Source organism: Phyllobates terribilis, unplaced genomic scaffold (assembly GCF_046119375.1).
Source record: "Phyllobates terribilis strain yellow unplaced genomic scaffold, ASM4611937v1 Scaffold_4__5_contigs__length_816908805, whole genome shotgun sequence".
Lineage (NCBI taxonomy): Eukaryota > Metazoa > Chordata > Amphibia > Anura > Dendrobatidae > Phyllobates > Phyllobates terribilis.
The window spans coordinates 7,486,114-7,630,292 of NW_027362764.1; the positions used below are offsets into that span (position 1 = coordinate 7,486,114).

A 144,179-nucleotide genomic window follows, 5' to 3' on the forward strand; every position below is an offset into this window, starting at 1 on the left:
CCTTCTATATAACTGTGTATATCACCACAGACGGCAGACAATGTATAGGACAGATGACAGGACAGGCCCCTTCTATATAACTGTGTATATCACCACAGACGGCAGACATTGTATAGGACAGATGACAGGACTAGCCCCTTCTATATAACTGTGTATATCACCATAGACGGCAGACATTGTATAGGACAGATAAAAGGACAGGACTAGCCTTTTCTATATAACTGTGTATATCACCATAGACGGCAGACATTGTATAGGAGAGATGACAGGACTAGCCCCTACTATATAACTGTGTATATCACCACAGACATTGTATAGGACAGATAACAGGACAGGCCCCTTCTATATAACTGTGTATATCACCACAGACGGCAGACACTGTATAGGACTGATGACAGTACTAGCCCCTGCTATATAACAGTGTATATCACCACAGACGGCAGACACTGTATAGGACAGATGAGAGGACTAGCCCCTTCTATATAACTGTGTATATCACCTCAGACGGCAGACATTGTATAGGACAGATGACAGGACAGGCCCCTTCTATATAACTGTGTATATCACCATAGACGGCAGACATTGTATAGGACAGATGACAGGACAGGCACCTTCTATATAACAGTGTATATCACCACAGACGGCAGACACTGTATAGGACAGATGACAGGACTAGCCCCTTCTATATAACAGTGTATATGATCACAGAAGGCAGACATTGTATAGGACAGATAACAGGACTAGCCCCTTCTATATAACTGAGTATATCACCACAGACAGCAGACATTGTATAGGACAGATGACAGGACAGGCCCCTTCTATATAACAGTGTATATCACCATAGACGGCAGACATTGTATAGGACAAATAACAGGACTAGCCCCTTCTATATAACTGAGTATATCACCATAGACGGCAGACATTGTATAGGACAGATGACAGGACAGGCCCCTTCTATATAACTGTGTATATCACCATAGACGGCAGACATTGTATAGGACAGATGACAGGACAGGCCCCTTCTATATAACAGTGTATATGATCACAGAAGGCAGACATTGTATAGGACAGATAACAGGACTAGCCCCTTCTATATAACTGTGTATATCACCACAGACGGCAGACATTGTATAGGACAGATGACAGGACAGGTCCCTTCTATATAACTGTGTATATCACCACAGACGGCAGACATTGTATAGGACAGATAACAGGACTAGCCCCTTCTATATAACAGTGTATATCACCACAGACGGCAGACATTGTATAGGACAGATAACAGGACTAGCCCCTTCTATATAACAGTGTATATCATCACAGACATTGTATAGGACAGATGACAGGACAGGACCCTTCTATATAACTGTGTATATCACCACAGACGGCAGACATTGTATAGGACAGATGAGAGGACTAGCCCCTTCTATATAACAGTGTATATCATCACAGACATTGTATAGGACAGATGACAGGACAGGCCCCTTCTATATAACAGTGTATATCACCATAGACGGCAGACATTGTATAGGACAGATGACAGGACAGGCCCCTTCTATATAACTGAGTATATCACCACAGACGGCAGACATTGTATAGGACAGATAACAGAACAGGCTTCTTTCAGCTGCGTAAGTCGCCACCTCACTTTCAGAGGTTATAGACTAATGCTGTTCAGTTTCTGACCACTAGGTGGCGCCACTGTCTGGTGGCTGCCAGCCGCTCTTCCCCCATCAGCTCGGACCGAGTCTCTGTGAGGAACGGAAGCTAGTCACAACTCTTATACTAGCCCAGAAACCCCGCCCATTACAAGACTTTGTCCAATCATCTCGCAGATGTCATCACAGGAAGCTGGCGGCTGCCGCCTCACTCTTCTGTGACGTGGGATCAGGGTGGCGAATGACACGGAGACTCCGCCTCTCTATGACGTCAGTTTTAGCGCCCACCCCTATTGGTATTCTACGTGCAGCACTTAAGATGGCGGTTGCTCGCAGCGCAGAGATATAGCCGCGGCCTCGTGTACGCAGGGGCTTCCCTCAGCCTCCGGGATCCGATCTGCCAGAAACAAATATGGCGGGGCTGTGCGCGTCACGTGATTTAGGCGGCAAGTTTGAACGTAGCGAAGTAACGGAAGTGAAGGCAGAAAATCCGCTGCTCCTAGGACTGGTGAGGACTGACAGGGCCGAGCGGTGGGGGATGGGGGAGTCTGCAGTGTGCGCCTCCTGTTTATGCTGTATACACCTGTACAGTGTGTGTGCACTGCCTGTGTATACTGTATACCCCTGTACAGTGTGTATACTGCCTGTTTATACTGTATACCCCTGTACAGTGTGTGTATACTGCCTTTGTATACTGTATACCCCTGTACAGTGTGTATACTGCCTGTATATACTGTATACCCCTGTAGAGTGTGTGTACTGCCTGTGTATACTGTATACCCCTGTACAGTGTGTATACTGCCTGTATATACTGTATACCCTTGTAGAGTGTGTATACTGCCTGTATATACTGTATACCCCTGTACAGTGTGTGTGCACTGCCTGTGTATACTGTATATCCCTGTACAGTGTGTATACTGCCTGTGTATACTGTATACTGCCTTTATATACTGTATACCCCTGTACAGTGTGTATACTGCCTGTATATACTGTATACCCCTGTACAGTGTGTATACTGCCTGTATATACTGTATACCCCTGTACAGTGTGTATACTGCCTGTATATACTGTATACCCCTGTAGAGTGTGTGTGTACTGCCTGTGTATACTGTATACCCCTGTACAGTGTGTGTGTATACTGTATACCCCTTTACAGTGTGTGTATATTGCCTGTGTATACTGTATACTGCCTGTATATACTGTATACCCCTTTACAGTGTGTATACTGTATACCTCTGTACAGTGTGTGTATACTGCCTGTATATACTGTATACCCCTTTACAGTGTGTATACTGTATACCTCTGTACAGTGTGTGTATACTGCCTGTATATACTGTATACCCCTTTACAGTGTGTATACTGTATACCTCTGTACAGTGTGTGTATACCCCTGTACAGTGTGTGTGCACTGCCTGTGTATACTGTATACCCCTGTACAGTGTGTATACTGCCTGTGTATACTGTATACCGCCTTTATATACTGTATACCCCTGTAGAGTGTGTACTGCCTGTGTATACTGTATACCCCTGTACAGTGTGTGTGTGTGTACTGCCTGTGTATACTGTATACCCCTGTACAGTGTGTGTGTATACTGCCTGTGTATACTGTATACCCCTTTACAGTGTGTGTATACTGCCTGTGTATACTGTATACCTCTGTACAGTGTGTGTATACTGCCTGTGTATACTGTATACCTCTGTGCAGTGTGTGTATACTGCCTGTATATACTGTATACCCCTTTACAGTGTGTATACTACCTGTGTATACTGTATACCTCTGTACAGTGTGTATACTGTATACCCCTGTACAGTGTGTGTACAGTGTGTATACTGTATACCCCTGTACAGTGTGTGCACAGTGTGTGTATACTGTATACCCCTGTACAGTGTGTGCACCGCCTGTGTATACTGTATACCCCTGTACAGTGTGTGTGTATACTGCCTGTGTATACTGTATACCCCTGTACAGTGTGTGTGTGTGTATACTGCCTGTGTATACTGTATACCCCTGTACAGTGTGTGTATACTGTATACCCCTGTACAGTGTGTGTGTGTGTGTGTGTGTGTATACTGCCTGTGTATACTGTATACCCCTGTACAGTGTGTGTGTGTGTGTACTGCCTGTGTATACTGTATACCCCTGTACAGTGTGTATACTGCCTGTATATACTGTATACCCCTGTAGAGTGTGTGTACTGCCTGTGTATACTGTATACCCCTGTACAGTGTGTGTATACTGCCTGTGTATACTGTATACCCCTGTACAGTGTGTGTGTATACTGCCTGTGTATACTGTATACCCCTGTACAGTGTGTGTGTGTACTGCCTGTGTATACTGTATACCCCTGTACAGTGTGTGTATACTGTATACCCCTGTACAGTGTGTGTGTGTATACTGTATACCCCTGTACAGTGTGTGTGTACTGCCTGTGTATACTGTATACCCCTGTACAGTGTGTGTGTATACTGTATACCCCTGTACAGTGTGTGTGTGTGTATACTGCCTGTGTATACTGTATACCCCTGTACAGTGTGTGTATACTGCCTGTGTATACTGTATACCCCTGTACAGTGTGTGTATACTGCCTGTGTATACTGTATACCCCTGTACAGTGTGTGTGTACTGCCTGTGTATACTGTATACCCCTGTACAGTGTGTGTGCACTGCCTGTGTATACTGTATACCCCTGTACAGTGTGTATACCGCCTTTATATACTGTATACCCCTGTACAGTGTGTGTATACTGCCTGTATATACTGTATAGCCCTGTACAGTGTGTGTATACCGCCTTTATATACTGTATACCCCTGTACAGTGTGTATACTGCCTGTATATACTGTATACCCCTGTACAGTGTGTGTATACTGCCTGTATATATTGTATACCCCTGTACAGTGTGTGTATACAGCCTGTGTATACTGTATACCCCTGTACAGTGTGTGTATACTACCTGTGTACACTGTATACCCCTGTACAGTGTGTGCACCGCCTGTGTATACTGCCTGTATATACTGTATACCCCTGTACAGTGTGTATACTGCCTGTATACCCCTGTACAGTGTGTGTATACTGTATACCCCTGTACAGTTTGTGCACCGCCTGTATATACTGTAATACTGCCTGTGTATACTGTATACCCCTGTACAGTGTGTATACTGCCTGTGTATACTGTATACCCCTGTACAGTGTGTATACTGCCTGTGTATACTGTATACCCCTGTACAGTGTGTATACTGCCTGTGTATACTGTATACCCCTGTACAGTGTGTGTGTATACTGTATACCCCTGTACAGTGTGTATACTGTATACCCCTGTACAGTGTGTGTGTGTATACTGTATACCCCTGTACAGTGTGTGTGTGTATACTGTATACCCCTGTACAGTGTGTGTGTGTGTATACTGTATACCCCTGTACAGTGTGTGTGTGTATACTGTATACCCCTGTACAATGTGTGTGTGTGTGTATACTGTATACCCCTGTACAGTGTGTGTGTGTATACTGCCTGTGTATACTGTATACCCCTGTACAGTGTGTGTATACTGCCTGTGTATACTGTATACCCCTGTACAGTGTGTGTGTATACTGTATACCCCTGTACAGTGTGTGTGTATACTGTATACCCCTGTACAGTGTGTGTATACTGCCTGTGTATACTGTATACCCCTGTACAGTGTGTGTATACTGCCTGTGTATACTGTATACCCCTGTACAGTGTGTGTGTGTATACTGCCTGTGTATACTGTATACCCCTGTACAGTGTGTGTGTGTGTATACTGCCTGTGTATACTGTATACCCCTGTACAGTGTGTGTGTGTGTATACTGCCTGTGTATACTGTATACCCCTGTACAGTGTGTGTGTATACTGCCTGTGTATACTGTAGACCCCTGTACAGTGTGTGTGTATACTGCCTGTGTATACTGTAGACCCCTGTACAGTGTGTGTGTGTATACTGCCTGTGTATACTGTAGACCCCTGTACAGTGTGTGTGTGTATACTGCCTGTGTATACTGTAGACCCCTGTACAGTGTGTGTGTGTATACTGCCTGTGTATACTGTAGACCCCTGTACAGTGTGTGTGTATACTGCCTGTGTATACTGTAGACCCCTGTACAGTGTGTGTGTGTATACTGCCTGTGTATACTGTAGACCCCTGTACAGTGTGTGTGTGTATACTGCCTGTGTATACTGTAGACGCCTGTACAGTGTGTGTGTGTATACTGCCTGTGTATACTGTAGACCCCTGTACAGTGTGTGTGTGTGTATACTGCCTGTGTATACTGTAGACCCCTGTACAGTGTGTGTGTGTGTATACTGCCTCTGTATACTGTATACCCCTGTACAGTGTGTGTGTATACTGCCTGTGTATACTGTAGACCCCTGTACAGTGTGTGTGTATACTGCCTGTGTATACTGTAGACCCCTGTACAGTGTGTGTGTGTATACTGCCTGTGTATACTGTATACCCCTGTACAGTGTGTGTGTATACTGCCTGTGTATACTGTATACCCCTGTACAGTGTGTGTGTGTGTACTGCCTGTGTATACTGTATACCCCTGTACAGTGTGTGTGTACTGCCTGTGTATACTGTATGCCCCTGTACAGTGTGTGTACTGCCTGTGTATACTGTATACCCCTGTACAGTGTGTGTGTGTATACTGTATACCCCTGTACAATGTGTGTGTGTGTGTATACTGTATACCCCTGTACAGTGTGTGTGTGTATACTGCCTGTGTATACTGTATACCCCTGTACAGTGTGTGTATACTGCCTGTGTATACTGTATACCCCTGTACAGTGTGTGTGTGTATACTGCCTGTGTATACTGTATGCCCCTGTACAGTGTGTGTGTATACTGTGTGTGTATACTGTATGCCCCTGGACAGTGTGTGTGTATACTGCCTGTGTATACTGTATGCCCCTGGACAGTGTGTGTGTATACTGCCTGTGTATACTGTATGCCCCTGGACAGTGTGTGTGTGTATACTGTATGCCCCTGGACAGTGTGTGTGTGTATACTGTATGCCCCTGGACAGTGTGTGTGTGTATACTGTATGCCCCTGGACAGTGTGTGTGTGTATACTGTATGCCCCTGGACAGTGTGTGTGTGTATACTGTATGCCCCTGGACAGTGTGTGTGTGTATACTGTATGCCCCTGGACAGTGTGTGTGTGTATACTGTATGCCCCTGGACAGTGTGTGTGTGTATACTGTATGCCCCTGGACAGTGTGTGTGTATACTGCCTGTGTATACTGTATGCCCCTGGACAGTGTGTGTGTGTGTATACTGCCTGTGTATACTGTATGCCCCTGGACAGTGTGTGTGTGTGTATACTGCCTGTGTATACTGTATGCCCCTGGACAGTGTGTGTGTGTGTGTATACTGCCTGTGCATACTGTATGCCCCTGGACAGTGTGTGTGTATACTGCCTGTGTATACTGTATGCCCCTGGACAGTGTGTGTGTATACTGTATGCCCCTGGACAGTGTGTGTGTGTGTATACTGCCTGTGTATACTGTATGCCCCTGGACAGTGTGTGTGTGTATACTGCCTGTGTATACTGTATGCCCCTGGACAGTGTGTGTGTGTATACTGCCTGTGTATACTGTATGCCCCTGGACAGTGTGTGTGTGTATACTGCCTGTGTATACTGTATGCCCCTGGACAGTGTGTGTGTGTATACTGTATGCCCCTGGACAGTGTGTGTGTATACTGCCTGTGTATACTGTATGCCCCTGGACAGTGTGTGTGTATACTGCCTGTGTATACTGTATGCCCCTGGACAGTGTGTGTGTATACTGTATGCCCCTGGACAGTGTGTGTGTATACTGCCTGTGTATACTGTATGCCCCTGGACAGTGTGTGTGTATACTGCCTGTGTATACTGTATGCCCCTGGACAGTGTGTGTGTATACTGTATGCCCCTGGACAGTGTGTGTGTGTATACTGCCTGTGTATACTGTATGCCCCTGGACAGGGTGTGTGTATACTGCCTGTGTATACTGTATGCCCCTGGACAGTGTGTGTGTGTGTATACTGCCTGTGTATACTGTATGCCCCTGGACAGTGTGTGTGTGTATACTGCCTGTGTATACTGTATGCCCCTGGACAGTGTGTGTGTGTGTGTGTATACTGCCTGTGTATACTGTATGCCCCTGGACAGTGTGTGTGTGTGTGTGTATACTGCCTGTGTATACTGTATGCCCCTGGACAGTGTGTGTGTGTATACTGCCTGTGTATACTGTATGCCCCTGGACAGTGTGTGTGTGTATACTGTATGCCCCTGGACAGTGTGTGTGTATACTGCCTGTGTATACTGTATGCCCTGGACAGTGTGTGTGTATACTGCCTGTGTATACTGTATGCCCCTGGACAGTGTGTGTGTATACTGCCTGTGTATACTGTATGCCCCTGGACAGTGTGTGTATACTGCCTGTTTATACTGTATGCCCCTGGACAGTGTGTGTGTATACTGTATGACCCTGGACAGTGTGTGTGTGTATACTGCCTGTGTATACTGTATGCCCCTGGACAGTGTGTGTGTATACTGCCTGTGTATACTGTATGCCCCTGGACAGTGTGTGTGTGTATACTGTATGCCCCTGGACAGTGTGTGTGTGTGTATACTGCCTGTGTATACTGTATGCCCCTGGACAGTGTGTGTGTGTATACTGCCTGTGTATACTGTATGCCCCTGGACAGTGTGTGTGTGTGTGTATACTGCCTGTGTATACTGTATGCCCCTGGACAGTGTGTGTGTGTATACTGCCTGTGTATACTGTATGCCCCTGGACAGTGTGTGTGTGTGTATACTGCCTGTGTATACTGTATGCCCCTGGACAGTGTGTGTGTATACTGCCTGTGTATACTGTATGCCCCTGGACAGTGTGTGTGTGTATACTGCCTGTGTATACTGTATGCCCCTGGACAGTGTGTGTGTGTGTATACTGCCTGTGTATACTGTATGCCCCTGGACAGTGTGTGTGTGTGTATACTGCCTGTGTATACTGTATGCCCCTGGACAGTGTGTGTGTATACTGCCTGTGTATACTGTATGCCCCTGGACAGTGTGTGTGTGTATACTGCCTGTGTATACTGTATGCCCCTGGACAGTGTGTGTGTGTGTATACTGCCTGTGTATACTGTATGCCCCTGGACAGTGTGTGTGTGTGTATACTGTATGCCCCTGGACAGTGTGTGTGTGTGTGTGTGTGTATACTGCCTGTGTATACTGTATGCCCCTGGACAGTGTGTGTGTGTGTGTATACTGCCTGTGTATACTGTATGCCCCTGGACAGTGTGTGTGTGTGTGTATACTGCCTGTGTATACTGTATGCCCCTGGACAGTGTGTGTGTGTATACTGCCTGTGTATACTGTATGCCCCTGGACAGTGTGTGTGTGTGTGTATACTGCCTGTGTATACTGTATGCCCCTGGACAGTGTGTGTGTATACTGCCTGTGTATACTGTATGCCCCTGGACAGTGTGTGTGTATACTGCCTGTGTATACTGTATGCCCCTGGACAGTGTGTGTGTGTGTATACTGCCTGTGTATACTGTATGCCCCTGGACAGTGTGTGTGTATACTGCCTGTGTATACTGTATGCCCCTGGACAGTGTGTGTGTGTGTGTGTATACTGCCTGTGTATACTGTATGCCCCTGGACAGTGTGTGTGTGTATACTGCCTGTGTATACTGTATGCCCCTGGACAGTGTGTGTGTGTGTATACTGCCTGTGTATACTGTATGCCCCTGGACAGTGTGTGTGTGTATACTGTATACCCCTGTACAGTGTGTGTGTGTGTATACTGCCTGTGTATACTGTATACCCCTGTACAGTGTGTGTGTGTGTGTACTGCCTGTGTATACTGTATACCCCTGTACAGTGTGTATACTGCCTGTGTATACTGTATGCCCCTGGACAGTGTGTGTGTATACTGTATGCCCCTGGACAGTGTGTGTGTGTATACTGCCTGTGTATACTGTATGCCCCTGGACAGTGTGTGTGTGTGTATACTGCCTGTGTATACTGTATGCCCCTGGACAGTGTGTGTGTGTGTATACTGCCTGTGTATACTGTATGCCCCTGGACAGTGTGTGTGTGTGTATACTGCCTGTGTATACTGTATGCCCCTGGACAGTGTGTGTGTGTGTATACTGCCTGTGTATACTGTATGCCCCTGGACAGTGTGTGTGTGTGTATACTGTATGCCCCTGGACAGTGTGTGTGTGTGTGTGTGTGTATACTGCCTGTGTATACTGTATGCCCCTGGACAGTGTGTGTGTGTGTGTATACTGCCTGTGTATACTGTATGCCCCTGGACAGTGTGTGTGTGTGTGTATACTGCCTGTGTATACTGTATGCCCCTGGACAGTGTGTGTGTGTAACTGCCTGTGTATACTGTATGCCCCTGGACAGTGTGTGTGTGTGTATACTGCCCGTGTATACTGTATGCCCCTGGACAGTGTGTGTGTATACTGTATGCCCCTGGACAGTGTGTGTGTATACTGTATGCCCCTGGACAGTGTGTGTGTGTATACTGCCCGTGTATACTGTATGCCCCTGGACAGTGTGTGTGTATACTGCCCGTGTATACTGTATGCCCCTGGACAGTGTGTGTGTGTATAATACCTGTGTATACTGTATGCCCCTGGACAGTGTGTGTGTGTGTGTATACTGCCTGTGTATACTGTATGCCCCTGGACAGTGTGTGTATACTGCCTGTGTATACTGTATGCCCCTGGACAGTGTGTGTGTATACTGCCCGTGTATACTGTATGCCCCTGGACAGTGTGTGTGTGTGTATACTGCCTGTGTATACTGTATGCCCCTGGACAGTGTGTGTGTATACTGCCCGTGTATACTGTATGCCCCTGGACAGTGTGTGTGTATACTGCCCGTGTATACTGTATGCCCCTGGACAGTGTGTGTGTGTGTGTGTGTGTATACTGCCCGTGTATACTGTATGCCCCTGGACAGTGTGTGTGTGTGTATACTGCCTGTGTATACTGTATGCCCCTGGACAGTGTGTGTGTGTGTATACTGCCTGTGTATACTGTATGCCCCTGGACAGTGTGTGTGTGTATACTGCCTGTGTATACTGTATGCCCCTGGACAGTGTGTGTGTATACTGTATGCCCCTGGACAGTGTGTGTGTGTATACTGCCTGTGTATACTGTATGCCCCTGGACAGTGTGTGTGTGTATACTGTATGCCCCTGGACAGTGTGTGTGTGTATACTGTATGCCCCTGGACAGTGTGTGTGTGTATACTGTATGCCCCTGGACAGTGTGTGTGTGTATACTGCCTGTGTATACTGTATGCCCCTGGACAGTGTGTGTGTGTGTATACTGCCTGTGTATACTGTATGCCCCTGGACAGTGTGTGTGTGTATACTGCCTGTGTATACTGTATGCCCCTGGACAGTGTGTGTGTGTGTGTGTGTGTGTGTGTGTGTGTGTGTGTATACTGCCTGTGTATACTGTATGCCCCTGGACAGTGTGTGTGTGTATACTGCCTGTGTATACTGTATGCCCCTGGACAGTGTGTGTGTATATACTGCCTGTGTATACTGTATGCCCCTGGACAGTGTGTGTGTGTATACTGTATGCCCCTGGACAGTGTGTGTGTGTGTATACTGCCTGTGTATACTGTATGCCCCTGGACAGTGTGTGTGTGTATACTGCCTGTGTATACTGTATGCCCCTGGACAGTGTGTGTGTGTATACTGCCTGTGTATACTGTATGCCCCTGGACAGTGTGTGTGTGTGTATACTGCCTGTGTATACTGTATGCCCCTGGACAGTGTGTGTGTATACTGCCTGTGTATACTGTATGCCCCTGGACAGTGTGTGTGTGTATACTGCCTGTGTATACTGTATGCCCCTGGACAGTGTGTGTGTGTATACTGCCTGTGTATACTGTATGCCCCTGGACAGTGTGTGTGTGTGTGTATTCTGCCTGTTTATACTGTATGCCCCTGGACAGTGTGTGTGTATACTGTATGCCCCTGGACAGTGTGTGTGTATACTGCCTGTATATACTGTATGCCCCTGGACAGTGTGTGTGTGTGTATACTGCCTGTGTATACTGTATGCCCCTGGACAGTGTGTGTGTGTATACTGCCTGTGTATACTGTATGCCCATGGACAGTGTGTGTGTGTATACTGCCTGTGTATACTGTATGCCCCTGGACAGTGTGTGTGTGTGTGTGTGTGTGTGTATACTGCCTGTGTATACTGTATGCCCCTGGACAGTGTGTGTGTGTGTATACTGTATGCCCCTGGACAGTGTGTGTGTGTGTATACTGCCTGTGTATACTGTATGCCCCTGGACAGTGTGTGTGTGTGTATACTGCCTGTGTATACTGTATGCCCCTGGACAGTGTGTGTGTGTATATACTGCCTGTGTATACTGTATGCCCCTGGACAGTGTGTGTGTGTGTGTATACTGCCTGTGTATACTGTATGCCCCTGGACAGTGTGTGTGTGTGTGTGTATACTGCCTGTGTATACTGTATGCCCCTGGACAGTGTGTGTGTGTGTATACTGCCTGTGTATACTGTATGCCCCTGGACAGTGTGTGTGTGTGTGTGTGGGTATACTGCCTGTGTATACTGTATGCCCCTGGACAGTGTGTGTGTGTGTGTGTATACTGCCTGTGTATACTGTATGCCCCTGGACAGTGTGTGTGTGTGTGTGTGTGTGTGTGTGTGTGTGTGTGTGTATACTGCCTGTGTATACTGTATGCCCCTGGACAGTGTGTGTGTGTATACTGCCTGTGTATACTGTATGCCCCTGGACAGTGTGTGTGTATACTGTATACCCCTGTACAGTGTGTGTGTGTGTACTGCCTGTGTATACTGTATACCCCTGGACAGTGTGTATACTGCCTGTGTATACTGTATGCCCCTGGACAGTGTGTGTGTATACTGTATGCCCCTGGACAGTGTGTGTGTGTATACTGCCTGTGTATACTGTATGCCCCTGTACAGTGTGTGTGTGTGTGTACTGCCTGTGTATACTGTATACCCCTGTACAGTGTGTATACTGCCTGTGTATACTGTATGCCCCTGGACAGTGTGTGTGTGTATACTGCCTGTGTATACTGTATGCCCCTGGACAGTGTGTGTGTGTGTAACTGCCTGTGTATACTGTATGCCCCTGGACAGTGTGTGTGTGTATACTGCCTGTGTATACTGTATGCCCCTGGACAGGGTGTGTGTATACTGCCTGTGTATACTGTATGCCCCTGGACAGTGTGTGTGTGTGTATACTGCCTGTGTATACTGTATGCCCCTGGACAGTGTGTGTGTGTGTATACTGCCTGTGTATACTGTATGCCCCTGGACAGTGTGTGTGTGTGTATACTGCCTGTGTATACTGTATGCCCCTGGACAGTGTGTGTGTGTGTGTATACTGCCTGTGTATACTGTATGCCCCTGGACAGTGTGTGTGTGTGTGTGTGTGTATACTGCCTGTGTATACTGTATGCCCCTGGACAGTGTGTGTGTGTATACTGCCTGTGTATACTGTATGCCCCTGGACAGTGTGTGTGTGTATACTGTATGCCCCTGGACAGTGTGTGTGTATACTGCCTGTGTATACTGTATGCCCTGGACAGTGTGTGTGTATACTGCCTGTGTATACTGTATGCCCCTGGACAGTGTGTGTGTATACTGCCTGTGTATACTGTATGCCCCTGGACAGTGTGTGTATACTGCCTGTTTATACTGTATGCCCCTGGACAGTGTGTGTGTATACTGTATGACCCTGGACAGTGTGTGTGTGTATACTGCCTGTGTATACTGTATGCCCCTGGACAGTGTGTGTGTATACTGCCTGTGTATACTGTATGCCCCTGGACAGTGTGTGTGTGTATACTGCCTGTGTATACTGTATGCCCCTGGACAGTGTGTGTGTGTGTATACTGCCTGTGTATACTGTATGCCCCTGGACAGTGTGTGTGTGTATACTGCCTGTGTATACTGTATGCCCCTGGACAGTGTGTGTGTGTGTGTGTGTATACTGCCTGTGTATACTGTATGCCCCTGGACAGTGTGTGTGTATACTGCCCGTGTATACTGTATGCCCCTGGACAGTGTGTGTGTGTGTATACTGCCCGTGTATACTGTATGCCCCTGGACAGTGTGTGTGTGTGTGTATACTGCCCGTGTATACTGTATGCCCCTGGACAGTGTGTGTGTGTGTGTATACTGCCTGTGTATACTGTATGCCCCTGGACAGTGTGTGTGTGTATACTGCCTGTGTATACTGTATGCCCCTGGACAGTGTGTGTGTGTATACTGCCTGTGTATACTGTATGCCCCTGGACAGTGTGTGTGTATACTGTATGCCCCTGGACAGTGTGTGTGTGTATACTGCCTGTGTATACTGTATGCCCCTGGACAGTGTGTGTGTGTATACTGTATGCCCCTGGACAGTGTGTGTGTGTATACTGTATGCCCCTGGACAGTGTGTGTGTGTATACTGCCTGTGTATACTGTATGCCCCTGGACAGTGTGTGTGTGTGTGTGTGTGTATACTGCCTGTGTATACTGTATGCCCCTGGACAGTGTGTGTGTGTGTGTGTGTATACTGCCTGTGTATACTGTATGCCCCTGGACAGTGTGTGTGTGTGTGTGTGTATACTGCCTGTGTATACTGTATGCCCCTGGACAGTGTGTGTGTGTGTGTGTGTACTGCCTGTGTATACTGTATGCCCCTGGACAGTGTGTGTGTGTATACTGCCTGTGTATACTGTATGCCCCTGGACAGTGTGTGTGTGTATACTGCCCGTGTATACTGTATGCCCCTGTACAGTGTGTGTGTGTGTATACTGCCTGTGTATACTGTATGCCCCTGGACAGTGTGTGTGTGTATACTGCCTGTGTATACTGTATGCCCCTGGACAGTGTGTGTGTATACTGCCTGTGTATACTGTATGCCCCTGGACAGTGTGTGTGTGTGTATACTGCCTGTGTATACTGTATGCCCCTGGACAGTGTGTGTGTGTATACTGCCTGTGTATACTGTATGCCCCTGGACAGTGTGTGTGTATATACTGCCTGTGTATACTGTATGCCCCTGGACAGTGTGTGTGTGTATACTGTATGCCCCTGGACAGTGTGTGTGTGTGTATACTGCCTGTGTATACTGTATGCCCCTGGACAGTGTGTGTGTGTATACTGCCTGTGTATACTGTATGCCCCTGGACAGTGTGTGTGTGTATACTGCCTGTGTATACTGTATGCCCCTGGACAGTGTGTGTGTGTGTATACTGCCTGTGTATACTGTATGCCCCTGGACAGTGTGTGTGTATACTGCCTGTGTATACTGTATGCCCCTGGACAGTGTGTGTGTGTATACTGCCTGTGTATACTGTATGCCCCTGGACAGTGTGTGTGTGTATACTGCCTGTGTATACTGTATGCCCCTGGACAGTGTGTGTGTGTGTGTATTCTGCCTGTTTATACTGTATGCCCCTGGACAGTGTGTGTGTATACTGTATGCCCCTGGACAGTGTGTGTGTATACTGCCTGTATATACTGTATGCCCCTGGACAGTGTGTGTGTGTGTATACTGCCTGTGTATACTGTATGCCCCTGGACAGTGTGTGTGTGTATACTGCCTGTGTATACTGTATGCCCATGGACAGTGTGTGTGTGTATACTGCCTGTGTATACTGTATGCCCCTGGACAGTGTGTGTGTGTGTGTGTGTGTGTATACTGCCTGTGTATACTGTATGCCCCTGGACAGTGTGTGTGTGTGTATACTGTATGCCCCTGGACAGTGTGTGTGTGTGTATACTGCCTGTGTATACTGTATGCCCCTGGACAGTGTGTGTGTGTGTATACTGCCTGTGTATACTGTATGCCCCTGGACAGTGTGTGTGTGTATATACTGCCTGTGTATACTGTATGCCCCTGGACAGTGTGTGTGTGTGTGTATACTGCCTGTGTATACTGTATGCCCCTGGACAGTGTGTGTGTGTGTGTGTATACTGCCTGTGTATACTGTATGCCCCTGGACAGTGTGTGTGTGTGTATACTGCCTGTGTATACTGTATGCCCCTGGACAGTGTGTGTGTGTGTGTGTGGGTATACTGCCTGTGTATACTGTATGCCCCTGGACAGTGTGTGTGTGTGTGTGTATACTGCCTGTGTATACTGTATGCCCCTGGACAGTGTGTGTGTGTGTGTGTGTGTGTGTGTGTGTGTGTGTGTGTGTATACTGCCTGTGTATACTGTATGCCCCTGGACAGTGTGTGTGTGTATACTGCCTGTGTATACTGTATGCCCCTGGACAGTGTGTGTGTATACTGTATACCCCTGTACAGTGTGTGTGTGTGTACTGCCTGTGTATACTGTATACCCCTGGACAGTGTGTATACTGCCTGTGTATACTGTATGCCCCTGGACAGTGTGTGTGTATACTGTATGCCCCTGGACAGTGTGTGTGTGTATACTGCCTGTGTATACTGTATGCCCCTGTACAGTGTGTGTGTGTGTGTACTGCCTGTGTATACTGTATACCCCTGTACAGTGTGTATACTGCCTGTGTATACTGTATGCCCCTGGACAGTGTGTGTGTGTATACTGCCTGTGTATACTGTATGCCCCTGGACAGTGTGTGTGTGTGTAACTGCCTGTGTATACTGTATGCCCCTGGACAGTGTGTGTGTGTATACTGCCTGTGTATACTGTATGCCCCTGGACAGGGTGTGTGTATACTGCCTGTGTATACTGTATGCCCCTGGACAGTGTGTGTGTGTGTATACTGCCTGTGTATACTGTATGCCCCTGGACAGTGTGTGTGTGTGTATACTGCCTGTGTATACTGTATGCCCCTGGACAGTGTGTGTGTGTGTATACTGCCTGTGTATACTGTATGCCCCTGGACAGTGTGTGTGTGTGTGTATACTGCCTGTGTATACTGTATGCCCCTGGACAGTGTGTGTGTGTGTGTGTGTGTATACTGCCTGTGTATACTGTATGCCCCTGGACAGTGTGTGTGTGTATACTGCCTGTGTATACTGTATGCCCCTGGACAGTGTGTGTGTGTATACTGTATGCCCCTGGACAGTGTGTGTGTATACTGCCTGTGTATACTGTATGCCCTGGACAGTGTGTGTGTATACTGCCTGTGTATACTGTATGCCCCTGGACAGTGTGTGTGTATACTGCCTGTGTATACTGTATGCCCCTGGACAGTGTGTGTATACTGCCTGTTTATACTGTATGCCCCTGGACAGTGTGTGTGTATACTGTATGACCCTGGACAGTGTGTGTGTGTATACTGCCTGTGTATACTGTATGCCCCTGGACAGTGTGTGTGTATACTGCCTGTGTATACTGTATGCCCCTGGACAGTGTGTGTGTGTATACTGCCTGTGTATACTGTATGCCCCTGGACAGTGTGTGTGTGTGTATACTGCCTGTGTATACTGTATGCCCCTGGACAGTGTGTGTGTGTATACTGCCTGTGTATACTGTATGCCCCTGGACAGTGTGTGTGTGTGTGTGTGTATACTGCCTGTGTATACTGTATGCCCCTGGACAGTGTGTGTGTATACTGCCCGTGTATACTGTATGCCCCTGGACAGTGTGTGTGTGTGTATACTGCCCGTGTATACTGTATGCCCCTGGACAGTGTGTGTGTGTGTGTATACTGCCCGTGTATACTGTATGCCCCTGGACAGTGTGTGTGTGTGTGTATACTGCCTGTGTATACTGTATGCCCCTGGACAGTGTGTGTGTGTATACTGCCTGTGTATACTGTATGCCCCTGGACAGTGTGTGTGTGTATACTGCCTGTGTATACTGTATGCCCCTGGACAGTGTGTGTGTATACTGTATGCCCCTGGACAGTGTGTGTGTGTATACTGCCTGTGTATACTGTATGCCCCTGGACAGTGTGTGTGTGTATACTGTATGCCCCTGGACAGTGTGTGTGTGTATACTGTATGCCCCTGGACAGTGTGTGTGTGTATACTGCCTGTGTATACTGTATGCCCCTGGACAGTGTGTGTGTGTGTGTGTGTGTGTGTATACTGCCTGTGTATACTGTATGCCCCTGGACAGTGTGTGTGTGTGTGTGTATACTGCCTGTGTATACTGTATGCCCCTGGACAGTGTGTGTGTGTGTGTGTGTATACTGCCTGTGTATACTGTATGCCCCTGGACAGTGTGTGTGTGTGTGTGTGTACTGCCTGTGTATACTGTATGCCCCTGGACAGTGTGTGTGTGTATACTGCCTGTGTATACTGTATGCCCCTGGACAGTGTGTGTGTGTATACTGCCCGTGTATACTGTATGCCCCTGTACAGTGTGTGTGTGTGTATACTGCCTGTGTATACTGTATGCCCCTGGACAGTGTGTGTGTGTATACTGCCTGTGTATACTGTATGCCCCTGGACAGTGTGTGTGTATACTGCCTGTGTATACTGTATGCCCCTGGACAGTGTGTGTGTGTGTATACTGCCTGTGTATACTGTATGCCCCTGGACAGTGTGTGTGTGTGTATACTGCCTGTGTATACTGTATGCCCCTGGACAGTGTGTGTGTGTGTATACTGCCTGTGTATACTGTATGCCCCTGGACAGTGTGTGTGTGTGTATACTGCCTGTGTATACTGTATGCCCCTGGACAGTGTGTGTGTGTGTATACTGCCTGTGTATACTGTATGCCCCTGGACAGTGTGTGTGTGTATACTGCCTGTGTATACTGTATGCCCCTGGACAGTGTGTGTGTGTGTATTCTGCCTGTTTATACTGTATGCCCCTGGACAGTGTGTGTGTATACTGTATGCCCCTGGACAGTGTGTGTGTATACTGCCTGTATATACTGTATGCCCCTGGACAGTGTGTGTGTGTATACTGCCTGTGTATACTGTATGCCCCTGGACAGTGTGTGTGTGTATACTGCCTGTGTATACTGTATGCCCCTGGACAGTGTGTGTGTGTATACTGCCTGTGTATACTGTATGCCCCTGGACAGTGTGTGTGTGTGTGTATACTGCCTGTGTATACTGTATGCCCCTGGACAGTGTGTGTGTGTGTATACTGTATGCCCCTGGACAGTGTGTGTGTGTGTATACTGCCTGTGTATACTGTATGCCCCTGGACAGTGTGTGTGTGTGTATACTGCCTGTGTATACTGTATGCCCCTGGACAGTGTGTGTGTGTATACTGCCTGTGTATACTGTATGCCCCTGGACAGTGTGTGTGTGTATACTGCCCGTGTATACTGTATGCCCCTGTACAGTGTGTGTGTGTGTATACTGCCTGTGTATACTGTATGCCCCTGGACAGTGTGTGTGTGTATACTGCCTGTGTATACTGTATGCCCCTGGACAGTGTGTGTGTATACTGCCTGTGTATACTGTATGCCCCTGGACAGTGTGTGTGTGTGTATACTGCCTGTGTATACTGTATGCCCCTGGACAGTGTGTGTGTATATACTGCCTGTGTATACTGTATGCCCCTGGACAGTGTGTGTGTGTGTGTATACTGCCTGTGTATACTGTATGCCCCTGGACAGTGTGTGTGTGTGTATACTGCCTGTGTATACTGTATGCCCCTGGACAGTGTGTGTGTGTGTGTGTGTGTGTGTATACTGCCTGTGTATACTGTATGCCCCTGGACAGTGTGTGTGTGTGTGTATACTGCCTGTGTATACTGTATGCCCCTGGACAGTGTGTGTGTGTGTATACTGCCTGTGTATACTGTATGCCCCTGGACAGTGTGTGTGTGTGTGTGTGTACTGCCTGTGTATACTGTATGCCCCTGGACAGTGTGTGTGTGTATACTGCCTGTGTATACTGTATGCCCCTGGACAGTGTGTGTGTATACTGTATACCCCTGTACAGTGTGTGTGTGTGTGTACTGCCTGTGTATACTGTATACCCCTGGACAGTGTGTATACTGCCTGTGTATACTGTATGCCCCTGGACAGTGTGTGTGTATACTGTATGCCCCTGGACAGTGTGTGTGTGTATACTGCCTGTGTATACTGTATGCCCCTGTACAGTGTGTGTGTGTGTGTACTGCCTGTGTATACTGTATACCCCTGTACAGTGTGTATACTGCCTGTGTATACTGTATGCCCCTGGACAGTGTGTGTGTGTATACTGCCTGTGTATACTGTATGCCCCTGGACAGTGTGTGTGTGTGTAACTGCCTGTGTATACTGTATGCCCCTGGACAGTGTGTGTGTGTATACTGTATGCCCCTGGACAGTGTGTGTGTGTATACTGCCCGTGTATACTGTATGCCCCTGGACAGTGTGTGTGTGTATACTGCCCGTGTATACTGTATGCCCCTGGACAGTGTGTGTGTGTATACTGTATGCCCCTGGACAGTGTGTGTGTGTATACTGCCTGTGTATACTGTATGCCCCTGGACAGTGTGTGTGTATACTGTATGCCCCTGGACAGTGTGTGTGTATACTGCCCGTGTATACTGTATGCCCCTGGACAGTGTGTGTGTATACTGCCCGTGTATACTGTATGCCCCTGGACAGTGTGTGTGTGTATACTGCCTGTGTATACTGTATGCCCCTGGACAGTGTGTGTGTGTATACTGCCTGTGTATACTGTATGCCCCTGGACAGTGTGTGTGTGTATACTGCCTGTGTATACTGTATGCCCCTGGACAGTGTGTGTGTGTATACTGCCTGTGTATACTGTATGCCCCTGGACAGTGTGTGTGTGTGTATACTGCCTGTGTATACTGTATGCCCCTGGACAGTGTGTGTGTGTATACTGCCCGTGTATACTGTATGCCCCTGGACAGTGTGTGTGTGTGTGTATACTGCCTGTGTATACTGTATGCCCCTGGACAGTGTGTGTGTGTGTATACTGCCTGTGTATACTGTATGCCCCTGGACAGTGTGTGTGTGTGTATACTGCCTGTGTATACTGTATGCCCCTGGACAGTGTGTGTGTGTGTGTATACTGCCTGTGTATACTGTATGCCCCTGGACAGTGTGTGTGTGTGTATACTGCCTGTGTATACTGTATGCCCCTGGACAGTGTGTGTGTGTGTATACTGCCTGTGTATACTGTATGCCCCTGGACAGTGTGTGTGTGTATACTGCCTGTGTATACTGCATGCCCCTGGACAGTGTGTGTGTGTATACTGCCTGTGTATACTGTATGCCCCTGGACAGTGTGTGTGTGTGTGTGTGTGTATACTGCCTGTGTATACTGTATGCCCCTGGACAGTGTGTGTGTGTGTATACTGCCTGTGTATACTGTATGCCCCTGGACAGTGTGTGTGTGTATACTGTATGCCCCTGGACAGTGTGTGTGTGTGTATACTGTATGCCCCTGGACAGTGTGTGTGTGTGTATACTGCCTGTGTATACTGTATGCCCCTGGACAGTGTGTGTGTATACTGCCTGTGTATACTGTATGCCCCTGGACAGTGTGTGTGTGTATACTGCCTGTGTATACTGCATGCCCCTGGACAGTGTGTGTGTGTGTATACTGCCTGTGTATACTGTATGCCCCTGGACAGTGTGTGTGTGTATACTGCCCGTGTATACTGTATGCCCCTGGACAGTGTGTGTGTGTGTGTGTGTGTGTGTGTGTGTGTGTATACTGCCTGTGTATACTGTATGCCCCTGGACAGTGTGTGTGTATACTGTATGCCCCTGGACAGTGTGTGTGTGTATACTGTATGCCCCTGGACAGTGTGTGTGTGTATACTGTATGCCCCTGGACAGTGTGTGTGTGTATACTGTATGCCCCTGGACAGTGTGTGTGTGTATACTGTATGCCCCTGGACAGTGTGTGTGTGTATACTGTATGCCCCTGGACAGTGTGTGTGTGTATACTGCCTGTGTATACTGTATGCCCCTGGACAGTATGTGTGTGTGTATACTGCCTGTGTATACTGTATGCCCCTGGACAGTGTGTGTGTGTGTATACTGCCTGTGTATACTGTATGCCCCTGGACAGTGTGTGTGTGTGTGTATACTGCCTGTGTATACTGTATGCCCCTGGACAGTGTGTGTGTATACTGCCTGTGTATACTGTATGCCCCTGGACAGTGTGTGTGTATACTGCCCGTGTATACTGTATGCCCCTGGACAGTGTGTGTGTGTGTATACTGCCCGTGTATACTGTATGCCCCTGGACAGTGTGTGTGTGTATACTGCCCGTGTATACTGTATGCCCCTGGACAGTGTGTGTCTGTGTATACTGCCCGTGTATACTGTATGCCCCTGGACAGTGTGTGTGTGTGTGTATACTGCCCGTGTATACTGTATGCCCCTGGACAGTGTGTGTGTGTGTGTATACTGCCCGTGTATACTGTATGCCCCTGGACAGTGTGTGTGTGTGTGTGTGTGTGTATACTGCCCGTGTATACTGTATGCCCCTGGACAGTGTGTGTGTATACTGCCCGTGTATACTGTATGCCCCTGGACAGTGTGTGTGTATACTGCCCGTGTATACTGTATGCCCCTGGACAGTGTGTGTGTATACTGCCCGTGTATACTGTATGCCCCTGGACAGTGTGTGTGTGTGTGTGTATACTGCCCGTGTATACTGTATGCCCCTGGACAGTGTGTGTGTGTGTGTGTGTGTATACTGCCCGTGTATACTGTATGCCCCTGGACAGTGTGTGTGTGTGTATACTGCCCGTGTATACTGTATGCCCCTGGACAGTGTGTGTGTGTGTGTGTGTGTATATACTGCCCGTGTATACTGTATGCCCCTGGACAGTGTGTGTGTATACTGCCCGTGTATACTGTATGCCCCTGGACAGTGTGTGTGTGTGTATACTGCCCGTGTATACTGTATGCCCCTGGACAGTGTGTGTGTGTGTATACTGCCCGTGTATACTGTATGCCCCTGGACAGTGTGTGTGTGTGTATACTGCCCGTGTATACTGTATGCCCCTGGACAGTGTGTGTGTGTGTGTATACTGCCTGTGTATACTGTATGCCCCTGGACAGTGTGTGTGTATACTGCCTGTGTATACTGTATGCCCCTGGACAGTGTGTGTGTATACTGCCCGTGTATACTGTATGCCCCTGGACAGTGTGTGTGTGTGTGTGTATACTGCCCGTGTATACTGTATGCCCCTGGACAGTGTGTGTGTATACTGCCCGTGTATACTGTATGCCCCTGGACAGTGTGTGTGTATACTGTATGCCCCTGGACAGTGTGTGTGTGTATACTGCCCGTGTATACTGTATGCCCCTGGACAGTGTGTGTGTGTATACTGCCCGTGTATACTGTATGCCCCTGGACAGTGTGTGTGTGTGTGTATACTGCCCGTGTATACTGTATGCCCCTGGACAGTGTGTGTGTATACTGCCCGTGTATACTGTATGCCCCTGGACAGTGTGTGTGTGTGTATACTGTATGCCCCTGGACAGTGTGTGTGTGTGTATACTGCCCGTGTATACTGTATGCCCCTGGACAGTGTGTGTGTGTATACTGCCCGTGTATACTGTATGCCCCTGGACAGTGTGTGTGTGTGTGTGTGTGTGTGTGTGTGTGTATACTGCCCGTGTATACTGTATGCCCCTGGACAGTGTGTGTGTATACTGCCCGTGTATACTGTATGCCCCTGGACAGTGTGTGTGTGTGTATACTGTATGCCCCTGGACAGTGTGTGTGTGTGTATACTGCCCGTGTATACTGTATGCCCCTGGACAGTGTGTGTGTGTGTATACTGCCCGTGTATACTGTATGCCCCTGGACAGTGTGTGTGTATACTGCCCGTGTATACTGTATGCCCCTGGACAGTGTGTGTGTGTATACTGCCCGTGTATACTGTATGCCCCTGGACAGTGTGTGTGTATACTGCCCGTGTATACTGTATGCCCCTGGACAGTGTGTGTGTGTATACTGCCCGTGTATACTGTATGCCCCTGGACAGTGTGTGTGTGTATACTGCCCGTGTATACTGTATGCCCCTGGACAGTGTGTGTGTGTATACTGCCCGTGTATACTGTATGCCCCTGGACAGTGTGTGTGTTTACACTGCCCGTGTATACTGTATGCCCCTGGACAGTGTGTGTGTTTACACTGCCCGTGTATACTGTATGCCCCTGGACAGTGTGTGTGTTTACACTGCCCGTGTATACTGTATGCCCCTGGACAGTGTGTGTGTACACTGCCCGTGTATACTGTATGCCCCTGGACAGTGTGTGTGTACACTGCCCGTGTATACTGTATGCCCCTGGACAGTGTGTACACTGCCCGTGTATACTGTATGCCCCTGGACAGTGTGTGTGTACACTGCCCGTGTATACTGTATGCCCCTGGAAATTGTGTGTACACTGCCCGTGTATACTGTATGCCCCTGGACAGTGTGTGTGTGCACTGCCCGTGTACACTGTATGCCCCTGGACAGTGTGTGTGTGCACTGCCCGTGTACACTGTATGCCCCTGGACAGTGTGTGTGTGCACTGCCCGTGTACACTGTATGCCCCTGGACAGTGTGTGTGTGCACTGCCCGTGTACACTGTATGCCCCTGGACAGTGTGTGTACTGTGTACCCCTGGACAGTGTGTGTACTGTGTACCCCTGGACAGTGTGTGTGTGTGTACTGCCTGTGCGTACTGCCTGTGTATACTGTGTACCCCTGGACAGTGTGTGTGTGTGTACTGCCTGTGTATACTGTGTACCCCTGGACAGTGTGTGTGTGTACTGCCTGTGTATACTGTGTACCCCTGGACAGTGTGTGTGTGTACTGCCTGTGCGTACTGCCTGTGTATACTGTGTACCCCTGGACAGTGTGTGTGTGTACTGCCTGTGCGTACTGCCTGTGTATACTGTGTACCCCTGGACAGTGTGTGTGTGTGTACTGCCTGTGCGTACTGCCTGTGTATACTGTGTACCCCTGGACAGTGTGTGTGTGTGTGTGTACTGCCTGTGCGTACTGCCTGTGTATACTGTGTACCCCTGGACAGTGTGTGTGTGTGTGTGTGCGTACTGCCTGTGTATACTGTGTACCCCTGGACAGTGTGTGTGTGTGCGTACTGCCTGTGTATACTGTGTACCCCTGGACAGTGTGTGTGTGTGTGTGTGTGTGCGTGCTGCCTGTGTATACTGTGTACCCCTGGACAGTGTGTGTGTGTGTACTGCCTGTGTATACGGTGTACCCCTGAACAGTGTGTGTGTGCGTACTGCCTGTGTATACTGTGTACCCCTGGACAGTGTGTGTGTGTGTGCGTACTGCCTGTGTATACGGTTTACCCATGGACAGTGTGTGTGTGCGTACTGCCTGTGTATACTGTGTACCCCTGGACAGTGTGTGTGTGTGCGTACTGCCTGTGTATACTGTGTACCCCTGGACAGTGTGTGTGTGTGCGTACTGCCTGTGTATACTGTGTACCCCTGGACAGTGTGTGTGTGTGTGCGTACTGCCTGTGTATACTGTGTACCCCTGGACAGTGTGTGTGTTTGCGTACTGCCTGTGTATACTGTGTACCCCTGGACAGTGTGTGTGTGTGTGCGTACTGCCTGTGTATACTGTGTACCCCTGGACAGTGTGTGTGTGTGTGCGTACTGCGTGTGTATACTGTGTACCCCTGGACAGTGTGTGTGTGTGCGTACTGCCTGTGTATACTGTGTACCCCTGGACAGTGTGTGTGTGTGTGTGTGTGCGTACTGCCTGTGTATACTGTGTACCCCTGGACAGTGTGTGTGTGTGCGTACTGCCTGTGTATACTGTGTACCCCTGGACAGTGTGTGTGTGTGCGCGTACTGCCTGTGTATACTGTGTACCCCTGGACAGTTTGTGTGTGTGTGTGTGTGTGTGTACTGCCTGTGCGTACTGCCTATGTATACTGTGTACCCCTGGACAGTGTGTGTGTGTGTGTACTGCCTGTGCGTACTGCCTGTGTATACTGTGTACCCATGGACAGTGTGTGTGTGTGTGTGTGCGTACTGCCTGTGTATACTGTGTACCCCTGGACAGTGTGTGTGTGTGTGCGTACTGCCTGTGTATACTGTGTACCCCTGGACAGTGTGTGTGCGTACTGCCTGTGTATACTGTGTACCCCTGGACAGTGTGTGTGTGTGCGTACTGCCTGTGTATACTGTGTACCCCTGGACAGTGTGTGTGTGTGTGCGTACTGCCTGTGTATACTGTTTACCCATGGACAGTGTGTGTGTGTGCGTACTGCCTGTGTATACTGTGTACCCCTGGACAGTGTGTGTGTGTGCGTACTGCCTGTGTATACTGTGTACCCCTGGACAGTGTGTGTGTGCGTACTGCCTGTGTATACTGTGTACCCCTGGACAGTGTGTGTGTGTGCGTACTGCCTGTGTATACTGTGTACCCCTGGACAGTGTGTGTACTGCCTGTGTATACTGTGTACCCCTGGACAGTGTGTGTGTGTGCGCGTACTGCCTGTGTATACTGTGTACCCCTGGACAGTGTGTGTGTGTGCGCGTACTGCCTGTGTATACTGTGTACCCCTGGACAGTGTGTGTGTGTGTGCGTACTGCCTGTGTATACTGTGTACCCCTGGACAGTGTGTGTGTGCGTACTGCCTGTGTATACTGTGTACCCCTGGACAGTGTGTGTGTGTGCGTACTGCCTGTGTATACTGTGTACCCCTGGACAGTGTGTGTGTGTGTGCGTACTGCCTGTGGGTACTGCACATACCCTTGGCCCAGTGTTTGTGTATGTATGTATGCTGCTGGCTGTATTTGCTCTTTATACCCCTGTCAGGAAACGACAGCGACGACACCGGGGAGATCATACAATATCCCACCGCTGCCATCACTCCCAGGATTGAGCAGGGATTCGCGCACACACGATCCCGATTGCTCACTATGTAGCCATCGGCAAGCGAGCAGAGATCGTATGGAGTCTCGCCTCCAGATTCCAACGCATGGAATATGTGTATACGCCCCCAGTACGGTCACTGCCAGCTTCACGATAGCCCAATTATTATTAATCGCTACCACCACCGACCCAATTTGAAATGTACTACAGGCCGGGTCGGACGCCTGCGTTCTGGTAGCGTATATGGCTTTAGGGTAGGGGATGGTTACAGAACAAAAGAAACAGGACTATTACATTTTATATTTAATCCAAAAGGGAGGCAGTGTTAGGAAAAATATACAAAAGGTTTTACAAATGGACATTTATAGTACAGAATATACAGTTACACAAATTAAACAGGATTAAAGAAGAAACTTACTATAAAGATCGCAGAGACGACTCGGTACAGTTGCAGGGGAGCTCTCCTATGATCGTTCAGCGAACGTGACCCTTTGCTTATGAAACATATACTCCCAGCAATGAGCACTGACCCCCTTCCTTCGGCTGTGTCTTTTATGCTGAAGGGAGAGACCTGCCCACATTCCCCCTGTGATGATCTCACGTGGGCTGGGATCCAGCCTTCATATTTTTATTAGCATATCTGGTTTCTGTGATAATTTTTCGCTGGTTGATCGCAGAAGCCCCAAAGTGATACTATATTTTTCATTATGAATTTACCTTTCTCCAGAGACCACACATGATACAGCTGCGGTCTGTCATTCTGTACTTTTGCGTTATCGCTCCCCGGAGGAGCGTACAGCTATGGAAAATTATCCGTATTGTTCCTTGGCAGACCCTGCCACTAATAATATGGGTCCCATTATTATCGGAAGCATAGAACTCCAGATATTCCATACTTCGTGTCGGTGCCGGCCCAAATGCAGAACTCTGTTGAATTCTTTTGAAGCCAGAAACTAAATCTTCCTCAGCTACGTGTAAATTTATCTCACGCCTATGTCACTGGAAAACACAATCACATGCTAAATGGGTTTTGTAGCACCCTTTGTGCTAGCATTTGTCCAGAAGCTGTTTCTCCTGTGTGTGTTAATTTGCATAGACTCCACTGGTCAAAGTGTCAGCTCTTCTCTCTTGACAATTACTGTAGGGGAGGGGGGGATGAAGAGGGGCCTGGAAGGGAGAAATTCTTTAATATTTTTTACCGATCGCCCCTTGAGCCTACCTCGCGGCCCACCTTTCCTACTGATCCGACAAGCCGTGGACCTATATCGCCCACCACTCTGACCTACTGGGGATCCAGCTTTCCGATCACCCTGACCGGTTCGGGATACATTTTCCCCACACCTCTGACAGGCTATGGGTACCTTCCTCCCATACTCTTGACAGACAGGGGGACACACCTTTATTTTACCTTGCTTAGTTGAGGGGCTTACCCTTCCATCCCTCACGGCTACCTGGGAAGCCGTGCTAGCTATGGGGCAGTTACGACCGGCCATGTCTCAGTCCGCCGTGACACTGATCGGCTGCACGGGACCACCTTCTTTATGATCCATATTCTTCTCCCCCATCATTTCCCATTACCTCTGGAGCTGTGCTAGTCATGGGGCAGCTACCACCAACCATGCCACCATCTGGCATGACCCTGATCACCTGCACTGGACGACCTGCTTCCTGGTGTCCGTGCCTGCCCCCATTGCCCATAGCACTTATGCTGGCTCGCTTTAGGGGATCCTCAGCAGCATCACCCCGCGGGGTGAGGTGGCTGAGTTCCCCTTTACCACAACACACCTTTTCTCCTTCCCCCATGACTGCACCACGGAGAGTGGGGATTCACCCTTCAAGGACAGACAACCTACAGATAAAAGGGCGGTGCCTCTCTCCCGCATCAGTTGGTTTCCTGTCCTTGACCCGATCCTACAGTTCCAGAGGAGGCATACCTGCGGGGTGCCTGAAGATGGACGTCGTGGGATGCCAGGTCCGGCCAGTCCGATCCAGGCAGCTTGGGCCCCCCTGCCTCGGCTGGTGCGGTGTCCTGATGCTCCACCGCTGGTGTCAGTGGGCCTTTAGGGTGTGCGGAGGGGGGTCCAGAAGAAGAGGACAGGGCCTGTCGAGGCCCGCCGAGGTGCTGTGCTGCACCCCCCTGGTTGCGGCAGGTGGGAGCGCGGCGCGGCCCGGCGGCGTTCTTTTCAACTTCCGGGTCTCATGCGCGAGCGCGCCCCCAGATGACGCGGCGCCGCAAGGCATCACTGGGTAACCGGTCTGCGCAAGAAGAGCCCTCTCAAATTCCAGGATGTCAAGTGTAAGCTTGAAGCCCGAGGATGGAGAACCGGACCCTGAGAAAGAAGGTCCGGAAGAACCCATGGATTGGAGATTGATAACCTCCTCAGCCATGAAAACCATGCCCTTTTTTGCCAAAAGGAGGCTATGAAAATTACCCTCGCTTTCTCTTCCCTGATTTTCCTCAAACAACTGGAATCGGAGCAGTCGGAGGAAAAGCGTAAGCTAGAGGGTAACTCCACGGGATCGTGAAGGCATCCACGGCTACCGGGTTCCCTTTGGGATCTAGGGAGCAAAAAGTGTGTTTTCTTGTTCCGACTGTTGGCGAACAGATCTATGGAGGGATGACCTCACATTCGTACAATCTCCCGAAAGACTGACTGACTTAACTCCCATTCGCCATGCTTTAGTTGTGTCCGACTCAGAAAGTCTGCGGTGCGATTTTCTATCCCTTTTATGTGTAGGGCTGATGGGGATTGTAAGTTTCTCTCGGCTAAGCGAAATATGACCTCTGCCACCTGCATTAGAGAATGGGACCGTGTAGCCCCCTGGTGGTTTAGGTATGCCACTACTACTCGGTTGTCTGAAAAGACCCTCACGTTGTGTCCTTGTAGTTTGTGCATGAACTCCTGGAGTGCCTGCTCTACTGCTAGGAGCTCCTTCATGTTTGATGAATCTAGCTTAAGGCGTTCTGTCCAGACCCCCTGAGCTACCAGGTTGTTGAGCCCCCCCCCCCGCCAGCCCCCGGGATTTGCATCTGTGGTCAGGATCTGTGGTTTCCGGATTGTCCAAGGAATCCCCCGGGCTAGATTGTTTGTCCCCCCACCACTCTAGGGAAAGTGTGGTTACTGCAGATAGCGTTAACAGCCCTTCTAAATGCCCTTTTAGAGATTTTTATGCCTCTAGGATTTCCCACTGCTGGGTCCTGGTATGTATTTGAGCCCATTGGACGGCCGGAAAACATGCTGTCAGGGAGCCTAGAAGGGACATACATGGGTGGGACTTTGCCCGTGATATCTGGCCTATGATTTTGTGGATTTTCTCTGAGGGGAGACGACACTCCTGTCTTTTTTAATCCAGCACGATGCCTAGATATTCCTGTATTTGGCATGGTTCTGTTTTGGACTTTTCCAGATTCAAAAGCCATCCTAAGCGAGTCAAGGAATCCATTACTTTTTTCAGATGAGATTTGCAGTCTAGGAAGGAGCTGCCTATTATCAGGAAGTCGTCTAGGTATGGGACTACCAGAGTGTTCTGTTCCCTTAGATGAGCCATCACCTCTGCAACAACTTTGGTGGAAAACCCTTGGGGCTATGGCGATGCTGAATGGGAGGGCCGTATATTGATAGTGTTTGACCACTCCACCCATAGGAACTGCTACCCTGAGGAACTTCCGGTAGTCTTTGTGTATCGGGACGTGATAATAAGCGTCTTTTAAGTCCAGGACGGCCATGAAACAATCGGGGAAACAACATTTTTACTGACAATTTTATGGTTTCCATCTTGAAGGCTTCCACCTTCAAAAGTTTGTTCAGCTTTTTTAGATTCACAGTCATCCTGTACGTCCCATCTGCTTTTTTCCTCAGGAATAATGGAGAATAGAAGCCCACTTCTCCCCCCGGGACCTCACCTCCTGAAGGACTGCCTTCCCTACCAGTCCCTGAATTTCCTGCTCCAAGGCCAGTTGCTCCTCGTTTGAGGACCTTTCGGGGGTTATGACAAAGTTTTGCTGAGGGAATTTGAGGAACTGGAGTTTCAGGCCCGATTGTATTAGGCTCAGAATCCATGAGCTGTTGGATATTGGCTCCCAGGCTGGGAGAAAGCCTGATAGCCTCCCCCCCCACCCGGGGCAAAACTTCATTGGGGGGGGAGGGCTTTCTGCTATCATTGGAGGGTTTATTAAATAGGAACCCTTTAGTCTTCCTTCTCCTGTCTTCCCACCTATCCTGCTCTTTAGGGGGTTTTCTATGGCTAAACCTTTTACTCCGAAAAGGTTTCCTGTAAGCAGTGTTAGACAGGATAGGGAACCGCATCTTATTGTCCCCTGCTTTATCCAAGATGTCATCAAGGGCGGGCCCAAATAGGAACTCTCCTTCACAGGGGATGGAGCACAACCTAGATTTAGTCTGTAGGTCCCCCGGCCAAGATTTGAGCCAGAGGGCTCGTCTAGCCGCGTTAGCGAGCCCTGCCGCTCTAGCACCTAATCTGACGGAGTCCACCGAGGCGTCGGCTAGGAAGGCCGCTGCCCCTTTCATCACCAGGATAGATTCAAGGATTGTGTCTCTAGATGTTTTCTGCCTCAGTTGTGTTTCAAGCTGATCCAACCAGACAATTAATAATCTGGCTGAACACGTGGCAGCTAGCGCAGGTTTTAACCTCCCTCAGCGGCTTCCCAGGAACCCTTTAGGAAGGTGTCTGCCTTTTTATCCATGGCTTCTTTTAAGACGCCCATGTCCTCAAATGGGAGGGAGAATTTCTTTGAGGCCTTGGCTATGGCGACATCCAGTTTTGGTGCCTTCTCCCAAAAGGAACATGTAGGATCCTCAAACGGTATTTTCGTTTAGGGGAAAGGAAGCCCTTCCTCTCCGGTCCTCTCCTTGGCTGGCCGCCCCATCATCAGGGCTTTGCTGTAGGAGTGACTCTGCGGCACCTTGCAACAGTTCAGCAGTCATTTGGGCATTGTTTTTGCCCATGGGGTCAATCTGTCCCAGCTCACAGAGGGCAGTGAGAATGGCCTTCGTCTGCTGGTGATACCAGGGCTCTCTATGCGTAGCCATCATTGCCAAATCAAAGATAGGACAGAAAAACAAGAGAAAGGAGGGGATGCAACTGCTACATGTACAGTAACGTCCCAGATAAAAAAAAAAATATTAAAACACGGAGTCTGATTTCTTAAAGCTTTTCACCAAATTCTCACAAGAACCGTGCAAGTTTTCAGTGACCGGAATGATTACTCAATCCAGCCACTGATGTTCTGTAATATCCCACCGCTTGCCACCAATTTGTCAGGGAACATCAGCGACAACACCGGGAAGATCACACAATATCCCACCGCTGCCATCACTCTGTCAGGATTGAGCAGGGATTCGCGCACACGCGATCCCAGTTACTCACTACGTAGCTTTCGGCAAGCGAACAGAAAGCGTATAGCGTATACACCTCTGGATTCCAACACATGGAATATGTGTATACTCCCCCGTACGGTCAATGCCAGCCAGCTTCACGATAGCCCAATTATTAGTCGCTGCCACCACTGACCAAATTTGATATTTAATACAGGCCTGGCCGGACGCCTGCGTTCTGGTAGCGTATATGGCTTCGGGGGTCGGAATGATTACAGAGCAAAAGAAACAGAACTATTACATTTTATATTTAATCCTAAAGGGAGGCAGTGTTTATGAAAAATATACATAGCTATTCAGTTACACAAAATAAACAGGGTTAAAGAAGACTTGCGTACTAGATAGCAGAGATGATTCAGTATAGCTTGATTTGACCGTTATTGAACGTGATCCTTTGGTTATAGAATCTATACCTCCCGGCAACGAGCCCTGACTCTCCCCCCTTCCGCTGTCTTTTATGCCGAAGGGAGAGGCCTACCCCCACCCCCTGTAATGATCTCTTGTGGGTTGGGCTCCAGCCTTCATATTTTTATTAGAATCTCTAACTTCTGGGATAACTTATTGCTGGTTGATCGCAGAAGCCCAAAAGTGATACCATAATTTCTGTTATGAATTTACTTTTCTCCAGAGACCACACATGACTTGGATGCGGTCCGTTATTCTGGTACTTTTGCGCCTCAGCTCACCGGAGGGGCTTACCGTTACGGAAAAATTAGCGTATTGTTCCTTAGCTGGCCCTGCCACTGAAAATAAGGTCCCCATTATTATCGGAAGTATAGAACTCCAGATATTCCATATTTCATCTGGGCGCCGGCCTAGCTGCCGATCTCTGTTGATTTCTTTTGAAACCAGGAACTAAATCTTCCTTGACTAGATGCAAATTTATCACAAGCCTGTGTCACTGTAAAACACACTCACATGTTTGGTAGCACCCTTTGTGCTAGCATTTGTGTACAAGCTATTTCTCCTGTGTGTTAAATTGCATACATGCCTCAGTGTCGGCTCTTCTCTTTTGACAAATACTATAAGGGAGGTGGTGTGAAGAGGGGCCTGAGAGGGAGAAATTAAGATTTTTATGACAGCCCCTGTCCAGTGTGTATGTGTATATGCATGCTGGCTGCATATACTCGTGTGTATGTGTGTATGCATGCTGTCGGCTGCATATACTCTGTATACCCCTGTCCAGTGTGTGTGTATTGCCACGCTGTTTTACCCCCCCCCCTCCCCCCCCCCGTGTTGTCTGAGTAGTATTCTGCCCACGGGAGACCCCGTGTCTCCACACCAGCACTTCTGCATGACAATGATACAAGACTCCTCTGCATTTCTGAAGGAGGAATGACCGTGACGTGACTCGGTGGCCAAGTGTCTCCTAACAACCACACACCTATGCTGAGTTCTGGAGACAAGTTGTCGCCACTCTCCCTCCGGCATCCAGGCTGTCAGTGAGATATTGATTAAAATCTGACTCTTCACAGGGGGTGTACTCTTTTTTTTTTTTTTTTTTTTTATTTTTTTTATTCTGAGCATTGTATATTTAGTATGTAAGGGAGAGGGGCACACGTCACGTTGGGAGGCGGGAAGACTGTGCATTCTCTTGCCGGTTTGTGCTGAATCTGTTTTCTCCTCTGATCTAATGTATTAGATATGGCTGGAAGATGTGGGGGTGCTCGTGGCGGTGTTATCCGGACGTACGCCCGCCTGCAGCCTGTGAGGAGGGTTGAGCCTCAGAAGTGGTTTTCTCCTGCAGATCAGAATCATATCTTCTCCAGCTCCTCCTCTCACCTTGAGTCTTCACAGGAGGCCTCCTCTTCTGACGATCCCGACTTTATGCCTAAAAGGTGAGCAACGAGCAAAACTAGCGAACAGGCCAGGCGCTCATATTACGCACGTCACCATCCGGGGGCCACACGTCTGCACTCGTATTACCCACGTCACCATCCGGGGGCCACACGTCTGCACTCATATTACGCACGTCACCATCCGGGGGCCGCATGTCTGCACTCATATTACGCACGTCACCATCCGGGGGCCACACGTCTGCACTCATATTACGCACGTCACCATCCGGGGGCCGCTTGTCTGCACTCATATTACGCACGTCACCATCCGGGGGCCGCACTCGTATGCCGCACGTCTGCACTCGTATTACGCACGTCACTATCCGGGGGCCGCATGTCTGCACTCGTATTACGCACGTCACCATCCGGGGGCCGCACGTCTGCACTCGTATTACGCACGTCACCATCCGGGGGCCGCACGTCTGCACTCGTATTACGCACGTCACCATCCGGGGGCCACACGTCTGCACTCGTATTACGCACGTCACTATCCGGGGGCCGCACGTCTGCACTCATATTACGCACGTCACTATCCGGGGGCCGCACGTCTGCACTCGTATTACCCACGTCACCATCCGGGGGCCGCACGTCTGCACTCGTATTACCCACGTCACCATCCGGGGGCCGCACGTCTGCACTCCTATTACGCACGTCACCATCCGGGGGCCACACGTCTGCACTCCTATTACGCACGTCACCATCCGGGGGCGGCACGTCTGCACTCCTATTACGCACGTCACCATCCGGGGGCCACACGTCTGCACTCGTATTACCCACGTCACCATCCGGGGGCCGCACGTCTGCACTCGTATTACCCACGTCACCATCCGGGGGCCGCACGTCTGCACTCCTATTACGCACGTCACCATCCGGGGGCCACACGTCTGCACTCCTATTACGCACGTCACCATCCGGGGGCGGCACGTCTGCACTCCTATTACGCACGTCACCATCCGGGGGCCACACGTCTGCACTCGTATTACGCACGTCACCATCCGGGGGCCACACGTCTGCACTCGTATTACGTACGTCACCATCTGGGTGGTGCGCACACCTTCGAGGGTTAGGGGGGGGGGGCACGCACATACTTGGAGGGCAGCGCACACTATCTCTTGAAATGCACTTCCCTTCAGAGGGTAGTATCTCGTGGGTAATGCTCGGTCTTCTGTGTTGTAGGAAATCTCGTGCCCCTAGTGTTAGAGTAAATGTGAAGCCGCAGAGACGGACCTGCAAAAAGACATCGAGCTCCAGCTCCCGGTCTAACGTTAAGGAGAATGATGACAGGTGAGGACTTGCACCGAAAAGGGGCAGCCAGTGGCCTCTAAGCGGTCATCAGAGACCTCCGTGTTTGGACAATCACCACTGCATCTGCTGCTGGTTCTGGCAGACCTGTTGTATCGCCCACTGCACCACAAATGACGGTACTCGGCACATATCCAATCACAGTTACTGTACCACCCAAGCATCGGAGATGGCGGGATGCTGCAGTGATTACAGTGAATTTTCTGGCGTCAACATTAACTACATGAGGAAGTCTCTGATGACCGGTTCGTTGAGGGCGCGGCTGTATGTGCTCACTGTATATAGGTGCACGGGGTCTTCCGTGGGCATAATGCTACTCAAACAACACAGGGTGCGGGTAAAACAGTGTGACAACACTTTATTGAACCACAAAGCGGACAATAAACATATAGAACAGTCCCAGCAAATACCTCAACCATTGGCCCACCTCTTTTGGCGGGCTCCCACAGAGAGGAGGTAGCGGCAAGCTTAGGAAGCTGTCAGTCCATCGAGGTACAAGGCCAGGAGACCCGAGCGTCTCATAATAGTGTATTTCTCCTGGCCTAAAGTCTGGCTAATTGAGATAAGCTGTATCCCTATGCCTATCTTAATTAGCCAGACATGATAGGATCCCATTCATCCTCCTCCACTTATCGGGGGCAGTCCATCATCATGTCTTTAAGCACAGACACCAATGTAACAGGTTTCACCTTCATAAGAACAACATTTTGCATCATCCAGTTTCCTCAGAGCATATTCCATGTCTTCCTTGCGAATAAACTCCACACGTAATAGACGACAAATGACTCTTATCCATAGTGTCCACACATGCCGTCCTCTGCATCCTGTGGTTCCTGAAATAAATCCGATGAGTGTCGGTGGCCCGGTATTCCATTGAAGCTGGCACAGCTCCTGTAGTTGCCATTTCTTGTTGCTGCTGTATTTCCTGTGATAGTCACTGTTATGATATACGAGGGGAGGTATGTGTCACTCAGGTTGCTAGCCTGTGTGAACTGAAACCTACAAAATTTCTGCCAGCATGTTATATACTGAGGGTTAACTCTCTTAAAGGGGGTGTGTTTTTTTTGTGAATGGCAAAGAGGGTGTAAAGCCATTCACACTACCTCCCCTCAGGGTGTGGCTGAGCAAGGTTTAAATGCTCAGTCACTATTTTTCCAGTCTGGAGAGTGAAGTCTCCAGGCTGTGTTGGGCTGAAGCCAGAGAGCAACACCGGAGGACTGGTGTTGCTGAGACTTCACTGTGCTACCTGAAGCGGACAAAGACTCGCTGGCTAAAGGACTCTGTTATACTTTATCTTTTGTTTTCCTGTTAACCCCGAGAGGGAATGTTTATTTTTATGAGATGCTGCTGGAGTTTATGCCACACAATAAACCCGCAGGAAGTTAACCCAAACCGTGTGTCCTGTTTCTGCCTCTGGAGAGCCGAGCAAGTCGCTTTACCACAAACCTCTCCGGTCTTCCTCCCAAGGCCGGGCAGGTGGGGTTGGACATGGTAGCATCCGAAACCCACTGTGTATGCCTCACCTATGGTCTGCTGGGTGTGTCTGTATGCCTCCCTGGTTGTGGAGCATTTTTATTTTGTGAGCGAACACAGTCCCTTTGCAGCTCCCCAGATCCGCTGGGTTGAGTAGTATCCCACCACTGCCCCCAAAATGTGAAGAACTGGGGTCTTTCCTGGGCATAATACTACTCAGACAACACAGGGTGAGGGTAAAACAGCGTGGCAATATTTTATTAAAGCATCAAACAGACAATAAACACATAAAACAGTCCTAGCAAATACCCAAGATGGTGCAAAATTACATTGTCTCACCCTTCCTCCTCCTCCGCCTGCCTGGGATAGAACAGCTGCGACTTTGGAACTTCCAGGGCTGACTACCTCAACCATTGGCCTCCCGCTTTTGGTGGGCACCCACAGAGAGGAGGTAGCGGCAAGCTTAGTAAGCTGACAATGCATTGAGGTACAAGGCCATGATACCAGAGAGTCTGACCCTGGACTCTCCGAACAACTCCATGAGTTCCAGGTAACCTCATTGTCCCAACCTGGCTTTCTCCATGGGTTCCAGGAGACCAGACGGTCCCAACCTGGCAACCCCAAACATAATCTTGTGGCCAGGTGACCTCATTGTCCCAACCTGGCTTTCTCCAAATGTGTTCATGGGCTCTCTGATGGCCAATGGAGTCCTCATAGACTGTAAGCTTGCGAGCAGGGCCCTCATTCCTTTCGATATGAGATATGCTTATTCTGTATTGTCTGTATAAATCCCCCTTAAAATTTGTAAAGTGCTGCGAAATATGTTGGCGCTATAAAAATAAAAAAAATTATTATCATATCCTTCCAATCAGGGTCGTGTACCCTTAGCCTGGAATCCTGTAGAATCCAAATCTGCCTCTCTCTGGATAGAACCACCCCAAACTATTGTCCTCAAGAGTCTCTCTTATCCTCTTAGCAGCACTATAGAAATCTTTTTTTTTTTTTTTTTTTTTTTTATAATATATATCTATCTGTGGCTCAGGTCATCATTCACATGTCAGTGGGGGAGGTGCAGGGCTCATGTCTCATTGTTTGAGCATTTAATCAATTTGCATAATTTATACTCCTCTGTGAGTCCCCCAAGCTACAGGGTCCACACAATGTTTAATCGAGATTTAGCAAACATTCATTGTTCAGAGTCGCTGTGTTGCAAAACTGGCAGATGATACGTTGCAGGAGCTGATATAAGATGTAGATCTTAGCCATTCATCATTTACCAAATATCAACTCAAGTGATCAACGTTCAGGTTTATACGAACGATAGTCTGTGTTGTGCAACCAAAGAAGAACCCAATTTCAAAAGTCAACATACACTATTATTTTTATTTATCCTGGCCTAAGGTCTAGCTAATTAAGATTAGAAGCCGTGTCCTCACAGTGCACAATACTTATAGACGGCGCCCGATGTGGGCCCACCTGATATGGGCCCACCTCCTGTGGGTCAGGTGACTGCTGGGTTATGCTCCACTGTGGTCAGCTCTCGACTGTCTACTTTCAATTGTGTTTTCGTATTAAATGTTTTAGGCTGCACCCGTCCTCCCCTGGCGCCTTGGCAACTCCTTTGAGGAAGTGGGTAACCTTTCGCCGTAAACCTCCTGGACCTGTGGTGGTCATGAAGCCGTGGAGCTGTAAAACCAGAAGGAGAACGGTAGGACGTGACTGTGTGTCCATGTACTAGGAAGTGTATGGCTGAGGAGGATGAATCCGGGGCACATGGGAAGCGTATGGCTGAGGAGGATGGTGGACTGTGGGTCACAGGGCTAGCGCATAGCTGAGGAGGGTGATGGACCAGGAGGCACATGGCTGAGGGTGATGGACCGCGGGGCACAGGGTTGACGCATGGCTGCGGAGGGTGATGGACCGTGGGTCACAGGGCTAGCGCATAGCTGAGGAGGGTGATGGACCAGGAGTCACATGGCTGAGGGTGATTGACCGTGGGGCACAGGGTTGACGCATGGCTGAGGGTGATTGACCGTGGGGCACAGGGTTGACGCATGGCTGAGGGTGATTGACCGTGGGGCACAGAGTAAATGCATGGCTGAGAAGAGTGATAGACCAGTGGGCATGGCTGAGGAACGTGGTGGACCGGGGGGTACGGGTTGTGTTTCACCCTGAGGGACAATGTGGAGGCTTGTTGATCACAAGTTGGTGGCTCCTTTCTGTTTCTGCAGCATTCCTTCCAGTCTCCTGACTCGATAGAAGACTTTACAGCTGCTAGTCTGAGGAGAAAGAAGCCGAGGATGTGCTCAGACGTGACCAATCTCCTGAACTCCTCGCCTGAGACGCTGCACAGTCCTCTCCAGAAGCCTCCGCTCCTCTCCAGCACGCCGTCCATGATGCTGACCGCTGTGCCCCGGAAGAGAAATGCCTTTGTTCGGCAACTGGCCTTATGTGAGGCGCTGGAGGACAGTGTTGTCATTTGCGGGGTGGACTCTGACTCCTCTTCTGGTGGACTGCACCCATCACCATGTGGTGTCCCTCTGGGCAAGGTGACGCTCCCACAGAGAGAGGCCATACTTTCACATGGAGTGAGAAGCCACACTGCTCTAACATCTAGTGAAGGATGTGGGACGAGCGCAGGAGCACCTAAAGTGGCCAGAACCAAGTCAGTCGATAAAAGGTGCAATGATGGACCCGGGTCTGGTGTGAAACGTCTGATTGTTAAAACGAGTAATGACAGGAAGCCTTTGTCTGTCTGTCTCTTGTCCCCGATTGTGGTCTCCTCTCCGGAGTCGCCATCAGACGTCTTCATCTGTGAGGAGAAGTCTGCGCCCCAGGAATATGTTGATGTGTTTAACCTCAGTGCCGAACTGTTCTCAGGTGACTTCTCAATAGGTAAGGAGACTACTCGGACCCTCCAGGGCGATCGGGAGATACCACCGCAGCAGGCGCACCGCAGCAGAAACGCATCGGTCTGTGTTCAGATGCTGGGGAGCAGCCGATCTGACGGACACTTAGGAGAAAATCCCTGCAAATCTGAAGATTTCTGTAGAAAAAGATTTCAGCCATTCGTCAGATTAAATTCCCAGTTTGTGGCAGAATATTTCTGTCAGAAAAGAGGAGACCCTCTGAATCCGAGCAGTGACCGTGGTGACCTTCATGTCGTAGCTGACAAGAGCAGTGTTCCTGTCCTGGGGACGGAGCGGGGCCAGGATCCAATGCAGCCTGTGGTGATTCTTGATTCTCTTGCCGTCTCCAAGTATAAAGTGAAGGACAAGGCATTCAGAGATGTCCACAGCCCCAGTTCTCGTACTAGGAGCGAGAAGTCTGCGGTGCTGTCCCGCCGCTCGCCCACCATTCAGACTGTAGCAAACACTCCTCAGATCACTGCCTCTGTGCTGAAGAGCAAGGGGCCGAATGCGCTGCTGCCGCAGACTGTGGGCACGGGCAGGAAGGTCTGCATCAGTGGATTCAGCGCCAAGAGATGGGGCACGCGCAAGAAAAAAACCAAACAGCAGCTCTCCTTTCAGGACCGATCTAGAGAGGTGGGTCATGGATGTGCCTTCAACAGGTAATGTTGGAGTCTTGTGGGTCCACTGTCCTCACCATTGTCTGTTGTTTTGTGTTATTCAGGATCTCGGTTTTGGGGACACGCACTCCTCTTCTCTTCTGCTCTCCACCACATTGTTGACCTCATCATTCTTGAACTCTACGGCTGTTGTGAACCTCAATTTATCTACAGACTCTCTGACTGCTCGAGACCCTCAGAAGGACCTTCAGCGGTGGGCACGACTACGGGCTGCTCTGTCCCTCCATAGAAGGAAGAAAGGTCAGGAACTCGCGTAATGTAACTCAGAGAGGTGGGATGTCTCAGATGTCCCGAAGGGTCAGTGGGATCAGAGCAGAGCTGCTCCCCACTCGCCACCCCCCCCCCCCCCCCGAGCACCGCTGACTCACAAAACCACAGGTCAAGCTCCTTCAGGCTGCAAACTTCAGTCATTCTCAGACCCCAAATCTGCAGTTTCCAGCTGACAAGTTTAACTAAAGTTTGGTGCCTTGCTCTAATGTACAAGCACAAATTCATCAGTGTACAGACTGCACTACTCCCCTCTCCATACACATACATGGGCTGTGTGATCCCCCTGTACAGGCTGCACTACTCCCCTCTCCATACACATACATGGGCTGTGTGATCCCCCTGTACAGGCTGCACTACTCCCCTCTCCATACACATACATGGGCTGTGTGATCCCCCTGTACAGACTGCACTACTCCCCTCTCCATACACATACATGGGCTGTGTGCCTCTGCCTCCTCGTCTGCCGCCGCCTCGTCTGCCGCCGCCTCGTCTGCCTCCGCCTCGTCTGCCTCCGCCTCGTCTGCCTCCGCCTCGTCTGCCTCCGCCTCGTCTGCCTCCGCCTCGTCTGCCTCCGCCTCGTCTGCCTCCGCCTCGTCTGCCTCCGCCTCGTCTGCCTCCGCCTCGTCTGCCTCCGCCTCGTCTGCCGCCGCCTCGTCTGCCGCCGCCTCCTCACTTTTCTTATGTCTCTCCTCAGTTGAAGCAGAATCACCTTCCAGTTACCCAGTGAGGAGAAGAAATGGAGGAAATATGTCGCTGTGCTCCCAGAACTCCTCTCTGGTAATGCTGATCTGGTAATGTAGATGTGCCATTGTCAGGTCCATGTGTCGTTTACAGAGCCTGTTTGAGACGGGGGTGGGTGGTGTGTGTATACTGTCCTCATACACTTGAGCACGCAGTGTAGTGAGACATGGAGCTAAGCCCCCTATCTTCTTAAGAAAAGAGGCTGAAGTTGTGACCTTCTTTTAGTGATGGTGTCCCCTTTCCTGTCACAATCTACTATAGTAATGTAATAGCAGCAGTATTCAGAATATCTGAACATGTAACACTACAGTACATAAGATACAGATAGTCCCACCAAGGACAACATCTACAAGGAGTCTGTATGTTCTCCCCGTGTTTCCGTGGGTTTCCTCCCTCACTCCAAAGACATAATCCGTTCAGGGTGAGAGAAGTACTACTGGCACCACACCGTTCATCACTCTCAGCAGACTCCTGTGTTAGTCTCTGCTCATGTGCTCAGAGGTTCGTCTGGTGGTGCAGATAGCTAAAGGACCCGTAGAAGCACCGGAAGGTTGCGAAACGGCCGTATTCCTCTGCTCCCCTCTCCCCCGCTCCTCTCTCCGGGGATTTTGCCACATGCCGACCCCCACTATGTTTTGAGTTTGAAAATAAAGGATTTTTTCATGAAGATTCGGTGAGTGCTGCCTTTACCTTTTTTTCTCTACTACTCCAAAGACCTACTGATAGGGAATGTAGATTGTGAGCCCCGATGGGGACAGTGATTATAATGTCTGTAAAGCGCTGTGGAATTAATGGCGCCATATAAGTGAGTAAAATAAATATAATCTGCAATTCACAATATAATATTATAGCACCATTTACTCCATGGCTCTTTACATGTGAAAAGGGTATACATAAAACAATTACAATAATCTTAGACATTAGAAGTCACCGACTGGTACAGGGGGAGAGAGGACCCTGCCTGCGAGGGCTCACAATCTGCAAGGGATGGGCGAGGATACAGTAGGTGAGGGTAGAGCTGGTCTTACAGCGGTATGGTGGAGAGAGGACCCTGCCCGTGAGGGCTCACAATCTACAAGGGATGGGTGAGGATACAGTAGGTGAGGGTAGAGCTGGTCGTGCAGTGGTATGGTGGAGCGAGGACCCTGCCTGCGAGGGCTCACAGTCTACAAGGGATGGGTGAGGATACAGTAGGTGAGGGTAGAGCTGGTCGTGGAGCGGTATGGTGGAGCAAGGACCCTGCCCGCGAGGGCTCACAGTCTACAAGGGATGGGTGAGGATACAGTAGGTGAGGGTAGAGCTGGTCGTGCAGCGGTATGGTGGAGCGAGGGCCCTGCCCGCGAGGGCTCACAATCTGCAAGGGATGGGTGAGGATACAGTAGGTGAGGGTAGAGCTGGTCGTGCAGCGGTATGGTGGAGCGAGGACCCTGCCCGCGAGGGCTCACAGTCTACAAGGGATGGGTGAGGATACAGTAGGTGAGGGTAGAGCTGGTCGTGCAGCGGTATGGTGGAGCAAGGACCCTGCCCGTGAGGGCTCACAGTCTACAAGGGATGGGTGAGGATACAGTAGGTGAGGGTAGAGCTGGTCGTGCAGCGGTATGGTGGAGCAAGGACCCTGCCCGTGAGGGCTCACAGTCTACAAGGGATGGGTGAGGATACAGTAGGTGAGGGTAGAGCTGGTCGTGCAGCGGTATGGTGGAGCAAGGACCCTGCCTGCGAGGGCTCACAGTCTACAGGGGATGGGTGAGGATACAGTAGGTGAGGGGAGAGCTGGTCGTGCAGCGGTATGGAGGAGCGAGGACCCTGCCCGCGAGGGCTCACAGTTTACAGGGGATGGGTGAGGATACAGTAGGTGAGGGGAGAGCTGGTCGTGCAGCGGTATGGAGGAGCGAGGACCCTGCCCGTGAGGGCTCACAGTCTACAAGGGATGGGTGAGGATACAGTAGGTGGGGGTAGAGCTGGTCGTACAGCGGTATGGTGGAGCGAGGACCCTGCCCGTGAGGGCTCACAGTCTACAAGGGATGGGTGAGGATACAGTAGGTGAGGGTAGAGCTGGTCGTGCAGCGGTATGGTGGAGCAAGGACCCTGCCTGCGAGGGCTCACAGTCTACAGGGGATGGGTGAGGATACAGTAGGTGAGGGGAGAGCTGGTCGTGCAGCGGTATGGAGGAGCGAGGACCCTGCCCGCGAGGGCTCACAGTTTACAGGGGATGGGTGAGGATACAGTAGGTGAGGGTAGAGCTGGTCGTGCAGCGGTATGGTGGGGCAAGGACCCTGCCTGAGAGGGCTCAGTCTACAGGGGATGGGTGAGGATACAGTAGATGAGGGGAGAGCTGGTCGTGCAGCGGTATGGTGGAGCGAGGACCCTGCCCGCGAGGGCTCACAGTCTACAGGGGATGGGTGAGGATACAGTAGGTGAGGGTAGAGCTGGTCGTGGAGCGGTATGGTGGGGCGAGGACCCTGCCCGTGAGGGCTCACAGTCTACAAGGGATGGGTGAGGATACAGTAGGTGAGGGTAGAGCTGGTCGTGCAGCGATATGGTGGAGCGAGGACCCTGCCCGCGAGGGCTCACAGTCTACAAGGGATGGGTGAGGATACAGTAGGTGAGGGTAGAGCTGGTCGTGCAGCTGTATGGTGGAGCAAGGACCCTGCCTGCGAGGGCTCACAGTCTACAGGGGATGGGTGAGGATACAGTAGGTGAGGGTAGAGCTGGTCGTGGAGCGGTATGGTGGAGCGAGGACCCTGCCCGGGAGGGCTCACAGTCTACAAGGGATGGGTGAGGATACAGTAGGTGAGGGTAGAGCTGGTCGTGCAGCGGTATGGTGGAGCGAGGACCCTGCCCGCGAGGGCTCACAGTCTACAAGGGATGGGTGAGGATACAGTAGGTGAGGGTAGAGCTGGTCGTGCAGCGGTATGGTGGAGCGAGGACCCTGCCTGCGAGGGCTCACAGTCTACAAGGGATGGGTGATGATGCAGTAGGTGAGGGGAGAGCTGGTCGTGCAGCGGTATGGTGGAGTGAGGGTTACTTCAGGCTGTAGGCTTGTCGGAAGAGGTGGGTCTTCAGGTTTCTTTTGAAGGTTTCCATGGTAGGCGAGAGTCTGATATGTTGGGGTACAGAGTTCCAGAGTAGGGGGGATTTCGGGAGAAATCTTGTATGCGACTGTGTGAGGAGGAGATAAGAGGGGAGTAGAGCAGGAGATCTTGTGAGGATCGGAGGTTGCGTGCAGGTAAGTATCGGGAGACTAGGTCACAGATGTATGGAGGAGACAGGTTGTGGATGGCTTTGTATGCAATGGTTAGGGTTTTGAACTGGAGTCTCTGAGCAATGGGGAGCCAGTGAAGGGATTGACAGAGAGGAGAGGCCGGGGAATAGCGGGGGGACAGGTGGATTAGTCGGGCAGCAGGGTTTAGGATATTTTGCACGTGTGCGAGAGTGATAGAAGGAAGGCCACAGAGCAGGAGGTTGCAGTAGTCGAGGCGGGAGATGATGAGGGCATGCACTAGGGTTTTGCAGATTCGTGGTTGAGGAATGTGCGCATCCTGGAGATGTTTTTGAGTTGGAGTCGGCAGGAAGTGGAAAGGGCTTGGATATGTGGTTTGAAGGAGAGATCAGAGTCGAGGGTTACCCCAAGGCAGCGAGCTTGTGGGACTGGGGAAAGTGGACAGCCATTGATTTTGTTGGATAGGTCAGTTGAGGGGATTGAGTGAGATGAGAGAAAGATGATGAATTCAGTTTTGTCCATGTTAGGCTTTGGAAATCTTGCAGAGAAGAAGAATGAGATAGCGGACAGACATTGTGGGATTTTGGTTAGTAGGGAGGAGATATCAGGTCCAGAGAGGTAGATCTGTGTGTCATCAGCATAGAGGTGATACTGAAAGCCATGAGACTATGAGCTGTCCCAGGCCGAAGGTGTAGATGGAGAAGAGCAGGGGTCCTAGAACTGAACCTTGGGGGACACTGACAGGGGACAAGATGGGGGGGAGGTGGTGTGTGAATGGGAGACCATGACTGTCCGGTCTGTTAGGTATGAAGAGACCCAAGATGGGACAAACTCTGTGATGCCGAGAGATGAGAGAATCTCATAGAATCATAGAATGGTAGAGTTGGAGGGGACCTCTGGGGTCCTTGTGTCCAACCCCCTGCTCAAAGCAGGATTCACTGAACCATCTCAGACAGATGTCTGTCCAGCCTCTGTTTGAAGACGTCCATTGAAGGAGAACTCGCCACCTCTCGTGGCAGCCTGTTCCACTCATTGATCTCCTCACTGTCATAGTGTCTTCTAATATCTAATCTGTCTCCTCCCATTTAGTTTCATCCCATTGCTTCTAGTCTTTCCTTGTGCAAATGAGAATAAAGATGATCCTTCTACAATGTGACAGCCCTTGACATATTTGTAGACAGCTATTAAGTCTCCTCTCAGTCTTCTTTTTTGCAAGCTAAACATTCCCAAATCCTGCAACCGTTCCTCATAGGACATAGTTTGCAGACCAGTCACCATTCTGGTCGCTCTTCTCTGAACTTGCTCCAATTTGTCGATGTCTTTTTTAAAATGTGGTGCCCAAAACTGGACGCAGTATCCAGATGAGGTCTGACCAAAGAGGAGTAAAGACCGATAATGACTTCACGTGATCTAGACTGTATGCTTCTGTTAATACATCCCAGAATTGTATTTGCCTTTTTTGCTGCTGCATCACACTGTTGACTCATGTTCAGTCTATGATCTATTAGTATACCTAAGTCTTTTTCACATGTACTGTTGCTTAGCTCTATTCCTCCCATTCTGTATATGCTTTTTTCATTTTTATTGCCCAGATGCAGTACTTTGCATTTTTCCCTGTTATAAACCATTCTGTTGGTTGCTGCCCACTGCTCCAGTTTATTTAGGTCTTTTTGAATCCTCTCTCTTACTATGAATATATTCAGTTTTAGGAATAACTTATCTGCCGGCAGTTTTCCTCCATTGCTGTCAGTGCTGCTTCCAGCATACTGGGGCCCCCGATAAGTTTCGGTTACTCATCGGGGGAGTTTCAGCGTTTTGCCTTCCACTCGGGGGGCTGCGTCTGAACTCCAGCACTGGCACCAATGAAGGAAACGGCCAGTCCCTAAAACTGAATATATTACTGGTTGAGTTCCAATGAATATGCCATCAGAATCAATGCACACAAACTTAATGACGCGGTCTAAAAGAAAGTGATGAGACGCCGGAGCCCCCTCAGGGTGTATGTATAAGTGATTCTGCACTTACTAGAAGCCGATGCTGCACTTGTAGTGCGATGGATAGACTGTGCATCACAAGGAAATATTGATGTCAAGTTCATATTATTATTATTATTATTATTATTACTTTTGAGAGACCTTCTACTTGACTAGATAAACTTGGCACATGGGTGATATTGTTGGTGGATCTAGGTGATGACTCTAGTCCTGTGAAGCGACTGTCTCCCCTCGGCTGATTGTATGTGGTCCTGGCTTTTATGTAGGGCTCCCTCACACCCCTGAATATAAGCTCTAACATGGCTCGTAATCGAGATTGTGACCACTGCTATTAGTTACTACGATACTCTAAAAACCTATTTATTTGTTATACTGGTTAGACGGAGGCACTATATATAATATATATGGATTTGAGGTGCTTTTTTTTTTCCCCCCTTCTCTCTTGGTATGGGTTCAGTTGCAGAGTGGCTGCGCAGTCTGTCTCTGGAGGTGACTGACCTCCGGTGTGCGGTTCAATGGCAGCATCGGCAGCTACAGGTCACCAATGTGGGGGTCTCTGCAGGTAGGCCTGTCCAGCCTGTACCCAAGGTTGCCCTCCCCGGACAGGTTTTCAGGAAGTAGGGACAAGTTTTTTGTATTAAAGAAGGCCTGCAAACTGTACTTTAAACTTCATCCTTACTCCTCCGGAAGTGAGGAGCAACGAGTGGGAATTGTGATCTCTCTACTGCAGGGAGATCCTCAGTCGTGGGCGTTTTCTTTACCGCAGGACTCGGTTCATCTCCAGTCTGTGGAGGTTTTTTCGGAGCTCTGGCCCTCATCTATGATGACCCTGACCGAGTCGCCTTGGCTGAGTCTAGGCTACGTCGCCTTCAGCCGGCCCTTAGAAGTCAATGTTGTGAGGGGCTTACTGATAGGTTGAAAGATGCTTTGGCAGTTTGAAACCCCTCAGTCCTTGGAGGCTGCCATGTCATTGGCTATACGTCTTGATAGACGGTTGAGACCACCTTCACCGGGGCCTTCTTGTCGGGGTCGTGTACCTCTGCCTGGGGAGCAGTCTTGGGGTGAACCAAAGGTGTTTCGTCTCCAAAGATCAGGAGGATTGGACATTCTACTTACCGCTGGCAGAATTTGCTATTAATAATTGGGAATCTGCCCCCTTACTAAAGACTGATACTTTTCCAGCAACAGACCATCATTTTTGTCAATATTATTAGTGTTTTATTAGTGATTTACTTGTTATTTTTTATATAGTTCTGCTAACTTGTCAGTATGTAAGATTCACTTGTAAAATGTCCAGCATTCCCCTTATCTGTATCTCAGGAGTATCCAACCATTGTTCCAACAGCCAATAATCTCATTGTGTGTAGATTGTATACACAGTGGAGCCGTCACCACAAGGGGTCTTACATGCAGTCTCAGATGAAGGCTTCTAGAATATTCTTCATTGTTTTAGCGAACAGTGAATATTTAAGGGGGAGGGTGATCACTTCTGACCTGGGAGGGGACTGAGCCCAGTGGAAGAAAGGAGAGGCATGTTTTAGAAAGAGTTGGGTGGAAGGATTGAAGGAAGAGGCTGGAGACCGTGGACTTGGAAGGATGGGTGGATAAACATATTACCATTATTGATTATGTCGGTTGGATTTAAAGTTTCTTAAAAGAACTGTTGCTACTGGATAGAGGATCATGGACTGTGGCTACAGACTATACTGGCTGGAGATACTCACTGTCTCCCAACTTTTGGTTGGCCCACAGATTTTGTATGGCCTTATACAAAGCCAGTGGAACTTCTGAACCCAGATTGGGAACTTGAGGACTGAGAACTGTATTTTGGCCATTTACCTGGAATTGCTTTATTACCATGGCTGTGATCAATAAAATATTGTTGCATCGTTAACCTGCCTAGGTGATTAGTTACAGCCCACAACCTCAGATCTTTACAATAATAATCGTCAAGAATCCACTGGCAGGTCACCGTTCTTTGGTGCATATGGTTACCATACACAGTTTGGTACCTTTAGTGGGGGAGGGGCTTCGGGATCTCCTGAGGAGGATCGTTTTGCTTCGTCCCTCTCCTCGGTGTGGCGGGGGTTCTGAGTAATTTTAAAGATCATGGGAGACAGTTATAAACGTATGGCTGACAGAAAACGCTTGCCAGGTCCGGACCTGAATGTGAATAACTTTGTGTGGTTGTCTACCAGGAATATTAAGTTGAAAGTTCCTTCCTGGAAGTTGGGACCTAGGTTTATTGGTCCCTATAAAATAACCGCCGTCATTAACCCAGCAGCTTTTCGTCTTGAGCTTCCTCAGACCCTTAAGGTCCACAGTGTTTTCCACAGGTCCTTACTCAAGAAATATGTGGAACCTCTTGAGCCCTCACCTCTATGGAGGATTGTAGAATCTCGTCTCCAACGTTGTTCTCTACAATACTTGGTGCACTGGAAGGGTTATGGTCCAGAGGAGAGGAGGTGGATGTCAGTATCAGAGGTGAATGCTCCCAGGTTGGTTCGCTCATTCCACACCTCTTATCCTTGGAAATCTGGTCCTGAGTGTCCGGAGGCCAATCGTAGAGGGGCGGGGGGTGATACACTCACGGGTGTGTCAGATGTGACAGTCACCCTACAGTTGGTTGCAGAAGATCTCTTCGTTTGCCATTCCAGACACCTTCTTAGCTGTTTCACGCTAGGACCCAGCAGCTACCTCCCTCCCTGCTCTAATTGAAACCCTTTCCTGGGTGTTTAAATAGTTTCACTTTGCTGCAGTGTGGTGTTGGTGATATTCACATGTTTCCTTGTGAATGCTTGGAGCGAGTACAGTCTGGTTACATCCTCTCTGGTGCTAAGAGGACGTGTGTGTTATCTCTCTGAAGTCGGCTCAAGCGAAGTTATCTTTCCCCCATGTCTGTCTACCTTGTTGTCTTTTTTTTTTTTTAAATCAGATATTTTTTATTAAAAGACTTTTTATAACATTATACATAAACAGTGAAGCATCACTAAACTAGCAGTGCCTCTCAAGACCCACCCGTTCCCCTTCCCCCCCCACCCATAACAGCCCCAAGAACCATATGGCAAAAAACAAATTTTGTTACAAACCGTATACCATCATAAAGCTTATCCGACTGTTAAAGCATTACTAGTTTGATCCATGGGTACAGAGCTTAGTATCTGATAATCAGTAATTAGTTATACAGAACATGAGAGACCACAACATTTTAAATTCAAGTGATATTTAAAATAGACATAATATGATAACCATGAAACATATTCCATTTACCCCAGATTTTATCGAATTTACGTATAGCCTTCCGCTTTTTGTACACTCCCTCTTCTAATCTCAATAAAAGACGCATTCTATCCAAAAATTCCTGGAGCCTGAGAGGGGAGGGATCCAGCCAATGTGCAGCTATAAGCTTTCTGACCTGGGATCCAACCAATGTGCAGCTATAAGCTTTCTGACCTGGGATCCAACCAATGTGCAGCTATAAGCTTTCTGACCTGGGATCCAACCAATGTGCAGCTATAAGCTTTCTGACCTGGGATCCAACCAATGTGCAGCTATAAGCTTTCTGACCTGGGATCCAACCAATGTGCAGCTATAAGCTTTCTGACCTGGGATCCAACCAATGTACAGCTATAAGCTTTCTGACCTGGGATCCAACCAATGTGCGGCTATAAGGTTTCTGACCTGGTATAGAGTCCTCTTAACAGCTATTATTTCATCCTCTTCACATCCTATTATTTCTACAAGGCCTAATACACACACTTTAGGATATAGGGGTAAATTACACTCAAACACATCATTAATGTACTGCACACACTCATTCCAGAATACAGCGACCTTTCTACACGTCCACATCATATGCATAAGATCTGCTCCTTCCTCTCCACATTTTGGACACATACTGTCATTCCTTACCCCAATGCGCTGTAGAAATTTGGGGGTTCTATATACCCTATGTAATAAATACAACTGTGAAAGTCTATGTGCCTCACATGTAGATAATGTCGGGACACTCTCCACCACATCTTCCCACTCCTCTGAGGATATAGTACCGATGTCGCGTTCCCACCTCTCCTTAACATTTAAGGGTCTGTCCCACTGAAATTGCTGCATAAGTATCCCGTAAATTCTGGAAATCAATCCCTTCCCACCTCTATGGCATAGTAGCGTATTAAACAGTAGATGATGTTGGATTTTACTCTGCATATGTCGTGGCTGTACAAACCATTCATGCCTCAATTGGAGATAAAAATAAAAACTAGTTTGTGGGACACAATATTCTTCTTTTATCTGTTGGAACGATTTAAGTATTTCCCCCTCTAATATTTGCGCCACATTAGTTATTCCCAATTTTTCCCATATTCCGAATCCTTTCAGTTTATGGATCTCTGGAAGGCCCGCATTATGCCACAGCGGAGTAAACGGGGTAAAGCCTTTTATTCCCAACAACAATTTGATTTTCTGCCACGTTTTCCCCATAAGTGTTAGGGTCGGGAGGTGTCGCCTAGCATCCCACCCCGAGATTCCTGTTTCTAGAAAGGAGGTAATTGGCAGATTGTGTGAGAGTAGACGTATCAGTTTATCTAGGTTCCCCTGGATTAACCAGAGCTGTTGCATTTGAGAAGCTAGAAAATATATCTATGGATTAGGTGCGGCTAGTCCCCTCTGATCTTTGGGCCTTTGAAGTGTATCCAAGCTGATTCTGGCCATCCCTTTTTTCCAGATCAATTCCCGAAACAGTGCCTGAAATTTATAAAATATTCTCATGGGGATCCAGACAGGTGAATTATGAAGGATATATAATAATTGGGGCATTAACACCATTTTAATTAAGTTAGTTCGACCTACCATTGATGGGGGAAGTTTGCTCCAAGTATTGGCCTTTTGTTGAAATTTAGTAAGCAGCTCAAGTAAATTTAAAGGAATATAATCTCCGATAGATGCGGTCACTCTAACTCCGAGATATTTAAATTCTCGCACCACCTTCAAGCAAGTACTCCCTACCCTAGTATTCTGAGACAAACCATGAACCGGCATAAGAACTGATTTGTCCCAATTAATCCGTAAGCCAGAATGATCTCCAAACTCCCTTATTAAATTCATAGCTGTCGTCAGAGATTGCTCCTTGTCACCCAGAAACAACAGAAGGTCGTCAGCATATAGGGCCACCCGCTCCTCCAGTGTTTTGTAGCGGAAACCCTGAATTTCACTGCTGGAACGAAGCTTAACAGCCAATGGCTCCATAGCCAGGGCGAATAATAGGGGGGACAACGGGCAGCCCTGACGCGTGCCTCTGCCCATTTCGATGCTACCAGAAAGACTACCATTAATTCTAATCCGAGCTAGCGGATTGTTATATAGAAGCTGTACCCAGGCCCGAAATCCAGTACCGAACCCCATTTTTCGCAAAACAGCCCATAAATACTCACATTCGACACTATCAAAAGCCTTAGCGGCATCAAGCGATAGCACTGCCCTACTACCCGCATTTTGTGACTGCATTTGTAGATTAATAAAAAGCCGACACAAGTTAATTGCCGTTGACTTGGCCGGTATAAAACCAGTCTGGTCTTCTGCAACCAGATGTGTAATAACCGCCACCAATCTGGTAGCCAAGACCTTGGCTAAAATTTTAACATCTACCGAGAGTAAGGATATTGGCCTATATGATTCGGGGTTTAGTGCATCCTTTCCAGGTTTTGGCAGAAGAACTATGTTAGCCTCCCTCATTGAAGTCGGCAAGGCCCCCCCCTCCCTCGCTTCCTTAAAGACTTCCAGTAACCTGGGAAGTAAAACCCCCCCAGCCGCCTTATAAATTTCCGCGGGGATCCCGTCAGCACCAGGGGCTTTGTTATTCTGAAAATCTTTTAAAGCTTCCTGCATCTCCTCCAGGGTGATTGGTGCATCTAGTTGCTCTCTCTGGCTATCTGTTAGACATGGCATTTGCATATCATGAAGGTATAGATCTATGTCCCTTTGCTCTTTAGTTTGTTTGGCGGCATATAATTGTCTATAGAACTGAAAAAATTCTTCCATTATATCCTTTGAGTCAGTAATTACCGCACCCCTAGTATCCCTGATAGGTGCAATCATAGGAGCCCCAGTCTGGGCCTTGGCTATGGTGGCCAGCACGTGCCCTGCACTCTCTCCCTCCACATAAAACTGCTGTTTAAGAAAGAATCGTTTATGTTCTGCTTGTTTCAATGTATGGTCATTTAGTGTATCCTGTGCCCGTATGCAGTGTTCCCTGTTCTCTATGATTGGAGACTCAACATACCTCTGTTCTAGTATGTCTACTTCCCTCCGCAGCTCCTGAGTACGAGCCCTGTTTTTGGATTTAACCACGGAAATCTCCTTAATCAGGATCCCCCTTAAGAACGCCTTCATGGCTTCCCATACCGTATCTAAAGGAGCAGAGCCTTTATTGTCTTTAAAGAAATGATCTAATTTACCTGCTAAATCCACCTGTTCCCCAAACACGTCCAGCCAGTAGGGGTTAAACCTCCACAGTGCCCTTCTGTTTATGGTGCCAGGATCGACCCCCAGAACAACCAATAATGGAGAATGATCAGATAACAATCTCGTGCAGTATTCTACTTTAGTAACTAGAGGAACCAGATGACTATTTCCCAGAGCCAGGTCCATTCTGGACAGAGAGGAATAGGATGCTGAATAACACGAATACTGCTTAACATTAGGGAATCGAGCCCGCCACACATCCACCAGATTGATTTCCTGCAGGACCCTTGCCAACGATGTCTCTTGAGCAGCCCCTCCCCCCACATTACCCCTATACTTATCAAGCTCAGCGTGTAGATGCATATTAAAATCACCGATAACTAACAGGGGTATGGTAGAAAATTCCGTTATCCACGGGAATAGTTGGCGCAAAGTCTGTATAGAGAAAGGTGGAGGAACATATAGAGCGATTAGGCAAACTCTAAGCCCAGCCACTCTGCACACTAGACACACATACCTACCCTCTGTCACATTCTAAGCCCAGCCACTCTGCACACTAGACACACATACCTACCCTCTGTCACATTCTAAGCCCAGCCACTCTGCACACTAGACACACATACCTACCCTCTGTCACATTCTAAGCCTAGCCACTCTGCACACTAGACACTCATACCTACCCTCTGTCACATTCTAAGCCCAGCCACTCTGCACACTAGACACACATACCTACCCTCTGTCACATTCTAAGCCCAGCCACTCTACACACTAGACATACATACCTACCCTCTGTCACATTCTAAGCCCAGCCACTCTGCACACTAGACACACATACCTACCCTCTGTCACATTCTAAGCCCAGCCACTCTGCACACTAGACACACATACCTACCCTCTGTCACATTCTAAGCCCAGCCACTCTGCACACTAGACATACATACCTACCCTCTGTCACATTCTAAGCCCAGCCACTCTGCACACTAGACACACATACCTACCCTCTGTCACAGATACTTCTCTCACATTCAAAGGGTAAATTCAGATGAATCAATATACTAACCCCCGTACAGTAAGTACTATGTGTAGAATGATAGGCCGGACCCTCCAAAGCTTGCTCAGTGCCGCAGCGGCCCCCGTATTGCAATGCGTTTCTTGCAGACAGATTATCGACTCCCGATATTCCTTAAGATATTTAAGTGCCGCAAATCTTTTGTTGTGATCTCCCATACCCCTGACATTCCAGGATACTACATTAATCTGCTTGACCATGTTTTAACGATTGAAGATGAACTGTCACATGCCCCCCTCCGCACCCACTCGTGTGTCTGACCATCAGGATTATAGTATTGTATTAATACACAGTCTGCACCAATCAAAGTAAGTTCTGTTCTTTTACCCCCCCCCCCCCCGCTACCTCATTTAAAATCCCCCCCCCCCTTAATCAAATGAATACCAGCAGCCGTACTATGTAGAGTCTGGTGTATAGCCTCATGCAGCCTAGTAGGCCTTAAGCACACGAGGCGCCGCAGCATGAGATGCATCAGAGACCCCCTCACTCCCCCCATACAACGCTCCCAGAACATTCAAACAGCAGAATGTCTTATCCCTGCCTATACATTGTAGGTGAAACCAGCACCTCAACAACCATATAAGTATATTGGCCTGCCCGAGGTATATATGAGAGCCAGGTTATAAGCAGTATACAAAAACTGTAAAATAATAATCATAAATTCAGTAGGCAACAGAGGAGTATTATCCACTAGAATTCAAAATCCCTGGATTATTATATTATATTCTGTCAAGAATCTTCTCAAAATTGACGTCAGCCCGCCTGGATCTGTCTCTCTTTTAAGTCCAGCCACTTTACAGCCTCCTTTGGTGAATCAAAGAAATGAGTTTCACCCAGTGCTGTGACCCGCAGCCGTGCAGGATATAGCATTGCATAGGGTACTTGAAGTGCTCTCAATCTGCGCTTGATATCTTGGAATTGGGCGCGTCTCCTTTGAACCTCCACAGAGAAGTCAGGATAGAAGGACACTCTCGCCCCCTCTATACATAAGTCATTAGCCGACCGCGCCAACTGTAGGATTTTATCTGTCACGAAAATGCAGCATTTTAATTAAGACTGTACGCGGCAGTGCCCCAGGCGGCGGAGGTCTGGTGGGGACCCTGTGTGCCCTCTCAATAGCAAACATTCTAGAGAATTTATCTTTTCCAAAGGATTGCAGCAGCCATGTCTCAAAAAAGTCCACCACCTCCCTGCCCTCCGCCTTCTCAGGCACCCCCACAATACGCACGTTATTTCTTCTCAGACGATTTTCAAGATCATCCGCTTTATTGAGTAAATAGTTAATAGAGTCAGTAGCTGTTTTAAGCGTTTTAGTCATAGGAGACACAGTATCCTCCAAATCCCCCACTCTGCCTTCTGTTGCAGTGAGGCGCTCCCTCATTTTCTGCATGTCATGGCGTATATGAGATATGTCCACTTTCACAGACCCTATGTGTTCAGTAAGATCTGCCTTACTATGTGAGATGGCCAGCAGCACGTCTTTTAAAGTAGGCTCATCATCCTCTGCCAGTGAGTCAGCACCACTGGTAACCTGAGCCTCTCTGCTGGGGGGAGTTGTTGTTTTAGCAGCCTGCACATTCCTCTCATGTGTCTCCCCCGCTGCCCTCTCCACATCCCCTTCAGTTACCGTGCTCTTCAATGTCTGCACATTCCGGTCGGGTGTAAGCTCCTCAGCTCCTCCGCCATGCGCATATTTGGAGAGCCTGTTCACCACCTCCATGCGCTTCTCCCGCTGTCTTGGAGTTTCAGCTCCCGCCTCAGAGGCCACGGCTCCATTTTGGCCCTCGTGCTGTGATGAGCCAGCCGCCTGCCTCTGCTTGCTATCTCGCCAGGTCATCTCGTTCTGCACCACCGACTGCTCCCCCGCACTCCTGAGACCCCAAGCCACCTGCTGAGATCTTTTAGAAGCAATGATTCCCTCGGGCAGGAAGGATTATAGGACAGGGTTATAGGAGCTCTTCTGCCTCACGTCTTCTCACATGCCCAGCCAGGCCACGCCGCCTACCTTGTTGTCTTTAGTTGTTAGTGGGGATCGACTAGTGCTCATCCCCCCCTTCCTTATCTAGGGTCATGCGCTAGGGAAATACAGGGATAGGTTCCTGAGTGGCGATTGGTGAAGAACCAATATAAGGACGGTAGGGGAGACAGGGTGATATCAGATCAGCCTAGGAGGTCTCCACTCTCCCCTTTCCCTAGAGTCTGGGTTCCCTTCCCCTTTTCCCTTTGTGTTGCACTTAGTCTTTGTCAAATCTTGCATGACAGATAAAGACTGTGGTGATGTTTAAGATGAGTTGGGACTGGATTGGGTCGAGTGCACAGGTGGTGACGTGATCTTGAAAGCAAGGAAAGTTGACCTTCTGTAGTGGCGGAGAAGCTGGTTTTGGAGGAGGAGGGCTGAGTGTGAGGAGGTGATGTGGAAGCTGTAGGCCAAAGCTTTCTTTATCGATCTTCTGCTTGAAGAATGAGGCAAAGTCATCAGCTGAGAGGAGAGGGAGGAAATGTATTGGGGACAGAGGAGAGAATTGCTGTTTAGGGTTGTGTGACAGGGAGGATATGAGAGGTGAGCAGTATGTTTGTTTTTGCTGCAATGAGTGCGGACTAGAAAGTGGCAAGGGACTGTTTAAATGTCATGAAGTGCTCAGTGGAGTGGTATTTTTTCCACCTCCACTCAGCAACTCTTTAAGCCCACCTCAGTTCTTTAATCAGGCCAGGGTTGCCTGTTGATTGTGGTAGCTTTGGTGTGTGTGTGAGGGGGGCGACCGAATTGAGAGCTGCAGCTGTTGTGGGGTTAAATAAATCGGCAGCAGCATCTGCATCGTGTAAGGAACTTATTTCTGGAAAAGGGAGGAGGGATTCAGAAAGTGTAAGTCAATGTGTTTGAGATTTCTGCGAGGGTGTGCTAGTTTGTGGACTGTGCAACTGCAGAGGAGAGGGAAGAGAATGTAAGTAGGTTGTGGTGAGACAGGGGGAGAAGTGAGTTAGAATGGTTAGATGCGGAACAGAGTGGGGAGAAGATAAGGTCTAGAGTGTGGCCATCTTTGTAAGTGGCTGCAGAAGACCATTGAGCAAAGCCGATGGAGGAAGTGAGGAATAGAAGCTTAGAGACAGATGAGTGGAAAGTGTTAATGGGGATGTTGAAATCGCCCATGATGATAGTTGGGGATGTCAGCGAAAAGGAAATGAAGCAGCCAGGTGGTGAAATGGTCGAAGAAGGTGGTGGCTTGCTCTGGGGGGGTGGTAAAGGACGGGCAGTTGGAGAGGTAGTAGTTGCGCACACAGTGCACCTCCAAAAGAAGGGAGAGTAGCTAACTGAGAGTAGCTGTAGAATTTGGGGGAAGTAGCAGTTATCTGACAGGAGAAAACCAACTCCTCCATGCTTATTGCTGGGGTGGGAGAGGTCGAATCCACCATAAGAATGACACAGCTTCCCCAGCTGCACTGAGGGGGTGAGCCAGGTTTTGGTGATGGCGAGGAAGGAAAGTTTGTTAGTAATGAAAAGATCATGGATGTAGGAAAGCTTGTTGCAGACAGAGTGAGCGTTCCATAGAGCTCCTGTTAGAGGGACTGGGGAAGCTGGGGCTGGGTGAATGGGTTCAAGGGTAGAAAGGTTGTGGTAGATCGTGGATAGGAGGTAGAAGTGACTGTAGGGATGTGGTGAGGAGGACCACGATTTGGGGAGCTATCGCTAGCGATGAGGAGGAGCAGAGAAAGTGTTAGTAGGTGGGAGCAGAAGAGAGCTTGAGGTGGCTGTCTGTGCTTGGATACGCAGGAATGTATGTTTAGGAACAGTTCTGAGGAGGAGGTGAGATGGGTGAGGAGGATGAACTGAGAGATGAAGAGTTCCTTACTAGGTGTTAGGATTAGTGGAGTTAATAGGAAGTGAAGGACTATACTGCATAGGTGAGAGTGAAAACGAACAGAAGCATTGTTTTACGGTGACTGTAACTTATGTTCCAACTCTGGTCTAATTCATTGCAATACACTTATATGATGCACTGAGCAGACTAAAGTCTTTGCAGACAACTAACTCGCAATATATTTGCAAACTTGCATTCAGGTGTGAAATATGGAGAGGAGGCTGGTATTCCTCTTAATCAGTTAATCAATTTAGGCAGATGTAGAATTGCAGTCAGAGTAAACAAACGAGTCATAAAGAAAAATGGGAAGAGGGTAGCCACATACCAGGGGTGAGTAGTGAAAATACAATAATGTCAGGGAATGAGGGAATAATGCAAGTGGACGATTATCTAATACAGCAAACATACTATAAAACACAGCAGTGTAAGTGTTCTTACCAACTATGCTTTGAGTAGGCTGTTTGCATGGAGCACAAGGTACAAACCGAGTGGTAAAGGGGCTTCTCCATCAGAAGTGAAGAGGAAAAGAAGACTACTGTCACTGTAATCCTAAGGCACCAATAACCAAACATCATGAAGACCAAGATCTCCAAACAAGTCAAGGAAAAAGTTGTTGAGAAGTACAAGTCAGGGTTGGGTTATTAAAAAAAAAAAAAAAAAAAAAAAATCCTCCCAATCTCTGATGATCCCCCGGAGCACCATCAAATCCATTATTATTAAATGGAAATAACATGTCACCACAACAGACCTGCCAAGAGAGGGGGCCCACCAAAACTCTCAGCCCGGGCAAGGAGTGCATTAATCAGAGAGGCAGCACAGAGACCAAAGGTAACCCTGAAGCAGCTGCAAAGTTCCCAAGCAGAGACTGAAATATCTGTCCATATGACCACAATAAGCAGTACACTTCATAGAGATGGCCTTTATGGAGGAGTGGGCAGAAAAAAAACTTTACTTACACACACAAATTGTAAGGCTTGTTTTGAGTTTGCCAAAAGACATGTGGGAGACTCCCCAAATGCATGGAGGAAGGTGCTGTGGTCAGATCAGACCAAAATTTAACTTTTTGGCCACCAAGGTAAACGCTATGTCTGATGACAAATTAACACAGCTCATCACTCCAAGAACACCATCCCCACAGTGAAACATGGTGGTGGCAGCATAATGCTGTGGGGATTTTTTTTCAGCGACAGGAAAAATGGTCCGAGTGAAGGGGAAGATGGATGGTGCAAAATTCGGGGAGATTCTTCAGCAAAACCTGTTTGTCATTGATTTGAGACTTGGATGAAGGTTCACCTTCCAGCAAGACAATGACCCAAAGTATACTGCTAAAGCAACACTCGAGTGGTGTAAGGGGAAACGTGTAAATGTTTTGGAGTGGTCGAGTCACAGCCCAGACCTTAATCCAATGGAGAATCTGTGGTCAGACTTGAAGATTGCTGTTCACCAGAGGAAACCATCTATTTTGGAGGAGCAAGAGCAGCTTTGCCTTGCGGATTGGGCAAAAATCCCAGAGGCCAGATGTAGAAAGCTCATAGAGACTTATTCAAAGCGACTGCAGCTGTAACTGCCGCAAAAGGAGGCGCTATAAAGTACCGACTTTAGGGGAATGAACGGTTGTGCACACTGATATTCAGTTATTTTGTCCTATTTGTTGCTTACTTCACAATAAAAAGAGCTAAATGTTAAGTTGTTGGCAGGTTCTTTACATGAACTAAAGCAAACCCTAAAAAAAACTGAAATTCCAGGATGTGAGGTAGCAATACAGTAGTGTTCAAAATAATACTAGTGTGTTCAAAAACATGGGTTAAGCACAAAATCTGTCTCCTAGTTGTTATTTCCAGCATTGGGAACATTGCACACTGTTTTCTAATTCAAAACATGAAGAGAAATGTAGACAATTTCGAACTACTTTACAGAAAATAACAAAAAATTAACATTGGACTGTTTAAAAAACAGCAGTGTCTGCATTTGTTTTTACAAACTCACAATATGTCTTTTATTTGAGGATTTAGAATTCCTGTGAATCACTACCCTAATATTTAGTTGTTACCTACAGTTATTTTAGAACTGCTTCACATCTATGTTGCATAGAGTCAACCAACTTCTGGCCCCTGTCACTGTTATTCCAGCCCAGGAGGCTTTCACTACATCCCACAATTCTTTGGCATTTGCTGGCTTTGCCTCAGAAACTGCATTTTTGATGTCACCCCGCAAGTTTTCTATCTGATTAAGGTCGGGGGATTGTTATGGCCACTCCAGAACCTCAATTTTGTTTGACTGGAACCAAGATTTTGCTTGTTTACTGGTGTGTTTAGGGTCATTGTCTTGGTGAAACACCCATTTCAAGGGCATATACTCTTCAGCGTAAGGTGACCTCTTCAAGTATTTTATAATCTATGCAAACTGGTCCATGATCCCTGGTATGCGGTTAATAGGTCCGGCACTATAGTAAGAGAAACATGCTCATATGATGATGCTTCACCACCATGCTTCACTGTCTTCAGAGTGTACTGTGACTGAATGGAGAGTTTAGGGGTTCGTCTGACGAACTATCTGCGGCCCTTGGACCCGAAAAGAACTTTCATCAGTCCACAATATGTTTCTCCATTTCTCTTTAGGCCAGTTGATGTGTTCTATGGCAAATTGTATCCACTTCAGTACATGTTTTTTTTTAACAATGGGCCTTTGCGGGGACTTCTTGCTAAGAGATTAGTGTCACACAGGCGTCTTCTAACTGTCACCGTCCTCACAGGTAACTGGAGACTGTCTGTGATCCTCCTGGAGCTGATCATTGGCTGAGCCTTTGCCATTCTGGCTAGTCTTCCATCCATTCGAATTGTAGTCTTCAGCTTTTTCTTCCACGTCTTTCTGGTTTTTCTTTCCATTTTAAACCATTGGAGATCATTTTATCTGAACAGCCGATCATTGTCTGCACTTCTTTATAAGTTTTACCCTCTACAATCATCTATTTAATCAAAGCACACTGTTCTTATGAACAATGTCTCGAACGCCCCATATTTCTCAGGCTTTCAAGGAGAAATGCATGTACAACATGTGCTGGCTTCACCCTTAAATAAGGGCCCCCTGATTCACACCTGTTTCTTCACAGAATGATTGACCTCCACACTGCTATTATATTGAACACATTCCCGTACAATTAATTATTCAGATACACAGAGTCAGAAACCTGCAGATGATGAATGCGGAGTCTGGTGGTTTTCTTACAATCTACTGCACCAAGTGGTAAATTGTTTGACGTGTGATGATAGAATTTATACCAAAAACACTGAATAATCTGGTCCGTCATATTGGACGGCTAGTATTTTGAATACTACTGTACATGAAAAATGCCATGGGGGTGAATACTTTCGCAATCCACTGTGTGTGTGTACGCACAGCACTGTGCAAATGTCTTAGGCAGTTGTGGGAAAACCTACTGTAAAGTAAGGAGCTTCATTCATGGTTAATTTTATCAATTAACACAATGAAATTAAGTGAATAAACAAGAGAAACCGCAATCCCATCACCACTTGCTATGACCATCCTTCCTAATCTGTGTACAAGTGGCAAGAAGAAAGGATGAAGGTGCTCGGCAGGAGGTTGTGTCAAGCATCTTGGAGAACTGACTGGAGCTCGTGTGTAGGACTCTTGTCTGGATCCTTCTGTCTCTTCATGTGATCCCAGACAGACTGGATGATGTGAGGTCAGGGCTGCGGGGTCAGATCATCACTCCCAGGACTCCTTGCTTTTACTGACATTGGCTGGATTTTGGGGGGTCAATGTCTGATCAGATACCATCCATGATGCAACACCATAAGGAGGCATCTGCCTCCACTGTACTTCACTATTGCCAGCAGACACGCATTATACCTCTGGAATAAAACATACTCATTTCTGTTGCAAATTAAGTAGGGTTGGTTTTGGCCACAGTTTTTAAATGAAGACCACAAGTGGCCTTGTCACTTTTCGTGTTTTGCTACCTCCGGAACTTTTTTTTTTTTTTTTTTTGAGGGTTTGCATCGGTTCATGTAAAGAACATGCCTACAACTGTGAACATTTTTGGTTTTCTTTTTTCGTGAAGCAAGCAACAAATAAGACAAAATAACTAGAGACTTAAGTGTGCATATTTATTCACCCCCCTAAAGTCCGTACTTTTGTAGATCCTCCGTTTGCAGCAATTACAGCTGCAGTCGCTTTGGATATGTCCCCATGAGCTTTCCACATCTTCCCACTCGGCTCCTTTTTAAGTTAGATGGTTTCCTCTGATGAACAGCAGTCTTCAACTCTGACCACAGATTCTCAATTGGATGAAGGTCTGGGCTGTGACTCGGCTACTCCAAAACATTTACACGTTTCCTCTTAAACCACTTGAGTGTTGCTTTAGCAGTATACTTTGGGTCATTGTCTTGTTGGAAGGTGAACCTTCATCCCAGTCTCAAATCACTGACAGACTGAAAAAGTTTTGCTAAAGAATATCTCTGTATTTCGCACCATCCATCTTCCCCTTCACTCTGACCATTTTCCCTGTCCCTGATGTTGAAAACCATTCCCACAGCATGATGCTGCCGCCACCATCTTTCACTGTGGGGATGGTGTTCTTGGGGTGGTGATAAGCTGTGCTGGTTAGCCCAAACAAGTCTCTTCTGCTTGTTGCCTGTCCTTAGCAGTGGTTTCCTAGCAGCTATTTTACCATGAAGGCCTGCTGCACAAAGTCTCCTCTTAACAGTTGTTGTAGAGATGTGTCTGCTGCTAGAACTCTGTGTGGCATTGACCTGGTCTCTAATCTGAGCTGCTGTTAACCTGCGATTTCTGAGGCTGGTGACTCGGATAAACTTATCCTCAGAAGCTGAGGTGACTCTTGGTCTTCCATTCCTGGGGCGGTCCTCATGTGAGCCAGTTTCTTTGTAGTGCTTGATGGTTTTTGCAGCTGCACTTGGGGACAGATTCAAAGTTTGCCCAATTTTTAGCACTGACTGACCTTCATTTCTTAAAGTAATGATGGCCACTCGTTTTTCTTTACTTAGCTGCTTTTTTCTTGCCATAATACAAATTCTAACAGTCTATTCAGTAGGACTATCAGCTGTGTATCTACCAGACTTCTGCACAACACAACTGATGGTCCCAACCCCATTTATAAGGCAAGAAATCCCACTTGCGCGCGCGCACACACACACACACACACACACACACACACACACACACACACACACACACACACACACACACACACACACATACACATACACATACACATACACATACACATACACATATACACACACACACACACACACACACACACACACACACACACACACACACACACACACACACACACATACACATACACACACCCCACACACACACACACCCCACACACACACACACCCCACACACACACATACATACACACACACACACACACACACCCCCCACACACACATACACACACCCCACACACACACACACCCCACACACACACATACACACACCCCACACACACATACACACACACACATACACACACACACATATATATAGTTTGTGTGAGATATATATATATATATAGATATATATATCACAAACAATATATGTGTGATAGACAGATATATATATACATATATGTGTTTATGTGTGTGTGTATATATAGATGTGTGTATATGTATGTGTATATATATATATAATTTCTACTATCAGTGCTGATGATGAAGCCTCATTAGTGGAGGATTCTAGTATCGGTGCTATGGTCTCCTCTCAGTCTTCTTTTTTGCAAGCTAATTATTCCCAGATAGTTTAACCGTTCCCCGTAGGGCATAGTTTACAGTCTGCTCACCATCCTGGCAGCTCTTCTCTGAACTGGCTCCAGTTTTTCAATGTCTATTTTTTAAAATGCGGTGCCCAAAACTGGACACAGTATCCAGATGAGGTCTGACCAAAGAGGAGTAAAGTGCGATAATGACTTCCCGTGATCTAGACTGTATGCTTCTGTTAATACATCCCAGAACTGTGCTTTGCCTTTTTTGCTGCTGCATCACACTGTTAACTCATGTGCAGTCTGTGATCTATTAGTATACCTAAGTCTTTTTCTCACGTGCTGTTGATTGGTTCTTTTCTTCCCATTCTGTAGATGTAATTTTCGTTTTTCTTGCCCAAATGTAGAATCTTGTATTTCTCCCTGTCTAATATCATTCTATTAGTTGCTGCCCATTGTTGAAGCTCATCTAGATCCTTCTGAATCCTTTCTCTGTCTTTAGTGTTTGCTATCCCTCCTAGCTTTACATCGTCTGCACATTTGATTAGTTTACCTTCAGTTCCCTTATCTAGATCATTTATAAAAATGTTGCACAACCCTGGGGTCAGGACAGAGCCTTGTGGTACTCCAACGGAAACACTCTTCCAGTTGGATGTGCAACCATATATTACCACTCTTTTTAGTACAATTACTGAGCCAGTTATGAATCTGCCTAACCGTAGCCTTGTCAGTCTCATACTTTTGTTATTTTTTCAATGAGCATAGTATGAAATACTTTATCAAATGCTTTGCTTGCTGAAGTCGAGATATACTATATCTACAGCATTTCCCTGATCCACTCAGTCAGTAATTCCATCATAGAAAGAAATTAGATTAGTCTGGCATGACTTTTTTGCTACAAACCCATGATGAATCTGGTTAATTACTTTATTCTTATCCAAGTAGTTACATACATTCTGCTTAATAACTTGTTCAAAGATCTTTCCTGGTATAGAAGTAAGGCTCACTGGCCTTAATTTCCTGGCTCCATATTCTTTCCTTCAGATGGCCCCAGTCTGTGCCCACCTCCCACTCCCAGGATGGCTCTGTCATCGGATGGCCCTTGGCTCTGCCCATCTCCCACTCCCTGGATGGCTTTGTCATCAGATGGCCATAGTCTGTGCCCACTCCCAGGATGGCTAGATCTTCGGATGGCCCCAGAATAGTGCTGTCTTCTGATAGACCCAGGCTGTGCCCACCCCTCACTACCAGGATGGTTCTGTCCATCGGATGGCCCTAGACTGTACCCACCCTCCACTACCAGGATGGTTCTGTCCATCGGATGGCCCCAGGCTGTGTGGCCAACCCCCACTCCCAGGATGGTCGTCATCAGATGGCCCCTGGCTGTGCCCGCTCCCTGGATGGCTTTGTCATCAGATGGCCCCAAGCTGTGCCCGCTCCCAGGATGGCTTTATCATCAGATGGCCCAAGGCTGTGCCCACCACCCCACTCCAAGGATGGCTCTGTCATTGGATGCCCCCCCCCCCTCACCAGTGGTCTGTCGTCAGTGCGATTAATTGGTCCTGGATGTTGCATGTGAGATGTGACACTGGAGAGATGGTCCTGAACCCGCACCCAAACACTCCTGGGAAGTGGAATCTCTGTAGTGGCAGGGTAGTCTTAATTGATGTGCTTCTTCTTTCTGTTATCAGCTCTTGCTGTCGCCCTTCCAGTCGCCTCTGTGCGCAAACGAGTTGACTGATGCGGAGAAGGTGTATGCTGAATGTCAGCAGGAGGAGCCTGTCTCCTTCTTTGACTGTCTTACCCCGGAGCAGCTCAGCCGCTGTCAGAAAGTGGGCGAAGGGGTGTACGGAGAAGTATTCCGGACCCTGAGAGGGGCTCATCATGTGGCATTGAAGGTGAGTTTAGAATGGGGATATGCTGACCCTATGAGTGGAGGATGGTACTGTGGACGGGGGGAGTATGCTGACCCTAGAGAGAGGATAGAATGGGGGAAGGGTGTGCTGACTTGAGGAGGGAGAATGGTATGGTGGAGGGGTGTGCTGACCCTACGAGGGAGGATGGTATGGAGGGACGGGTGCGCTGACCCTACGAGGGAGGACGGTATTGGGAACGGGGGAGAAGTGCACTAAGCCTCTGAGGGAGGATGGTATTGAGATGGGCAGAAGGGGTGTGTTGACCCTATGAGGGGAGGATGGTATTGAGGTTGAGGGGAATGTGCGCTGATCCTACAAGGGAGAATGGCATTGGGGATGGGGGGTACATTTATCCTAGGAGAGGGAGAATGATATTGCGGATGGGCAGGAGGGCTGCGTTGACCCTACGAGGGAGGATGGTATTGGGGATGGGCAGAAGGGTTGCGATGACCCTACGAGGGAGGATATTATTGGAGGGGTGGGGGTAGTTCCCTGACCCTATGAGAGGAGGATGGTATTGGGTTGGGGGAAGGGGCGTGTGCTGATCCTACAAGGGGAGGATGGTATTGGGGATGGGGGGAGGGTAGTGCTGACCCGACGAGGGAGCATGTTACTGGGGATGGTGAGGAGGAGGTGTAGGTTAGACCCTGCTAGGGAGAATAGTATTTGGGATGGGAGGAGGATTGAGTTTGCCATACGAGGGAGGATGGTATGTGGGGGGGTGGGAGTGCATTGATCCTATGAGGGAGGATGGTATTGGAGATGTACGCTGAGTGGAAGATTCGATTTGTGGGTACAAAGTGCGGAATCTGCCCTGGAGGCTCAATATAGAGGGTCTTATACACAATCCATGATCTCGCTGTACCACTGCTGAGACCCCCAGAAAACAGCTGTTAACTGGGATAATCTATCAATGAGTGTTCATTTCTCCTGAGGGGGCACTTCAGAGAGGTCAATGGGTGGCCTCTGTATTCCTGAACGAATTCACGCGAGTTAGAAGTGATCTGGTTATCGCCCTGCACTGAGATGAGGACCCTCAATCTACTCTCAGAATACTGTCCCAGGGCTGATGAATGAGGGTGTCCTCTTATAGAGCTCATCAATTATCAGGAGGGCGAACGTCCAATGTCTCAGCATGCATAGTGGCATCCCACAGTGTTGTATAGTATAGAGCGCTTTACTCACCAGCTCCACACTTCATCTGCCCCCCGTAGTGTGCCCATGTAAGAATGCCAAGCCACCGGGCTCACCATCCAGGAGGTGACTATGGCAGTCTGTGGGCGGCAGTTAGTTGTCCAGGAGGTGACTATGGCGATCGGAGAGCGGCGATTAGCCGTCCGAGAGATGATTATGGCGGTCTGTGGGCAACAGTTATCCATCTGAGAGACGATGGCGGTATGTGGGCTGCAGTTATCCATCTGAGAGACGATGGCGGTATGTGGGCTGCAGTTATCCATCTGAGAGACGATGGCGGTATGTGGGCTGCAGTTATCCATCTGAGAGACGATGGCGGTATGTGGGCAACAGTTATCCATCTGAGAGACGATGGCGGTATGTGGGCTGCAGTTATCCATCTGAGAGACGATGGCGGTATGTGGGCAACAGTTATCCATCTGAGAGACGATGGCGGTATGTGGGCCGCAGTTATCCATCTGAGAGACGATGGCGGTATGTGGGCTGCAGTTATCCATCTGAGAGACGATGGCGGTATGTGGGCTGCAGTTATCCATCTGAGAGACGATGGCGGTATGTGGGCTGCAGTTATCCATCTGAGAGACGATGGCGGTATGTGGGCTGCAGTTATCCATCTGAGAGACGATGGCGGTATGTGGGCAACAGTTATCCATCTGAGAGACGATGGCGGTATGTGGGCCGCAGTTATCCATCTGAGAGACGATGGCGGTATGTGGGCCGCAGTTATCCATCTGAGAGACGATGGCGGTATGTGGGCTGCAGTTATCCATCTGAGAGACGATGGCGGTATGTGGGCTGCAGTTATCCATCTGAGAGACGATGGCGGTATGTGGGCAACAGTTATCCATCTGAGAGACGATGGCGGTATGTGGGCTGCAGTTATCCATCTGAGAGACGATGGCGGTATGTGGGCAACAGTTATCCATCTGAGAGACGATGGCGGTATGTGGGCTGCAGTTATCCATCTGAGAGACGATGGCGGTATGTGGGCTGCAGTTATCCATCTGAGAGACGATGGCGGTATGTGGGCTGCAGTTATCCATCTGAGAGACGATGGCGGTATGTGGGCTGCAGTTATCCATCTGAGAGACGATGGCGGTATGTGGGCTGCAGTTATCCATCTGAGAGACGATGGCGGTATGTGGGCTGCAGTTATCCATCTGAGAGACGATGGCGGTATGTGGGCAACAGTTATCCATCTGAGAGACGATGGCGGTATGTGGGCAACAGTTATCCATCTGAGAGACGATGGCGGTATGTGGGCAACAGTTATCCATCTGAGAGACGATGGCGGTATGTGGGCTGCAGTTATCCATCTGAGAGACGATGGCGGTATGTGGGCTGCAGTTATCCATCTGAGAGACGATGGCGGTATGGGGGCAACAGTTATTCGTCCGAGAGATGATGGTGGTCCGTGGGCAACAGTTCTCCGTCTGGGAGGGGACAGTGGCGGTCTGTGGGTGACTGTTTGCCGTCCAGGCGGTGACAGTGGATGGGTTCATTGTGAGTTGTATTTAGTGATAACTGCAGCAGAATAATTCTACGTCCAGTTTTTTGCTTAGGGCACAGAAGGTGTGGGTCATCTCTCCACTCCCCACGATTGTCACCTCCTCCATTGTTTTCCTCACAGGTCATCCCCATAGAAGGGTCCCAGAAAGTTAATGGTGAACATCAGAAAAGGTTTGCAGAAATTCTCCCAGAAATCATCATCTCCAAGTGAGTATATGCTCAGCTGGTGTCTTCACTTCCGGTATTCGGTCATTCCACTGCTGTGCACAACGCTCCGGGAGCTGAGTGGCGGTATTTTCTATCGGTGGTGATTAGAGCGCTTCTGTGCCGCGGGAACTTAGCGAGTCCTGATCTGCAGACCTCAATATACATTTGTCACCATCATTTACATGCAGTACACCCTTTTCACTCACTAGATGGGGCTTTTAGGTTTCCGTGTGGGTGTTATTACACGATCGCTGATATTTATGCCATGTGCAGTCCTCACACTTAATACCCTCCATACACTTACATGAGTGGGCGAGTAACCACCCCAGGCACAACATTATTGTCAAGAAGAACACCAGAGGAGATCACACAGATCCCACCAGTGCCAGCAATGTGTCTAGGACGCCACTCCGCTGCCTCCAATCGTCAGAGCAATTGACTGACGGGTGATGGACGAGGCTGCGGCTGCTTCCACTAATAGGCCAGTTATTGGGAGTCTCACAGCGAGCGTATGGTATATACCCCTCCAATTCCAACGCATGGAATATACATACCTCGGTACGGTCACTGCCATCTCTACTGCAACAAGGAACCAGCTGCCATCACCAATCGTTTTCAAGCCGATTGGATGCCCATTACTGATAGCTTATGGCTTCTCGGGTTTACAGAGCAGAAGGGAAGGAGCTATTAAATAGAATCTGTCAGCAGTATTTTACTAAGTTAAGTACAGACAGGGCCAAAATGACACCTCAGGTGAAGAAATCCATTTTGTAGCTTTTCTTTAATCACTGAAGTTTCCTTGTATTCATATCTTCGTACATTAGATCAATCTGCGCAAGTGTAGCCTGCTGCAGGGCTAATGTTGGTCTTCAGTAAAATGGCGCCAGTTACACTGAGCAATCTACACATGTGCAGCTGCCTTTGCCATTTTCTTGAAGATTTCTTAGAGCTCAATTTGAGTAAGTACCGCCTGTCACTTGGATGGTGCCGGTGGAAAATTTTAAATAAAGAAATCATGACACCCAGACACAGCTGAGGGGACTGAACAAAGCTGAAGGTTCCGCCCACAGTTCCGCCCACAGTTCCGCCCACAGTTCCGCCCACAGTTCCGCCCACAGTTCCGCCCACAGTTCCGCCCACAGTTCCGCCCACAGTTCCGCCCACAGTTCCGCCCACAGTTCCGCCCACAGTTCCGCCCTATATGACTATAAGGAAACTTCAAACAAGGATCAAAGAAAATCTACAAAACGCATTTCTCCACCTAAGGTATCATTTTAATCAGTACGACAGCGCCAATATGGTCTGTCTGTGCCTTGCTCCATAAAATGCTGCTAACAGTTATTCTTTAAATGTTCTATATTTCAATCCAAAAATAGGCAGTGTTTTATAAAAATATGTGTGTGTGTGTGTGTGTGTGTGTGTGTATATATATATATATATATATATATATATATATATATATATATATATATATATATATATATATATATATATATATATATATATATATATATATATATATATATATATATATATATGAGAAACAGAAGAAATGTACTAATCCTGATGCTGCAGGGTTGGCTCTGGCTTTTATGAAGAGGAGCTCTTCTTTTTGTTGAGAGCTGTGTACAGAACTACAGTAAATTGCATCTCCCAGGACTGACCAAGATCATAATTCAGCATTTACTTTTGTTAACATATCTCTTCTCTGGTGACTTATAAAAGGGCTAGTCTTCAGAAAACATAGGATGTGGCCCAGTCTCAGAAAAGTACAATATCTTTGCCCCTGGAGGTCCCAGGCAGAAGATATTACTGTCAATTTTCCTACCATGATTGTATCTTTATGTAGATGGGAAACATGACATGGATACTGTGACGATCTGAGGTTGTGGGTTGTAATAATCACCTAGGCAGGTTTACAATGTAACAATATTTTATTGTTTACATCCAAGGTTTTTCAACAATTCCATGAAATGGGCAAAATACATTGCCTCTAGTCCACAAGATCCCCTCTTAAGGGTGGTAGTTCCACTGCCTTTGTACCAGGCGATACTCTCTCAAATTTTGGTTGACCCATGCTTCTCCAGACAACAGATGAAATGATAGAAGCACAAGTATCCAGTAGCAGTAGTCCTTAAGAAAGTTAATGACAGATCCTACAACTGTAACACATTTATCCAGCCCAGTCTGCAACCAAACTCCAGAAGCCATCCATCCATGGGCTCCGTGACCTCAGCCTAAATCCTATCCCTTCAACGTTATTTCACCAACTCTGACTAACATATGTGACTTCTCTTTCTCCCTCTCTGGGATCAGCCCCCTGAATGGTCAGAATGTCCACACCCTCCCCTGGATCAGCCCCCTGAATGGTCAGAATGTCCACACCCTCCCCTGGATCAGCCCCCTGAATGGTCAGAATGTCCACACCCTCCCCTGGATCAGCCCCCTGAATGGTCAGAATGTCCACATCCTCCCCCTTAACCTCTACCTGACATCTTCCGTACATGTACTGCTCTGCGGGAGTTGGGTTCCCGCAAAGAGCAGTACATGTGCGTTGCGGTGATCGGGCGGGCTCACGCTGATCACATGCGGGTGCCAGCTCTGTGTGAGAGCTGACACCCCCGCAGCACCGCCCACGATCGATGCTAGCTCCAATCGTGGGCGTTTAACCCCTCTGATGCCGCTGTCAGTAGTGCAGGAGCAGGAGCTGAGACTCCTCCTTCCAGCCTGTCAGATGCTGATCTGATGCTCTGCACATGATCTCCCTTCCTGGGACAAGGTGAAAAAGTAAAAAAACATTTAAAGGGGTTGTACACTACTTTATATCCCCCCCCCCCCCCAATGTATCCCCCCGGGGCCCCTAAGACTTTTTGTAATTACCTACTGTTGCAGATACTGCCTGTGGGTGGCGCTATCACTGGCCGATCACAGGCATCACATGACCCCCGGCTGCAGCCGGCTCTGACATCCGCTGATCTTGTGACAAGAGCTGGCAGCAGCCGGGGGTCTCTGTCTTCTACGCGCGCTCTCCCTGTCCCCATTCATTGGGAAAGCGTGCGGTGGATGCTGGGTGTGACGAGGGGGGTAACCCCACCCACAACCCAGCAGCCACTGCGGGGACCCCAGCGCTGACTCCTCACTTGTCGTGACGTCAGCGCGTGGTCACGTGATGCATGTGAGCGGCCACCGATAGCGCCACTCACAGGCATTATCTGCAACATAAGGTATTTACAGAAAGTCTTAGGGGCCCCAAGGGGATACATTGGGGGGGGTAATCTAATGTACTGGACAACTTAAAAATATTTTTTTAAAAAATCACAAAATTAAGGGAAAAAAAATGCTAAATATATTCAATAAATATATTTGTGTAAAAAAAATAAACAATAAAAGTACACACATTTTTTTATTGCCGCGTCTGTAACGGCCTGACCTTTAAAACTGTCCCACTAGTTAACCCCTTCAGTGAGCACCGTAAAAAAAAAGGCAAAAAGCGTGTGTTTGAATTCTGTGCTCCCAAAGCCAAATGCCCCCCTCCCTTCTGATCTCCAGTGTGTCTAAACCGCAGTTAGCGTCCGCATGTTTGGCATTTCTGTAGCGATGAGAGCCTGCCTAATTTATGGGTGCATGTCTCCAGAAGCACAAGCTGGGCACAATGTATTGGTCCCTGCAATGTATTGGTCCCTGCAATGTATTGGTCCCTGCAATGTATTGGTCACTACAATGTATTGGTCACTACAGCGTCTGCATCCCTTAGAGCTGTGGACTCCGCTCTGCATCCAGTAATCTAAGGACAAAGCCAGCTCTTCACAGATAGTATCATCCATCTGTTGTTTCATTGGAAGCTGTTATGGTCATTGTCCAGAGACGCAGGACGGTGTGTTACGTTCTTCACTTTGTCATGAAAATGACTTTTCATATCGATCATATTTATGCGGTTCATAACATCAATATTCATAATAATGTGAATGGCACGAAGAAGCTCACATCAGTCTGCTTGCAGTTCTGATAGACATGCAGGCAAGCGCCATAAATCTGGCACCCTCACATTGCTGGGGATGGGGTTCACATCTGCTATCCATTAGCTAATCTTCTTTAATTACCTGTTTGCAGAGGAGGGGGCTAGGGGGTCCCAGCCACAGCTGATTCATGTAAAGTTTAATAGTAAATACTGGAGCAAGATTAGAAATCTATGAGATCTATGAAATGGCTTTTAGATTTATAACCATTATAATCGGGCGTGCAGAGAGTGGCCGGGTCCATGGCCTGTGGGGAATTGGTCTTCTGTAAAATATCACACCGTATCCGGAAGGATGGGCCCCTAAATCACACTTGCAGCACACCTGTATCCAAACCTCCATCCACACTGCACCTGTCTGCATCTATCCTGTACCAGACAGGTTACAGTGTGGATACAGGCTGGCGCAGTATGGCTGCCGGGGTGCCGGCGGGTGCACTATGCCTGCCGAGGTGCTGGGGGGGGGGGGGGCAGTATGAGTATAGGTGCCGACGGGCACACTATGCCTGACGAGGTGCCGGGGGGGGGGCAGTATGAGTATAGGTGCCGGCGGGTGCACTATGCCTGCTGAGGTGCCGGGGGGGGGCAGTATAAGTATAGGTGCTGACGGGCACACTATGCCTGCCGAGGTGCCGGGGGGGGGCAGTATGAGTATAGGTGCCGACGGGCACACTATGCCTGACGAGGTGCCGGGGGGGGGGCAGTATGAGTATAGGTGCCGGCGGGTGCACTATGCCTGCTGAGGTGCCGGGGGGGGGGGCAGTATGAGTATAGGTGCTGACGGGCACACTATGCCTGCCGAGGTGCCGGGGGGGGGCAGTATGAGTATAGGTGCTGACGGGCACACTATGCCTGCCGAGGTGCCGGGGGGGGCAGTATGAGTATAGGTGCTGACGGGCACACTATGCCTGCCGAGGTGCCGGGGGGGGCAGTATGAGTATAGGTGCTGACGGGCACACTATGCCTGCCGAGGTGCCGGGGGGGGGGGGGGCAGTATGAGTATAGGTGCTGACGGGCACACTATGCCTGCCGAGGTGCCGGGGGGGGGGGCAGTATGAGTATAGGTGCTGACGGGCACACTATGCCTGCCGAGGTGCCGGGGGGGGGGGGGGCAGTATGAGTATAGGTGCTGACGGGCACACTATGCCTGCCGAGGTGCCGGGGGGGGCAGTATGAGTATAGGTGCTGACGGGCACACTATGCCTGCCAAGGTGCCGGGGGGGGGGGCAGTATGAGTATAGGTGCCGACGGGCACACTATGCCTGCCGGGGGGGGGGGGGGGGGCAGTATGAGTATAGGTGCCGACGGGCACACTATGCCTGCCGAGGTGCCGGGGGGGGGGGGGGGGCAGTATGAGTATAGGTGCTGACGGGCACACTATGCCTGCCGAGGTGCCCGGGGGGGGGCAGTATGAGTATAGGTGCTGACGGGCACACTATGCCTGCCGAGGTGCCGGGGGGGGGGGGGGGGGCAGTATGAGTATAGGTGCTGACGGGCACAGTGTGCCTGCCGAGGTGCCGGGGGGGGGCAGTATGAGTATAGGTGCTGACGGGCACACTATGCCTGCCGAGGTGCCGGGGGGGGGCAGTATGAGTATAGGTGCCGACGGGCACACTATGCCTGCCGAGGTGCCGGGGGGGGCAGTATGAGTATAGGTGCCGACGGGCACACTATGCCTGCCGAGGTGCCGGGGGGGGGCAGTATGAGTATAGGTGCCGACGGGCACACTATGCCTGCCGGGGGGGGGGGGGGGGGGGGGGGCAGTATGAGTATAGGTGCCGACGGGCACACTATGCCTGCCGAGGTGCCGGGGGGGGGGGCAGTATGAGTATAGGTGCTGACGGGCACACTATGCCTGCCGAGGTGCCCGGGGGGGGGGGGGGGCAGTATGAGTATAGGTGCTGACGGGCACACTATGCCTGCCGAGGTGCCGGGGGGGGGGGGGGGGGCAGTATGAGTATAGGTGCTGACGGGCACAGTGTGCCTGCCGAGGTGCCGGGGGGGGGCAGTATGAGTATAGGTGCCGACGGGCACACTATGCCTGACGAGGTGCCGGGGGGGGGGCAGTATGAGTATAGGTGCCGGCGGGTGCACTATGCCTGCTGAGGTGCCGGGGGGGGGGGCAGTATGAGTATAGGTGCTGACGGGCACACTATGCCTGCCGAGGTGCCGGGGGGGGGCAGTATGAGTATAGGTGCTGACGGGCACACTATGCCTGCCGAGGTGCCGGGGGGGGCAGTATGAGTATAGGTGCTGACGGGCACACTATGCCTGCCGAGGTGCCGGGGGGGGGGGGCAGTATGAGTATAGGTGCTGACGGGCACACTATGCCTGCCGAGGTGCCGGGGGGGGGGGCAGTATGAGTATAGGTGCTGACGGGCACACTATGCCTGCCGAGGTGCCGGGGGGGGGGGGGGCAGTATGAGTATAGGTGCTGACGGGCACACTATGCCTGCCGAGGTGCCGGGGGGGGCAGTATGAGTATAGGTGCTGACGGGCACACTATGCCTGCCAAGGTGCCGGGGGGGGGGGCAGTATGAGTATAGGTGCCGACGGGCACACTATGCCTGCCGGGGGGGGGGGGGGCAGTATGAGTATAGGTGCCGACGGGCACACTATGCCTGCCGAGGTGCCGGGGGGGGGGGGGGGCAGTATGAGTATAGGTGCTGACGGGCACACTATGCCTGCCGAGGTGCCCGGGGGGGGGCAGTATGAGTATAGGTGCTGACGGGCACACTATGCCTGCCGAGGTGCCGGGGGGGGGGGGGGGGGGGGCAGTATGAGTATAGGTGCTGACGGGCACAGTGTGCCTGCCGAGGTGCCGGGGGGGGGCAGTATGAGTATAGGTGCTGACGGGCACACTATGCCTGCCGAGGTGCCGGGGGGGGGCAGTATGAGTATAGGTGCCGACGGGCACACTATGCCTGCCGAGGTGCCGGGGGGGGCAGTATGAGTATAGGTGCCGACGGGCACACTATGCCTGCCGAGGTGCCGGGGGGGGGCAGTATGAGTATAGGTGCCGACGGGCACACTATGCCTGCCGGGGGGGCAGTATGAGTATAGGTGCCGACGGGCACACTATGCCTGCCGAGGTGCCGGGGGGGGGGGCAGTATGAGTATAGGTGCTGACGGGCACACTATGCCTGCCGAGGTGCCCGGGGGGGGGGGGGCAGTATGAGTATAGGTGCTGACGGGCACACTATGCCTGCCGAGGTGCCGGGGGGGGGGGGGGGGCAGTATGAGTATAGGTGCTGACGGGCACAGTGTGCCTGCCGAGGTGCCGGGGGGGGGCAGTATGAGTATAGGTGCTGACGGGCACACTATGCCTGCCGAGGTGCCGGGGGGGGGCAGTATGAGTATAGGTGCCGACGGGCACACTATGCCTGCCGAGGTGCCGGGGGGGGGCAGTATGAGTATAGGTGCCGACGGGCACACTATGCCTGCCGAGGTGCCGGGGGGGGGCAGTATGAGTATAGGTGCCGACGGGCACACTATGCCTGCCGGGGGGGGGGCAGTATGAGTATAGGTGCCGACGGGCACACTATGCCTGCCGAGGTGCCGGGGGGGGGGGGGGGCAGTATGAGTATAGGTGCTGACGGGCACACTATGCCTGCCGAGGTGCCCGGGGGGGGGACAGTATGAGTATAGGTGCTGACGGGCACACTATGCCTGCCGAGGTGCCGGGGGGGGGAAGTATGAGTATAGATGCCGACGGGCACACTATGCCTGCCGGGGGGGGGGGCAGTATGAGTATAGGTGTCGACGGGCACACTATGCCTGCCGAGGTGCCGGGGGGGGGGCAGTATGAGTATAGGTGCTGACGGGCACACTATGCCTGCCGAGGTGCCGGGGGGGGGGGGGCAGTATGAGTATAGGTGCTGACGGGCACACTATGCCTGCCGGGGGGGTGGGGGGCAGTATGAGTATAGGTGTCGACGGGCACACTATGCCTGCCGAGGTGCCGGGGGGGGGGGGGCAGTATGAGTATAGGTGCTGACGGGCACACTATGCCTGACGAGGTGCCGGGGGGGGGGGCAGTATGAGTATAGGTGCTGACGGGCACACTATGCCTGCCGAGGTGCCGGGGGGGGGGGGGGGGCAGTATGAGTATAGGTGCTGACGGGCACACTATGCCTGCCGAGGTGCCGGGGGGGGGGGCAGTATGAGTATAGGTGCTGACGGGCACACTATGCCTGCCGAGGTGCCGGGGGGGGGCAGTATGAGTATAGGTGCTGACGGGCACACTATGCCTGACGAGGTGCCGGGGGGGGGGGGGCAGTATGAGTATAGGCGCCGGTGGGCGCACTATGCCTGCCGAGGTGCCGGGGGGGTGGGGGGGGGCAGTATGAGTATAGGTGCTGACGGGCACACTATGCCTGCCGAGGTGCCGGGGGGGGGGCAGTATGAGTATAGGTGCTGACGGGCACACTATGCCTGCCGAGGTGCCGGGGGGGGGGCAGTATGAGTATAGGTGCTGACGGGCACACTATGCCTGCCGAGGTGCCGGGGGGGGGGCAGTATGAGTATAGGTGCTGACGGGCACACTATGCCTGCCGAGGTGCCGGGGGGGGGCAGTATGAGTATAGGTGCTGACGGGCACACTATGCCTGCCGAGGTGCCGGGGGGGGGGCAGTATGAGTATAGGTGCTGACGGGCACACTATGCCTGCCGAGGTGCCGGGGGGGGGGCAGTATGAGTATAGGTGCTGACGGGCACACTATGCCTGCCGAGGTGCCGGACACAGGCATATTAGATGCAGGTTTTTTTATGAAATGAGTATATTTTTTAATAAGTAATCCAAGAAGAAAAAAAAATATACAAATGTTTCAGTCTGTTAGACCTTCATCAGTGTGCATAAGATCCAAAAGAATGACAAACCGTCGGATTGTGAGTGTCTTTCAGAGACGGGAGGTTTGCAGAGAGAAATGTACATTTTTTCTTCTTGGATTGCTTATTAAATAATCAGCTCATTTCCTGAGTGCCCAGTTTTCTGCTACTTATCACATACAGTGTGGTTTGCAGAGTGTTGAGGCCATTCATCTGTTCTGGAATCTCGGGAACCGCTGTGAGTCCAGTCAGCAGTGAGCGACCCTCACCGGAGAGGTGATGGCAGAACCAAGTCCAAGAAGAGACCTGCAGCCTCCCCAGCCTAAACCGAGGCCCGGCCTCCACAAGAAGGTGCAGGACAAGAGATGGGTTTCTAGGAGGAACATGGGAAGATCTGTGATACACTGGGGCCCTGCATGGAATCGGACGCTGGTCACACATCAGGGCAGCGGCTTTCTCACCATCTGGATAATTCTGGACAGTGTCTGAGGAGACCCAACATGGAGGTTCTGGAGTCCTGACCGGAACCCAATAGTCAAACTGCAGCAAAACCCAAACTGCTCATCTCACACAGGAAAACCTCATCACGTGTCCGAATTACCGAGGAGTGGAGATCCCAAGACAAATCCTCAACACAGGCTGGGAAGTCTGAGATCTGGTCCCAGCCGACCATGTTTGCAGTGGCTTCCTATGTTGGAGCAGCTGGTTCTTAGATGTGAGGGAAACTTGGGTTAAGTGCACACGTAGCGTTTTTGATGCAATTTTGTGGCGTTTTTTTCCGTGTGAAAATGCATCAAAAACGCTTGGTAATCGGTCTGCAGCTAATGCAATGTGAGTCCTGATGTGCCGCGCACATGATGAGGGATGTTCCGCTCAGGATTGTCATTGTGTTTAAAAACGCAGCGTGTCCATTGTATGCAGCGTGTCCATTGTATGCAGCGTTTCTGCAGCGTGTCCATTGTATGCAGCGTTTCCCGCCCATTGACTTTAATTGAACCGCAGCAAACACGCAGCTATAAATATACCTGCGGATTTCCTGCATTTCATTTAAAGTCAATGGGCGGGAAACACTGCAAAAACGCACATAGAAGTGATACCCGGGTCGACAGAGGAGGACCGACCGCTGCTCCCACTGATAACAGCAAGAGCAGCATGGCTGAGGGGAGTAGTAGTGTCCTCCAGCTGAGCCGTGGCTGCGCGCTGTATAAAATAAATAAATGAAATGGAAAAAAATAAAAACCCTACACTCGCCTGTCCGGTGTCCTCACGATGTCCCAGCGATGTGATCCAGCCGGCGGTACACTGACGGGAGTGCGCTCGCTCCCGGCTGTGTACATCGCTGCGCTGCCCGGACCTGAGGTCACATGAGCTCTCAGCTGAAGATCAGCTGAGAACTCGCGTGTCCTCACTTTATGGCATTGGTGCTGCGTGGGAACATTTTCAAGAATATTCCCACATACTACTGATGCTGAGGTCACTGGGGCTGAGCAGCTGATCTTCAGCTGATGAACCCAAGTGACCTCACTCCTGTAGCGGAGCCATGTACACTGACAGGAGTGATTACACCCCTGTCAGTGTACATTGCTGTCTTCTACAGCAGTGACATCAGTGATTGCTGATGTCACTGCTGTACAAGTGACCCGGATCGCCGAGGGACAATCTAAACTATGTCGTGACGGCGGACATGTGAGGGATATAGTTTATAATTTTTTTACAGAAGATCGAGGGCTTCGGGGACTGAGCTTGCAATAAAAAACAATTATTAAAACCGTGTATATTTTTATTTCATTAAAATACTTTATTCTGGGGGTGTCTTTTATTGAAAAAGCGGCGAAAACTTTACTACACGGTTAGTAATGGGGACATCTTATAGACACCCTCCATTACTGACCTGCGCTTCACGTCAGCCACCAATACAAGGCTGACATGAACCCTATTACCCACTCACCACTGCTATAGGGCAGTGGGAAGAGCGGAGGCTAAGCAACAGATTTTGCGCTTCTTATGGATGCGCCATTTCTGGGACTGCTGAGGGGTGATATTATTAGCCGCGGAGGGGGCTAGTATTCATGGCCCATTCCCTGGCTATTAATATCAGCCCGCAGCTGTCTGTTTAGCCTTTCTTTTTTTTTTTTTACCCTACTTCAATTTTCAATTTTCTTCTGGGGTCCTCCTGTAATCTAGCCAGTAAAGTCTACTCAAACAGCTGTGGGCGTTAATAGCCAGGGAACATTAATGGCCCCCTTCCCTGGCTACTAATATCAGCCACCAGCGGTCGGCTTTCTCTCTGCTGGTAATGAAAACGACGCAGGAGCCCACGCCATTTTTTTTAAAAAATTTTTTAGGCTCTGTGCCTACGATCCGGATGTAGCAGCGCTTTGGATGCAGCATATTTTTGCTGCGACCAAAACGTTGCATTCTATTGAACGCAGGTAAATCCACATGTGTTCACTGAACCATGCTTATTTACTGCATTCAATACTTTCTAGTGGTCAAATTTCTGTTGCAGAGGCTAGCGACTCCGCAAGAGAATTTGACATGCTGCGGTCCTGAAAGACGCGCCACAGGTCATTGTCCATGGGTGATCCACAACCTCAGATGCACGCATAGTGGACATGGGATTTCTGGAGATCCCATCCACTATAACGTAACATCTGGACGCTGCAGGTTTGACGTTGTATAAACACACAGCTTCAAGCCCGTAGCGGCTCCTGATCGTGGCCATGTACCCAAACTCACCAGCAGCATGTCAATTTCTGTAGTGGAGACGCTAGTCTCCACTGCAGATTTTGACTGATTGAAGTGTCATTATATGCTGTGGATTCACATGTACCGACAACAAAAGTGCGGCATTAGAACACCACGTTTTGGACGCAGCAAAAATACACTGTGTCCAAAGCGCAGTGTACGTGGGGACGTAGGAGCTAACGAAACAGTTAAGAGCTGTTAATAATAGCCTGGGACCATGTTTGCCTAATGGCACCTCCTAGGCTAAAAATAGCAGCTCACAGCTGCCCCAGAAATTACATGAATGGGAATGCTAATGAAGATTGGGTGAATGGGATTAGCTGACACCTAGCTCTTTTGTTTGGTGATGGCAAGGTTTTAATCAGACCCTTTCATCACCAAACCTAATTAAAGTAAAGATTTAAATAAACACAGACACAGAGCAAACACTTTATTTTAAATACAACAGACACATTCTTAAATTAACAAATATACTCACCCCAGTTCTGGCGGTAATTCAAGGGTTAAAGCAATGCCCCACGTTCCTTTTCAAATAACTTTATTTAGCTCTAAAAAGCATTCATTGATGTACAAAAGCGCGGCAAACCGTGTGTTTTTCCTGTCAAGGAGATGCAGAAACTCTGCAGAAATTTCTACTTCAAATCCTGAACTTGCGCACATAGCCTTAGAAAGTTTCCTACCAGCAGTGTGACTGTCACCTCTCCGCTTCCTCTTTCTGCTCGGACTGCTAGGTATCCACAAGCTCACGTTCCATCTTCTGTTACAGGGAGCTGAGCCTACTGAGCGGAGAAGAAGAGAACCAGACGAGCGGCTTCATCCAGCTGCATTCGTGAGTACATCTGTGTGCCGCTCCTCTGCCCTCGGCAGGTGGTAACATTGGTACTGGGATCAGGAGTGCTGTCTGATGATACAACCAGCATTCACCCCATAACGTACGTCTGTGTCCGGGGGCCCGTATCTACAGTAACCCCTGTAATGTACCTCTGTGCCCGGGGGACCGTATCTACAGTAACCCCTGTAATGTACCTCTGTGCCCGGGGGACTGTATCTACAGTAACCCCTGTAATGTACCTCTGTGCCCGGGGGCCTGTATCTACAGTAACCCCTGTAATGTACCTCTGTGCCCGGGGGACTGTATCTACAGTAACCCCTGTAATGTACCTCTGTGCCCGGGGGACTGTATCTACAGTAACCCCTGTAATGTACCTCTGTGCCTGGGGGACTGTATCTACAGTAACCCCTGTAATGTACCTCTGTGCCCGGGGGCCCGTATCTACAGTAACCCCTGTAATGTACCTCTGTGCCCGGGGGACTGTATCTACGGTAACCCCTGTAATGTACCTCTGTGCCCGGGGGACTGTATCTACAGTAACCCCTGTAATGTACCTCTGTGCCCGGGGGACCGTATCTACAGTAACCCCTGTAATGTACCTCTGTGCCCGGGGGCCCGTATCTACAGTAACCCCTGTAATGTTCCTCTGTGCCCGGGGGACTGTATCTACAGTAACCCCTGTAATGTACCTCTGTGCCCGGGGGCCTGTATATACAGTAACCCCTGTAATGTACCTCTGTGCCCGGGGGACTGTATCTACAGTAACCCCTGTAATGTACCTCTGTGCCCGGGGGACTGTATCTACAGTAACCCCTGTAATGTACCTCTGTGCCCGGGGGACCGTATCTACAGTAACCCCTGTAATGTACCTCTGTGCCCGGGGGCCCGTATCTACAGTAACCCCTGTAATGTTCCTCTGTGCCCGGGGGACTGTATCTACAGTAACGCCTGTAATGTACCTCTGTGCCCGGGGGCCTGTATCTACAGTAACCCCTGTAATGTGCCTCTGTGCCCGGGGGCCTGTATCTACAGTAACGCCTGTAATGTGCCTCTGTGCCTGGGGGACTGTCTCTACAGTAACCCCTGTAATGTACCTCTGTGCCCGGGGGCCCGTATCTACAGTAACCCCTGTAATGTATCTTTGTGCCCGGGGGACTGTATCTACAGTAACCCCTGTAATGTACCTCTGTGCCCGGGGGACTGTATCTACAGTAACCCCTGTAATGTACCTCTGTGCCCGGGGGCCCGTATCTACAGTAACCCCTGTAATGTACCTCTGTGCCTGGGGGACCGTATCTACAGTAACCCCTGTAATGTACCTCTGTGCCCGGGGGACTGTATCTACAGTAACCCCTGTAATGTACCTCTGTGCCCGGGGGACTGTATCTACAGTAACCCCTGTAATGTACCTCTGTGCCCGGGGGCCTGTATCTACAGTAACCCCTGTAATGTACCTCTGTGCCCGGGGGACTGTATCTACAGTAACCCCTGTAATGTACCTCTGTGCCCGGGGGACTGTATCTACAGTAACCCCTGTAATGTACCTCTGTGCCCGGGGGACTGTATCTACAGTAACCCCTGTAATGTACCTCTGTGCCTGGGGGACTGTATCTACAGTAACCCCTGTAATGTACCTCTGTGCCCGGGGGACTGTATCTACAGTAACCCCTGTAATGTACCTCTGTGCCCGGGGGACTGTATCTACAGTAACCCCTGTAATGTACCTCTGTGCCCGGGGGACTGTCTCTACAGTAACCCCTGTAATGTACCTCTGTGCCCGGGGGACCGTATCTACAGTAACCCCTGTAATGTACCTCTGTGCCCGGGGGACCGTATCTACAGTAACCCCTGTAATGTACCTCTGTGCTCGGGGGCCCGTATCTACAGTAACCCCTGTAATGTACCTCTGTGCCCGGGGGACTGTATCTACAGTAACCCCTGTAATGTACCTCTGTGCCCGGGGGACTGTATCTACAGTAACCCCTGTAATGTACCTCTGTGCCCGGGGGACCGTATCTACAGTAACCCCTGTAATGTACCTCTGTGCCCGGGGGCCCGTATCTACAGTAACCCCTGTAATGTGCCTCTGTGCCCGGGGGCCTGTATCTACAGTAACCCCTGTAATGTACCTCTGTGCCCGGGGGCCTGTATCTACAGTAACCCCTGTAATGTACCTCTGTGCCCGGGGGACTGTATCTACAGTAACCCCTGTAATGTACCTCTGTGCCCGGGGGACTGTATCTACAGTAACCCCTGTAATGTGCCTCTGTGCCCGGGGGACTGTATCTACAGTAACCCCTGTAATGTACCTCTGTGCCCGGGGGCCCGTATCTACAGTAACCCCTGTAATGTACCTCTGTGCCTGGGGGACTGTATCTACAGTAACCCCTGTAATGTACCTCTGTGCCTGGGGGACCGTATCTACAGTAACCCCTGTAATGTACCTCTGTGCCCGGGGGACCGTATCTACAGTAACCCCTGTAATGTACCTCTGTGCCCGGGGGACTGTATCTACAGTAACCCCTGTAATGTGCCTCTGTGCCCGGGGGACCGTATCTACAGTAACCCCTGTAATGTACCTCTGTGCCCGGGGGACTGTATCTACAGTAACCCCTGTAATGTACCTCTGTGCCCGGGGGACTGTATCTACAGTAACCCCTGTAATGTACCTCTGTGCCCGGGGGCCTGTATCTACAGTAACCCCTGTAATGTACCTCTGTGCCCGGGGGACTGTATCTACAGTAACTCCTGTAATGTACCTCTGTGCCCGGGGGACTGTATCTACAGTAACCCCTGTAATGTACCTCTGTGCCCGGGGGACTGTATCTACAGTAACCCCTGTAATGTACCTCTGTGCCCGGGGGACCGTCTCTACAGTAACGCCTATAATGTACCTCTGTGCCCGGGGGACTCTCTACAGTAACGCCTGTAATGTACCTCTGTGCCCGGGGGACTGTCTCTACAGTAACGCCTGTAATGTACCTCTGTGCCCGGGGGACTGTATCTACAGTAACCCCTGTAATGTACCTCTGTGCCCGGGGGACCGTATCTACAGTAACGCCTGTAATGTACCTCTGTGCCCGGGGGACCGTATCTACAGTAACCCCTGTAATGTACCTCTGTGCCCGGGGGACCGTATCTACAGTAACGCCTGTAATGTGCCTCTGTGCCCGGGGGACCGTATCTACAGTAACCCCTGTAATGTACCTCTGTGCCCGGGGGACCGTATCTACAGTAACCCCTGTAATGTACCTCTGTGCCCGGGGGACTGTATCTACAGTAACTCCTGTAATGTACCTCTGTGCCCGGGGGACTGTATCTACAGTAACCCCTGTAATGTACCTCTGTGCCCGGGGGACCGTATCTACAGTAACCCCTGTAATGTACCTCTGTGCCCGGGGGACCGTATCTACAGTAACCCCTGTAATGTACCTCTGTGCCCGGGGGACTGTATCTACAGTAACTCCTGTAATGTACCTCTGTGCCCGGGGGACTGTATCTACAGTAACCCCTGTAATGTACCTCTGTGCCCGGGGGACTGTATCTACAGTAACCCCTGTAATGTACCTCTGTGCCCGGGGGACTGTATCTACAGTAACCCCTGTAATGTACCTCTGTGCCCGGGGGACTGTATCTACAGTAACCCCTGTAATGTACCTCTGTGCCCGGGGGACCGTATCTACAGTAACGCCTGTAATGTACCTCTGTGCCCGGGGGACTGTATCTACAGTAACCCCTGTAATGTACCTCTGTGCCCGGGGGACTGTATCTACAGTAACCCCTGTAATGTACCTCTGTGCCCGGGGGACTGTATCTACAGTAACCCCTGTAATGTACCTCTGTGCCCGGGGGCCCGTATCTACAGTAACCCCTGTAATGTACCTCTGTGCCCGGGGGCCCGTATCTACAGTAACCCCTGTAATGTACCTCTGTGCCCGGGGGCCCGTATCTACAGTAACCCCTGTAATGTACCTCTGTGCCCGGGGGCCCGTATCTACAGTAACCCCTGTAATGTACCTCTGTGCCCGGGGGACTGTATGTACAGTAACCCCTGTAATGTGCCTTTGTGCCCGGGGGACTGTATCTACAGTAACCCCTGTAATGTGCTTCTGTGCCCGGGGGACTGTATCTACAGTAACCCCTGTAATGTACCTCTGTGCCTGGGGGACTGTATCTACAGTAACCCCTGTAATGTACCTCTGTGCCCGGGGGACTGTATCTACAGTAACCCCTGTAATGTACCTCTGTGCCCGGGGGACTGTATCTACAGTAACCCCTGTAATGTACCTCTGTGCCCGGGGGACTGTATCTACAGTAACCCCTGTAATGTACCTCTGTGCCCGGGGGACTGTATCTACAGTAACCCCTGTAATGTACCTCTGTGCCCGGGGGACTGTATCTACAGTAACCCCTGTAATGTACCTCTGTGCCCGGGGGACCGTATCTACAGTAACCCCTGTAATGTACCTCTGTGCCCGGGGGACTGTATCTACAGTAACCCCTGTAATGTACCTCTGTGCCCGGGGGACTGTATCTACAGTAACCCCTGTAATGTACCTCTGTGCCCGGGGGACTGTATCTACAGTAACCCCTGTAATGTACCTCTGTGCCCGGGGGACCGTATCTACAGTAACCCCTGTAATGTACCTCTGTGCCCGGGGGACCGTATCTACAGTAACCCCTGTAATGTGCCTCTGTGCCCGGGGGACCGTATCTACAGTAACCCCTGTAATGTGCCTCTGTGCCCGGGGGACTGTATCTACAGTAACCCCTGTAATGTGCCTCTGTGCCCGGGGGACCGTATCTACAGTAACCCCTGTAATGTGCCTCTGTGCCCGGGGGACCGTATCTACAGTAACCCCTGTAATGTACCTCTGTGCCCGGGGGACCGTATCTACAGTAACCCCTGTAATGTACCTCTGTGCCCGGGGGACCGTATCTACAGTAACCCCTGTAATGTACCTCTGTGCCCGGGGGACCGTATCTACAGTAACCCCTGTAATGTACCTCTGTGCCCGGGGGACCGTATCTACAGTAACCCCTGTAATGTACCTCTGTGCCCGGGGGACCGTATCTACAGTAACCCCTGTAATGTACCTCTGTGCCCGGGGGACCGTATCTACAGTAACCCCTGTAATGTACCTCTGTGCCCGGGGGACCGTATCTACAGTAACCCCTGTAATGTACCTCTGTGCCTGGGGGACTGTCTCTACAGTAACCCCTGTAATGTACCTCTGTGCCCGGGGGCCCGTATCTACAGTAACCCCTGTAATGTACCTCTGTGCCCGGGGGCCCGTATCTACAGTAACCCCTGTAATGTACCTCTGTGCCCGGGGGACCGTATCTACAGTAACCCCTGTAATGTACCTCTGTGCCCGGGGGACCGTATCTACAGTAACCCCTGTAATGTACCTCTGTGCCCGGGGGACCGTATCTACAGTAACCCCTGTAATGTACCTCTGTGCCCGGGGGACCGTATCTACAGTAACCCCTGTAATGTACCTCTGTGCCCGGGGGCCCGTATCTACAGTAACCCCTGTAATGTACCTCTGTGCCCGGGGGACTGTCTCTACAGTAACCCCTGTAATGTACCTCTGTGCCCGGGGGACCGTATCTACAGTAACCCCTGTAATGTACCTCTGTGCCCGGGGGACTGTATCTACAGTAACCCCTGTAATGTACCTCTGTGCCCGGGGGCCCGTATCTACAGTAACCCCTGTAATGTACCTCTGTGCCCGGGGGATTGTATCTACAGTAACCCCTGTAATGTGCCTCTGTGCCCGGGGGACTGTATCTACAGTAACCCCTGTAATGTACCTCTGTGCCCGGGGGACTGTATCTACAGTAACCCCTGTAATGTACCTCTGTGCCCGGGGGCCCGTATCTACAGTAACCCCTGTAATGTAACTCTGTGCCCGGGGGCCCGTATCTACAGTAACCCCTGTAATGTACCTCTGTGCCCGGGGGACTGTATCTACAGTAACCCCTGTAATGTACCTCTGTGCCCGGGGGCCTGTATCTACAGTAACCCCTGTAATGTACCTCTGTGCCCGGGGGACTGTATCTACAGTAACCCCTGTAATGTACCTCTGTGCCTGGGGGACTGTATCTACAGTAACCCCTGTAATGTACCTCTGTGCCTGGGGGACTGTATCTACAGTAACCCCTGTAATGTACCTCTGTGCCTGGGGGACTGTATCTACAGTAACCCCTGTAATGTACCTCTGTGCCCGGGGGACTGTATCTACAGTAACCCCTGTAATGTACCTCTGTGCCCGGGGGCCCGTATCTACAGTAACCCCTGTAATGTACCTCTGTGCCCGGGGGACTGTATCTACAGTAACCCCTGTAATGTACCTCTGTGCCTGGGGGACTGTCTCTACAGTAACCCCTGTAATGTACCTCTGTGCCCGGGGGACCGTATCTACAGTAACCCCTGTAATGTACCTCTGTGCCCGGGGGACTGTATCTACAGTAACCCCTGTAATGTACCTCTGTGCCCGGGGGACCGTATCTACAGTAACCCCTGTAATGTACCTCTGTGCCCGGGGGACCGTATCTACAGTAACCCCTGTAATGTACCTCTGTGCCCGGGGGACCGTATCTACAGTAACCCCTGTAATGTGCCTCTGTGCCCGGGGGACCGTATCTACAGTAACCCCTGTAATGTACCTCTGTGCCCGGGGGACTGTATCTACAGTAACCCCTGTAATGTACCTCTGTGCCCGGGGGACTGTATCTACAGTAACCCCTGTAATGTACCTCTGTGCCCGGGGGACCCGTATCTACAGTAACCCCTGTAATGTAACTCTGTGCCCGGGGGACTGTATCTAGAGTAACCCCTGTAATGTACCTCTGTGCCCGGGGGACTGTCTCTACAGTAACCCCTGTAATGTAACTCTGTGCCCGGGGGCCCGTATCTACAGTAACCCCTGTAATGTACCTCTGTGCCCGGGGGACTGTATCTACAGTAACCCCTGTAATGTACCTCTGTGCCCGGGGGACTGTCTCTACAGTAACCCCTGTAATGTACCTCTGTGCCCGGGGGCCCGTATCTACAGTAACCCCTGTAATGTACCTCTGTGCCCGGGGGCCCGTATCTACAGTAACCCCTGTAATGTGCCTCTGTGCCCGGGGGACTGTATCTACAGTAACCCCTGTAATGTACCTCTGTGCCCGGGGGACCGTATCTACAGTAACCCCTGTAATGTACCTCTGTGCCCGGGGGCCTGTATCTACAGTAACCCCTGTAATGTACCTCTGTGCCCGGGGGACTGTATGTACAGTAACCCCTGTAATGTGCCTCTGTGCCCGGGGGACCGTATCTACAGTAACCCCTGTAATGTACCTCTGTGCCCGGGGACCCGTATCTACAGTAACCCCTGTAATGTAACTCTGTGCCCGGGGGACCGTATCTACAGTAACCCCTGTAATGTACCTCTGTGCCCGGGGACCCGTATCTACAGTAACCCCTGTAATGTAACTCTGTGCCCGGGGGACCGTATCTACAGTAACCCCTGTAATGTACCTCTGTGCCCGGGGACCCGTATCTACAGTAACCCCTGTAATGTACCTCTGTGCCCGGGGGACTGTATCTACAGTAACCCCTGTAATGTACCTCTGTGCCCGGGGGACTGTATCTACAGTAACCCCTGTAATGTACCTCTGTGCCCGGGGGACTGTATCTACAGTAACCCCTGTAATGTACCTCTGTGCCCGGGGGACTGTATCTACAGTAACCCCTGTAATGTACCTCTGTGCCCGGGGGACTGTCTCTACAGTAACCCCTGTAATGTACCTCTGTGCCCGGGGGACTGTCTCTACAGTAACCCCTGTAATGTACCTCTGTGCCCGGGGGCCCGTATCTACAGTAACCCCTGTAATGTACCTCTGTGCCCGGGGGCCCGTATCTACAGTAACCCCTGTAATGTAACTCTGTGCCCGGGGGCCCGTATCTACAGTAACCCCTGTAATGTACCTCTGTGCCCGGGGGACTGTATCTACAGTAACCCCTGTAATGTACCTCTGTGCCCGGGGGCCTGTATCTACAGTAACCCCTGTAATGTACCTCTGTGCCCGGGGGACTGTATCTACAGTAACCCCTGTAATGTACCTCTGTGCCTGGGGGACTGTATCTACAGTAACCCCTGTAATGTACCTCTGTGCCTGGGGGACTGTATCTACAGTAACCCCTGTAATGTACCTCTGTGCCTGGGGGACTGTATCTACAGTAACCCCTGTAATGTACCTCTGTGCCCGGGGGACTGTATCTACAGTAACCCCTGTAATGTACCTCTGTGCCCGGGGGCCCGTATCTACAGTAACCCCTGTAATGTACCTCTGTGCCCGGGGGACTGTATCTACAGTAACCCCTGTAATGTACCTCTGTGCCTGGGGGACTGTCTCTACAGTAACCCCTGTAATGTACCTCTGTGCCCGGGGGACCGTATCTACAGTAACCCCTGTAATGTACCTCTGTGCCCGGGGGACTGTATCTACAGTAACCCCTGTAATGTACCTCTGTGCCCGGGGGACCGTATCTACAGTAACCCCTGTAATGTACCTCTGTGCCCGGGGGACCGTATCTACAGTAACCCCTGTAATGTACCTCTGTGCCCGGGGGACCGTATCTACAGTAACCCCTGTAATGTGCCTCTGTGCCCGGGGGACCGTATCTACAGTAACCCCTGTAATGTACCTCTGTGCCCGGGGGACTGTATCTACAGTAACCCCTGTAATGTACCTCTGTGCCCGGGGGACTGTATCTACAGTAACCCCTGTAATGTACCTCTGTGCCCGGGGGACCCGTATCTACAGTAACCCCTGTAATGTAACTCTGTGCCCGGGGGACTGTATCTAGAGTAACCCCTGTAATGTACCTCTGTGCCCGGGGGACTGTCTCTACAGTAACCCCTGTAATGTAACTCTGTGCCCGGGGGCCCGTATCTACAGTAACCCCTGTAATGTACCTCTGTGCCCGGGGGACTGTATCTACAGTAACCCCTGTAATGTACCTCTGTGCCCGGGGGACTGTCTCTACAGTAACCCCTGTAATGTACCTCTGTGCCCGGGGGCCCGTATCTACAGTAACCCCTGTAATGTACCTCTGTGCCCGGGGGCCCGTATCTACAGTAACCCCTGTAATGTGCCTCTGTGCCCGGGGGACTGTATCTACAGTAACCCCTGTAATGTACCTCTGTGCCCGGGGGACCGTATCTACAGTAACCCCTGTAATGTACCTCTGTGCCCGGGGGCCTGTATCTACAGTAACCCCTGTAATGTACCTCTGTGCCCGGGGGACTGTATGTACAGTAACCCCTGTAATGTGCCTCTGTGCCCGGGGGACCGTATCTACAGTAACCCCTGTAATGTACCTCTGTGCCCGGGGACCCGTATCTACAGTAACCCCTGTAATGTAACTCTGTGCCCGGGGGACCGTATCTACAGTAACCCCTGTAATGTACCTCTGTGCCCGGGGACCCGTATCTACAGTAACCCCTGTAATGTAACTCTGTGCCCGGGGGACCGTATCTACAGTAACCCCTGTAATGTACCTCTGTGCCCGGGGACCCGTATCTACAGTAACCCCTGTAATGTACCTCTGTGCCCGGGGGACTGTATCTACAGTAACCCCTGTAATGTACCTCTGTGCCCGGGGGACTGTATCTACAGTAACCCCTGTAATGTACCTCTGTGCCCGGGGGACTGTATCTACAGTAACCCCTGTAATGTACCTCTGTGCCCGGGGGACTGTATCTACAGTAACCCCTGTAATGTACCTCTGTGCCCGGGGGACTGTCTCTACAGTAACCCCTGTAATGTACCTCTGTGCCCGGGGGACTGTCTCTACAGTAACCCCTGTAATGTACCTCTGTGCCCGGGGGCCCGTATCTACAGTAACCCCTGTAATGTACCTCTGTGCCCGGGGGCCCGTATCTACAGTAACCCCTGTAATGTGCCTCTGTGCCCGGGGGACTGTATCTACAGTAACCCCTGTAATGTGCCGCTGTGCCCGGGGGACTGTATCTACAGTAACCCCTGTAATGTGCCGCTGTGCCCGGGGGCCTGTATCTACAGTAACCCCTGTAATGTACCTCTGTGCCCGGGGGCCTGTATCTACAGTAACCCCTGTAATGTACCTCTGTGCCCGGGGGACTGTATCTACAGTAACCCCTGTAATGTACCTCTGTGCCCGGGGGACTGTATCTACAGTAACCCCTGTAATGTACCTCTGTGCCCGGGGGACCGTATCTACAGTAACCCCTGTAATGTACCTCTGTGCCCGGGGGACTGTATCTACAGTAACCCCTGTAATGTACCTCTGTGCCCGGGGGCCCGTATCTACAGTAACCCCTGTAATGTACCTCTGTGCCCGGGGGACCGTATCTACAGTAACCCCTGTAATGTACCTCTGTGCCCGGGGGACCGTATCTACAGTAACCCCTGTAATGTACCTCTGTGCCCGGGGGCCTGTATCTACAGTAACCCCTGTAATGTACCTCTGTGCCTGGGGGACTGTCTCTACAGTAACCCCTGTAATGTACCTCTGTGCCTGGGGGCCCGTATCTACAGTAACCCCTGTAATGTACCTCTGTGCCCGGGGGCCCGTATCTACAGTAACCCCTGTAATGTACCTCTGTGCCCGGGGGACCGTATCTACAGTAACCCCTGTAATGTACCTCTGTGCCCGGGGGACCGTATCTACAGTAACCCCTGTAATGTACCTCTGTGCCCGGGGGACCGTATCTACAGTAACCCCTGTAATGTACCTCTGTGCCCGGGGGACCGTATCTACAGTAACCCCTGTAATGTACCTCTGTGCCCGGGGGACCGTATCTACAGTAACCCCTGTAATGTACCTCTGTGCCCGGGGGACTGTCTCTACAGTAACCCCTGTAATGTACCTCTGTGCCCGGGGGACCGTATCTACAGTAACCCCTGTAATGTACCTCTGTGCCCGGGGGACTGTATCTACAGTAACCCCTGTAATGTACCTCTGTGCCCGGGGGCCCGTATCTACAGTAACCCCTGTAATGTACCTCTGTGCCCGGGGGATTGTATCTACAGTAACCCCTGTAATGTGCCTCTGTGCCCGGGGGACTGTATCTACAGTAACCCCTGTAATGTACCTCTGTGCCCGGGGGCCCGTATCTACAGTAACCCCTGTAATGTACCTCTGTGCCCGGGGGACTGTATCTACAGTAACCCCTGTAATGTACCTCTGTGCCCGGGGGACTGTATCTACAGTAACCCCTGTAATGTACCTCTGTGCCCGGGGGACCGTATCTACAGTAACCCCTGTAATGTACCTCTGTGCCCGGGGGACTGTATCTACAGTAACCCCTGTAATGTACCTCTGTGCCCGGGGGACTGTATCTACAGTAACCCCTGTAATGTACCTCTGTGCCCGGGGGACTGTATCTACAGTAACCCCTGTAATGTACCTCTGTGCCCGGGGGCCCGTATCTACAGTAACCCCTGTAATGTAACTCTGTGCCCGGGGGCCTGTATCTACAGTAACCCCTGTAATGTACCTCTGTGCCCGGGGGACTGTATCTACAGTAACCCCTGTAATGTACCTCTGTGCCCGGGGGACTGTATCTACAGTAACCCCTGTAATGTACCTCTGTGCCCGGGGGACTGTCTCTACAGTAACCCCTGTAATGTACCTCTGTGCCCGGGGGCCCGTATCTACAGTAACCCCTGTAATGTAACTCTGTGCCCGGGGGCCCGTATCTACAGTAACCCCTGTAATGTACCTCTGTGCCCGGGGGACTGTATCTACAGTAACCCCTGTAATGTACCTCTGTGCCCGGGGGACTGTATCTACAGTAACCCCTGTAATGTACCTCTGTGCCCGGGGGCCTGTATCTACAGTAACCCCTGTAATGTACCTCTGTGCCCGGGGGCCTGTATCTACAGTAACCCCTGTAATGTACCTCTGTGCCCGGGGGCCCGTATCTACAGTAACCCCTGTAATGTACCTCTGTGCCCGGGGGACTGTATCTACAGTAACCCCTGTAATGTACCTCTGTGCCTGGGGGACTGTCTCTACAGTAACCCCTGTAATGTACCTCTGTGCCCGGGGGACCGTATCTACAGTAACCCCTGTAATGTACCTCTGTGCCCGGGGGACTGTATCTACAGTAACCCCTGTAATGTACCTCTGTGCCCGGGGGACCGTATCTACAGTAACCCCTGTAATGTACCTCTGTGCCCGGGGGACCGTATCTACAGTAACCCCTGTAATGTACCTCTGTGCCCGGGGGACTGTATCTACAGTAACCCCTGTAATGTACCTCTGTGCCCGGGGGACCCGTATCTACAGTAACCCCTGTAATGTAACTCTGTGCCCGGGGGACTGTATCTAGAGTAACCCCTGTAATGTACCTCTGTGCCCGGGGGACTGTATCTACAGTAACCCCTGTAATGTACCTCTGTGCCCGGGGGACTGTATCTACAGTAACCCCTGTAATGTACCTCTGTGCCCGGGGGACTGTATCTACAGTAACCCCTGTAATGTACCTCTGTGCCCGGGGGACTGTATCTACAGTAACCCCTGTAATGTGCCTCTGTGCCCGGGGGACCGTATCTACAGTAACCCCTGTAATGTAACTCTGTGCCCGGGGGCCCGTATCTACAGTAACCCCTGTAATGTACCTCTGTGCCCGGGGGACTGTATCTACAGTAACCCCTGTAATGTACCTCTGTGCCCGGGGGACTGTCTCTACAGTAACCCCTGTAATGTACCTCTGTGCCCGGGGGCCCGTATCTACAGTAACCCCTGTAATGTACCTCTGTGCCCGGGGGCCCGTATCTACAGTAACCCCTGTAATGTGCCTCTGTGCCCGGGGGACTGTATCTACAGTAACCCCTGTAATGTACCTCTGTGCCCGGGGGACTGTATCTACAGTAACCCCTGTAATGTACCTCTGTGCCCGGGGACCCGTATCTACAGTAACCCCTGTAATGTAACTCTGTGCCCGGGGGCCCGTATCTACAGTAACCCCTGTAATGTACCTCTGTGCCCGGGGGACTGTATCTACAGTAACCCCTGTAATGTACCTCTGTGCCCGGGGGACTGTATCTACAGTAACCCCTGTAATGTACCTCTGTGCCCGGGGGACTGTATCTACAGTAACCCCTGTAATGTACCTCTGTGCCCGGGGGACTGTATCTACAGTAACCCCTGTAATGTACCTCTGTGCCCGGGGGACTGTATCTACAGTAACCCCTGTAATGTACCTCTGTGCCCGGGGGACTGTCTCTACAGTAACCCCTGTAATGTACCTCTGTGCCCGGGGGACTGTCTCTACAGTAACCCCTGTAATGTACCTCTGTGCCCGGGGGCCCGTATCTACAGTAACCCCTGTAATGTACCTCTGTGCCCGGGGGCCCGTATCTACAGTAACCCCTGTAATGTGCCTCTGTGCCCGGGGGACTGTATCTACAGTAACCCCTGTAATGTGCCGCTGTGCCCGGGGGCCTGTATCTACAGTAACCCCTGTAATGTGCCGCTGTGCCCGGGGGCCTGTATCTACAGTAACCCCTGTAATGTACCTCTGTGCCCGGGGGACTGTATCTACAGTAACCCCTGTAATGTACCTCTGTGCCCGGGGGACTGTATCTACAGTAACCCCTGTAATGTACCTCTGTGCCCGGGGGACTGTATCTACAGTAACCCCTGTAATGTACCTCTGTGCCCGGGGGACTGTATCTACAGTAACCCCTGTAATGTACCTCTGTGCCCGGGGGACTGTATCTACAGTAACCCCTGTAATGTACCTCTGTGCCCGGGGGACTGTATCTACAGTAACCCCTGTAATGTACCTCTGTGCCCGGGGGACTGTATCTACAGTAACCCCTGTAATGTACCTCTGTGCCCGGGGGACTGTATCTACAGTAACCCCTGTAATGTACCTCTGTGCCCGGGGGACTGTATCTACAGTAACCCCTGTAATGTACCTCTGTGCCCGGGGGACTGTATCTACAGTAACCCCTGTAATGTACCTCTGTGCCCGGGGGACCGTATCTACAGTAACCCCTGTAATGTACCTCTGTGCCCGGGGGACTGTATCTACAGTAACCCCTGTAATGTACCTCTGTGCCCGGGGGCCCGTATCTACAGTAACCCCTGTAATGTGCCTCTGTGCCCGGGGGCCCGTATCTACAGTAACCCCTGTAATGTGCCTCTGTGCCCGGGGGCCCGTATCTACAGTAACCCCTGTAATGTGCCTCTGTGCCCGGGGGACTGTATCTACAGTAACCCCTGTAATGTACCTCTGTGCCCGGGGGACTGTATCTACAGTAACCCCTGTAATGTACCTCTGTGCCTGGGGGCCTGTATCTACAGTAACCCCTGTAATGTACCTCTGTGCCCGGGGGACCGTATCTACAGTAACCCCTGTAATGTACCTCTGTGCCCGGGGGACTGTATCTACAGTAACCCCTGTAATGTGCCTCTGTGCCCGGGGGACTGTATCTACAGTAACCCCTGTAATGTACCTCTGTGCCCGGGGGACTGTATCTACAGTAACCCCTGTAATGTACCTCTGTGCCCGGGGGACCGTATCTACAGTAACCCCTGTAATGTACCTCTGTGCCTGGGGGACTGTATCTACAGTAACCCCTGTAATGTACCTCTGTGCCTGGGGGCCTGTATCTACAGTAACCCCTGTAATGTACCTCTGTGCCCGGGGGACTGTATCTACAGTAACCCCTGTAATGTACCTCTGTGCCCGGGGGACCGTATCTACAGTAACCCCTGTAATGTACCTCTGTGCCCGGGGGACTGTATCTACAGTAACCCCTGTAATGTACCTCTGTGCCTGGGGGCCTGTATCTACAGTAACCCCTGTAATGTACCTCTGTGCCCGGGGGCCTGTATCTACAGTAACCCCTGTAATGTACCTCTGTGCCTGGGGGCCTGTATCTACAGTAACCCCTGTAATGTACCTCTGTGCCCGGGGGACCGTATCTACAGTAACCCCTGTAATGTACCTCTGTGCCCGGGGGACTGTATCTACAGTAACCCCTGTAATGTGCCTCTGTGCCCGGGGGACTGTATCTACAGTAACCCCTGTAATGTACCTCTGTGCCCGGGGGACTGTATCTACAGTAACCCCTGTAATGTACCTCTGTGCCCGGGGGACCGTATCTACAGTAACCCCTGTAATGTACCTCTGTGCCCGGGGGACTGTATCTACAGTAACCCCTGTAATGTGCCTCTGTGCCCGGGGGACTGTATCTACAGTAACCCCTGTAATGTACCTCTGTGCCCGGGGGCCCGTATCTACAGTAACCCCTGTAATGTACCTCTGTGCCCGGGGGACTGTATCTACAGTAACCCCTGTAATGTACCTCTGTGCCCGGGGGACTGTATGTACAGTAACCCCTGTAATGTGCCTCTGTGCCCGGGGGACTGTATCTACAGTAACCCCTGTAATGTACCTCTGTGCCCGGGGGACTGTATCTACAGTAACCCCTGTAATGTGCCTCTGTGCCCGGGGGACTGTATGTACAGTAACCCCTGTAATGTGCCTCTGTGCCCGGGGGACTGTATCTACAGTAACCCCTGTAATGTACCTTTGTGCCCGGGGGACTGTATCTACAGTAACCCCTGTAATGTACCTCTGTGCCCGGGGGACTGTATCTACAGTAACCCCTGTAATGTGCCTCTGTGCCCGGGGGACTGTATCTACAGTAACCCCTGTAATGTGCCTCTGTGCCCGGGGGACCGTATCTACAGTAACCCCTGTAATGTACCTCTGTGCCCGGGGGACTGTATCTACAGTAACCCCTGTAATGTACCTCTGTGCCCGGGGGACCGTATCTACAGTAACCCCTGTAATGTACCTCTGTGCCCGGGGGACTGTATCTACAGTAACCACTGTAATGTACCTCTGTGCCCGGGGGACCGTATCTACAGTAACCCCTGTAATGTACCTCTGTGCCCGGGGGACCGTATCTACAGTAACCCCTGTAATGTACCTCTGTGCCCGGGGGACTGTATCTACAGTAACCCCTGTAATGTGCCTCTGTGCCCGGGGGACCGTATCTACAGTAACCCCTGTAATGTGCCTCTGTGCCCGGGGGACTGTATCTACAGTAACCCCTGTAATGTGCCTCTGTGCCCGGGGGACTGTATCTACAGTAACCCCTGTAATGTACCTCTGTGCCCGGGGGACTGTATCTACAGTAACCCCTGTAATGTCCCTCTGTGCCCGGGGGACTGTATCTACAGTAACCCCTGTAATGTACCTCTGTGCCCGGGGGCCTGTATCTACAGTAACCCCTGTAATGTGCCTCTGTGCCCGGGGGCCCGTATCTACAGTAACCCCTGTAATGTACCTCTGTGCCCGGGGGACTGTATCTACAGTAACCCCTGTAATGTACCTCTGTGCCTGGGGGACTGTATCTACAGTAACCCCTGTAATGTACCTCTGTGCCCGGGGGACCGTATCTACAGTAACCCCTGTAATGTACCTCTGTGCCCGGGGGACCGTATCTACAGTAACCCCTGTAATGTACCTCTGTGCCCGGGGGACTGTATCTACAGTAACCCCTGTAATGTACCTCTGTGCCCGGGGGACTGTATCTACAGTAACCCCTGTAATGTACCTCTGTGCCCGGGGGCCTGTATCTACAGTAACCCCTGTAATGTGCCTCTGTGCCCGGGGGCCCGTATCTACAGTAACCCCTGTAATGTGCCTCTGTGCCCGGGGGCCCGTATCTACAGTAACCCCTGTAATGTGCCTCTGTGCCCGGGGGACCGTATCTACAGTAACCCCTGTAATGTACCTCTGTGCCCGGGGGACTGTATCTACAGTAACCCCTGTAATGTACCTCTGTGCCCGGGGGACTGTATCTACAGTAACCCCTGTAATGTACCTCTGTGCCCGGGGGCCCGTATCTACAGTAACCCCTGTAATGTACCTCTGTGCCCGGGGGCCCGTATCTACAGTAACCCCTGTAATGTACCTCTGTGCCCGGGGGCCCGTATCTACAGTAACCCCTGTAATGTACCTCTGTGCCCGGGGGACTGTATCTACAGTAACCCCTGTAATGTGCCTCTGTGCCCGGGGGCCTGTATCTACAGTAACCCCTGTAATGTGCCTCTGTGCCCGGGGGCCCGTATCTACAGTAACCCCTGTAATGTGCCTCTGTGCCCGGGGGCCCGTATCTACAGTAACCCCTGTAATGTGCCTCTGTGCCCGGGGGACTGTATCTACAGTAACCCCTGTAATGTGCCTTTGTGCCCGGGGGACTGTATCTACAGTAACCCCTGTAATGTGCCTCTGTGCCCGGGGGACTGTATCTACAGTAACCCCTGTAATGTGCCTCTGTGCCCGGGGGACTGTATCTACAGTAACTCCTGTAATGTACCTCTGTGCCCGGGGGACTGTATCTACAGTAACCCCTGTAATGTGCCTCTGTGCCCGGGGGACTGTATCTACAGTAACCCCTGTAATGTACCTCTGTGCCCGGGGGACTGTATCTACAGTAACCCCTGTAATGTACCTCTGTGCCCGGGGGCCCGTATCTACAGTAACCCCTGTAATGTTCCTCTGTGCCTGGGGGACTGTATCTACAGTAACTCCTGTAATGTACCTCTGTGCCCGGGGGACCGTATCTACAGTAACCCCTGTAATGTTCCTCTGTGCCCGGGGGACTGTATCTACAGTAACCCCTGTAATGTACCTCTGTGCCCGGGGGACCGTATCTACAGTAACCCCTGTAATGTACCTCTGTGCCCGGGGGCCCGTATCTACAGTAACCCCTGTAATGTACCTCTGTGCCTGGGGGACTGTATCTACAGTAACTCCTGTAATGTACCTCTGTGCCCGGGGGACCGTATCTACAGTAACCCCTGTAATGTTCCTCTGTGCCCGGGGGACTGTATCTACATTAACCCCTGTAATGTACCTCTGTGCCCGGGGGACTGTATCTACAGTAACCCCTGTAATGTACCTCTGTGCCCGGGGGACCGTATCTACAGTAACCCCTGTAATGTTCCTCTGTGCCCGGGGGACTGTATCTACAGTAACCCCTGTAATGTACCTCTGTGCCCGGGGGACTGTATCTACAGTAACCCCTGTAATGTACCTCTGTGCCCGGGGGACTGTATCTACAGTAACCCCTGTAATGTACCTCTGTGCCCGGGGGACTGTATCTACAGTAACCCCTGTAATGTACCTCTGTGCCCGGGGGACTGTATCTACAGTAACCCCTGTAATGTACCTCTGTGCCCGGGGGACTGTATCTACAGTAACCCCTGTAATGTACCTCTGTGCCCGGGGGACTGTATCTACAGTAACCCCTGTAATGTACCTCTGTGCCCGGGGGCCCGTATCTACAGTAACCCCTGTAATGTGCCTCTGTGCCCGGGGGCCCGTATCTACAGTAACCCCTGTAATGTGCCTCTGTGCCCGGGGGACTGTATCTACAGTAACCCCTGTAATGTGCCTCTGTGCCCGGGGGACCGTATCTACAGTAACCCCTGTAATGTACCTCTGTGCCCGGGGGACCGTATCTACAGTAACCCCTGTAATGTACCTCTGTGCCCGGGGGACCGTATCTACAGTAACCCCTGTAATGTACCTCTGTGCCCGGGGGACCGTATCTACAGTAACCCCTGTAATGTACCTCTGTGCCCGGGGGACCGTATCTACAGTAACCCCTGTAATGTACCTCTGTGCCCGGGGGACTGTATCTACAGTAACCCCTGTAATGTACCTCTGTGCCCGGGGGACCGTATCTACAGTAACCCCTGTAATGTACCTCTGTGCCCGGGGGACTGTATCTACAGTAACCCCTGTAATGTACCTCTGTGCCCGGGGGACTGTATCTACAGTAACCCCTGTAATGTACCTCTGTGCCCGGGGGACTGTATCTACAGTAACCCCTGTAATGTACCTCTGTGCCCGGGGGCCCGTATCTACAGTAACCCCTGTAATGTGCCTCTGTGCCCGGGGGACTGTATCTACAGTAACCCCTGTAATGTACCTCTGTGCCCGGGGGCCCGTATCTACAGTAACCCCTGTAATGTACCTCTGTGCCCGGGGGCCCGTATCTACAGTAACCCCTGTAATGTACCTCTGTGCCCGGGGGACTGTCTCTACAGTAACCCCTGTAATGTACCTCTGTGCCCGGGGGACCGTATCTACAGTAACCCCTGTAATGTACCTCTGTGCCCGGGGGACCGTATCTACAGTAACCCCTGTAATGTACCTCTGTGCTCGGGGGCCCGTATCTACAGTAACCCCTGTAATGTACCTCTGTGCCCGGGGGACTGTATCTACAGTAACCCCTGTAATGTACCTCTGTGCCCGGGGGACTGTATCTACAGTAACCCCTGTAATGTACCTCTGTGCCCGGGGGACTGTATCTACAGTAACCCCTGTAATGTAACTCTGTGCCCGGGGGACTGTATCTACAGTAACCCCTGTAATGTACCTCTGTGCCCGGGGGACTGTATCTACAGTAACCCCTGTAATGTACCTCTGTGCCCGGGGGCCCGTATCTACAGTAACCCCTGTAATGTACCTCTGTGCCCGGGGGCCTGTATCTACAGTAACCCCTGTAATGTGCCTCTGTGCCCGGGGGACTGTATCTACAGTAACCCCTGTAATGTACCTCTGTGCCTGGGGGACTGTATCTACAGTAACCCCTGTAATGTACCTCTGTGCCCGGGGGACTGTATCTACAGTAACCCCTGTAATGTACCTCTGTGCCCGGGGGACTGTATCTACAGTAACCCCTGTAATGTACCTCTGTGCCTGGGGGACTGTATCTACAGTAACCCCTGTAATGTACCTCTGTGCCCGGGGGACTGTATCTACAGTAACCCCTGTAATGTACCTCTGTGCCCGGGGGACTGTATCTACAGTAACCCCTGTAATGTACCTCTGTGCCCGGGGGACTGTATCTACAGTAACCCCTGTAATGTACCTCTGTGCCCGGGGGACTGTATCTACAGTAACCCCTGTAATGTACCTCTGTGCCTGGGGGACTGTATCTACAGTAACCCCTGTAATGTACCTCTGTGCCCGGGGGACTGTATCTACAGTAACCCCTGTAATGTACCTCTGTGCCCGGGGGACTGTATCTACAGTAACCCCTGTAATGTGCCTCTGTGCCCGGGGGACTGTATCTACAGTAACCCCTGTAATGTGCCTCTGTGCCCGGGGGACTGTATCTACAGTAACCCCTGTAATGTGCCTCTGTGCCCGGGGGACTGTATCTACAGTAACCCCTGTAATGTGCCTCTGTGCCCGGGGGACTGTATCTACAGTAACCCCTGTAATGTACCTCTGTGCCCGGGGGACTGTATCTACAGTAACCCCTGTAATGTACCTCTGTGCCCGGGGGACTGTATCTACAGTAACCCCTGTAATGTACCTCTGTGCCCGGGGGACTGTATCTACAGTAACCCCTGTAATGTGCCGCTGTGCCCGGGGGCCTGTATCTACAGTAACCCCTGTAATGTACCTCTGTGCCCGGGGGACTGTATCTACAGTAACCCCTGTAATGTACCTCTGTGCCCGGGGGACTGTATCTACAGTAACCCCTGTAATGTACCTCTGTGCCCGGGGGACTGTATCTACAGTAACCCCTGTAATGTACCTCTGTGCCCGGGGGACTGTATCTACAGTAACCCCTGTAATGTACCTCTGTGCCCGGGGGACTGTATCTACAGTAACCCCTGTAATGTACCTCTGTGCCCGGGGGACTGTATCTACAGTAACCCCTGTAATGTACCTCTGTGCCCGGGGGACTGTATCTACAGTAACCCCTGTAATGTACCTCTGTGCCCGGGGGACTGTATCTACAGTAACCCCTGTAATGTACCTCTGTGCCCGGGGGACCGTATCTACAGTAACCCCTGTAATGTACCTCTGTGCCCGGGGGACTGTATCTACAGTAACCCCTGTAATGTACCTCTGTGCCCGGGGGACCGTATCTACAGTAACCCCTGTAATGTGCCTCTGTGCCCGGGGGACTGTATCTACAGTAACCCCTGTAATGTACCTCTGTGCCCGGGGGACCGTATCTACAGTAACCCCTGTAATGTACCTCTGTGCCCGGGGGACTGTATCTACAGTAACCCCTGTAATGTACCTCTGTGCCCGGGGGACTGTATCTACAGTAACCCCTGTAATGTACCTCTGTGCCCGGGGGCCTGTATCTACAGTAACCCCTGTAATGTACCTCTGTGCCCGGGGGCCTGTATCTACAGTAACCCCTGTAATGTACCTCTGTGCCCGGGGGCCTGTATCTACAGTAACCCCTGTAATGTGCCTCTGTGCCCGGGGGCCTGTATCTACAGTAACCCCTGTAATGTACCTCTGTGCCCGGGGGACTGTATCTACAGTAACCCCTGTAATGTACCTCTGTGCCCGGGGGACTGTATCTACAGTAACCCCTGTAATGTACCTCTGTGCCCGGGGGACCGTATCTACAGTAACCCCTGTAATGTGCCTCTGTGCCCGGGGGACTGTATCTACAGTAACCCCTGTAATGTACCTCTGTGCCCGGGGGACTGTATCTACAGTAACCCCTGTAATGTACCTCTGTGCCCGGGGGACTGTATCTACAGTAACCCCTGTAATGTACCTCTGTGCCCGGGGGCCTGTATCTACAGTAACCCCTGTAATGTACCTCTGTGCCCGGGGGACTGTATCTACAGTAACCCCTGTAATGTACCTCTGTGCCCGGGGGCCTGTATCTACAGTAACCCCTGTAATGTACCTCTGTGCCCGGGGGCCTGTATCTACAGTAACCCCTGTAATGTACCTCTGTGCCCGGGGGCCTGTATCTACAGTAACCCCTGTAATGTACCTCTGTGCCCGGGGGCCTGTATCTACAGTAACCCCTGTAATGTACCTCTGTGCCCGGGGGACTGTATCTACAGTAACCCCTGTAATGTACCTCTGTGCCCGGGGGCCTGTATCTACAGTAACCCCTGTAATGTACCTCTGTGCCCGGGGGCCTGTATCTACAGTAACCCCTGTAATGTATGATATCGGCCTTCTAAATATTTTTAGGTTTTCTACATATTTTAAAAAATATAAATCTGATAATTGTGCCGTGCATTTGTCTTCAGCCCCCTGAGTCAGTACTTTGTAGGACCACTTTTCTCTGCAGTCTTTTGGGGTCTGTCTCTCCAGCTTTCTCTGCTGCACTCTTTTGGGGTCTGTCTCTCCAGCTTTCTCTGCTGCACTCTTTTGGGGTCTGTCTCTCCAGCTTTCTCTGCTGCACTCTTTTGGGGTCTGTCTCTCCAGCTTTCTCTGCTGCACTCTTTTGGGGTCTGTCTCTCCAGCTTTCTCTGCTGCACTCTTTTGAGGTCTGTCTCTCCAGCTTTCTCTGCTGCACTCTTTTGAGGTCTGTCTCTCCAGCTTTCTCTGCTGCACTCTTTTGAGGTCTGTCTCTCCAGCTTTCTCTGCTGCACTCTTTTGGGGTCTGTCTCTCCAGCTTTCTCTGCTGCACTCTTTTGGGGTCTGTCTCTCCAGCTTTCTCTGCTGCACTCTTTTGGGGTCTGTCTCTCCAGCTTTCTCTGCTTCACTCTTTTGAGGTCTGTCTCTCCAGCTTTCTCTGCTGCACTCTTTTGAGGTCTGTCTCTCCAGCTTTCTCTGCTGCACTCTTTTGGGGTCTGTCTCTCCAGCTTTCTCTGCTGCACTCTTTTGGGGTCTGTCTCTCCAGCTTTCTCTGCTGCACTCTTTTGGGGTCTGTCTCTCCAGCTTTCTCTGCTGCACTCTTTTGGGGTCTCTCTCCAGCTTTCTCTGCTGCACTCTTTTGGGGTCTGTCTCTCCAGCTTTCTCTGCTGCACTCTTTTGGGGTCTGTCTCTCCAGCTTTCTCTGCTTCACTCTTTTGGGGTCTGTCTCTCCAGCTTTCTCTGCTGCACTCTTTTGGGGTCTGTCTCTCCAGCTTTCTCTGCTGCACTCTTTTGGGGTCTGTCTCTCCAGCTTTCTCTGCTGCACTCTTTTGGGGTCTGTCTCTCCAGCTTTCTCTGCTGCACTCTTTTGGGGTCTGTCTCTCCAGCTTTCTCTGCTGCACTCTTTTGGGGTCTGTCTCTCCAGCTTTCTCTGCTGCACTCTTTTGGGGTCTGTCTCTCCAGCTTTCTCTGCTGCACTCTTTTGAGGTCTGTCTCTCCAGCTTTCTCTGCTGCACTCTTTTGGGGTCTGTCTCTCCAGCTTTCTCTGCTGCACTCTTTTGGGGTCTGTCTCTCCAGCTTTCTCTGCTGCACTCTTTTGGGGTCTGTCTCTCCAGCTTTCTCTGCTGCACTCTTTTGGGGTCTGTCTCTCCAGCTCTCTCTGCTGCACTCTTTTGGGGTCTGTCTCTCCAGCTCTCTCTGCTGCACTCTTTTGGGGTCTGTCTCTCCAGCTTTCTCTGCTGCACTCTTTTGGGGTCTGTCTCTCCAGCTTTCTCTGCTGCACTCTTTTGGGGTCTGTCTCTCCAGCTTTCTCTGCTGCACTCTTTTGGGGTCTGTCTCTCCAGCTTTCTCTGCTGCACTCTTTTGGGGTCTGTCTCTCCAGCTTTCTCTGCTGCACTCTTTTGGGGTCTGTCTCTCCAGCTTTCTCTGCTGCACTCTTTTGGGGTCTGTCTCTCCAGCTTTCTCTGCTGCACTCTTTTGGGGTCTGTCTCTCCAGCTTTCTCTGCTGCACTCTTTTGGGGTCTGTCTCTCCAGCTTTCTCTGCTGCAGTCTTTTGAGGTCTGTCTCTCCAGCTTTCTCTGCTGCACTCTTTTGGGGTCCGTCTCTCCAGCTTTCTCTGCTGCACTCTTTTGGGGTCCGTCTCTCCAGCTTTCTCTGCTGCACTCTTTTGGGGTCCGTCTCTCCAGCTTTCTCTGCTGCACTCTTTTGGGGTCCGTCTCTCCAGCTTTCTCTGCTGCACTCTTTTGGGGTCCGTCTCTCCAGCTTTCTCTGCTGCACTCTTTTGAGGTCTGTCTCTCCAGCTTTCTCTGCTGCACTCTTTTGAGGTCTGTCTCTCCAGCTTTCTCTGCTGCACTCTTTTGAGGTCTGTCTCTCCAGCTTTCTCTGCTGCACTCTTTTGGGGTCTGTCTCTCCAGCTTTCTCTGCTGCACTCTTTTGGGGTCTGTCTCTCCAGCTTTCTCTGCTGCACTCTTTTGGGGTCTGTCTCTCCAGCTTTCTCTGCTGCACTCTTTTGGGGTCTGTCTCTCCAGCTTTCTCTGCTGCACTCTTTTGGGGTCTGTCTCTCCAGCTTTCTCTGCTGCACTCTTTTGGGGTCTGTCTCTCCAGCTTTCTCTGCTGCACTCTTTTGAGGTCTGTCTCTCCAGCTTTCTCTGCTGCACTCTTTTGGGGTCTGTCTCTCCAGCTTTCTCTGCTGCACTCTTTTGGGGTCTGTCTCTCCAGCTTTCTCTGCTGCACTCTTTTGGGGTCTGTCTCTCCAGCTCTCTCTGCTGCACTCTTTTGGGGTCTGTCTCTCCAGCTTTCTCTGCTGCACTCTTTTGGGGTCTGTCTCTCCAGCTTTCTCTGCTGCACTCTTTTGGGGTCTGTCTCTCCAGCTTTCTCTGCTGCACTCTTTTGGGGTCTGTCTCTCCAGCTTTCTCTGCTGCACTCTTTTGGGGTCTGTCTCTCCAGCTTTCTCTGCTGCACTCTTTTGGGGTCTGTCTCTCCAGCTTTCTCTGCTGCACTCTTTTGGGGTCTGTCTCTCCAGCTTTCTCTGCTGCACTCTTTTGGGGTCTGTCTCTCCAGCTTTCTCTGCTGCACTCTTTTGGGGTCTGTCTCTCCAGCTTTCTCTGCTGCACTCTTTTGGGGTCTGTCTCTCCAGCTTTCTCTGCTGCACTCTTTTGGGGTCTGTCTCTCCATGATATTGGATGGGGACATCTGTGATCAGTAGTTTTCACGTTTTGTCACAGATTCTCTGGATTTGGGTCTGGACTGTGACTGTTGTTCATACAGGAATATGCTCTGATCTAAACCCTCTATTGTAACTGACAGGATGTTGAGCGTCGTTGTCCTGCTGGAAGGTGAACCTATGCCCCAGTCTCAAGTCTTCTGCAGCCTCTAACAGATTTTCTTCAAGAATTGGCTTGTATTTAGCTCCATCCATCTGACCAGCTTCCCTGCCCCTGCTGAAGAAAAGCCTCCCCACAGCATGATGCTGCCACCACCATGTATGACGGTGGGAATAGTGTTTTCAGGGTGATGTGCAGTGTTAGTTTTTCCACCACACTTAACTTTTTAGGTTAAATGCAAAATACTTATTCATCTTTGGCTTTCTTTTTGGCACTCTTCCATGAAGGCCGGATTTGTGGAGTATAAGACGAAGGACATGTTCAGTATTTGGTCAGTATTTTATATTCGTATTTGTAAGCCAAAACCAGGAGTGAGTGAAAAAATGCAGAAGTGGGGACGAGTTTCTGTTATACTTTTCCTCTGATTGTTCCAATCCTGATTCTGGCTAACAAATACTGATGTAAAATACTGTGGACAGATTCTCCCCCTGACCTATGGGTCTCTGATGCTCCACCATGGGCCTCTTGGCTGCTTCTCTAATTAATGCTCTTCTTTCTTGGGATGTCAGGTTAGGTGGATGGCCATGTCTTGGTAGGTTTTCAGTTGTGCCATACTCCTTCCATTTTTGGATGATGAATTGAACAGTGCTCTGTGAGATGTTCAGAGATCGGGCTATTTTGTTATAACCTAATCCTGCTTTACTCTTCTCCACAACTTTATCCTTGACATCTCTGGTGTGTTCTTTGGTTTTCATGTTGGTGTTTGATACCTAATGTTCAACTTCTTACACAAACATCTCCGGCCGTCACAGAACAGCTGTAGTTATACTGAGAAGAAATTACACCCAGGTGGTCGCAATATAATAATTGTGACTTCTGGGGGCTGTGGTCACTCAGGATGTTATGTAGAGTGTCAGACTACAGGGGGCTGAATACAAATGCACCTCACAATTTTCAGATATGTACTTCTAAAATATTTAGACAACCAAGTATGATTTCCGTTACACTTCACAACTATTTTCTACTTTTTGTTGGTATCACTGAAAATCCCAAAAAATTAATTTAAGTTTGTTGGTGTAGCTTGAAAAAAATGTGAAAAGTTCACATGGTATGAGGCACGGTATATGTACAATAGCCCCCTGTAATGTACATCTGGGGCCTATATCTGAAGCAGTGCCCTGTAATGTTCGGCCATGATACAATCTAAGTACACTCTCTTTTAATTCTATGGTTTTAATTCTTAGGGTAATTAGAAGTTCTTAAAATGTTGTAAGTCCGTAACATAGAAACTTTTGACTAAAAGAGCGAAAATTCTGAAGCTGCAAAATATGAAAGCAAAAATGTGTCAGTCTCCAAACTTTTGGCTATGCCACGAAAGGCACCAGCAGGTTAAATGTCCACGTGCGTGACCGTAGAGTCTGAGCTGAAGCTCTTGGGTATTTCCATTTTCTCTGAGCGTTGTACGCTCTGACCTTGGGGTGACTTTTTTTTTTTGGATGTCCTCTCATGAGAAGAAAGTTAGGCCACATCTGAATAATCTTTCTCACCGTAAAACCATGAACTCCTTTTCTTTTTCTATAAATGGCCTTATAACCCCTTCCTCATTAATGGGCAGCAACAGTTGCCTGTGTAGAGTCATTGCTGACTGCTTTCATGCTCTGCATTGTAGGAACAGACGCCTAATGCTCCAGACCACCAACATGCCAGAACTTCTGCTCTTATAGACTGGCCGACACTTACTGATGGACGTTTAATCTGGTCATTTGATTAGCAGCACCTGGCTGCCTGTCCCCTCTTAATTCCTCCGGAAGCCCTAAGGGTGTACTTAGTTCTTCACTCACTGTTTTTGTTTATTGGCTCAGCTTTTGGTAAATAATGATGCGTAATTTGCTTGAGGTTTGATTTACCTCATTACAAGAGATGGATTTGTTGTGTTCTTTATGCCCTGATACGGAAAACTTTAGATTTCAGTGGGTGTACTTTCTTATTTTTTTCCATAAATGTCTATCTGTGAGATCCCCAGAGGATCCTGAGCTGCTATGGCTCGTCACTGGTGGACGATGTTCACGCTCTTTGTGTCTTGCAGGGCTCACTGTGTGAGGGGCTCCTATCCCCTGGAGCTGCTCTCTGCTTGGGACACCTTTGCTGAAGAGAAAGGGACCGAGAACGAGCGGCCTGGTAAGAGCAAAGTAACATCATCTTGTGCTTTTAGGACTACACACCTCAGAGTACATGGGTGCAGCTGCTTGCTCCATTATTTAGGGTTCGTACATCTTGGTCTTCTCTCTGCTTGTCCTGCCCTCCAGTTGGACATAGGGTATGGTGGTCTGTGATGGACCAGCCGTGTTATTCTCCTTCTCTAGCTCTTGTTCTCGTTTCCTGGACTCTGGAACAGGAGATGTACATGGTGTCCACAGTGCAGGGATATAGGAATATGTAATGCGGCAGTCTGGGGTCACACATGGGATCTTCTGAGACACCATAGCAGTTGTGGCAGACCCGGTGTCCGGAAACCTCCTGCAAGGAGTAATTGGAAATGCCCTAGAACAACATCTTCCAGCTGGTGCAGGACTACAACTACCAGGGTGTCCTGAGGGTTTGGACTTTGTTGTTTTGAAATGGTTGGATAGTCTGTAGCGCCTGTTCCTGTACTTAGCCATTTTGTATTCTCCCGCAGACTTGTTTGGAACGGAGCAGCTCTTCATGATTCTTGAGTTTGAGTTTGGTGGAGATGATTTAGAGCGGATTAGTTCCAAGGTGAGTTGGGACATGGGATCGCATGTACGGGACTGTCCTGGAGGTTTCCACTAAGTCACTTCTTTATGACTTTTCTTTCATTGCTTTGACCACTTATTCTGTGTTTTCTCCCTTTGCAGCTGCCGTCTGTGGCGGCCTCCCGTAGTATCCTCCACCAGGTGACTGCAGCCTTGGCTGTAGCTGAGGAGGAGCTGAGATTTGAGCACAGGTACTGGTTCTTCATTAACCCTTCATGTTCTCTGATGATCTATGACATATGCTCAGGGTCTGCTCAGTGCCCACCAGATTCTTTCATCTGTTCTTATTTTAAAGGGATTTACACTGGGGCAACCTCCTGATTGAGAAGTCCCCATCCTGCACCCTGTCAGTGTCTCTATGTGGAGAGCGGCTTGAGATTCCCAGTGCCGGGATACAGGTGAAGATCATTGACTACACGCTGTCTCGGCTGGATAAAGGTGGATGGTCCCGGTGGTATAAGGCCACTTTCCCTTCTCTGTCCTAATGACGATTGCTTGTACAAACCTTCTGCCTCCTTGCTTCTTCTTTCAGATGGACTGACTGTGTTCTGTGACCTGTCCACAGATGAGGAGCTTTTCCAGGGAAAGGGAGATCTTCAGTTTGACGTTTATAGAGGAATGAGAGTTGAGAATCAGTAAGTACCTAAGAGACCTCTATGGCGATCCTCCATGTCATGATGGCTCTTTGGGCACTCCCTGCCTGCCGGTGGCTTTTGTCTTGTGCCACTCACCTCCTACCATAATCTTATTCTAAGTTGTCATAGGTCACTGGCCTTCAATGGAGTTGCCTGTTTTTGTATCATCTCCTTCATTGATTTTTTTTTTCTGGGCTTCTCTAATTTCATTGGTTTAATTACAGTTTATAATTAAGCTGAGCCCCCTGCAGCAGAATGGATGATGCCTGAGAACGCCAGGTTGTATGTCTGACACCTCAGGAGCCATGATTGTATTTGCTGGAGAACCTGAGTGGGCTTCCTTTTGCGTGCGCATGCCCACACAGCCTGGGTAGTGGGCCCCTTTTTTGCGTGCCCACAGCCTGGGTAGTGGGCCCCCTTTTGCGGGCGCCAATTCTTCATAGGCCAGACCGGGCCACACTCACCGTCATGTCCTCCTTCTCCTCAGGAACACCTGGTCCTCATACCGGCCACACTCCAATGTCCTGTGGCTCCATTATCTATGTGATAAGCTTCTTAGTGAAGTGAAGTACATAAAGAAGCCGACATCGGCCCCTCAGCGACGGGAACTGCGCAGACTCCAGAACTTCAGGAGAGACGTGAAGCAGTTTGGATCTGCCGCCGAAGTCCTGAAGAAAAGTAATCTCTTTAAATGAGCTCCCACTGGTGTGCACCCAGGCTGGGGCACCTATATACGCCCCAATCACATAACTGTGGCCACCGTAATTCATCCCTTATTGTAACTTCTATTAGCAGAAGTGGCTCTGCTGTTCCAGGAAGGTTTGACCACAGATGGTGAATGTGGTGGTCAGGAGCAGAAAAGTTTTATTGAAATTAAAGGCGCTCAACTTTTAATGATCTATCATCCAGTTACTCAGCTTCCATTGTATCGGGGGTCCATGCAATGGCCCAGTGTTGTGCATTAAGCATTTTGGCTGCACAAGGAATTTGTGGAATGACTTCAAGACAACCTGGACCCCAAATTACAATGGTCTCCAGAGCCCGAGTGTCAGCATGATCTATGGAACTGGCTACTCCATCTGAAGCCTGGCTCCCTGCTATGGGCATGGAATCAGTGCAAGCATGGTACTGTATCATGGATATATTGCAAAAGGGTGCTCTGTATACAAGGACTGAGATTAGTTGAGCTGTGTTTTGCTGCTGCTGAAACACCAGCGACGTGAAACTTGAAATGCTGTTTTACTGATGCACATAACAGAGGATTATCGTCTGCTGTATACATCACCAGCGCAGCATTTCTCAGTTTCACATCACTGATCTATCTGCAGCAAACAACAAACACAATTCTGCAGTGCCATTGTGGAGAAGTGCAGGAGAGAGGAGTATTAAACGAACTAGCTGAAGAAGTAAAAAAACATAGGCTCCTATACTGATTGCCGACAATAAAATCAGCCAGGCAACTGACCATGGGATCCGAGTGCACAGAAGGAAAAGGTGAATTCTACACTTGGTTAACTTGATGATCACTCAAAGGAGTAGGTCTAGTCAGGAGTACAATAGAGGGGGAGGGGTACGTGGCACTGACGAGATGCAAGTGCTGCTGGGAAATGTAGTTCTTGCAGAGGTATTGGGGCTTCCATTCTGCTGTGTAGCTGGATGCACCAACGGGCAGATAGAGAGAAAAAAGACTGAAAGGTACAATAAAGACTCTTTATATTGGGCTTAGTCTGCATATTATTAATGCAATACCATGAAAAAGTCTTCATACCCTGTGAACTTTTCAACATTGTTTTCACTTTACACTCGCAAACAGTGTTAGTATCACAGATAATCCCAATAAAAAAACATTTAAGCAATAAGTATCTGTGACGTGTAAAGGAAATGAGACGAGGTTTTCTAATTATTTTTTAAATCTAAATCTGAACATTGTGAGGTGCATTTGTATTCAGCCCCTGTGGGTCCTACTTTGTAGGACCACCTCTCTGCAATTACTGCTGCAATCTTTTGGGGTCTGTCCCTCCATCTTTCTCTGCAGTCTTTTGGGGTCTGTCCCTCCATCTTTCTCTGCAGTCTTTTGGGGCCTGTCCCTCCATCTTTCTCTGCAGTCTTTTGGGGCCTGTCCCTCCATCTTTCTCTGCAGTCTTTTGGGGCCTGTCCCTCCATCTTTCTCTGCAGTCTTTTGGGGCCTGTCCCTCCATCTTTCTCTGCAGTCTTTTGGGGCCTGTCCCTCCATCTTTCTCTGCAGTCTTTTGGGGTCTGTCCCTCCATCTTTCTCTGCAGTCTTTTGGGGTCTGTCCCTCCATCTTTCTCTGCAGTCTTTTGGGGCCTGTCCCTCCATCTTTCTCTGCAGTCTTTTGGGGCCTGTCCCTCCATCTTTCTCTGCAGTCTTTTGGGGCCTGTCCCTCCATCTTTCTCTGCAGTCTTTTGGGGTCTGTCCCTCCATCTTTCTCTGCAGTCTTTTGGGGTCTGTCTCTACCAGCTTTGCACATCTAAAGGTGACATTTTTGCCCATTTTTCTTCGCATACTTTGCACACTGGAAAAGTTCACAGGGTATGAATACTATTTAAAGGCACTGTATATTTGCTATGGTTTGTAAAAGATAACACAATTGATTTTAGTTACCCTTTTAAAAATGAAGAAATAATATGTAATTGTAATTGAAATGTTGCTGGACAGATGCGGGCTCTGCCCCATCGCCACCTCGGGTTTAAGAAAGTCTCTTACTGAGAGCTGGAAGAGCCGGGAAAACAGTGTGGACGATTCTTCTTCAAAGCAGAGAATGAAGTTTATTCAGAGATACGCGGCAGAACCGTTCAGAAAGCCGGCAGGGAAAATATATATCATTATTAGGATATCTGGCCATGGTCTGGCGTTGTTGGGGCCTTGGAGGTGGACTGACCCGTACAACAGTATCAGAGCCTTTTTATACATAGCTTAAACAAAGGAACTACATTGCGGCAAAAGGCGTATACATGATAACATCATACTGCAGGGAGGACGTGCATTTTAGAACAACAATGTGGTAATGCAAAATGACAATATTTGAGTATTTCTACCAAACTCCTTTACAGTCTATAAATCCCCATGTCCCTCTTAAGTAATCATCATAATTCTCCCCATATTGACAACTATATTGTCCTTGTTCCTATCCCAGACACTACTTACTACAATATAACACCACTTATTTACTCTCACAATGACCTGGCTGTTCAGAATATTGGGACTTCTCAGTCTCTTACAAGTCCACCTCTTGTTCTCTTTCCAGAGTACAAGTTTACATTGATGTAATATGCAAAGGTGAATTATTATAAACAGGATGATCGAGGTAATTCATCATTTTATAAACCTGTGTCTGGAGCTGCAAAAATCCCTAAAAAATCCAAAAAAAAACCACAATAAAAAGTCATTAAAGTATTAGTCCGAAAATAATAAGTGCCATAATAGTCAAGTCTTTTGAGCCCTGTCTTCTCTTTTTCTTCTTATGCTTTGGATTCTGGATTTTGCTGGTCTTCTCTCCCCCTCACACTATCAGAGTCCCACTGTATAGTGTGAAACACCTTCTCCCGATCCGGTAGGTTCATGGTCACAGGAGTCGAATATGAAATTCTTCGGCTGACCGGGGGAGAAAAAAAGGTGGAGTTTCAATCCTTCGTACAAAATGAAGTTAGGATATCCGCTCACCAGTCCTTGTATAAAGGTTTTTTCCGGCCGTGCACGGATCATGAAGCTTGTGTCAGCAAACAAGGTAGAAATCCCAATAGAAAAAAGAGGATCCAGCACCTTCAGGCCGGAAATTTATTTTTTTTTAAGCATAACATTTACTGAAAAACTTGATTTAAAAATTCATGATAAAAGTCGCTGTTTGTCAGGAGCATGCAACTGACGCGTTTCGAACACTGGGTTCTTCGTCCTAGTAATGGATGATGTTAGCGCCATTAGGCTAAGTGCCCACGTTGCGGAACTGAAGCATATTTTTTACGCTTCTCCCTGGCGGGAAAATCGCGTGCGGATTTTACATGCGGTTTTCCCGCCAGGTAGAAGCGTTTGTGAGGCGTCTTTGCAGCGTCTTTGCATGCATTTCCGCATGCGGGTTATCAAGCACTTCTCCAAGTGATTTAAGCATCACTTGGAAAAGTGCTTGACAACTTGTTCACACTATATAAATCCATGCAACCGGCAACCGGAATGGATTTATATAGTTTGACCAAGTAATAGTTAAAAAAAAAAAAGAATCAGAATGGTAAAAAATAAAAAAACAAAGTTTATACTCACCTACCGATGCATTCTCTGCCCCGTCCGGAGTATTGAGCGGCTCACGCTGTTGTGTGCAGGACCTGCGGTGACGTCATTGAGTCATGTGATGGGTCACATGACTCAATGACGTCACCGCAGGTCCTGCACACAACAGCGCGACGGAGGGAAAACATCAGAAGATAAGTATAAACTTCTTTTTTTTTACAGGTTCTTTGGTACCCAGGTCTGGATGAGAGTCTCCTCTGCTCCAGACTTGGGTACCATCCGCACATTGATTCCGCATGCGGAAACGCAAAATTAATGAACATGCTGCGGATTTTTGACCGCAGCATATACGCTGCGGAAAAATCAGCAGCATGGGCAGTGACATTGCGGAATGCCATTGGGGACCATGGGGTGCGGATATACCTGCGTTTTACAAGCGTTTACGCTGCGGAAATTCCGCAGCATATACGCTTGTAATACGCAACGTGGGCACACAGCCTTAGCGTTGTTTAGATAATACAGTGCTGGCCAAAAGTATTGGCACCCCTGCAATTCTGTCAGATAATACTCAGTTTCTTCCTGAAAATGATTGCAATCACAAATTCTTTGGTCTTATTCTCTTCATTTAATTTGCTTGCAAGGAAAAAACACAAGAGAATGAAGCAAAAATCAAATCATTGATCATTTCACACAAAACTCCAAAAATGGGCCAGACAAAAGTATTGGCACCCTCAGCCTAATACTTGGTTGCACAACCTTTAGCCAAAATAACTGGGAACAACCGCTTCCGGTAACCATCAATGAGTTTCTTACAATGCTCTGCTGGAATTGTAGACCATTCTTCTTTGGCAAACTGCTCCAGGTCCCTGATATTTGAAGGGTGCCTTCTCCAAACTGCCATTTTGAGATCTCTCCACAGGTGTTCTATGGGATTCAGGTCTGGACTCATTGCTGGCCACCTTAGAAGTCTCCAGTGCTTTCTCTCAAACCATTTTATAGTGCTTTTGGAAGTGTGTTTTGGGTCATTGTCCTGCTGGAAGACCCATGACCTCTGAGGGAGACCCAGCTTTCTCACACTGGGCCCTACATTATGCTGCAAAATTTGTTGGTAGTCTTCAGACTTCATAAGGCCATGCACACGGTCAAGAAGTCCAGTGCCAGAGGCAGCAAAGCAACCCCAAAACATCAGGGAACCTCCACCATGTTTGACTGTAGGGACCGTGTTCTTTTCTTTGAATGCCTCTTTTTTTTCCTGTACACTCTATGTTGATGCTTTTTCCCATCTACTTTTATCTCATCTGACCAGAGAACATTCTTCCAAAACGTTCTAGGCTTTCTCAGGTAAGTTTTGGCAAACTCCAGCCAGGCTTTTTTATGTCTCGGGGTAAGAAGTGGGGTCTTCCTGGGTATCCTACCATACAGTCCCTTTTCATTCAGACGTCGACGGATAGTACGGGTTGACACTGTTGTACCTTTGGACTGCAGGGCAGTTTGAACTTGTTTGGATGTTAGTCGAGGTTCTTTATCCACCATCCGCACAATCTTGCGTTGAAATCTCTCGTCAATTTTTCTTTTCCATCCACATCTAGGGAGGTTAGCCACAGTGCCATGGGCTTTACACTTCTTGATGACACTGCGCACGGAAGACACAGGAACATTCAGGTCTTTGGAGATGGACTTGTAGCCTTGAGATTGCTCATGCTTCCTCACAATTTGGTTTCTCAAGTCCTCAGACAGTTCTTTGGTCTTCTTTCTTTTCTCCATGCTCAATGTGGTCACACAAGGACACAGGACAGAGGTTGAGGCAACTTTAATCCATGTTAACTGGCTGCAAGTGTGATTTAGTTATTGCCAACACCTGTTAGGTGCCACAGGTAAGTTACAGGTGCTGTTAATCACACGAATTACAGAAGCATCACAGGATTTTTCAAGGGGTGCCAATACTTTTGTCCACCCCCTTTTTTAGGTTTGGTGTGGAATTATATCCAATTTGGCTTTAGGACAATTCTTTTTGTGTTTTTTTCAATGAAGACAAATTAAATGAAGAGAATAAGACCAAAGAATTTGTGATTGCAATCATTATCAGGAAGAAACTGAGTATTATCTGACAGAATTGCAGGGGTGCCAATACTTTTGGCCAGCACTGTATGTAGGGAAGGAGAGTGGAAAAGGGAGGGAGGACACGACATGGGGAAGTTTTATAAGGCGAATATCATAGTAGCCATTCATCAGATCTGTGTTAATATTCATATCATCTGCTCTCCTGATGTAATATCCGTGCAGCTTCCCTAAGCCGCAATGTCCTGAGTCCGTCGTCTCCGCTCTCCCGTCCCTTTACTCTCAGTGACCTCGAATCTCCACCAAGGAGAAGATTGAATTGATTAATCTGGAAATTAAGGAAATTGAAAAAATATTAATACCACATGTTACCACTAATGTGTACATTGCTACTAAAACTAAGATTAACCCCTTTACCCCCGAGGGTGGTCTGCACATTAATGACTGGGCCAATTTTTACAATTCTGACCACTGTCCCTTTATGAGGTAATTACTCTGAAGCTTCAACGGACCCCCTGATTCTGAGACTGTTTTTCGTGACATATTGTACTTCATGATTGTGGTAACATTTCTTCGATATCACTTGCGTTTATTTGTGAAAAAAATGGAAATTTAGCGAAAATTTTGAACATTTTGCAATTTTCAAAATTTTTTTTTTTATGCCCTTAAATCAGAGAGATATGTCACACAAAAGAGTTAATAAATCACATTTCCCACATGTCTACTTTACATCAGAACAATTTTGGAACCAAATTTTTTTTTTTGTTCGGAAGTTATAAGGGTTAAAAGTTGACCAGCGATTTCTCATTTTTCCCACAAAATTTACAAAACCATTTTTTTAGGGACCACATCACATTTGAAGTCACTTTGAGAGGCCTTTATCACAGAAAATACCCAAAAGTGACACCATTCTAAAAACTGCACCCCTCAAGGTGCTCAAAGCCACATTCAAGAACTTTATTAACCCTTCACGTGCTTCACTGGAATTTTTGTAATGTGGAAGAAAAAAATTAACATTAACATTTTTTTGAAAAAAATTAACTTTTTAGACCCAATTTTTTTTTATTTTCGCAGGGGTAATAAGAAAAAATGGACCCCCAAATTTGTTGTGCAATTTCCCCTCAGCACGCAGATACCCCCATACGTGGGGAAAAACCACTGTTTGGGCGCACGGCAGGGCTCGGAAGGGAAGGAGCGCCATTAGACTTTTTGAATGTAAAATTTGTTTGAATAATTAGCAGACGCCATGTTGCGTTTGGAGAGCTCCTGATGTGCCTAAACAGTGGAAACCCCCCACAAGTGACCCCATTTTGGAAACTAGACCCCTCAGGGAACTTAACTAGATGTGTGGTGAGCACCTTGAACCCCCAGGTGCTTCTCAGAAGTTTAGAACATTGAGCCGTAAAAATAAAATTTTCACATTTTTCCCACAAAAATGGTTTTCAGCCTCCAATTTTGCATTTTCATGAGGATAACAGAAGAAATTGCACCATGCAGTTTGTTGTGCAATTTCTCCTGAGTAAGCCGATACCCCATATGTGGGGGAAAACCACTGTTTGGGCGCACGGCAGGGTTCGGAAGGGAAGGAGTGCCATTTGACTTTTTGAATGTAAAATTTGCTTGAATAATTAGCAGATGCCATGTTGCGTTTGGGGAGCTCCTGATGTGCCTGAACAGTGGAAACCCCCCACAAATGACACCATTTTGGAAACTAGACCCCTTAGGGAACTTATCTAGATGTGTGGTGAGCACCCTGAACCCCCAAGTGCTTTACTGAAGTTTATAACATGGAGCCCTGAAAATAAAAAATCTAATTTTCCACAAAAATGATGTTTTAGCCCCAATTTTTTTATTTTCACAAGGGTAAGAGGAGAAAATGGACCCCAAAAACTGTTGTGCAATTTCTCCCGAGTACGCCGATACCCCATATGTGGGGAAAATACAGTGTTTGGGCGCACGGCAGAGTTCAGAAGGGAAGGAGCACTGTGTGACTTTTTGAACGCAAAATTGGCTGGAATCAAGAGCGGACGCCATGTTGCGTTTGGAGAGCCCCTGATGTTCCGAAATAGTGGAAACCCCCCACAAGTGACCCCATTTTGGAAACTACACCCCTCAAGGATTTTATCAAGGGGTATAGTGTACATTTTGAACCCAGATGTACGACAGAATTTGATAACATTAGGTCATCATATTGAATAAGTTGTCATTAGTCTTGAGCGCAAGTGCTCGCTACTTGAGTTTGCATTGGGTACTCAGGTATGCACCATGTACAGCGTGTGCTCGAGTGACATGCTCGAGACCCTGCCCCACATGTTTCATGGTTATTAGACACCCAAAAAAAATGCGGGTATCGCTCGTGCATGGCAGACAATCCCCGCAAGGTTTTTTGGCCGTGAAGCATATGGGGCGGAGACTCGAGCATCCGCGATACTCCGTGCATACCCGAGCACCCGATACTCAGTGCATACCCGAGCACCCGATACAAACTCAAGTAGCGAGCACTTGCGCTCAACACTAGTCGCCATATCGTCATCTTTTTTTCTTTAATTTTGAAAAAAATCCCAACCCCATCACAACCCCAACCTCAATACAACCCTAACCTTAACACAACCCTAACCCTAGAGTTTATTTTTTACGCCGTTCTTCGTGCGGTATAAGTGATGAGATTACTTTATTCTTCGGGTCGGTGCGATTACAGTGATACCAGAATCATATCGGGTTTTTATGATTGACAGCTGTCACACTAAAAAAACCCCCCCTTTTTTTGGTGAAATCTCATTTTTGCATCGCCATATTTTGAGAGCTATAATTTTTCCATATTTTGGCAGACAGTCATGTGACGGCTCGTTTTTTGCGGGATGACTTGACGTTTTTATTGATGCCATTTTCAGGCACTTTACATTTTTTGATCGCTTTCTATTCCGATTTTTCCACAAAAAAGAGAGAAAGGAAGACAGAGAGCTAAGTATAGTATATGGTGGTAATATGAATATTTATAATGGTCTTTTGCACTCGCCTTTATTTGGTCTTTCAATTCAGCTTACTGATTTCTAAGGATCACAAAGAAAGGGATTGTCTCCTTTCAGTTGGTTTGCTGCATACACCTGGGGGCTATTCGATAGCCTTGCTCGGGTTATCATAGGAAAGAGATTCTGACAATAATGTTCATCCAGGCCAAATGCGCTCCCAAGAAGCCAGTGAATACTGAGGGTAGATATTCTCCAAACGATCTCTATTCCTCAAGTAGATACAACGCGTTTCGACAAGATTATGTCTTCCTCGGGTATATTTTCAGAAATTAAGATAAAAGCGCTTCTTAAAGGAAGCAAAAGCAGAAAGCAGACACACCCATTCCCGTAGACATCAGGAATACTATAAAATCCAATTCATCCATCCACAAAAAGTCTTAAAAGTATAAAATATACTAGTTCATAACGCTTGTTATGTTAAATACTTTGTTAAAAGATATGTAAATGAATATTGTCCAAACCTATAAAAATTAATGTTCCAAAAAGGAGAAAAAAAACAAAACACAATAAATACCTTACTTTTAAAACACTAAAAAAACTACACGTATGAAAAATTATTTTTTATATATAAATATAAGCCTTTTTTATTTCAGAATAACCTTTGCATGTCTTCTTATACACCTTCTATGATGTCATTCAGCCCGTCGGGGTGCGGCGTCCCTAGTCTAAATATCCAGAAGGATTCTTTTCGGTTCAGTCTTTCCACACGATTTGAGCAATCAGCTGCTATTTGTTCCACTGGTGTCACAGTTATGACACTTTTTGTTATGTTTAAAGCATATATGTCTGGATAGACTGGGCTTCAAGAACCCATCTTTTGCGTTGCGCCGGTGGCCATTCATTCGTGTTCTGCGTGTCTGTGCGGTACGACCCACGTATTGAAGGCCACAGGTACAAGTAATCACATATACTACTAAGTCGCTATCACAGGAAACCCTCTGTGTAATTTTGATTTGTTCTCCCGTATTATTTGACAATATGGAGTCGGCATTATGATCGATAATTTTACAGCAGCAGCATTTTTTAATATGCCATTTAATGACTCCTTTTTTATTATTAATATTAAGATTTTTTTCTATGATCTATTTTTTGATGTTCCCCCTGACCAATTTGTTTTAGGTTGCTGGGGGCAATGATACCTTTTATAGTTTGTCCCCTTCGGAAAGTTATATTTGGCTTTTGCGGTAATATTTTTTTCAAATATACGTCCCTTTTTATTAGGTACCAATATTGATTCAAGATTTTTCAAATCTCTGTATTATTGCGATTATACGCTGTTACAAAATGATACCGCCATTTGTTATTTATCGATACACTTTCATTTTCGCCTGTTTTCTTTATTTTTCTTTTTAATCAGGCACTCATCCTCTGTTTTTTTTTTTCAAGTTTTCTGAATAAGCACTCATTAGTCATTACCCGTCACTTTGGGTACTTTTTGTCCTTAAATCTATCAATAAGTATCTTCGATTGCTCTATATAGTCCTCTTTGGATGTGTTATTCTTTCTTATCCTGTGGAATTGGCTGAAAGAGATATTACATTTCCATTTCTTGTAATGTGCGCTGCGATAGTCTAAAAAACCATTTGTATCAGTTTTTTTAAAATGGGTTTTGCTAATAATTCTTTTATTGGCATGTGATAGCTCAAGATCCAGGAAATCAATTTTTTCCTTATTCACTTTCGCAGTGAAAGTTATACCCCACTTATTAGCATTCATTTGATCTATAAATTCTGCTGCTTTTTTCTCACTACCTCTCCATATAATTACCAGATCGTCTATATAGCGACGATATAGCACTACATGTGCACTGTATGGTCTTTGACAGATAGGCGATGAGGACTCGAATAGCCCCCATAAATACAGTTATATGAAAAAGTTTGGGCACCCCTATTAATCTTAAGCTTAATGTTTTATAAAAATTGGTGTTTTTGCAGCAGCTATTTCAGTTTGATATATGTAATAACTATTGGACACAGTAATGTTTCTGCCCTGAAATGAGGTTTATTGTACTAACAGAAAATGTGTAATCTGCATTCAAACAAAATTTGACAGGTGCATAAGTATGGGCACCCTTATCATTTTCTTGTTTTAAATACTCCTACCTACTTTTTACTGACTTACTAAAGCACTTTTTTTTGGTTTTGTAACCTCATTGAGCTTTGAACTTCATAGCCAGGTGTATGCAATCATGAGAAAAGCTACTTAAAGTGGCCACTTGCAAGTTGTTCTCCTGTTTGAAACTCCTCTGAAGAGTGGCATAATGGGCTCCTCAAAACAACTGTCAAATGATCTGAAAACAAAGATTATTCAACATAGTTGTTCAGGGGAAGGATACAAAAAGCTGCCTCAGCGATTTAACCTGTCAGTTTCCACTGTGAGGAACATAGTAAGGAAATGGAAGAACACAGGGACAGTTCTTGTTAAGGCCAGAAGTGGCAGGCCAAGAAAAACATCAGAAAGGCAGAGAAGAAGAATGGTGAGATCAGTCAAGGACAATCCTCAGACCACCTCCAGAGAGCTGCAGCATCAACTTGCTGCAGATGGTGTCACTGTGCATCGGTCAACTATACAACGCACTTTGCACAAGGAGAAGCTGTATGGGAGAGTGATGCGAAAGAAGCCGTTTCTGCAAGCACGCCACAAACAGAGTCGGCTGAGGTATGCAAAAGCACATTTGGAGAAGCCAATTTCTTTTTGGAAGAAGGTCCTGTGGACTGATGAAACCAAGATTGAGTTGTTTGGTCATACAAAAAGGCGTTATGCATGGCGGCAAAAAAACAACATTCCAAGAAAAACACTTGCTACCCACAGTAAAATTTGGTGGAGGTTCCATCATGCTTTGGGGCTGTGTGGCCAATGCCGGCACCGGGAATCTTGTTAAAGTTGAGGGACGCATGGATTCCACTCAGTATCAGCAGATTCTTGACAATAATGTTCAAGAATCAGTGATAAAGTTGAAGTTACGCAGGGGATGGATCTTTCAGCAAGACAATGATCCAAAACACCGCTCCAAATCTACTCATGCATTCATGCAGAGGAACAATTACAATGTTCTGGAATGGCCATCCCAGTCCCCAGACCTGAATATCATTGAACATCTGTGGGATCATTTGAAGAGGCTGTCCATGCTCGGGGGCGACCATCAAACTTAACTGAACTGGAATTGTTTAGTAAAGAGGAATGGTCAAAAATACCTTCATCCAGGATCCAGGAACTCATTAAAAGCTACAGGAAGCGACTAGAGGCAAAAGGAGGATCTACTAAATATGAATGTCACTTTTCTGGTGGGGTGCCCATACTTATGCACCGGTCAAATTTTGTTTGAATGCAGATTGCACATTTTCTGTTAGTACAATAAACCATTTCAAGGCAGAAACATTACTGTGTCCAACAGTTATTACATAGATCAAACTGAAAGAGCTGCTGCAAAAACACCAATTTTTATAAAACATTAAGATTAATAGGGGTGCCCAAACTTTTTCATATAACTGTAATTAGTGAAACTTGGGGCTACCCGAGTCCCCATCGCGGTCCCGAGCTGCTGCAGATACAGCGGACCCTGAAAGGTGAACAAGTTGTGTTCCAATATAAACTTCAATCCGGCTAAAAGAAATTTCTTTTGTAGTTCAGGCATATTTGTAATACCATTTAAATAGTGCGCTACCGCTTGCAGTCCCAATTCATGTTTGATATTAGAATATAGGGCATTAACATCCATAGTGATAAACACAAAGTCTTCTTCCCAGATAATACCTCTACAATCCTTAATAAACTGATTAGAATCCAGTAGAAAAGAAGGAAGACTTTTCACTAGATCTTGTAAAAATAAATCGATATAGTGCGACATTTGGCTTGTGAGTGAACCAATGCCCGCTATTATGGTCGCCCCGGTGGGTTAATAGTGCTTTTGTGCACTTTGGGTAGGTGATAGAATATTGCTGTGTTGGGAGTTTTATTTGTGAGAAGTCTTTTTTCTTTTTTAATGATGTTTTTTTTATAAGCATCATCGATTAGTTTATGATATTCTTCATTATATTGTCTTGCTGGATTGTAGTCCATTTTCTTATAGTATTTTTCATCTGAAAGTATACTATAAGCTTCTTTTAAATATTTATCCCTGTCCTGCAACACAATCCCCCCCTTTGTCTGCTTCTCTTATCACAATATTTCTATTTTCTATTCTGATTTTTGGGAGGCAGAGTAAACAAAAACCAACAATTCCGGAATTGTGTTTTTTTGTTTTTTTTTATGCCATCCTGCGTGTGGTAAAATTGATACGGCAGCTTTATTCTTCGGGTCAGTACGTTTACAGCGGTGCCACATTTATATAGTTTTTCTATGTTTTGGCGCTTTTACATAATAAAAACTATTTTATAGAAAAAATTATTTTTTTGCATTGCTTTATTCTGAGACCTATAACTTATTTATTTTTCGGCTGATGGAGCTGTATGGCGGCTTGTTTTTTGCGGGACAAGATGACGTTTTCAGCGGTACCATTTTCATTTATATTCGTCTTCTTGATCGCGTGTTATTCCATTTTTTGTTTGCCGATATGATAATAAAGCATTCTTTTTTGCTTCGTTTTTTTTTTTTTTTTAACCGTGTTCACTAAAGGGGTTAACTAGTGGGACAGTTTTATAGGTCAGGTCGTTCCATACACGGCGATACCAAATATGTGTACTTTTATTGTGGGTTTCTTTTCATAATATTTATTGATGGGTACATTATATTTTTATTTTTGGTGGATTATTTTTAAAAATATATTTTTACAATTTTTTTTTTTCATTTAACGCTTTTTGGACTTTTATTCTTTGTCCCACTAAGGGACTTTCACTTTTTTTTTATTCTGATCGCCTGTATAGCACAGGGATGCTTGTGTGCGGGCACAATCGCCATATGACCTAATAGTACGTCATTGGTCCAATCGGCCCAGGTCACCATGATGTACAGTCATGGCCAAAAGTTTTGAGAATGACACCACAATGATCTTTTCCCATGATCTGCTGGCCTCTGGTTTTTATTAGTGTTTGTCTGATGTTTATATCACATACAGAAATATAATTGCAATCATATTATGAGTACCAATAGGTTCTATTGACAGTTAGAATGAGTCAATATTTGCAGTGTTGCCCCTTCTTCTTCGAGACCTCTGTAATTCTCCCTGGCATGCTCTCAATCAACTTTTGGACCAAATCCTGACTGATAGCAGTCCATTCTTACATAATCAATGCTTGCATTTTGCCAGAATTTGTTGGTTTTGTTTGTCCACCCGTCTCTTGATGATTGACCACAAGTTCTCAATGGGATTAAGATCTGGGGAATTTCCAGGCCATGGACCCAAAATCTCTGTGTTTTGTTCCATGAGCCATTTAGTTATCACCTTTGCTTTATGGCAAGGTGCTCCATCATGCTGGAAAAAGCATTGTTGGGCGCCAAACTGCTCTTGGACGGTTGGGAGAAGTTGCTCTTGGAGGACATTCTGGTACCATTCTTTATTCATGGCTGTGTTTTTAGGCAAGACTGTGAGTGAGCCGATTCCTTTGGCTGAGAAGCAACCCCACACATGAATGGTTTCAGGATGCTTTACAGTTGGCATGAGACAAGACTGGTGGTAGCGCTCACCTCTTCTTCTCCGAATAAGCTGTTTTCCAGATGTCCCAAACAATCGAAAAGGCGATTCATCAGAGAAAATGACTTTGCCCCAGTCCTCAGCAGTCCACTCCCTGTACCTTTTGCAGAATATCAGTCGGTCCCTGATGTTTTTTCTGGAGAGAAGTGGCTTCTTTGCTGCCCTCCTTGAAACCAGCCCTTGCTCAAAGAGTCTCCGCCTCACAGTGCGTGCAGAAGCACTCACACCAGCCTGCTGCCATTCCTGAGCAAGCTCGGCACTGCTGGTAGTCCGATCCCGCAGCTGAAACAGTTTTAAGATACGGTCCTGGCGCTTGCTGGTCTTTCTTGGGCGCCCTGGAGCCTTTCTGACAACAATGGAAGCTCTCTCCTTGAAGTTCTTGATGATGCGATAGATTGTTGACTGAGGTGCAATCTTTGTAGCTGCGATACTCTTCCCTGTTAGGACATTTTTGTGCAGTGCAATGATGGCTGCACGTGTTTCTTTAGAGATAACCATGGTTAACTGAAGAGAAACAATGATACCAAGAACCAGCCTCCTTTTAAAGTGTCCAGTGATGTCATTCTTACTTAATCATGACTGATCGCCAGCCCTGTCCTCATCAACACCCACACCTGTGTTAATGGATCAATCACTAAAACGATGTTAGCTGCTCCTTTTAAGGCAGGACTGCAATGATGTTGAAATGTGTTTTGGGGGTTAAAGTTCATTTTCTGGGCAAATATTGACTTTGCAAGTACAGTGCTGTTAAGGTGATAACTCTTTGACATTCAGGAGTATATGCAAATTGCCATTACAAAAAATGAAGCAGTAAACTCTGGAAAAATTACTATTTGTCTCATTCTCAATACTTTTGGCCATGACTGTACTATTAGGTCACACGTCAGGAAGGGGTTAATGAAAATGTATGCAAATTAGAGGACATGATCACCTCAACTAAACAGAATAAATTCAGAAGGGATCTAGTGGATTCTGAGAATTCACATATTTATGATTGGCATCAATACCAGGCAAACCTAAATCGATACTGAGAAATAATTATAGGAAAGTGAATTACAAAAATAGAATCCAACAGAGACGTGTTGGCTTTACTTCTTCTTCTGATTTGGATACTACGGATGGTAATAAGGATTCATCGGATTATGAAACTTGAACAACTGAGTTTTTTCAGCCAAAAAAGTATTTTCCAAAAAACGGGCCGGATTTTGTTATACAACAAAAACAGAGATGATACCAAAAAAAGGAAAAGAGCAGGAAGCACCGGAAAACAAATGCACAATTACTTTTTAAACTATTTTAAATCAAGCACAAATTAAGGTCCTCAAAAAGGGATTAAAATTTGTACCTACACAAAAATTTGATTTACTATTCACAATTATGGACGCAAATAAATTCATCAGGCGTCTGACGGTGAAAAAACACTTCTCACAAAATGGCAGAAATGCTGAAACTCCGTTAAGAAATGAAGGTATCAATGAGTATAGTGGTCCGACTTTCATGGAGCACATTTCCTTAATCTACAATCCTTGTCGGAAAGTGGACAGAAGAGATTTTCTATTCCTGATAAGTTTTGATGTTCCGGTACCTAATCCTGATTTTTACCCTGTAGACTCGCGCTGTACCGCTATGATGATAGATCAGTGCCCGTCCGATGTAAGTGCACAGGAACAGAGGCTATGAAGGCTTTACAAGCCAAGAAGAACATTGTACTAAATTCCTACAAGGACGGATCAATTGTTGTTTTGGATAAGGAACTTTATGAGAGGGAAGTCTTTAAAAATGTTAAATGATGCAAGGGTTTATGGTAAAATTTCCTCTGACCCTACTCCACAAATTCAAGAAAAATGGAAAAAACTAACTGACTAAGTGACGGGGGTTTGCAACTTGGTATAATAAATAAAAAACAAGCAGAATATTTTAATCCAGAAAATCGTCAGGTTCCTTTAGTACATGCCTTACCTAAACACAAGTGTTTCCTCCGCATTTCAGACCTATAGTATCTGGTGTAGGTTCAGTATTAGAAAATCCTGGTAAATGGTTGGACGAGAGGCTGCCGCCTTTAGTGCGGACATCTGTTATATACAGGACAGTAAGCATGTATTGAATATTGTGTAAGACCTATACATGGGTGACCTGTGATGTCACCTCTTTATATACGTCGATACCGCTCCGCTGCCATATGTATCGGTTTTAGAACAGTTCCAGAAATCTTCTCATTAGTCTGACGTTCTGATTGATTCCATTCTACAGATTGAGGTTTTTATTGACTCACAACTATTTTGCATTTCTGGGAGAGTTTTCCATGCAATGCCAGGGTTGTGCGATGGGAGCGAAATTCTCTCCAGCTCTGGCTAATACATTTATCAGCTGGTGGGAAGATTGCTATATTCATCATGTTTCCAATCCCTTTCTGTCTAATGTTTTCTGGTATGGACGCTTCATAGACGATTACACTTATGTGGTGTGGCGATGAGGCGTCCATACCGGAGTTTATAGAATACATTAACAGTTGTAATGTTCATTTCTCTTTTCATTTTGATGCTTCTGAAATAGATTTTTTGGATATACATATGAGTGGAAGCACTCAGACTGAATCGGTGATTTTTAGTTTGCTGGAAACTCCTTGCTGTATGCGACAAGTTGTCACCCGGGACATATAGTTCACAATCTACCTACAGGTGAATATGTTCCTGCCACACGGCGCTGCACTTTAAGTGACGAATATGAAAAAGAATTAGCAAATATTGATCAGTGTTTTTTTTAAAAGAAGTTATTCCAAAAAAATCTTAGTCAGCTAAAAGCCAAGCGGTCTCTAAAACTAGCCAAGAGTATTTGGCCCAGAAAAATAAAAATGCGGAAGGTTTCAGAGAATGAACCCAAAGCTTTTTCCACGATCTATAGTAAAAATTCTCAGATAATTAACATCATCAAAAATAATCTACGAATCTTGTGTACTGATAACTCTAAATACAATCCTTGATGGGGCTAAGACAGGATTCACCATTGGAAACGGTTCCCCAAGCGACCACACAAATTTGGAAAGTAATACCAATACACAATTGGCTTTCAATCAAAGGTTCATATCGGTGTGGAAAAGAGCATTGCGATCTGTGTGCTTATTATATGCTCCATACTGACAGCTTTATCTCAATGAAAGATACAAAAGAATATGGCAGAAAAGCTTTATAAACTGCAGCAGAACTGTTATTGTATATTCTATCATTTGTGACAAATGTGAGTTGCAGGATGTTGGATGAACTACAAGAACACTAAGGAAGCGAATCTCTGACCATGGATATGATTCACGAAATATCAGCACGTGAAGTCTATCGGGGGCTTCCCAGCAATTGGCTGATTGTCGTGGAGATTCGAGGTCACTGAGAGTAAAGGGACGGGAGAGCGGAGACGACGGACTCAGGACATTGCGGCTTAGGGAAGCTGCACGGATATTACAGCAGGAGAGCAGATGATATGAATATTAACACAGATCTGATGAATGGCTACTATGATATTTGCCTTATAAAACTTCCCCATGTCGTGTCCTCCCTCCCTTTTCCACTCTCCTTCCCTACATATTATTTAAACAACGCTAATGGCGCTAACATCATCCATTACTAGGACGAAGAACCCAGTGTTCGAAACGCGTCAGTTGCATGCTCCTGACAAACAGCGACTTTTATCATGAATTTTTAAATCAAGTTTTTCAATAAATGTTCTTTTTGTTTTTTTTTAAAAAAAATAATAATTTCCGGAGTGAAGGAGCTGGATCCTCTTTTTTTCTATTGGTAGTATCAATCCTTGCCAGAAATCTCAGTAAGATAATTAAGAAGTCAACACTGATCAATATGAACAATTTTAACACCTTTGTCCCTTGGTTTGTTAACCCTGCGCACTCCTAAAACTATGGGGCCAATTATTTGAGGAACAACAAAGGCACCTTCCCAATTAGCTTCCCAGGGTCCAGTCTTCCTGAAATTTTTTTTTTAATCATAACTTGGGCTCCTTTTAATAAATTTAGACTCATTGTATTTTTCAGTGGGGTCTGTACTGCAGCAACCATACAGCATAACCTGTGGCATAACGTCCATTATACCAGTATCGAGCTCCGTCCATATAGGCATTAGCCTCTTCAACTTGACAATCGGGACATTTTCCTATGTACTGCATCATCTGGGCTAAATTATATTTTTCACCCACTTCAACTTTTAAGTGTCTAGTATCAGTCAATGATCCATTGAGCCATTCTCTGTGAATTTACCCCCAAGGCTTTTCCTTTCAACAGAGTTTTTAGAGTGACGTGGGGTTTGTAGAATTAACAGAGCAAATCCCACTATGTGTCTTACTTGATTCATCATCCAGTGCTCGGCCAGTAAGTGCTTCATGAAGCACGGGGTCCACAACCTGGAGCAGTAGCCCTGGGCATACAACTGACTGGACACTTCAGGACTATCTTTGGGACATTTTTGTGAAAGCACAGAGAAAATAGATGTATCACCGGTGTGAGCTTGAATATAAAAGGGCTGGGACGGGTCAGGACTCATTAATGCGGTGGCTGCCGTAAGGGCTCGCTTCATAACTTCTGAAGCCCGCAAGGCTTCTCCCTCTATAATGACGGGCGTGATCGTTATCAACTTTTTAACAAATCATACAATGGTTTAGCAAAGTCAAATTCTCTGGAAAATTTAATAAGACCCCCAAATTTTCTAAGCTCAATAATATTAGTTGGTATGGGAACAGCTTCAATAGCATTAACCCTGTCATGCATTGTTTTTTTTTTTTCCTTCTGCTGAAATTGACAAACCCAAAATTGTAACCTCTGACTCCATCCATTGTACTTTGTCAAGGCTCACTTTGAGTCCCGCGTCAAGTTTCAAGGGTCTCTTTGTGTTCATATTCATCAGCAGTTTGAAATGGCAAATTATCCACATATTATAAGACTTTGTCTCCGTAACCAAGAGGTTCTAAGAGCTGAGCCAATGCCTGATGGAAATGCACAGGGGAACTGTGGACTCCCATGGGCAACCACGTGAACAAGTCCTGCACATTCTCATAGGTGAATGCAAGGCGGAGGGCAGATCCAGGTGTTAGGGGTACTGAGGAAAAGCCATTTGCAATATCCAAAGAAGAAAACACTTTACAATCACTCCTCCGCTGTCACATAACTTCAGGGACAGATTCAACAAGGTGAGCGGCTGAAGGAGTGTATTCATTTACAAGTCTCAAGTCTACAACCATGCGAAAGCTACCATCTTCCTTTTCACAGGTAAAATTGGACTATTAAATGGGGAATTACCTTTTACAACACCTTGTTTTTCCAGTTCACTGACCACAACCCTTATGTAGGGAATGGCGTCATCAGGAATTTGGTGCTGACGCTGGACAGTGGTAGCTTTTCATTCTCAATTTTAACTTGAGTTTCTATCAACCCACAATCAGTTTTCTTTGAGATCCACAATTCAGTGAACCTTTGTTTCAATTCATTTTTTAGCAAATCATTGTCACCATTTTCATCAGTAAGTACATAAACCTAGACTGGCAATGGGTAATTTGTGACTCTCCAACTCCTCCTCCACCGGTACAATTATAGAAAAAGTATTTGCCTCTTTGTTTCGCCACAGAACTTTGTTACATAAATCAACAACAATCCCCATTGCTCCCAAAACATCGGTACCCAGAATAGTGGAAACTAACTGTGGATTCACCCAAAAAGTGCATCCAAGACCCCTTTTCTTCGATCCCCCTGTATCCTGAAATCTCAGGTTCACTGGACGGATTTATATAGTGTGACCAAGTTGTCAAGCACTTTCCAAGTGATGCATGTGAAGAACGCTTCACAAACGCTTCTACCTGGCAGGAAAAACGCACACACAATCCGCACGTACAATCCCCATGTGTTTTTTCTGCCAGGGAGATGCAGAAACGCTCAGGAAAAATCCAGAGAATTTCTGCATCGTGGGCACATAGCCTTTCACCAAGCCACTGTTTGGCTACTATCTTTCACTAATGCCCTTTTTTCCGCTAGTGCCCTGCTTTCTTTTGTTAACCACTGCATACCATTTAGCCAACTGAATTCAACATTAACCCCCTCCAGCTAGGGTGTGCCAGTATGCTTATCTGCCTGCTTTCTGTAACCACTCCATACTGGAGGACTATAAGGATGCATTTTCTCTGTTCTGGTATTAACAAGTGTAATGTAAGCAAAAGTTAAATACTCACACCTCTGTCCGGAAGACCCTTTTGCCGGCTTGAGTCGACCAAAAGAGGTGTGGCCGCGTTTCCAGCCTTTCTCCTTACGCTTGCCAGGCTTCTCCCTCCACCCTTTAAAGCCTCCTTGCTCCCGGGATCACAACGTCTTCTGCACGTCCTTGTAGATAACTCACATAGAAGTTTCTTCTTGGTTGCACATATATTTTTATAGTCCTTCTCTTTTTTGTAGTTTTCTTTTAAAATCTGGCAGGCTTGGAGCGCTCAGGAGGTGTCCTCTATCCAGCTGGCTTACTTTGAGCGATTTACACGTGGCGCCATGCCTTTTTCACCCTTCCAATCTCTAGCTCTCATCTACAATCCTCTCCATTGGTTCTTCTGGTGCCAGCTCTCCTGAGCCAGTCCTACGACACTTGTAAGAAAGTCTCTCTTACTGAGAGCTGGAAGAGCATGGAAACAGTGTAGACAATTCTTCAAAGCAGAGAATGAAGTTTATTCAGAGATTTGTGGCAGAGCAGTTCAGAAAGCGAGCAGGGAAAATGCACTGGCACTCGCCAGCATTGGGATATCTGGCGATTGTCTGGCCATGGTGTGGCGTTGTTGTGGCCTTGGCAATGGTCTGCCTTAGCGGTGGACTGCCCTGAACAACAGTATCAGAGCCTTTTTATACATAGCTTAAACAAAGGAACTACATTGCGGCAAAAGGCGTATACATGATAACATCATACTGCAGGGAGGACGTGCATTTTAGAACAACAATGTGGTAATGCCACATGACAATATTTGAGTATTTCTACCAAACTCCATTACAGTCTATAAATCCCCATGTCCCTCAAGTAATCATAACTCTTCCCATATTGACAACTATATTGTCCTTGTTCCTATCCCAGACACTACTTACTACAATATAACACCACTTTTTTACTCTCACAATGACCTGCTGCTGCTTCTATCCTATCTTCAAAAAGGGCAAGTGTAGCGTCGGCGTCCCTGCCCTCTGCTAGGCAGGGACGCTGTTCCCCTCACCTCTCTGCTCCGGGCCTGGCGTCCTTCTCCCGCTCTGCTGGCAGCGCGCGCTCCTTCCCGGCCACTGTGCTTAGGGCGCGCGCGCGCTTCCTCCCTCTTAAAGGGGCCGCGCGTGCCGTCCTAAGGAGTCCCCGGCCATTGGCCGGAGGACTTTACCATATATAAGGCACCTCCTCCAAAATGGAGGTGCCCGAGCAATGTTGTTGCACTGTTCACTACTCTGCTTCAGCCCTCAGGTCCCGTTGCCAGTTACCTGCCAGATACCTGCCAGATACTTGCCAGATTCCTGCCAGATTCCTGCCAGCCTGATATTCTGCTACCTGCCTGCTAGCCTACCTGGAGGCTCTGCCGTCACGTGCTGTGACCACCTGCCTCTCCAGTGACTCCTGCCCGCTCACCTGGGAGCGCTCATCTGTTGCCAGTCTGCTAGCCTACCTGGAGGCTCTGCCGTCACGTGCTGTGACCACCTGCCTGTCCAGTGACTCCTGCCCGCTCACCTGGGAGCGCTCATCTGTTGCCAGTCTGCTAGCCTACCTGGAGGCTCTGCCGTCACGTGCTGTGACCACCTGCCTGTCCAGTGACTTCTGCCCACTCACCTGAGAGCGCTCATCTGCCGCCTGTCTGTTGGTCTTCCTGGGAGCTCCGCCGTCACATGCTGTGACCACCCGTTTATCCAGAGACTCTCGCCTGCTCACCTGGGAGCTCACGTCTACCATCAGCCGCCACAGGTCGTACCAACCCTTTACCCAGAGACTGCCCCGGTCACTTGCCGTGACCATCTGCCCGTTCACCCAGAGACTGCCCCGGTCACTTGCCGTGACCATCTGCCCGTTCACCCAGAGACTGCCCCGGTCACTTGCCGTGACCATCTGCCCGTTCACCCAGAGACTGCCCCGGTCACTTGCCGTGACCATCTGCCCGTTCACCCAGAGACTGCCCCGGTCACTTGCCGTGACAATCTGCCCGTTCACCCAGAGACTGCCCCGGTCACTTGCCGTGACCATCTGCCCGTTCACCCAGAGACTGCCCCGGTCACTTGCCATGACCATCTGCCCGTTCACCCAGAGACTGCCCCGGTCACTTGCCGTGACCATCTGCCCGTTCACCCAGAGACTGCCCCGGTCACTTGCCGTGACCATCTGCCCGTTCACCCAGAGACTGCCCCGGTCACTTGCCGTGACCATCTGCCCGTTCTTCTAGAGACTGTCCCGGTCACCTGCTGTGACTGCCTGCCTGGTCGCCACCCGCTCCCTTACAAGGACCGCCCCCTTGTATAGTAGCTCAGAGGTTCCGCCTCCCAGACCCGTTACAGTTTGCTCGGGCCATGGAACCCGGTGGCACCCAAGCTCCCTCGCTCTCGGACCTCTGTCATGAACTGTCCCGTCAGAGGTCCCAACAGGAGTCCATCCTGGGTCACCTGCGGAATGTCAATTCTCGTCTGGACACTCTGACTGCTCCACCAGCAACCACCGCCAGTGCCATGACTCGCAACCCGGCAGCTCCGCTGTCCACCAATACCATGGTATCCTACCCCGGACCCCGGCTTTCTGCACCTCCTCGCTTCGGAGGCGACTCCGCCCAGGCTCGGGGCTTCATAAATCAGTGCACCCTGCACTTTGAACTCCTGTCCCACCAGTTTAACTCCGACCGGGCCAAAATTGCCTTCATCATGTCCCATCTCACCGGGGAGGCCCTGGCCTGGCTAAATCCTCTATGGGAGAGAGGAGACCCCCTGGTGTCCGACTTGCCTGCCTTTCTCATGGCTTTCCGGAAAGTCTTCGACGAACCCGGACGGAAGACCTCATCCGCATCATCTCTGCTACGCCTCCGTCAGGGAAGTCTCACCGTGGGCCAATATGCCATACGGTTCCGTACCCTTGCCTCGGAGCTGGCCTGGGATAACGACGCTCTGGTATCCGTCCTCTGGGAGGGTCTGTCCGGCCGTATTAAAGATGAACTTGCCGGTCGGGACATTCCTACCACTCTCGATGACCTAATAACTCTTGCCACCCGGATTGACCTACGGTTCCAGGAGCGTGCCAAAGAGGTCACCCGTGAGAGGAGGTTTCCACGTCTAGCTCCTACTTTTCAGAAATCAGTCTCTCCCCAGGTACACTCTCCTGAGCCTATGCAGGTCGACCAGACCAAGATGGTCAAAACCCGTCAGGACTTACGCCGTGCCGAAGGGAGCTGCTTCTACTGTGGCAGTAAGGAGCACCGGATCCGTACCTGCCCGGAGAGGTCGGGAAACGCCTGTGTCTAGGTTCGCTCAGAGAGGTCAACCTAGACAAGAATAAATCCTCTCCATCTCTGCTACTCTCAGTCTCTATTATCTGCGGGGAGAATCGTTATTTCGAACTAGCCCAACTTGACTCTGGAGCGGCCGGGAATCTTATCTCACAGTCCCTGGTAGAAAAATACCGCATTCCCACCAAACCTCTGGCTGTACCAATATCTGTCGCTGCTGTGGATGGGGGCCTCTTACCACGTCCCATCCAACTCATCACCGAATCCGTAACTCTGCAGGTGGGAATGCTGCATTCTGAGAGCATCTCTTTTCATGTTCTGCCTGGACTCTCTCACGCCCTCTTACTAGGTCTACCTTGGCTCCAGAGACATGCACCCGTGCTTGACTGGCAGACCGGAGAAGTCCTTCGCTGGGGACAGGACTGTCATAAGACTTGTTTGGTTCCTGTTCATCCCGTCCGTCCTTCTCCTACCCCAACTAATCTACCTGGACTTCCGATTCCCTATTGGTCATTTGCTGATGTCTTTAATAAAAAGGAGGCAGAGACATTACCCCCTCATAGACCATACGACTGTCCTATCGACCTGTTACCCGGTACTACTCCTCCCCGTGGGCGTATTTACCCATTGTCCGCTGCTGAGACTCGGTCGATGTCCGAATATATTGAGGAGAATTTGGCCAGGGGATTCATCCGGAAATCTACCTCCCCGGCGGGAGCAGGCTTCTTCTTCGTAAAAAAGGACGGCTCTCTCCGTCCCTGTATAGACTATAGAGGCCTTAACCAGATCACGGTGAAGAATAAGTACCCCCTTCCGCTCATTCCAGAATTATTTGATCGCCTGAGGGGGGCTAGAGTCTTCACCAAACTGGACCTCCGTGGGGCGTACAACCTGGTCCGTATCCGTCAAGGGGATGAATGGAAGACTGCATTCAACACCCGGGACGGCCACTATGAATATCTGGTAATGCCCTTTGGTCTCTGTAACGCTCCTGCCGTCTTTCAAGAGTTGGTCAATGACCTCTTCCGGGACCTTCTCTACTCCTGCGTTGTGGTGTACCTGGACGACATCTTGGTCTTCTCTCCGGATCTCCAGACTCACCGGAGGGACGTTCGTCAGGTCCTGCTCAGGCTCAGGCAGAACCACCTCTTCGCTAAATATGAGAAGTGCCTCTTTGAGCAGACCTCGCTTCCGTTTTTGGGCTACATTATTTCTCAGACCGGCCTACGAATGGATCCAGAGAAACTGTCTGCCATCGAGAAATGGCCCCGACCGGAGGGGTTGAAGGCCATTCAGCGGTTCCTGGGCTTCGCCAACTACTACCGCCTCTTCATACCGCACTTCTCTTCCCGGACTGCCCCAATTTCCGCGCTCACCCGTAAGGGTACTAATCCCAAAGAGTGGCCGCCCGAAGCAGAGGAGGCCTTTCTTTCCTTAAAACAGGCCTTCTCTTCCGCCCCGGTGCTGCATCGTCCGGACGGCAACAAGCAGTTCTTTCTGGAGGTTGACGCCTCCTCATCTGGAGCCGGAGCTGTACTTACTCAAAAATCTTCTTCCGGGAGGATGGTAACTTGCGGCTTCTTCTCCAAACTCTTCTCCTCTTCTGAGCGCAATTATTCCATAGGAGACCGAGAGTTATTGGCCATCAAGCTGGCATTGGAGGAGTGGCGTTACCTACTCGAGGGGGCTCTTCATCCGGTAATAATTTACACTGACCACAAGAACTTGGCTTATCTCCAGCATGCCCAGAGACTTAATCCACGCCAAGCCCGGTGGTCCTTGTTTTTTGCTCGCTTTGATTTTGTTCTACATTTTCGCCCGGCTGACAAGAACATCAAAGCAGATGCCTTGTCCCGATCCTTTCTGGTATCTGATCTCGAGGAAGAACCTAAACATATCATCGATCCCGCCAGAGTAATGAAGGTGGCTCCCGTGAGTCTAAATCGTCTCCCTCCCGGTAAGACGTTCGTATCGGTACCTGATCGGGAGAAGATCCTACACTGGGGTCATTCGTCTAAACTAGCTGGCCACGCCGATCAGAAAAAGACCCTCCAGCTTATTTCCCGGCACTACTGGTGGCCTAACCTGCGCAAGGATGTAATAGACTTTGTTTCTGCCTGTGTGTCCTGTGCCCGCAACAAAGTTCCGAGACACCTGCCAGCCGGTCGCCTTCTTCCTCTGCCAGTACCTGCTGCCCCCTGGCAGCATATAGCGATGGACTTCATAACTGATATTCCCGTCTCTGCCGGTTGTACGGTCATTTGGGTGGTCGCTGACCGCTTTTCCAAGATGGCTCACTTCATTCCCCTGCCAGGCCTCCCGTCTGCACCCGAGCTGGCTAAAGACTTTATCCGCCACATCTTCCGTCTTCATGGCCTGCCCCGTCACATCGTGTCGGATCGTGGGGTACAGTTCACTTCTCGTTTCTGGAGAGCCACTTGTAAATTGCTAGACGTCACCCTGGACTTCTCCTCCGCTTACCACCCACAGTCTAATGGTCAAGTGGAGCGGATCAATCAGAACCTGACCAGTTACCTCCGGCACTTCGTTAATGCCCACCATTCTGACTGGGTGGATCTCCTGCCATGGGCCGAATTCTCGTACAACAATCACGAGAGCGAATCTTCCTCCAAATCCCCGTTTTTTGTAGTCTTCGGTCAGCATCCTCGGATCCCGTTTCCCGTCTCCACCTCGGTGGACAATCCGGCTGCGGAATCTCTTGTTAACAAATTTTCCTCCACATGGGAAAGTACCCGGTCCGCACTCCTTCTGTCATCCGAGCGTATGAAAAGACATGCCGACAAAAAACGTCTGGATCCTCCTCAATTCCGTCCAGGGGATAAGGTCTGGCTCTCGTCCAAGTATGTCCGGCTCAAGATTCCTTCCTATAAGTTAGGGCCTCGGTTCATCGGTCCTCTGGAGGTCATCAGTCAGATCAACCCGGTGGCCTATAAATTGAAACTCCCGGCCAACTTACGGATCCCTAACTCCTTCCATGTATCTCTCCTCAAACCTGTGGTACTTAACTCTTTTTCCAAGTCTACAGGTACGCCTCCTGCTCCGGTTTCTGCTGAGGACGAGTTTGAGGTAGAGAACATTCTTGCCACCAAAAGGGTAAGAGGAAAAACCTTTTTTCTAGTAGATTGGAAGGGGTTTGGTCCTGAGGAGAGAACGTGGGAGCCCCGGGAGAACATCCATGCCCCTCTCATCCTAGCTAAATTTCTGTCTGGCCTAAAAAAGGGGGGGCCTAAGGGGGGGGGTACTGTAGCGTCGGAGTCCCTGCCCTCTGCTAGGCAGGGACGCTGTTCCCCTCACCTCTCTGCTCCGGGCCTGGCGTCCTTCTCCCGCTCTGCTGGCAGCGCGCGCTCCTTCCCGGCCACTGTGCTTAGGGCGCGCGCGCGCTTCCTCCCTCTTAAAGGGGCCGCGCGCGCCGTCCTAAGGAGTCCCCGGCCAATGGCCGGAGGACTTTACCATATATAAGGCACCTCCTCCAAAATGGAGGTGCCCGAGCAATGTTGTTGCACTGTTCACTACTCTGCTTCAGCCCTCAGGTCCCGTTGCCAGTTACCTGCCAGATACCTGCCAGATACTTGCCAGATTCCTGCCAGCCTGATATTCTGCTACCTGCCTGCTAGCCTACCTGGAGGCTCTGCCGTCACGTGCTGTGACCACCTGCCTGTCCAGTGACTCCTGCCCGCTCACCTGGGTGCGCTCATCTGTTGCCAGTCTGCTAGCCTACCTGGAGGCTCTGCCGTCACGTGCTGTGACCACCTGCCTGTCCAGTGACTCCTGCCCGCTCACCTGGGAGCGCTCATCTGTTGCCAGTCTGCTAGCCTACCTGGAGGCTCTGCCGTCACGTGCTGTGACCACCTGCCTGTCCAGTGACTTCTGCCCGCTCACCTGGGAGCGCTCATCTGCCGCCTGTCTGTTGGTCTTCCTGGGAGCTCCGCCGTCACATGCTGTGACCACCCGTTTATCCAGAGACTCTCGCCTGCTCACCTGGGAGCTCACGTCTACCATCAGCCGCCACAGGTCGTACCAACCCTTCACCCAGAGACTGCCCCGGTCACTTGCCGTGACCATCTGCCCGTTCACCCAGAGACTGCCCCGGTCACTTGCCGTGACCATCTGCCCGTTCACCCAGAGACTGCCCCGGTCACTTGCCGTGACCATCTGCCCGTTCACCCAGTGACTGCCCCGGTCACTTGCCGTGACCATCTGCCCGTTCACCCAGAGACTGCCCCGGTCACTTGCCGTGACCATCTGCCCGTTCACCCAGAGACTGCCCCGGTCACTTGCCGTGACCATCTGCCCGTTCACCCAGAGACTGCCCCGGTCACTTGCCGTGACCATCTGCCCGTTCACCCAGAGACTGCCCCGGACACTTGCCGTGACCATCTGCCCGTTCACCCAGAGACTGCCCCGGACACTTGCCGTGACCATCTGCCCGTTCACCCAGAGACTGCCCCGGTCACTTGCCGTGACCATCTGCCCGTTCACCCAGAGACTGCCCCGGTCACTTGCCGTGACCATCTGCCCGTTCACCCAGAGACTGCCCCGGTCACTTGCCGTGACCATCTGCCCGTTCACCCAGAGACTGCCCCGGTCACTTGCCGTGACCATCTGCCCGTTCACCCAGAGACTGCCCCGGTCACTTGCCGTGACCTCCTGCCCGTTCTTCTAGAGACTGTCCCGGTCACCTGCTGTGACTGCCTGCCTGGTCGCCACCCGCTCCCTTACAAGGACCGCCCCCTTGTATAGTAGCTCAGAGGTTCCGCCTCCCAGACCCGTTACAGCAAGAAGGTGGACCCAGGGAACTATAGGCCGGTGAGTCTGACTTCTATACCAGGAAAGATCTTTGAACAAATTATTAAACAACATGTGTGTAAGTACCTGGATAAGAATGAAATGATTAATCAGAGTCAGCATGGGTTTGTAACTAACAAGTCATGTCGGACTAACTTAATTTCCTTCTATGACAGAATCACTGACTGGGTGGATCAGGGAAATGCTGTAGATATAGTATATCTTGACTTCAGCAAAGCATTTGACAAAGTATCTCACACCATCCTTATTGAAAAAATGACCAAGTATGCAATGGACCAGGCAACTGTTAGGTGGATTCATAACTGGCTTAGTGATCGGACTCAAAGGGTGGTTGTAAATGGCTTCACATCCAGTTGGATGAATGTCTCAAGTGGGGTACCACAGGGCTCCGTCCTGGGACCTGTATTGTTCAACATCTTTATCAATGATTTAGATGAAGGAATTGAGGGTAAACTGATTAAATTTGCTGATGACACAAAGCTAGGAGGGATATCTAATACTAGAGAAGAGAGAGAGGATTCAAAAAGACCTAAATAAACTGGAGCAGTGGGCAGCAACCAACAGAATGGTTTATAACAGGGAGAAATGCAAAGTCCTACATCTGGGCAATAAAAAAAGCATATACAGAATGGGAGGAATAGAGCTAAGCAACAGTACATGTGAAAAAGACTTAGGTATACTAATAGATCATAGACTGAACAAGAGTTAACAGTGTGATGCAGCAGCAAAAAAGGCAAATACTATTCTGGGATGTATTAACAGAAGCATACAGTCTAGATCACAGACGGGGATTCTTTACTGTAAGAGCAGTGAGACTATGGAGCTCTCTGCCACATGATGTTGTAATGAGGGATTCACTACTAACATTTTAGAAGGGCCTGGATGCCTTTCTTGAAAAGTATAATATTACAGGTTATATATACTAGATTCCTTGATAGGGCGTTGATCCAAGGAACTAGTCTGATTGTCGTATGGAGTCGGGAAGGAATTTTTTTCCCCAATGTGGAGCTTAGTGTTTGCCACATGGTTTTTTTTTTTTGCCTTCCTCTGGATCAACATGTTAGGCTATGGGTTGAACTAGATGGACTTAGTTTTTAAGGTTGAACCAAGACTATGTTACTACAGTATGTAGATCACGTGAAGTCATTATCGCACTTTACTCCTCTTTGGTCAGACCTCATCTGGATACGGTGTCCAGTTTTGGGCACCACATTTAAAAAAAAGACATTGACAAACTGGAGCAAGTTCAGAGAAAAGCGACCAGAATGGTGACTGGTCTGCAAACCATCTAATATATATAATTGTCTTATCCCATCCGTCTGTCTGTCCTTCTGTCCAGGAAATCCCGCGTCACTGATTGGCCGCGGCCGGACCAATCAGCGACACGGGATTTCAGAAAAAAGATGGCGGCAGTTTGCGGCTCATCTGCCGCACAGAGGTCAGCGGCGATGCAGCCGGGAGATGACCGGCGCCAGTCGGTCATCTCCCGGCTGCTAGCAGCAGAAGGACCCCGACCGGCGGCGCCGCTGCCCTCCATGCGACTACCGTCGGGAGATCAGCGCCTAAGGCTGCTGATCTCCCGACGGCAAGTGTGAAGCGAGGACCAGGGAGCGGCGCCACTGGTCGGGATACTTCTGCTACGAGCAGCCGCTCATCTCCCGGCTTCTCGCAGCGGAAGTACCCGCACACGAAACGCCACTCCCCGGTCCTCACTAATAAGATTCGCTGATTGGTCGCGGCCGGGACCAATCAGCAGTATTGGCGCAAAATTTAAACCCCGCTTTGCTGATTGGTCGCGACCGCCGGCTGCGACCAATCAGCGACTTTGGTGCCAAATTTAAACACGCTCCCCGGTCCTCACTAACACGGTTCGCTGATTGGTCGCGGCCGCCTGCGACCAATCACCGATATTGTCGCTAAATTTAAACACCGCTTTGCTGATTGCGCCTGGTCGGCCGCATACATATTCTAGAATACCCGATGCGTTAGAATCGGGCCACCATCAAGTGTCCTATGAGGAACGGTTGCAGGATTTGGGAATGTTTAGCTTGCAAAAAAGAAGACTGAGAGGAGACTTAATAGCTGTCTACAAATATGTCAAGGGCTGTCACATTGTAGAAGGATCATCTTTATTCTCATTTGCACAAGGAAAGACTAGAAGCAATGGGATGAAACTGAATGGGAGGAGACACAGATTAGATATTAGAAAAAACTTTTTGACAGTTAGGGTGATTAATGAGTGGAACAGGCTGCCACGAGAGGTGGTGAGTTCCCCTTCAATGGACGTCTTCAAACAGAGGCTGGACAGACATCTGTCTGAGATGATCTAGTGAATCCTGCTTTGAGCAGGGGGTTGGACCAGATGACCCAGGAGGTCCCTTCCAACTCTACCATTCTATGATTCTATTAACCCTTGTGTATACTAACTATACCTGCTAATGGCACTGACATCACTTTGTCTGCATTGTGGGGAGAGCGAAGAACATGCATCTCATTAGCTGCAAAACTTAATTATCTCAAACTTCTTAACAAGATGGCTGCTAGGTTTAACATGGCTGTTCAGAATATTGGGACTTCTCATTCTCTTACAGCGGGCTCCTTCCTCTCTCCATTAAAATTGTGCATTATTCACAGACTACTATACTCATCATCTTCACTACTGCACCTACAAGACATTAGTCTGGAAAAGTTGTCCAATATTTTAGCGATTTCTCTTCTTGCTGAGCTGCAAGTTGTGGTGTCTTTTCACTATTCTAAATCACCCTAAAATGACAGCTGTGTGCCCTGCATTGGCTTTTATACTGGCTCTGAAAGTCCCTCCTGGCTGCTGCGTTATCTCATGAGATAGCTGCAAATTATGTGGTAAGCCTGTGAGGTGCATCTGCTGTCATGTGAACCTTCTGTTTTAAGAGGAATTCTTCTTTGTATAAAGGCTGAAGGAATTATTATTATTTTTTTTTTACAATTTGCGCAATTTGAATAGCAAACTGTTTGAATTTGCCAGGAGAAGTTGACCTTCTCCTCTCTACTTGTAAGTAGTGATGGGCGAGAACTAAAATGTTTGGGTGCTCGATGCTCGGGTCGGGTAAATTGGGATGCTCGGGTGCACCCGAGAAACGCGCCCAATGTAAGTCTATGGGAAGCTCAAGCTAAAAATTGCCCTTTCCAGGGTAATGACTTGTATATAAGGCAAAATAAATAACCAAAAACAAAAATACTCCTCCACATGTTCACACGTAGAGTTTTTGATGCGGTTTTGCACTTTTGCATTGCTTTCAACCAAGACAAATGTATTCACCGGGAAATGTCATTTTAACATTTTACTACCTTATCTGGCCATGTGGTGTGTGAGACATGATCAGACACATACTGCTTCATTTATGATGGAGGGACTCAAAAAGTCACAAAGCCTATTTTTATAGAGCCATCGGATGGCCTTTACTATTCTTAAAGGGCCAGCAGTCGGCCCTCGCTATTGTTAGAGAGCCATCAGCCGGCTATGATTTGTTGTTCCCATTACTAAAGAGTGGGTCTCCTATACTGTTATTGCGTATGCAGTGAGTGGCAGGTCTGCCCAAAATTTAGAGACACCCTAATACCCCTTTGAAAATTAGGTCCCACCCCAATACCCCTTTGAAGAGACTTAGAGGAGGGCCTCCTGAAAACAATGTTCCCATTATTAGGAAGTGGGTCTCTCCTAGTGTTGACCTATGCAGTGAATACCAGGGCTGCCAAAAATTGGGAGGCACTCCAATGCCCCTTGGAAGAGACGTAGAAGGGCTCATGAAAAAATGTTCCCATTATTAGGAAGTGGGTCTCTCCTAGTGTTGACCTATGCAGTGAATGCAAGGGCTGCCAAAAATTGGGAGGCACTCCAATGCCCCTTGGAAGAGACGTAGAAGGCCTCATTAAAAAATGTTCCCATTATTAGGAAGTGAGTCTCCCATAGTGTTGGCCTATGCATTGAATGCAAGGGCTGCCAAAAATTGGAAAAGATGTGGAGGAGGGCCTCATAAAAAAATGTTCACATTAGAAAGGAGCGGGTCTCCTATACTTGTAATGCCCATGCACTAAGTATATGGGCTGACAAACATTTACCCCTGGGGGGTATACATGAACATACTGTATAAAAATTTTTTTTTTTACGGGCATCATAAACACCCTTTAAAAAATTATATGGGTGTTGCATCACGGACCACAGTCACCCTGGTGATTATGTTGGTGGAGGATGAGGAGGACAAGAGCAAATAGCCAAAATCAGGAAGCATATACCCATGTGTAGGTGTGAAAAGGTGCATGGGAATGCACCTCCCAAAAAAAGACACAGGATTTGAGTTTGCTACGCTGCTATCATTCGGTGGTGTTGAGAAGTCTGGCCCAATTTTGCCCTTGTTCATTTTTATAAGAGTCAGCCTGTCAGCATTTTCAATTGACCGGCGGATGGGCTAATCAGTTATAATTCCACCAGAGGCACTAAAAACCCTCTCTGATAAAACGCTGGCGGCAGGGCAGGGTAGGCCAGGACCTCCAAGGCGTAGAGAGCCAGTTCATTCCACGTGTCCAGCTTGGATGCCCAATAATTATAAGGCACAGAGGAATCACGGAGAACGTTGGTACAGACGGCAAGGTACTCCTTCAGCATCTTCCCAAACTTTGCACTCCTTGGTAGAGTACCCCGCGCCTGATGGCATGTGCGATGCGAGGGGCTGAAAAAACTCTTCCAGAACTTTGACAGTGTTCCCTTGCCTCTGCTGGATTGGAGTTGTCTCTCTCTCCTGTACTCCTTGGTTGTCCAACAAACTGACCTCTGCCTCCAGCGTTTTCAGATGGGAATTTTTTTAATAGTTCCGCAACAAGGGCCTTCTGGTACTGCCCCATTTTTGGAGACCTGTCCACCTCAGGAATAAGAGATAGAAAGAAAGCTCTCCTTGTAGCGTGGGTCTAGAAGTGTCACCAACCAGTAATGACCGTCACCCAAAATTTTTAGAAAGCGAGGGTCACGGGAAAACAGCGTAACATAAACACAGCCATGTGTGCCAGACTGCTAACAGGCAAGACTTCCATGTCCTTACCAAGAGGATGACTGACCATGCTCTCCTCCTCCTCACTGTCCTCAGGCCATCCACGCTGAACAGACGGTATGACAGTTGTGCAGGTAGTACCGTCTATAGCGCATGAAACTAGCTCCTGTTCTTCCTCCTCCTCTTCCTCATTGTCACCCAATCCACGTTGAGATGAGATGAAGCTGGGCTGTGTGTAATCACCCTATATGGTTCCTTGCCCCATCTCATCGTACTCCACCTGCAATGCATCTTCTTTGATTGTGAGCATAGAGCGTTTCAGAAGACAGAGAAGCGGGATGGTGACGCTAATTATGGCGTCATCGCTGCTGACCTTCTTGGTGCAGTCCTCAAAGTTTTGGAGGATGGTACATATTTCTGACTTCCATGTCCACTCCTGAGGTCTTGTGTGGAGTCTGAACTGAATACCGACGGACTTGTTGATGCTGGTACTCAACACCTGCCCTCTTCTGCTCACAAATCCTTCCCAACATCTGCAGTGTAGAATTCCAATGCGTGGGGACATCACACACCAGTCGGTGAGCCGGAAGCTGCAAACGCTTCTGAAACACGGCAAGGGCGGCAGAGGCTGTAGCTGACTTTCTAAAATGGGCACACAGGCGGCGTACTTTGACAAGCAGATCCGGCAGCTTGGGGTAGGTTTTGAGAAACCACTGAACCATGAGGTTAAGCACATGTGCCGGATGTTATATGTGTGAACTCGCCTCACAGCCGCCAACAGGTTCCGGCCATTGTCACACACGACCATGCCGGGCTGTAAGTTCAGCGGTGTCAGACACAGATCTGCCTGCTCTTTCAGAGCTGTCCCCAACTCTTCAGCATTGTGCGGTTT

At 49.1% G+C, this 144,179-nt stretch overlaps 1 protein-coding gene across 3 annotated transcripts; it reads left to right on the top strand.

Moving 5' to 3' along the window:
• The first annotated feature begins 1,904 nt into the window (after positions 1-1,904).
• Positions 1,905-109,900, top strand: HASPIN (histone H3 associated protein kinase). 3 transcript variants are annotated; one of them, XR_012320013.1, is made up of 16 exons: positions 1,905-2,163; positions 33,455-33,650; positions 34,827-34,934; positions 38,010-38,133; positions 38,657-39,970; positions 40,059-40,254; positions 40,979-41,061; positions 65,065-65,271; positions 68,114-68,199; positions 80,556-80,618; positions 107,684-107,775; positions 108,275-108,354; positions 108,474-108,562; positions 108,667-108,769; positions 108,904-109,006; positions 109,494-109,540. XR_012320013.1 is itself a non-coding variant. In XM_073677108.1 (16 exons), exons 2-16 carry the CDS (start codon positions 33,457-33,459, stop codon positions 109,699-109,701), a joined length of 3,090 nt encoding a protein of 1,029 aa, XP_073533209.1. In that variant the 5' UTR covers positions 1,909-2,163; positions 33,455-33,456; the 3' UTR covers positions 109,702-109,900. The 3 variants fall into 3 exon arrangements, 2 of the variants coding, with proteins under 2 accessions (XP_073533209.1, XP_073533210.1); XM_073677108.1 differs by having other exon boundaries at positions 1,909-2,163; positions 108,667-108,809; positions 109,494-109,900; XM_073677109.1 differs by lacking the exon at positions 80,556-80,618 and having other exon boundaries at positions 1,909-2,163; positions 108,667-108,809; positions 109,494-109,900.
• The last annotated feature ends 34,279 nt before the right edge of the window (positions 109,901-144,179 follow it).

Coding starts and splice junctions, on each gene's coding strand:
- HASPIN (XM_073677108.1), top strand. CDS start 33,457: ATGGCTGGAAGATGTGGGGGTGCTCGTGGCGGTGTTATCCGGACGTAC. Junction 107,776..108,274: donor GACCGAGAACGAGCGGCCTG/GTAAGAGCAAAG, acceptor ATTCTCCCGCAG/ACTTGTTTGGAACGGAGCAG. Junction 108,810..108,903: donor GCTGTCTCGGCTGGATAAAG/GTGGATGGTCCC, acceptor TTCTTCTTTCAG/ATGGACTGACTGTGTTCTGT.